The sequence below is a fragment of the Nycticebus coucang genome, chromosome 20 (assembly GCF_027406575.1).
Source record: "Nycticebus coucang isolate mNycCou1 chromosome 20, mNycCou1.pri, whole genome shotgun sequence".
In the NCBI taxonomy this organism is placed as follows: domain Eukaryota; kingdom Metazoa; phylum Chordata; class Mammalia; order Primates; family Lorisidae; genus Nycticebus; species Nycticebus coucang.
Window position 1 is genome coordinate 29,582,873 of NC_069799.1, and position 144,179 is coordinate 29,727,051.

Consider the following 144,179-nt stretch of genomic DNA (forward strand, 5'->3'; position numbering starts at 1 on the left):
GTTGGGTCTGTCTTTGAAGTACTATATGCTTGACTTAGCTATAAATATAATAATTCACAAAAGAATTTCAAAATAAGGCACATTATAAATTAGGGACACATTTAAATAAATAAATGAATGAAAAGGATTGAAAATTGTTGTTACCTACCCTGGTGATGTGGCCAGTGTGCTCCCAGCTACTCAGGAGCCTGAGATAAGAGAATTGCTTAGGCCCAAGAATTAGAAGTTGCTGTAAGCTATGATGCCACATTACTCTACCAAGGGCAAAATAGTGACTCTATCTCAAAAAAAAAAGAAAAAAAAAGTCTTATCACCATTTGTTATTTGGGTAATAGATTGACTTTCATCTGTACTTGTACTATTAGTTATTTCACAGCACAATCTTGTGAAAGCCAAACGAAAAAATTAACACAAAGAAATCACTGCTGCAAAAAGTCAGGTGATTATCTTTACAGGATAAGAAACATTCTTGGTGAAAACTAGTCAGAACCCACCACTGCTCCAGCTCGCTTCATAAACCTAGTACCTACCAAGGGGAAACCAAGACAGAGGGAGCCAAGTATTACTTCTCTCCTTCCCAAGCTCCTATTTATGCAAGTTATATATCATCAAGTAGAAAATGGACTCAAAATCAAACACGTACCCCTGGGGATACAGGCAGAGAGACAGAGTATAACACAAATTGTACATTAAAGAGACAATAATCAAAAGAATTTAAGTGTTAGGTTCCATCAGATGAATGTAAAATATTAGTTTATTTACAACTCTTAGGTGTAGGACAGTTAAGTATTCATCTATTCCAGGCTTTTCAATGAAAAGAATAGGGGTGTTATATGAAGATTGAAAGGGCCTTACAGGCCCCTATCACATAAATTTGCCAAAGGGGCTATGTCTAGTAATGCTTTGTGTTTCAGAGGGTATGAAAATGTTTGTGGTGCTCGATCTTCTGGTAGTAAATGAACCTCCACTGAGGGGGTCCTGACATTTCGCAGGGGGAACCTCATCCCAGATGGAGTTTACCTGAATGTTGATTTCTTCTGGTCATTTAAACTCATCGTCCAGACACTAGACTAACACCTACCAGGTGTGTTCATGGAGTACATTCATTGGGAGGCTATTGTTTTCTAGAGAAACAGTAATCTGAGTATTTAATTTAGATAATAAGTCTCTCCCCAACAGTAGAGCAAGAAAATCAGGTATCTAAGGGAACTGATGACTCAAGTTTTTCTCCAATCTAGCATTTAAGAGGTTTAAGAATTTGTGTTCCATCTGTCCTGTCCCTCCTGCTACAGAACCAGATTGTTTAGTCAGAGGGGAGAGTGAAGTATTAAACAATGAATATGTAGCCCCAGTATTTATTAGAAAGCCTGGTCCACAGCTTTCCACAGGTAAAAAAGAGAAGGTAGCCTACCCATTGGACTGGGCATCCCTAGAGCCATTGTACCAAATTGTTGCTGTCCATAAAGGCATCATAGTCATGGACCAAGTATTACCTGTGGACAAAGTTGTGCCCATCTCAGGTTGCCAGAGTTGGCTGGGGCCTGAATTTTCTCACCCAGAATCACAGGGTCAGATTCCAGTGGCAGGTGACATCCATTACCAAGCATGCACCTGCTTTTGAGCCTCAGTTCCCGAGTTTCATACTTACTTGTGCCTGGGTAACTCTGTTTAACCTCAGCCTCACCAAGTCATCATGCTCAGATAACCTCCTTGTCTGACCTGAGTTTTACTAGTGACCACAGGGAAAGAGCTGCCTATTGATTCAGCCTGAGAGGAATCTGGGGTCTCCTCCCGGATCTCTTCAGGGAGTCTGTGAAGAAGTTTAACCCAGGCCATTTGCTTCATGTTGAGGGGTGGCTAATTAGACCTTTCTAAAAGTCAAGAGCAGAACAAGACCATATGTTTATAAAAGAGTCACCAGTGATGTAGCAGGTAAAAAATCAAATTCAAACACCTTATTTGATTGAGAAAGTCACAACTCAAAAAGGGCATCAAGAAGGGTTTGTCCACAACCAGAAATGGTCCAGTGTGGCCAGAGTCCACATTTGTGAAAGAAAAATATATTGTTGTCTAAGAGTGGCAGTAGTTATGCATACACATTCTGCCATCTTATCTTAGCAATAAAAACCCAAGAAGTGTGAGGAGTGAATTAAAGACACAGAGGAAGGAGTGAAAACATCAGGCAGTAAGAAAAAAAGGCTGGTGTTTTAAAGGATAAAGTTGGCTCCTGTTTTTCTTTACTTCAGTTTCAAAGGAGAAATTGATAACCTTGAGTAGAGATAACAGTTTAATAATTTTGATCTCAACACCCATAACCAAGCAAATACAGTTTCAGGCAGGCAGAAGAAAACACAGAAAGACAGATTTATTTTAATGCTGTTATGGCAGATTGATGCTAAATAATTGATGTTAGTCACTTTCAACATATACACAAGCAATCTGAAGCGGTTTTAAACAGTCTCAAAACAAAACTAACACTTTGTTGCATATTCCCTTTTCAGTTATGCCAACCAGTTCACATACAAAATTTTTTATAAATTTACCTTTGCAAATATTATCCCTTACATAGACCATTTTGACATACTGAAGCCCAATGTTTGTCTGAAGTTTTTCTTCTGAAACCATGACTTATTTTGGGACAAACATTGTTATATTAGGTTTCGTCCTACACAAAATCATTCTCTTTCCTTTTGGTGTTCCTTACCACCCATGTTTCTTCGTATTCATGAGTTTCTTCACATCTCTCTCCTACATCCTGATTCCTTCTTGCTTTAACTGTTTATCTATTTTGAATGAAAATGGGATCCCAGTTAAGTCTTTGCTATTTAAAGACCTGGGAAGGAGGCCTGTGGTTTTAAAGAATTTAGGTCTTTAGTCTAAAGTTAAGACTTCATCAAAAAGGCTGGGCATTAATAGGGAGTGCGTTGAAATTATATATTGCTTTGGGTAGTATGGACATTTTGATAATGTTGATTCTTCCTAGCCATGAGCATGGTATGTTTTTCCATTTAAACCACTGTGATAAAAATGTGTCAAATGGTTTATGAAGTGAGTGTATGATGCCCCATAATCATATCATTGTATACAGTTATGATTTAATAAAAAAATTAAAAAAAAAAAAAAAAAAAAAAAAAAGGCTGGGCATCTGTAGCTTAAGCAGCTAGGGTGCCAGCCACATACACCGGAGTGAGTGGGTTGGAATCCAGCCTGGGCCTGCCAAACAATGACAACTGCAACCAAAAAATAGCCAGGCATCGTGGGAGGTGCCTGTCATCCAGGTACTTGGGAGGCTGAGGCAAGAGAAACCCTTAAGCCCAAGACTTGGAGGTTGCTGTGAGCTATGACGTCACAGCACTTTACCCAGGGTTACAGCTTGAGGCTCTGTCTCCAAAAAACCAACCAACCAAACAAACAAAAAACCCAATAAGATAAAGTAAAATTCATCAAACAATGGGGTGGGCCATCTGGAAAACACTAAAAGGAATAAACAAGGCATCATCCACCAGGGAGCAGAGGGACTTTAGAGTACACTGTGTGTTTGTATTTTGCCTTCCATTTTTAAGAGATATAGGAGAGGGAAACAGAGGCCTTGAATATCCAGGGAGAGCAGAGGAGGGGCTCTAATGTTATGAATATTAGCTTCTTTACTGTGACAGAGAGAGATAGCTACCCAACAATCAGCCTTCCCAGCATCTGAAACTGCAACTTTTTGTGTGTGTGTGTGTGTGTGTGTGTAGAGACAGAGTCTCAGTGTACCGCCCTTGGTAGAGTGCCGTGGCATCACACGGCTCACAGCAACCTCTAACTCTTGGGCTTACGTGATTCTCTTGCCTCAGCCTCCCGAGTAGCTGGGACTATAGGCACCTGCCACAATGCCCGGCTATTTTTTTGTTGCAGTTTGGCCAGGGCTGGGTTTGAACCCGCCACCCTTGGCATATGGGTCTGGCGCCCTACTCACTGAGCCACAGGCGCTGCCCAAGAAACTGCAACTTCTTCTGAAGCTGGAGTGTGTCCATCAGACTGAAAGACTTCCAGGGAGTCAGAGCTGGTTCAGGGATTTCACAGGGTCTGGAAGGTGAGTATGATGCCCTGTCTCAAGGAGAGGGCAATGTCACTTCCAGGGCATCTTCGTAGTAGTGAGGGGATGGTCCTAGTAGAGTCCCTTTCCTGAGTCATCCATTCCTCCAGGAACCCACAGTCATAGTCAAGGAAGGGCTTCAGCTTGGTGTCTTCTTGCCTGACCCTATGGTCTCTGTCCCAACAACCTTCTTCCCTAGTGGTAGCAACCATTTTAAGTATCCTTCTCCTCTTGTGGCCTGATGCTGGCCTGGCTTTTCCTCACTGTCTCTTCCTCCTGATTCTTCTTACCAAGACCTTAACAATCTGCTTTAATGTTCTGCTTGTGGAGCCTGAGGCCCCTTTGTAACCTTTTGAATGTAAGACCCAACTGATGGATGATGTGCATGTGCAAAACAAAACAAAAGGAAATGGATGTATATTACCTGAAAACCAATGTGAGAGAGCTGTAGGTATAAGTAATGTGCAGCAGGGAGAGTGAATTCTTTTTTGTGATACAGAGTCTTATTATGTTGCCCTCGGTAATGTGCCATGGCATCACACATCACAGCAACCTCACTCTTGGGTTTAAGCAATTCTCTTGCCCAGCCTCCCAAGTACCTGGGACTACAGGCACCTGCCACAAGGTCCTGCTCTTTTGTGGTTATAGTTGTCATTGTTTGGCAGCCCTGGAATGGGCTCGAAACCACCACCGTTGGTGTATGTGGCTGGTGCCCTAACCACTGAGATACAGGCGCTGAGCCTGTAGCGTGAACCAGAAAGTCTATTGTTCCCTTAGTTCTCTTGCTGAAAATGTGTATTTTAGTCCCAGATGTTGGCACTAAAATATCATATATAGGGAACAGATGTCAGGTATGTGTTCCCTGATTTTTGGTTCCAGGTTCTAAAGAACGGTTACTGGTACCAAGACAGTGGAACAAATGAGCAGAACAAGTAGATACAAGTGTGCAAAATGTCAAAGTTTATTAAAGGACAGTATTAAAAGACTCCAGAGACATCTACCTTCTCAAGCAGAGAAGACCCTGGGTTTAGTGACATTTTTCCCCTTTATGCTGATTTTCTAAATCTATATTAACTGATGGGGGTGTGTGTGGCTCCTGTGGCTCAATGAGTAGGGCACTGGCCACATATACTGGAGGTGGTGGATTCAAACCCACCTGGCCAAAAAAAAAAAAAGAAAAAAAAAAAAGAAAATTTATGGATTTTCCTGGAAAGGGGGAAAACTTCCTGAATGGAGAGTCCTCCCATTTCTATCCCTGTAAGGCAATTTCCAGAAGCTGTCATAGTACTTGTAAACTGTGATAAAAGTGGTGGCAATTTTACTGTTAATGAAAATGGGTCACTTGAGGCTACTGTCACATGTAGGCATGCTGCAAAGACCCCTTTTTGTGGCCTTGGCCCTATCTCCACATTGGGGCCTCTCCACTTCTGAGATTCATTTTTGTAGGGCAAACATCAGTTCAGTTTTTAGAACCCTTCAGAAAATGCTTTTCTTTCTTGGCAGCCAACTCTGGTAATTTTGTTCCTCTTATTATGGACAAGGGATCGCGCCTAGAATCATCTGCCCCTATCTGTCCTTCACCCTACCTAACAGAATAAACACAACTTTAAGACATGATTAACATTTGTAGTATTTCTTCCATATGAATTATGATTAGAAGAGCATGAGAAATATTTAAAGACATTGTCATATACTGCACATGTATAGATTTTCTCTATGAATTGTTATGCACTAAAATGTGTGAATACTGCTTATAGAATGAAACTGTCTTCACATCTGTAGGGGTTTTCTCTGTCCGAAAATTTTCATACACAGAATGGGTTGAGTAAAAATTAAACACTTTCAGATTCTTCACTTTACAGCATTTCTCTTAAACATGAATTCTCCTGTGTACAGAAAATTGTGACTACTGGCATAAAGCTTCACCACACCTTCATATTGTGATGACTTTTCTCTGGCATGATTTCTCTTATGATTACTAAGGGCCAGGGACCAGTTAAAACCTTTGCCATAGTGTTTGCTTCGGCAGCACATATATTAAAATTGGAACAATACAGAGAAGATTAGCATGGCCCGTGAGCAAGGTTGACATGCAAGTTCATGAAGCATTCCATATTTTTGACACACTTTTTGGGGACAAGACACAATTGTAAGACAGACTTTACCTAACAAGTGAAATCAGTGTAACCTGGTTTCTTGTACACTCAACGAATCCCCAACAATTAAAAAAAAAAAAAACTTTGCCATATTATTCATATTTGTAAGATTTCTCTCCAATATGAATTTCTTCATATGTACTATTTTTGACCTCTGGTTTAAGTGCATTGCCACACTGTTCACATTTGCAGAATTTCTCTCCAGTGTGAATAATTTTATGGTTACTAAGTTATGAAAACCAAGTAAAGGTACTGCCACATTCTTCATATTTGTAGGATTTCTATGTTGTATCATTTTTTTTTTTTTTTTTTTTGGTAACGGGCCAATTTCAACTTGAGTTAAAGGGTTTTCCACACTATTGATATTTATAAATTTTCTCCAGAATGAATTTTTTTATGTTTAGAAAGATTTGAGTTCTGGTTAAAGGATTTGCCACACTGTTGACATTCATAAGGTTTCTCTCCAGAATGAATTCTTTTATGTACAGAAAGGGTTGAGTACTGGTTAAAGGCTTTTCCACACTGTTGACATTTGTATGGTTTCTCTCCAGAATGAATTCTTTTATGTACAGAAAGGGTTGAGTAATGGTTAAAGGCTTTTCCACATTCTTCACATTTGTAGGGTTTCTCTCCAGAATGAATTCCTTTGTGTACAGAAAAGTTTGAGTACTGGTTAAAGGCTTTGCCACATTCTTCACATTTGTAGGGTTTCTCTCCAGAATGAATTATTTTATGTCTGGAAAGACGTGAGCATAGGTTAAAGCTTTTTCCACATTCTTCACACTTGTAGGGTTTCTCCCCAGAATGAATTCTTTTATGTACAGAAAGGCTTGAGGAATAGTTAAAGGCTTTGTAACATACTTCACATTTGTAGGGTTTCTCTCCAGAATGAATTCTTTTATGCACAGAAAAGGTTGAGTAATCCTTAAAGGATTTGGCACATTCTTCACATTTGTATGGTTTCTCCCCAGAATGAATTCTTTTATGTCGAGAAAGGTGTGAGGACTGGTTAAAGGCTCTTCCACATTCTTGACATTTGTATGGTTTCTCCCCAGAATGAATTCTTTCATGTACAAAAAGGGCTGAGTAATGATTAAAGGCTTTGCCACATTCTTCACATTTGTAAGGTTTCTCTCCAGAATGAATTCTTTCATGTACAGAAAGGTTTGAGTGCTGGTTAAAGAATTTGCCACATTTTTGACATTTGTATGGTTTCTCCCCAGAATGAATTCTTTCATGTACCAAAAGGGTTGAGTGATGGTTAAAGGATTTGCCACATTCTTCACATTTGAAGGGCTTCTCTCCAGAATGAATTCTTTTATGTACAGAAAGGCTTGGGTAATGGTTAAAGGCTTTTCCACATTCTTGACATTTGTAGGGGTTCTCTCCAGAATGAATTCTTTTATGTACAGAAAAGGTTGAGTACTGGTTAAAGGCTTTTCCACATTCTTGACATTTGTAGGGGTTCTCTCCAGAATGAATTCTTTTATGTACAGAAAGGCTTGAGGAATGATTAAAGGCTTTGTAACATACTTCACATTTGTAGGGTTTCTCTCCAGAATGAATTCTATTATGTACAGAAAGGTGTGAGGACTGGTTAAAGGATTTGCCACATTCTTGACATCTGTATGGTTTCTCTCCAGAATGAATTCTTTTATGTACAGAAAGGTTTGAGTACTGGTTAAAGGCTTTTCCACATTCTTCACATTTGTATGGTTTCTCCCCAGAATGAATTCTTTTATGTATAGAAAGGGTTGAATAATCGTTAAAGGATTTGCCACATTCTTGACACTTGTATGGTTTCTCTCCAGAATGAATTCTTTTATGTCGCAAAAGGTGTGAGGACTGGTTAAAGGCTTTTCCACATTCTTGGCATTTATATGGTTTCTCCCCAGAATGAATTCTTTCATGTACAGAAAGGGTTGAGTAATGGTTAAAGGCTTTTCCACATTCTTGGCATTTATATGGTTTCTCTCCCGAATGAATTCTCTTATGTACAGAAAGATTTGAGTAATGGTTATATGCTTTGCCACATTCTTCACATTTGTAGGGTCTCTCTCCAGAATGAATTATTTTGTGTTGAGAAAGGTGTGATGACTGGTTAAAGGTTTTTCCACATTGTTGACATTTGTAGGGTTTCTCCCCAGTATGAATTCTTTTATGTACAGAAAGATTTGAGTAATGGTTAAAAGCTTTGCCACATTCTTCACATATGTAGCGTTTCTCTCCATTATACATTGTCTTATGGTTAGAATATTTTGAGCTGTGGCTAAGCCACTTGTTATCATTTTCACAATGGTAGATTTTCTCTCCAGTATGAAGTACCCTGTGCTTAGACAAGCTTGAGCAAGATTCAAAGATTCTGCAACATTCTTTACCTTTGTACTGCTTTTCCACTAAATGAGTTATCTTATATTTTCCAAAGTTTGAGGACAGGTTTAAGGCTTTCCCATGTTTTTTGTACTCAGAAATTTTCTCCCTGGTATATATCATCTTATGTCTATTTAGGGTTGATAATTTTCTCACAACCTTGAAATCTTTACTGCATTGGTAGATTTTACCATACAGAGCTGTTAAACATTCATCCAGACCATCATAACATACTTTATGCTGCTTACACTTATAGACCTGATCCCAGTATTTTATTGAGGTTAAATTCTCAGGGCCATCATTTTTATATCTTCTCAGGATTATCTTTGGTAATAAAATGTTTGCATCCAGTACTTGTGAATTGTCCTGCGTAGAACGATTAGATGTAACTGAAAGAAATTTAAAAAATACAAAATTATACCACTGAGTTTTTATCACAATTGAATAAATATACATTACAATTTTTTTCTGTAATTTTATGCCATACAGTAGAAGTATGCACACATGTCCTAATAATTTTTGAGATACATATATGTAATAAATATATACTGCATTTTGGGAATTATAAAATCCAAGTAAGAATTTTCAGCCCACCAGGTGAGCACAATGTGAAGAGGCATATTACAGGCCAGGTGCAGTGGTTCATGTATGTAAACCCAGCACTCTGGGAGTTTGAGTGGGTGGATGACTTGAATATAGGCATTGGAAAGCATTCTTAGCCAGGGTGAAACCCTGTGTGTTCCTAAAGTAGAAAAAATTAGTTGGGAATGTGGCAGAAATCTACAGTCCCAGCAACTCGGGAAGCTGATGCAAGAATACGACGAGCCCAGGTAATTGCGGTTGCCGTTAACTATGGTATCACAGCACTCTATCCAGGGTGACAGAAACTGTGATTCAGAAATGTATAAAATAAGGAAAAAAATAAGAAAAGTTTGTTCTACTTAAGAACCACAGACATTCCCTCATCTCAAAACAGCATGGTGCATACGAAAGTAAACTTTTTCCTTTTCTTTTTTTTTGTAGAGACAGAGTCTCACTTTATGGCCCTGGGTAGAGTGCCGTGGCATCACACAGCTCACAGCAACCTCCAACTCCTGGGCTTAAGTGATTCTCTTGCCTCAGTCTCCCGAGTAGCTGGGACTACAGGCGCCTGCCACAACGCCCGGCTATTTTTTTGGTTGCAATTCAGCTGGGGCCGGGTTTGAACCCATTTGGTTGCAATTCAGCTGGGGCCAGGTTTGAACCCACCACCCTCGGTATATGGGGCCGGCGCCTCACCGACTGAGCCACAGGCGCCGCCCCGAAAGTAAACTTTTTCATCAAAAGAAAAATAATGACACCTGCATTAATCTTACTGGCTTTTCAGGGCTTTTCTAAAGATAGGTTATGTCTCCCATGAGTGAGAGTGCTGAAGGGTACTATAATTAATAGTACCATTTATAGTACCAGACTAGGGGTGCTGAAACAAAAGGTAAAATATTGGTACAGCACTAGAGACTCCAGTACAACAGATTCAAGTCTAGCAAGCGATTACGACCTCTTAAGAGGTAATGTGGGGAAAATGCTTCAGCTAGAAAATATCCACACTATTCCACAGGCAAAACACTTTCCGAATGTATATGAAGTTCCTCAAGTCTTTAGTACAATTTGTGTCAGAATCCTGTAAGATAAAGCCGTATCATGGATTTTCTTACAGGTACCTTTTATGATCCTCAAACAATCAGTGAAAGATTACAGCATGTACAAAATATTAAGGTAGCATAACCCAAAGAAACAAAATAAATAATAGGGAATCAACTATAAAAAAGAGACGTCTAAATTACCTAAGAATTTTATCTTAAAGATGGTATATGTGTGAAATGGGAAGGATACAAACAACTAAGTAAAATCACAAAAAATGGAGATATCAACAAGAAATAAAAGGTTTAGGTTGGGCGAGGTGGCTCACCGCCTATATCCTAGCACTCTGGAAGGCCGAGGCAGGTGAATTGCCCTGAACTCAGAGGTCCAAGTCCAGGCTGAGCCAGAGTGAGCCTCCCGTCTATATAAAAAAAAGCCAGGCATTGTGATGGGCATCTGTAGTCCCAGCTACTTAGGAGGCTGAGGGAAAAGAGTCTGAGGTTGCTATGAGCCAGAGCACACTAAGGAGGTCAACCAAGAGAGACTCTGTCTTAAGAAAAGCAAAAATAAATAGACAGTTATATAATTAGTAAATAAAAATAAAAAAATGTCAGGATTTCAAAATATATTACAAAGCTACAAAAATAAAATCAATGTATTACTGGCACAAAGACAGGTAAGCACATGATGGAAAATGATAGGGTGACCACAAACAAACTCTTATGTATCTTTCATAAGGTAGTCATGAACACACAATGCAGAAGAGTTTCTTCAAGAAACAACGTGAGGATAGGTACTGTGGCTCAAGCCTTTAATCCCAGCACTTGGGGAGGCTGAGGTGGGGAAGACTGCCTTAGCTCACAGGTTCCAGACCAGCCTGAGCTAGAGTGAGACCCCATCTTTAAAAATAGCCAGGTGTCATGGCTGGTGCCCGTATTGCCAGCTACAAGGGAGGCTGTGGCAATCGACTTGCCCAAGAGTATGATGTGGCTGTGAACCAGGGCACTTGACTGGGGGTGACAAAGTGAGAGTCTACCTAAAAACAAACAAACAAACAAAAAAACAATGTACAAAACTGCATATTTACATAACAAAGAGACTTGAACTAATATCTTGAGGGACAAACAGGAAACTAGATCATGCCATTATGATATTATGCCAATTATGTTGGCATAATTTTTTTGATATGACAATAAATACATAAGGAACAAAAAACAGAACAGGCTTGCTGCCTGTAGCTCAGCACCACCCACATACACCAGACTGGCACGTTCAACTCCGGCCTGGGCCTACCAAACAACAATGACAACTACAACAAAAAAATAGCTGGACATTGTGGTGTGGTGCCTGTTGTCCCAGCTACTTGGGAGGCTGAGGCAAGAGAATCACTTAAGCCCAAGAGTTTTCAGTTGCTCTGTGCTGTAAGGCCACAGCACATAGAGTCTTTCTCAAGAAAAAAAAAATCAAAAACAGAAAAGTGAAATTTCATCAAATTCCAGCATTTCAACATATCAAAGAAAAACTTCACTAGACTCAAAAGCTCACCTTAGAAATAAGTGAAATAAGTGAAAATATTTGTAAATCAGATGTATAATAGAAGATAATACTCCGAATACAACTGTATATAAGTAATGTACATAAACAACCTCTAAAACACAAAAGAAAATAATGAATACCTTGATTTCAAAATTGACAAAGGAAGGTCAGGCGGCATGACTAATGCCTGTAATCCTAGCACTGTGACAGGCAGAGGCAGGTGGACTGCCTGAGCTCACAGGTTCCACACCAGCTTGAGCAAGAGCCAGAACTGGTCTGTAAAAATAGCTGGACTAGTAGGATGCTATCGTGGGTGCCTGTAGTCCCAGCTACTCGGGAGGCCATGGTCAGAGAATTGCTTGAGCCCAGAAGTTTGAGGTTGCTGTGAGCTATGATGCCATGGAGCTCTACTGAGGGTGACAAAATGAGACTCTGTCTCAAAAAAAAAAAAAAAAAATTGACAAAGGACTGAACTGACATTTTTCAAAGTACATATATAAATGGCCAAAAAGCATTTGAAAGGGTGCTCAAAATTACTTAATTATTGAAGACATGCAAAGCAAAATCCCAATAAAATATTATATCATACTCAGAATGAACACTAAAAATAAATTTGTCCCACTGAGAATTCTGAAGTGATTATGAGGGCATCTCCAACTTCTCCCAGCCATGATCTGGGAGGAGTCCTACCCATCCAGAGACCTGGAGGGAGATGCACACTCATGACCATGGAGACAGGCCTGTAGACCCTGGCACTTTTGTGTATGTGTATGTATACATTTACATATCTTTTTGTGTGCATATATATGTATATACAGACACTAGAACATCCATATTGACTACCTCCTCACGTTGACCTAATGTACACAGACTGGGCATGCACCATATGTATGTATCAGTACACTAGGCCAAGCTCCTTATGCTAACCACCTACATATGTTGACAAGATTTTTACCATCCCTTGAGTGGTCAACTTATAAAAGTTCTTCTCTGTGTGTGTGTATGAATAATACATCCTGACAAGCATATTCTAAGAGATAATTATAAAATAAGAGTTTCTTATGATAGGCATAGTGGTTCATACCTGTAATCTTAGCACTTTAGGAGACCAAGGCAGATGGATCACCTGAGCTCAAGCATTTGACATAAGTCTGAGAAAGAACAAGTCCCCTTCTCTACTAAAAATAGAAAAACTAGCCAGGCACTATAGGAGGTGGCTGTTGTCCCACCTACTGAGGAGGCTGAGAAGAAAGGATCACTTGTACCCAAGAGTTTGATGTTGCTGTGATCTACAATGCCACTCAACTCAACTACAGGGTACCAGAGACACTGTCTCAAAAAAGTTTATCACAGTGCTTTTCTAACAAGACAAAGTTTAATATATGCGCAGGAATACTGTAACTCCCCAACAACATAGTATACATAATAATGTACAGAGTAGATATATTGAACCATATTAAAGATGAGAAATTAGAGCATATAGAAATTAAACTATTTATCACAGTTCATATAAAAACAAAAGGTTGAAGTTAAATATTCTTATATTGGGGGAGATTCTTAAGTGTTCTGATAAAATTTATGGACTATACTTATTGCAATATCTTATTTGAAACTTTCAATGAATCAAAAACTATAAAGCAGAAGACATATGCCATCTATTTGAGGTGTCCTGAGATTTCTGAACCAAATATTAATATCAAATGCTCACTCTCACATTTTCAATAGAATACTGAAGACAAAAAATTGTTTTGAGGCACAGTTTCATTCTATTGCTGAGGCTAAAGTGCCATCATCATCAGCCTCACACGAAACTTAATTTCTAGGTTCAAATAATCCTCTTGCCTCAGCACCCCTAATCACTACAATGTTTAGTCATTATTAACTTTTTTTAGTAGTGAAAGGATTCCACTCTTTTTCAGGCCTCATCTCACCTCAACCTCCAAGAGTGCTAGGACTGTAGAAGTGAGCCACCATGCCTATATTGAAGAAAATTAAAAAATAAAATATCAGAGATCCTCAAAAAAAAAAAACAAATATTTTTATGTCCTCAAAAGCAATCAAACACCAGTCAGATTTTGCAGTCCTGTATAAGCCATGAAGTTCTTCGTTCTCACTGTAAACTAGAGAGAATATCACTAAAAACTAAACTCCTTCTAAAAAGTAAAAAGAGGTCTGGCACCCAATGCTCAGTGCTTAGGGCATTGGCCACATACACTAGGGGCTGGTGGGTTTGAACCCAGCCTGGGCCTGCCAAACAACAGTGACAACTACAACAAACAAAACAAAAATAGCCAGGTATATGGTAGGTGCCTATAGTCCCTGCTACTTTGAAGGCTGAGGCAAAAGAATTACTGGAGCTCAAGAGTTTCAGGTTGTTGTGAGCTGTGACACTATAGCACTCTACTGAGGGTGACAAAGTGAGACTCCTATCTCAAAAAATACATATAAAAAGAAAAGGTCAGGCACCTATAATCTTAGCACTCTGAGAGGGCAAGGCAGGTGGATTGCTTGAGCTCACCGGTAGGAGTCTAATCTGAGCAAGAGCAAAACCAGGTGTCTTAAAAGTCAGTCATTGTGGCAGGAATGGAGGCAAGTGGATTGCTTGAGCCCATGAGTTCCAGGGTGCTATGAGCTAAGACACAATGTAACCCTACTTAGGGTGAGAAAGTGAAATTCTGTCTCAAAAAAAAAAAAAAAATAAACATTAAAAAATTTAAAAAGAAGACTAGGGCCAGGTATGGTGGCTAACACATGTAAACCTAACACTCTTGAGAGGCCAAGGTGCTTGAGTTTGGGAGTTTGAAACAAGCCTGAGCAAGAGAAAGACTGATTCCACTAAAAAACAGTAAAAACACAGGCGTTGTGGAGAAACCTGTAGTCTCAGCTACTTGACAGGCAGAGACCGAAAAATCACTTGAACCAAGATGGTTAACATTGCTCTGTACTAGGCTGATGCCATGGCACATGAGCTGAAGGCAAAAAAGTGAGACTTTGTCTCAATGAGAAAATAAACATAAGAAATGAAAAGCAGAACAGAGGTGCCCTTATATAAGAACAAAAGAAATAAACCCAGGCTTCTCAGAAATCATTTCCAATGAAGCTGAGCTTCCTTAATCATACTGTACTGTTTGGTTTTCTTCTTGAACTTTGGACGTTTGACCAGTGTTATCTGCTCCATTCACTTCAACCTACCTGGGTGCTTGACTACTGTCCAGTGTGTCTTCACCTTCCAGGGTTCATTACTTTGCTCCAGACAGGTGATGAGGTCAGGCTTAGAAACAGCAAGCCCTGTTTTATTAGAAAAAAATGACATGACTCTTGTTGGGCTTCTCCATTTACCAATCTAGTACCTTCCTAAAGTAGAGAACACAACATTTTAGAAATCTTTAAAGAATAATCTAAGGGTAGAGGCAACTCACTGGAGAGGGCACTGGCCACATACACTGAGGCAGGCGGTTTTGAAATCGGCCCTGGCCTTGCTAAACAACAATGACAACTGCAACAGAAAAATAGCAGGGCATCATAGGCAAGGGGGCAGGGGTGGTGGTGCCTGTGGTCCCAGCCACTGGAGAGGCTAAGGCAAGAGAATCACTTAAGCCCAAGAGTTTGAGGTTGCTGTGAGCTGTGACATCATGACCCTCTGCCAAGGGTGACATAGTGAGACTCTGTCTTTAAAAAAAAGACATTTCTAACAGAAACTTTAGAATATTTAGAAAGCATTGAAAGGGGTGATAACTGTAGCTCAGTGGGTAGGGCGCCATCTACATACATCAAGGCTAGCAGGTTCAAACCTGGCCCAGGCCAGCTAAAACAACAATGACAACTGCAACAAAAAAACAGCTGGATATTGTGGCAGGCGCCTGTTGTTCCAGCTATTTGGGAGGCTGAGGCACAAGAATCGCGTAAGTCCAAGAGTTTGAGGTTGCTGTAAGATGTGACCACACGACACTCTGCTGAGGGCGACATGGTGAGACTTCGTCTCAAACAAACAAACAAACAAAAAATAATTTACAATGCTCCACTACCCAGTACTACTGAAATAGAACTTGGTATGCTAGAAACTATACTTAAACAATTCTAAGCCTATAAATTTTTGATGTTACCATCAATGCAATGAAGGACATATATCAGCTCAAGAAAGAAAGGGGAAGATTAGTGCCAAGATAAACATCTGAAGTCTTTTCATTTCTATACCAAGAACTTAAGTTTTCCTTAGAAACAACAATCTGAAACTAACACAGTCAAAGAAGAAATTCCACAAAACTCATCTACAAAGAAGCAATATGAAATGCTTAGTGCACAGTAGGAACTGTGTATGTAAGTTATCCTCACCAAGGAAGACCAGGTTTCTGTAGGTCTCTAACATGACATCCCGATACAAATTCTGCTGAGCAGGGTCCAGGCAGGCCCACTCATCCATAGAGAATTCTATAGACACATCTCTGAAGGTCAACAGTTCCTGAAAAAAAAAAAAAAAGTTCAATTTCATTTTTACATAAATGAGTGGGTGAGAACTTTCTTCACTTACATGACTGTATGGTATTATGTAGTAAGTATGGCAGAGAGACGTTCCCTTATGTGCTCTCTAACACTGAGGAAAGAGGATGGGATAACATCCACAATCTCAGTGTACATACTGTGCTTTTTTAGGTGACAGTGCAAAAATAAAGTCACCAACATAGCCATGTGCATTTCTGTGCCTTACTTACATCATACACTATAAAGCTGTGCATATTTTTCTTTTTTTTTTAAGACAGAATTTCACTATGTTGCCCTCGCCAGAGCGCTGTGGAGTCACAGCTCACAACCACCTCAAACTCTTAGACTCAAGAGTCTCTTGACTCAGCCTCCCTTGTAGCTGGGACGACAGGTGACCCCCACAATGCCCGACTATTTTTGTTGTTTGTTTAGCAGGCTCAGGCCAGGTTCCAACCCACCAGCCACAGTGCATGTGGCCGGTGCCCTAACCACTGAACCACAGGCGCTGAGCCTGTGCTTATTTCTTAAATGAAAATATCATGAGGAGCTAAATGGAAGCCCTAAGAGTTTACATGTGCAAGAATGAACTGGAGACCTGGGCCAAATGCAGATTTTTTATTCAGAAGATACTCGGTGAAGCTTGATATTTGCATTTCCAAAAGCTCAACAGAGATGCCAACGTTTCTGTCCCATGGTAATATTTTCTCACACGTTAGACTGGATTTATCCCAGTTGAATTTTGACCCAGTAAACAACAGTTCGAGCCTTTATTTTCCAAGCAAGGTTTAAAAGAGAATCTAAGAAGGGGGCGCCACCGCTATAAAGGTTTTGGGTTGTGAATATGAGTTGATACTCTCTCCAAAGTACTTAATTATATTCTGATAAAGACAGCTAAAAATTTTTGTTTTCAAAGTTGAAGGCACAGATAGATATCTTCCCTATCTTCTAATATGTAATACTATCTTAAAAATTCTTCTTTAGACTTGTCACCTGTAGCTCAAGTGGCTAAGGCGCGAGCCACATACACCAGAGGTAGTGGGTTTCAATCAGCCCGGGCCTGCCAAACAGCAAGGACAACTACAAACGAAAAATAGCCGGGCATTGTGGGAGGCACTTGTAGTCCCAGCTACTTGGGAGGCTGAGGCAAGAAAATCACTTAAGCCCAGGAGTTGGAGGTTGCTGTGAGTTGTGATGCCACAACACCCTACCCAGGGCAAGCGACAGCTTGAGGCTCTATCTGAAATAAAAAAAAAAAAAAAACAGAAAAAAAAAAAAAGATTCCTTTTTAGCATCCTAGAAAACAAGGTTTTTCTTTCTTTCTTTTCTCTCTTTTTTTTTTTTTTTGCAGTTTTTGGCCGGGGCTGGGTTTGAACCCTCCACTTCCAACATATGGTGCCAGCGCCCTACCCCTCTGAGCCACAGGCACTGCTCCAGGCTTTTCTAATTATTTTGTTTTTCAAAACTTTGAGGTACTTTAGGCAGTTAATGCCATCTGCTGTAAAGTGCATGTGCTTCATCTCATTTTACACAGCACCGATGGAGCTTCTGGATTGAAAATGAACAGTACATAGTCCCCTTCTTTGGTAATATCCAATGACCCAACCTCAACTACACTGGGTAATTTGGGGATCCATGTATTTCCATTTAAAATAACACAAAAGGGGGCGGCGCCTGTGGCTCAGTGAGCAGGGCGCCAGCCCCATATGCCGAGGGTGGCGGGTTCAAACCCAGCCCCGGCCAAACTGCAACAAAAAAATAGCCGGGCATTGTGGCGGGCGCCTGTAGTCCCAGCTCCTCGGGAGGCTGAGGCAGGAGAATCGCCTAAGCCCAGGAGTTGGAGGTTGCTGTGAGCTGTGTGATGCCACGGCACTCTACTGAGGGCAATAAAGTAAAACTGTCTACAAAAAAAAAAAAAAACAAAAACCACAAAAGGAACATTTGCAGAATTACAGAACATAATTTTTAAAAAACATAAATTCGTGACGAAAATTTTGCAGGACATACGGGGATCTTGATAGAATGGAGAGAAGACTCTGCTATGTACGTACCCTGTTTCCCCGAAAATAAGACATCCTCCGAAAATAAGACCTACTTACAGGAAAGATAAGGCGTCCCCTGCAAATAAGACCCAGTGCATCTTTGGGAGCACACCTTAAAATAAGATACTGTCTTATTTTCGGGGAAACAGGGTAATAGGGGAGAAGGATTTCTCACAGCCTTTTGACTATTACAAGAAAAGGGGAAAAGAGTATTTGAAACAAGCTCATTAGGCAGGAACATCACAAGTAGAGAAGTAAAGGTTTCCAACTTCTGAACACCTGATATTGGCCCAGCCCGGTGGCTCATGCCTGTGACCTAAGCACTCTGGGACGCTGAGGCAGATGGATTGCTTGAGCTCATGGGTTCGACACCAGCCTGAGCAAAAGTGAGACTCCACATCTACTAAAAATAGAAAAACTGAGGCAAGAGGGTGGCTTTGAGCACCAGTTGAAGATTGCTGTGAGCTATGACGCCAGGGCACTGTACTCAGGCTGACAGCTTGAGACTTGTCTCAGAAAAACCAAAAACAAAACCCAAATGTGATGGGCGGCGCCTGTTGCTCAAAGGAGTAGGGCACGGCCCCCAGACGCTGGAGGTGGAGGGTTCAAGCCCAGCCCAGGGAGGTGAGGGGAACACACGTGATATTGCAGGAGAAAAAGCAGTCACAGCCCTGTGTTAGGACACGTTTAGCTGAGAAGCAACCATTTCTTTCTTTCCTTGCCTGCCCTGATTTCCTTCTCAGGTGAGATTGCCCAGATATATATTCCACCTGCATCTTGATAATATGGCTTTAAAGGCATCAGCGCAACCCCTTCACCTGCTCCCACCACATCCACAGGCAGAGAAACTTTCAAGCAAAAGAAATATATATATGTATCTCTACCCTCCCTTTCCTGTTCTTTATCACAGGAAACAGTCAGGACAAGGAACTTCCACAGAAAGACCAAAGGGTGACTTTCATATTTCTTGCTCTCAGGTGCCCTCTCTTGCTAGCAATTTCAGCTTTGGCAATGGAATGTTGGTGGTGCTATTCTGTCCCCTTGAACCACAAGCAGGACAGACCCTGTGACCTCCCGCGGGGAAAAAAGGCTCAACACGTTTTGAAACTCTCGTGCTTGACACTGACCTAACCTTAGCATCACATGGGTGTAATTAATTAAAACCATGTGGATGACACAGACTAATAGAATCTGTGGGAAGGTGGAATCACAGATGATGGCATTTCTTCAAATGGGCTATGGAATCCCACCTGGAAGCCTGGGCTGAGAACCACTTAGCAAAGCATTGGCTCGCAGGCTTTAATACACACACAAGGCATTTGGTATCTTGGGCCCATGTAAGTGTGTGATCCTGCAAAAGCAGCAATTACTCTATCTTGGGCCAATAGTCACTTTTTTTTTTTTTACAATGGCTATTTATATCCTTGTTTAAGAATTTCAGGAACATGTTTTTCAGCCATTAAACATAGAACCAAGATTGCAGAATTCCCCATGAAGGAAAATGCTGACCACTTAACCTCCATTTCTGTCGTGACCCAATTGATGTCAATGAGACTCCCGGATGGCAAGAAACCATTGTAACAAGCCAGGGGGACCTACACATAGAAAGCTCCTGCACATAGTTTCCCAAGCTCCTTTCCCCTTTTGGTCAGCTGAAGAACATGAGGTCTTTCCAACATTAGCCAACCTCATGTTGCTCCTGAATAAACTGCTTTTTCTTCCAACAACTCTTGTATATTGAGTTTGGCTTCAGGTATGATTAGTAAACCTGGGGTTTGCCTAAGATTTTGCAGGTTTTCATTGGGTGTATGAAGCGCCTTCCTTAACAATTTTACATATTGTTGGTGTTACTTCTCCTAGACTATAGTTAACACTCAGCCAGAGAAAGCAAACACAGCACAGAATCCCTTGTGCTCAACACTTTTATTTGTTTATCTTTTTTGAGGCAGAGTCTCACTGTGTAACCCTCGGCAGAGTGCTGTGGCCATCATAGCTGACGACAACCTCAAGCTCTTGGGCTGAACAGGTCTTCTTGTCTCAGCCTCCTGAGTAGCTGGGACTACCTGTGTCCACCACAACGCCTAGCAAGATTTCTTAGAGACGGGTCTCGTGCTTCTGAGATTAGTCTCCTATTTCTGACCTCAAGCAATCCACCGCCTCCGGCCTCCCAGAGTGTGATGATTACAGGTGTGAGCCACCACACATGGCCCAAGCCTTTTTTTTTTTTTTATATTAAAGACTTTATTTTTTTTCTGCTTATCCTCTCTCATTATAAATTACTAATGGTAAGAGGTTGGTCTGCACAGTGAAATAATAAAAAAACATTAGAGGGGAGGAGGAAAGGGGATTGATGTGCACTCAGCCAAGGGGCATAGTGTAAGGATACATGGCACAACTGCTAGGTGAGGGGCGCATCCACAACAGACACTTGACCACACAAACACAATGGAACCTAATCATTTGTACCCTCATGCTAAAGGAGGTTTATTCTGAGCCAAATTTGAGGAGCATGACCCAGAGCCACACCCAAGAAACCTGAGACAAATGGACTGGAGGTGGGGGGGTTACACTTTGGTTTTACATATTTTAGGGAGACAAGGATTACAGGTAAGGTCATAAATCAACAGTTGAAAAACATACCTTGGTTTCACCGCCAAATGTTGAAACATCCTGAAGGGGAAAGGTTGTAGTTGGGTTTAATGATTCCTTAGCTGACGAATGACTGAAACAGGCAAGCTCTGTCTAAAAGACTTCAAATTGTATACAAAGCTAACAAAGTGTACCCCATAAATGCATTAGTGTACAAAGCTATAATTTAATTAAAAACAAACAAACAAAAAAAAGATTAGGAGTCAGTGAAATGGAATGCTTCTGACACCTGGTAAGTTAATGAAAGACGAAAGGCCTGAAAGACAATTGGTTTGTTCTATGTACTGAGGATCTGTGGTCTTGCAAAGCTGTAGGCCTGTTAATGAGTCACAAAGGACTTCAAGGAGGGGGCTGGGCAGGATGAGGCAAATCTTTCCTCCTGCCTCCCGGTTAGCAACTTGGTTTTAGAAATCCTCTAGGCCAAGAGGGTGTCCAGACAGTCAATCACTGACCTGATCGCCTTCAGAGTTACTTTGGTTGACAATAAAAAATAAAACAACTGAATGAATATTTCCATTATTTCAATATTCTTTCTTTTTGAGAAACAGTCTCAGTTTCTTTTGCTGCAGGCTAGAGCTGGGCACCCTAGCTCACAGCAAATTCAAACTCTTGGGCACATGTGATTTTTTTTTTTTTTACCTCAGTCTCCTAAGCAGCTGCAACTACAGTGTCCACCACAAGGCCGAACTAGTATTTTTATTTTTAGAGGAGACGGGTTGTCACTCTTTCTCAAGATTGTCTGCAATTACTGAGCTCAAGCAATCAACTTACCTAAGAGTGCTAGGATTATAGGAGTGAACCACCACACAGGGTAGGATTCAAAATATTAAACCATCTTTATCAATTCTCAAAATATATATTTTAACTCATAGTTTCTCAATAAGACATTCCATACTTCGTCAGCTTTCGCTGGGCACTGTGGCTCACTCCCGTATTCCTAGAACTCTATGAGGTCAAGGTGGGTAGCTCCCTTGAGCTCAGGAGTTCAAGACCAGCCACAGCAAGAACAAGACCCAGTCTCTACTAAAAACAGAAATACTAGCCAGGCATTGTGCCACATGTCCGTAGTCCCAGCTACTCGGAAGGCTAAGGAAAGAGGATGGCTCAAGACCAAAAGTTTGAAGTTGCTGTGAGCTATGATACCAGGGTACTATCCCCAAGGTAGGAGTGAGAAAAAAAAATCACTTCTGAATCACTCGGGGTGGGGGTTGGGGGAATCTCTCAGCCTGCTTCCTTTCTCTGGCCAATGGCATCCCTACCCTCTGTGCATTTCTGGTTGGGCAAACCAACCAGGAACCCAACAAATCAAAAGGAAATGTAAATTATTTCTTTTTACATTTCCTTGGCTCCTTTATCTTTTAGAATTTCTTCCTGTAAGTGTAAATGGCCCAGGTAGAACCAGGCAGCAGGAACAATCAGGTCAGAGGATTGGAAACACCCAGAAAACATCTGCATTCAAAGCTCTCCAGAGCAAAAAAAAAGAACACAGCATTCACATTCACAATACCTTGTGAATTCAGCTGCCATTACCTCCCCAACTCCCACTAAATTCAGCAACCCACCAACCCTCACCTTGACCTTTCTTCCTTTCATGGTCTGAGATGCCCAACTGTCTCCTTACTTTCCTCTCCCATCTTCTCTTCACTCACTAATTGTTCTCATCTGTCTTTTTTACTCTTCACCCATTTTCTTCTCTCTAATAGCAAATCAATGAGCATTTTTATATTCTAATCTTGTCCTAGAGAGTTTTCCCATCCCATGTGCAGGACCAACTGAACAACTGAGGTTTTTCACACTTCTCACTAATGCAGGGGTTCTCAACCTTCCTAATGCCCACGTTGTTACACATTGAACGAAGGGGTCATAACCCACAGGTTAAGAACCGCTGCACTAATGCAAAGGCCAAGGGAAACCCTTCCCTTTCATTTTTTGACACAAATGGCATATTCAAAAGCTGTGCTCCCTGTGTGGGGAAATCACTGAGAGATTAGGTCAACCTCCCCCTGGGGTACAGAAGCTTAAAGACTCTTTTTCATAAAGAAGAGATGGGGACACACACCATTCTCATGAGGGCCAAAAAGTGATTATTAAATGAATGGACCATGGGAGAAATAAACTATTTTGCAAACCATTCTTTTAGGAATCTGAATGAACTTAGGAATTTTTTTGAGGAAAAAGATCATCCTCCAAGAATGACTGGATTTTCCAACCACACTAGGTAAGCAGTAGAAGGCAACTTTTTATTTTATTAAGAAATCTTTTTTGCTGCATAAGGACATTTTAGAGAGTTCATCCCTACTCTTGTGGGTGAGGGAAGCAATCAATACTAAGTTATAAGGACCTCGATATTCAGGCTTATTTCAGAAAAGCTTTTCCATTTTTAAAAACACTCAGCACGCCTAAGCTACAATTTGTGGAAGAATCATTTGCCGCACCCCAACATCAACTTAGGACACAAAATTTGGGCTTAAATAAGCACAACCCGCTAACCCGCTAATTCTCCTCAGGTTACAAAACCAGGAAAGATTCACCTGAATAGTTCAAATAAGGTGAAGGAATAATTGTACCCAGTCAGTTCTTGAATTTGGTTTGGTTCCTTAGGCACCTTGTAAAAGCCTTTCCTTCAATCACCCTTCACCTTCAACCTGGACCCGAATTACAACTCATGGCTGAGGGTCCTGCTATTCACGAATTGGTGTTTGTTCAAAAAATTAAACTCTTTAACCTTTCAACGTTCCTCGCTTTATTTTAACGAAGACTGGAGGGACTGGGGGTCCCAATGGCCACAGCCCTTCCCTTCAACTACACCAGTTGGAATTGTTCCCTGAACGTCCTTCCATTGTCACCACCTTGGAGGGATGTGGTCCTGCAGGCAAACAGCTGCTCAGAGATTGCTCTGGGACATGGTCAAAGTAACTGCTCCAGGAAGGAGCAGGATGCCCATGGTCCCAGCTGCCTGCCCAACAGCAACCTTAGCCAAGAGGGTTCCGAGGGTGCCAAGAGGTGTCAGTGGCAAACTACTGTTTTAAGAGTTCAGAGCTAAAGTGACATGGCCCCTGGTCTGGCCACAGCCACTTTTGTCTTCAACCAGACAGCTCCCACTCTCAGGACACCTGGTCTAACATACTCACCATTTCTCTGATTTCAGGGTGTTGCTCCAACTTCTCTACAGATCTCCCAGGACCTGAGGTCACAAGGTGAGAGAAGCTGCAGCAGAGACACTTGGGTCCTCCGGGAGATGCCTCAATGAAGAGGAGACCACAGCTTGGTGCCCAGTGCAACAGAAAAATCCTGAATCAGATCCTGGATTCACCTCTACTTTTAGACGGTGCGACTGACTCGATAATTGTTAATGCAGCATTCCTGATTGGATAGGGCCTCAGATCCCACCCCTCTGGCCTTGAGTGACAAGAGATATAATAAGACCAGAAGCTGAATGAGGCCAGAATCCCAACCGTTTTTGGCTAGAGTTTATTGTTTTTTTCTTTTTTTTGGTTTTGTTTTATTTGTTTGTTTCAGGACAAGGACCATAATACTATTCATCTAGATATTTCAGGGCCACCTACTTACCACAGAGTAGCTGTTTAACAAATGTCAACTGAATGGATGAAAATATATTTACTGAGTGTTTACGTTGTCCTAGGCTTGGGAAGCTATTAATAAAGAGTTAGACCCTGTTTTGGAGCATTTTCTTTTTTTTTTTTTTTCTTATTCTTTCTTTCTTTTTATGTTTTTGAGACAGTCTCAATTTGTGACAAACTGGGAGTGCCCTGACATCTTAACTCACAGCAACCTCAAACTCCTGGGCTCAAGCCATTCTCTTGCCTCAGCCTTCCGAGGATATTTGTATTTAAATTATATCTTTTTATAAATCTTACTTATATATGGATATGGATGTGTCTGTATATGTGTATATATACACATATGTATCCATACAGAGTAAATATGTGTTTTTCAGAAATAGAAACAACATACTAACAATTATTTGATGTTTGAGATTGTTTTCAATTTACCTGGACTCTAGTCATTTGAGGAGGTTGCCTGACCTTCAAGAGGGAGGCAGTCCTCTAAGGCAGCATGTCCAGTAGAAACAAAAAGTGAGCCACGTGTGTCATTTCAAACTTTCTAATAGCTTCATAAAAAAAAAGAAAAATAATTAGGTTAACTTGATTATTTTTTATTTAACACAATATATCTAAAATATTGTTTTCCTATTTGATTAGGAAACAGATATTAACGAATTTTTTTTTTGCTTTTGTATCTTTGAAATTCATTCTGTGTGTTAAATGTAGAGCAGAGCTCTAGTCAGAACAGTTTGTGGCCAGTTTCCACTACATTGAAGTGCAGCTCTGAGGGCTCTGACTCCACTAACCTTAGAGAAGTGACACCTGAACTACATTGTTTTGTCAGAAATAAGGGGTCCTTTCATTCCTTCCCCCATCTCTTTTCAGACCAATGGTGGGAGGCAGTGCCCCAAGAGGGAGCAGGGGGTTTCAAGCATGAACTTCCACTGGTAGACACACACTTGTACACACTGCTTTGTGGGGACCCATCTCCCTGCCAGAAATCATACACTGAACAAAAATTTATTGGGCCAGTAGAGGGAAGAACCCTAATAGTTTGGTTATATAACTGCAAATACACTGGTAGTGTAGGATATACACTTAATTCACGTGACCACGGTGACTGGACAGGCCAGGCTGGTGCAAGATCTAGGTTTCTGAGAGGTACCTGAACTTGGGTAAGTACATTCACAACCTCCAGGGATTAGTGACCCCCAACTAATTAACCCATCCTACCAGGCCTTGAGTCTTCAAAATGAACACTGGTTCTCCTTCTGTGGCCTGCACCAAGCAGCAGACACTTTGGGTTTGAACAGGGTAAGTAGAGACTTGGAGCCAGGAGAAGTGGCAGCTAAGGCTGGGCTGGCCCTGCACCTGTGCAGGACTCAGCACCTGGGTGTGGGTCTGGCACATCACAGGGCTCCTTCTACTTTAACTTCCAGAAGACACCCTGTTCTAACTCACAGACTGTTAGGAAAATATAATAGTGTCATCAAGGTGAGAATGACATTTCGCAGTACCTCCCACATAGACAATGCTGCACAAATACCTTTGGCAAATCATTGTCCACACTTGGAGGGACAGAGTGTTCTCTTCCCAACTGTAATGCCAAACTGTCTGCTACTCATTTACCTACAATTGTCACACTCAGGTCTGGTGACAAATGTCAAAATGACAATTACAATCTGCAAGAAAAAAATTTTAATGAAAAAGGGATAATGAGCAGTATGTTGCACATTTTTATTAAAACTTTATTTTATTTAAGCATTATGATAAACATGCACACATTTGCACGATAGTGGAAATATTTATATAATGAAACCTATCACAAGTACTACCACTCAAGATGCTTCCAAAATTTTTATTATCTCACCTTTACATGGAAAAACCAACTTCTGTCACCCTAGTCACATAAAGTAAATGTAACAGATCACATTATTTCTTTCTTTTTTTTTTTGTTTACATAGAGTCTCACTATGTCGCCTCCGGTACACTGCCGTGGAGTCACAGCTCACAGCAACCTCAAACTCTTGGGCTTAAGCGATTCTCTTGCCTCAGCCTCCCAAGTAGCTGAGACTACAGGAGCCAACCACAGCTCCTGGCTATTTTTGTTACTGTTGTTCTTATTGCAGTTGTTATTGGCTTCAAACCTGCCAGCCCCAGTGTATGTGGCCGGTGCCCTAGCCGCTGAGCTACAGGTGCTAAAATACACATTATTTCATTTGTAGGTATTTTACTAACTATATCTGAGGATTTCTAAAATTCTTATGGAAAACACTGCTATCATACCTTACAAAAATAAATAATTTCCTTCTTTTTTAGATACTTACTCTGTCACCGTGGATAGAATGTTGTGGTGTCAGCTCACAACCTCCTCAAACTCTTGGCCTCAAGCTATTCTCCTACCTCAGCCTCTCTAGTAGCATATATACTCCAAAACACTTTATTCTGAAAAAGCACAAGATGGAAAAAAAAAACAAAACATAGAATTGAAATAATGCATACAAAGGAATAATAATAATTTGGCTCATTTCTCAGAAGAAGAGGAAGAGAATGTAATGTCTAAGTAAAATTTTAGCTCTATTGGATAGAAAATAAAAAAATATAAAAAGGGTATCTGAGGCTGGGCAGGGTGACTCACACCTGTAATCCCAGCACTTGGGTGGCCAAAGCAGGTGGATTGCCTGAGCTCAAAGGTTCGAGACCAGCCTAAGCCATAGCAAAACCCTGTCTCTAAAAAAATAGCTGGGCGTTGTGGTGGGGGCATGTAGTCCCACGTACTCGGGAGGCTGAGGCAAGAGGATCACTTTCTCCCAGGAGTTTGATGTTGCTGTGAGCTGTGACGCCATAGCACTCTACCAAGGGTGACAAAGTGAGACTCTGTGTCAAAAAATAAAGTTAAAGAGGTCCATGGTGATGAAACTCTAATGCAATAGGACCACCACAATGCCTAATTTCCTTATTTTTTTAGTAGAGATGATGTCTCCTTTTTTCTCAGGCTGCTCTCAAACTCCTGAGCTCAAGCAATACACCCATCCTGGCCTCCCAGAGTGCTAGGATTACAGTATGAGTCACCACACTTGGTCAAACTTGGGCTAATGGCTTTAGTAAGTAGGAAGTAAAGTAAATGTAGAAATAAAAACCGATAGAAGCCCAGTCAGGAGGCTGATGCAGGCATCACTGTGGGAAATATATGGCCCAGACCAGGAAAGACTCTGTCGTAGTTGTTAGAAGTTGTTAGTGGCACTGGCTTTATCACTAACATTTTATAATTCTCAAGTGTCTTCATACCCTCATATTCCAAAGGAGTTTTCAGTGTTCATGTTATAACTGAAGCAGGCATCTGAGGGGTCTTGACGTGACAGGACTGAAACAGTGAGTGTTATCTCAACCTCAATAGCTCAGCAACTGCAGCCTTAGAGAAAGGAGAGAGGAGACAGGGAGCTCTCAGGAAAAGTTGCTGAGCAGAACTTTGTAACTTTCTGTCCATTGATGCAATGTTTTGAGTTTCATCCCAGGAACATCAGAATCTCCTTGAGGCCCTGAGATCACTGCAGAGCTTTCCCCTACCTGATTGTCCAGAGAAAGACAAGATGAGCGATACACCAGCACAGATTGTGCTCATGAGCCACTGAGCATGTGCAAAGGGTAAAAGAATGACCACTACGAAGCCCTAGTTCATTATAACACTAAAATTCTCACTCTGGGGAGGGATTTATTCCTTTTTTGTTTATGGGATGTATTTACTAACGTGATTCCTCACTGTAGTTACCTGCCCTGTACTCCACCCCAAACATGTAACAGTTCACTCCTCTTATGCATTATTCATTTTCACTTCCATAAAAATCCATTGACCTTTCTAATCAGAAAGGTGGATTCGAGGTAATCTGTGTCTCCCCCTCCTAGTTGATAGGTCTCCTGAAATAAATCATTTTTTTATTGACAATCATGGCTGTCTCAGTAATTGTCTATCTGCAGGGTAAGCAACATTGAATTCCCCTGTGGGTTCATTCACATCAGGTTGGTTGTACAATTCAAATAAAGATAATAGTCCAGGATTAATCAAGTCCTTTGATTGTGCTAACAAATGTGAACTTGTTGGTGTGGGCTGGATAAACATTAAGGCATGACTAATATTAAAAAGGAATGATTGTAAGATTGTACTTAGTATAAGAAAGAAAAAATGCATTGGAACCTTCAATATTTAGAAGACATAATTTAAGTTAAATAGGTTCATGGTGATGAAACTCTAATCCAATAGGACCAGTTCTTTTAAGAAGGGGAAGTTACATAGACATGTGTGTACAGATAAAGGTCATGGAAAAATGGCTGGGTGTGGTGGGTCACGCCTATGATCCTAGGACTCTTAGAGGCTATGGTAAGAGACTGCATGAGCTCTTCGGTTCAAGACATAAGCTTGAATGAGAGGGAAACCAAACTCTAAAGATAGAAACATAAGCTCAAGGTGGGGCTGCACATCTCTAGTCCCAGGTACACTGGAGCATGAGGCAGGAGGATGGTTTGAGCCTAGAAGTTTGAGTTTGCTGTGAGCTAGCCTGATGCCATGGCACCCTAGTCTTGGTAAGAGTGAGGCTCTGCTTCAAAAAAAAAAAAAAAAAAAAAATGGGGGGGGAGAATAAAAGTAAATTTTGAGAGGTGATGAATTATGGATTGTGGTGATGTCTTTTTCCTAAATGTCTGCATATTAAATAGTTTCCAACCTATCAACTTACACATTTTTGCGATTTTTTTAGACAAAGTCTCCCTCTGTTGCCTGGGTAGAGTGCCATAGCATCATAGCTCACAGCAACCTCAAGCTCTTGGGCTGAAGTGATCCTTTTGTCTCAGCCTTCCAAGTAGCTGGGAATACAGGCACTCATTACAAAAGCCAGCTAGTTTTTCTATTTCTTTTTTTTTTTTTAAAATAGAGACTGGGTCACTCTTCCTCAGGCTGGTTTCCACTTCCTGAGCTCAAGAAATCCACCCAGCTCAGCCTCTGATGATGTTAGGATTATAGGGATGAGCCAACATATCCAACCCCCAATTATACAATTTTAAATGTACACAGTCGATTTGATGCCAATTATACCACAATAAAAATATAGGCCATATATACAATGTCAATTATTAAAAAAATAAAATTATTTCAACCAAAATATTCTGTATTGATTCCAGTATCTAGGATATTAGAACATTAGAACGGTAACTGCCCCCCGTACATCCCGAGATGTCCTTTGTCTGCATGTGCATATCTCTCAGCTCCTTCAGGAACAGAAGCCCCAGCTCCCTGAGCAGGCCTCCTAACAAGGTACAAATCTATAGAGCTTGTGAGACTAGCAGGCTGCTGTTATCTAGAGTAAATAACCCTTGACAAACAAAACTAAGAAAAATTTATTTTAATTGAAAGGACCAATTAAAACACCTGTGCAATATGCTATCTTCCATACTATTTTGTTGGCAATCACATAAACTAACCAATGTGACCAAAATCAGCAAAATGCCTGTTAGCACAGCTTTCATGGAAATGGTCCTTCAGAATAAATAATTCTAGGATTATGAAAAGATACTGGCTGAAAACTACAAAGGTTTGGAAGTAGATGTGAAGCAGGACAATTTCCACACTCATAGTTGGCCTTTACAGAGTTGCCCCTATTTATGCATTTATTCAAGTGCAGATAACTCCTATAGCTTCCTATTAAAACTGTTCTAATGCCCTTACAAAAGTTAACTCGTTTTTTTTTTTTTTTGTAGAGACAGAGTCTCACTTTACTGCCCTCGGTAGAGTGCCATGGCATCACACAGCTCACAGCAACCTCCAGCTCTTGGGCTTATATGATTCTCTTGCCTCAGCCTCCCGAGCAGCTGGGACTACAGGCACCCCCAACAACGCCCGGCTATTTTTTTTTTTTTTTTTTGTTGTTGTTGTTGTTGCAGTTTGGCCGGGGCTGGGTTTGAACCCGCCACCCTCAGTATATGGGGCCGGCGCCCTACTCACTGAGCCACAGGTGCCGCCCTGAAAACCTTTCATAGTTAAAAACAAGGATGAATGGTTACCCCATAAATAAAGTCCACCATATTATATAACTAGATACTATTTATGTGAAAACCACATCAGCTAACTGTCAGCGCATGTCAAGTTTATTTGATCAGGCAGTGTGTGTGTGTACCTTTTAGCTTTTTTTAGGGTCCCAGTATTTGCACAGGCACCACAGCTATAGAAACAGAGACTCACTGGACACAGACTGTTTCCTGACTCTTTTCCTCTGTAGGGATAGTGGCAAAACTTGCCCTTTTCCCTTTGGTTGGTTTGCTGAAAAGACCAACTCACAGTAATGGTAGATTAATAAAATAAAGGTTTATTTTCAAATATCATGTTCTTGGCAGGAATCACATGAATTATTTCCCAAAGTCTCAGTGATAGTCCGCGACCTTGCTCCGCTCCCCAACCCCATCTATGGTCAGTGACTTTTGAAGATGTCTTTTATTTATTTATTTATTTATTTATTTGGAGACAGAGTCTCAAGCTGTTGCCCTGGGTAGAGTGCCTTGGTGTCACACCTCACAGCAACCTCAAACTCTTGAGCTTAAGCGATTCTTTTCCCTCAGCCTCCCAAGTAGCTGGGATACAGAGGTGCCATCCACAATGCCTGGCTATTTTTTGGTTGTAGTTGTCATTGTTGTTTGGCTGGTCCAGGCTGGATTTGAACCCACCACCTCTGGTCTATGTGGCTGACGCCCTAGTCACTTGAGCTACATGTGCCAAGCCTGAGATGTCTTTTAGAAGGGGCAGGGAAGAATGTGTAAAGTATATATGCAGCAAGTGGTTGCTGGGGGAGGGGGATGTGCGTAGATGGGTGGAAACAGATTGATTTATAGATTAACTTGAGAGACAGGTCTATGCTTCAATGACCTTAGGGCCAGGTCTATTAAGTCAGCAGCCCCCTTCTGATTCTGTATCAGGTTACTCAGGTTTTATGTAGACAGACATGCTTTCTGATCATGAATGGGCTTTTATACAAAATATTCTTTATCCAGTGGTTCTCAACCTTCCTAATGCCTGTGTTGTTACCAATTGAACAAAGGGGTCGTGATCCACAGGTTGAGAACCGCTGCATACCGTATTCTGGGGTGAATTCCCTTAGCTCCTTCACCACCTCAGGCCTCAGTTCATCAATCAACCAAGTCAGGTCAGAGTGGAGGCTGTGTGCTTTCTACCATACAGCGTCTCAACCTTGAGCACTCTTCTCAAAAGTCCTCATAGGGGACACGTACCGAGTCCCTTGAAGTGTGAGGGATCTGAGTAGCAGGCGCAGATTTCACAGGAGGGAGAGACGTGACAGCTGTTCTGAACCTGGGGCTTGACTACCCCTTCTTTTATCTCTTCAAGAAAATTCTGATTGGCTGTTGTGGAACTTGTCTAGATGGTAGAGGTGGCTGGAAACGGTGGGCTTTGATGGGATTGAGGTTAAGCTTGCCATGAGTGGAAGGAAAACAATGCTCAGCATCAGGTCCAGTGTCACTGTGGTGGCCTGTGCTGCCTGAACATGTCCAACTCCCTTTTTACTAGAAAGCAGGCTGGGGAGTCTGAGTAGTTTCCAGATCTTGTATCTGATTCTCCTCTAAGGGTGAGGTCTTAAAAGGGTTGAGTCACTGAGTCTTGTGAAAATTTATAGAAGTCTCACTGGGAACCTGAGAATATCTTTTGCTGGTGCCTGAATGTTTACTTTGGAGCCCTGACCACATATATGCTCAGCAGACATAAAGATGGGATTGCATTCACATTGGCATAACTGAGGAAATGGCCTGGACGCTGTCTTGATGGCATTGGGAGAATATTATAAGAGCAAACATCAGTTCTATTTATTGTCATCTCTGCAATGAGTGTGTAATCCTGTGTAAGCCCTTGCAAGCAGCATGGGGCCAATGGAAAAATCCACCTCCCATACTTTATCTGTACTTGAGATGAGAGAGAGAGCTTAGTTCTTATCTGAGAGGTGCCTGGATCCCATATGAGAACTTTTTTTATAGCTGGCTAATTTATGAAATCAGATGCAGGACAGAGCTATTCTTGAATGTGTGAACAGGCACCACCTTGCTTGCATGATGTGTGAGAGACACTATTCAAATAAAATATGTTAAGAACTCCTGACAATGAATAGCCAAAACACAAAGAGTAAAAAATGATGCAGGACTGATGAAAACATTTTTTTTTTTAAATTAATTATTTATTTATTTTAGAGACAGAATCTCACTCTATCACCCTTGGTTGAGTACTGTGCTGTCACAGCTCATAGCAACGTCCAACTCCTGGGTTCTCTTGCCTCAGCCTCCCGAGTAGCGAGGACTACAGATGCCCACCACAAGGCCTGGCTATTTTTTTGTTGCAGTTTAGCAGAAGGCCAAGTTCGAACCCTCCACCCTCGGTATATGAGGCCGGCACCCTACCCACTCAGCCACAGGTGCCGCCCTGAAAACCTTTCATAGTTAAAAACAAGGATGAATGGTTATTTACCCCATAAAGAAAGTCCACCATGTCCACATGCATAATTTGTGGGGAAATATTAACATTAGGATATTAATCTCTGGTTCCTAGCAAATTAAATAGACATTTACCATCAAGATATAACCACTTGTCTGAAAAGCTGATGAAATATTTCAAATGACTTGCACGTAATAATACTAAACAAGCAAATACATGGACCAAATATGCAATGAAATCAACTAAAACATAAGAATGCAGCTACCCAGCTAGAGAAATTATAGTTAGAAAAATGAAATCTCGTACTATTGCAGAATGCGTTATTTTACCAGCCTGCTGTGTAATTGTTAAAACAGCTGAGTATACGAAAAGGAAATTTAAAAAATTTTGCTTTCACATATTGCAATTTCTCAGCACGTTAAGAATTGATCTCAAGGCTCAGCGCCTGTGGCTCAAGCGGCTAAGGCGCCAGCCACATACAACTGAGCTAGCGGGTTCAAATCCAGCCCCAGCCCGCCAAACAATGACGGCTGTGACCAAAAAACAGTGGAGCACTAAGGCAGGTGCCTGTAGTCCCAACTACTTGGGAGGCTGAGGCAGTAGAATCCCTTGAGCCCGGAATTGGAACTTGCTGTGAGCTGTAATGCCATAGCACCCTACCCAGGGCAACAGCTTGAGGCTCTGTCTCAAAAAAAAAAAAAAAAAGAAAGAATGGATCTCAAAATACAGAATTTCAAGTAATATGTCATTTCAAATAAGTATATGTTTTCAATCCCATTGGATGAATCTACAGATGTCAGTGGTAAACCCCAATGTTTACCATTCATTAGATGTTTCTCTAAAGAAGAAATCACACAACAGTTTGTTTTATCAGCCACTCAGACAATAACAAAGGGCCAAGGTATTTTTGATGCCATTGACAGTTACTGTAATTCTAATAACTTGTCTTGGGATTTCTGAATAAGTATTTGTATAGACGAAATGCTGTCTATGTTCAGAGGTGTAAAGGGATTTGCTACACTTTCACAAAAAAAAAAAATCCAAAAATCATATTAATTTAAAAAAGTCATAGGAGACACTATTGAGAGTTTTGAGATAACTGAGATTTGTCCTTTGCAACCTTAAAGCTTTTCGTTCCCAGGAACTCCAGAGTCAGGAATGTGTTCCCCGGTTTTTGGTACCAAGGGTTAAGGAATGTTTACTAATACCAAGACAATGGAACAAATGAGCAAACAAAAAGATACAGGTATGCAAAAGGCCAAAGTTTTTTAAAGCATAGTACACTCCAGAAAGGAACATATCTACCTTCTTAAGTGGAGAAGATCCTGGGTTTAATAAGATTTTTCCCCTTTATGGTGATTTCCCAATTCTATGTTAAGTGAGGGAATGTAAAATATACTTGATTTTTTTTTTTGGGAAAGAGGGAACTTTTCTAGATGGGGAGTTCTCCCATTTTCCATCCCTGTAAGGCAATTTCCATAAGTTGTCATGATATTTGTAAAGTGTCATAGAACTGGTGTATGTTAATGAAAATGGGTCACTTGAAAACTACTCTCACGGGCAGCGCCTTGTGACTCAAAGGAGTAGGGCGCCGGCCCCATATGCTGGAGGTGGTGGGTTCAAACCCAGCCCCGGCCAAAAACAAACAAAAAAATAAAACTACTGTCACCTAACTTGTATGCATGCTCCAAACACCCCTTTTATGACCTCAGTCATATGTTTACTTTGTGGAAGCTCTACCTTGGAAACTCATTTTTGTAGATCAAACATCTGCTCAGCCTTTAGAAGCCTTCTTGAAATACCATTTTCTTCTTGGAAGCCCCTTCTGGTCAAATTGTTCCTCCTATTACATGAAAAGGTCTCCTACTACCATGTGCTTCTGTCTCTTCTTGGCCCTGCCTAACAGTATAAACACAATTTAAAAGCTTTTTTTTTTTTTTTTTTTAAATTGTTGGGGATTCATTGAGGGTACAATAAACCAGGTTACACTGATTGCATTTGTTAGGAAAAGTCCCTCTTGCAATCATGTCAATTTGAAAGCTTTGAGACACTGTAGAGTATTTCTCCTGTAGGCATTATGATTACAAAAGCATGAGAAATATTTATGGATGTTGTCACACTCTTCACATTTACAGAATTTCTTTATGTACTGGAAGGCATGAGTACTGGTTAAAGGATTTACCACTTTTTTCACATTTGTTTGGTTTTTCTCTGGTATAAATTTTTTTTTTTTTTTTTTGAGACAGAGTATGACTTTGTCCCCCTCAGTAGAGGGCTGTGGCGTCACAGCTCACAGCAACCTCCAGCTCTTGGGCTCAGGTGATTCTCTTGCCTCATTCTCCCCAGTAGCTGGGACTGCAGGCACTGGCCACAAAGCCCGGCTATTTTTTGCTGCAATTTGGCTGGGGCCAGGTTCGAACCCTCTGCCCTTGGGATATGGGGCCAGTGCTTTACCCACTGAGCCACAGGTATCGCCCTCTGGTATAAATATCTTATGTATAGAAAAATTTGAGCACAAGTTAAAAGCCTCTCACATTCTTCATATTTGTAGCATTTCCTTTCTATTAAGCACAGAACTCTGTGATTCTGGCATAAGGCTTTGCTACAATCTTTACACTGTGAGAATTTTATTCTGGGATGATTTCTCCTATGATCAGTAAGGGCTGAGGACCAGTTAAAAACTCTGCCACATTATTTACTTTTGTACATTCTCCAATATGAATTTCCTTGAATGAAGTAAGATTTGAGCTCTGGTTAAAGGCTTTGCCACATTCATTCTTCTCCTTTGTAAGATTACTAGTGGATTAATCAAAGCAAACCTTCCGTAACAAAAAAAGAGTTGGGTGATAGAATCAAAGTGCTCAAAGAACAAAAATGTCAAAGCATATATACTATGTGCAGCAAACTGTCTCTCTAAATGAAGAACGATGCATCTGTTTTTGAGTGGCTTTTTTGAGACACAGTCTCTATGTTGCACTCAGTAGAGTGCTGTAGTGTAACAGCTCACAGCAACCTCCAACTCTTAGGCTGAAGGGATTCTCTTGCCTCAGCCTTCCAAGTAGCTGGGACTATAGGCATCCACTATAAGGTCCATGTATTTTTTGGTTGTAGTTGTCATTGATCTGGCAGGCCCAGGCTGGGTTTGAAACCTCCAGTTCCACTGAATGTGGCTGGCACTCCAGCCGTTGAGCTATAGGCACCAAGTCGAAAGATGCATCTTTTAAAGATCCATTGAAAAATTTAATAAGAGATCAATAACAAAATAGAAAACCTGAACATACAAATTAGATCTAACAAACTCTCTACCCAAAAGCTGCAAAAATATACAGTTTTTCCAGTCACACAGGAGCCTTCTGTTAGGACACATAACAAATCTAAAAAAATTTAAGATGATTAAAATCATATGCTATATCTCTTCTGACCAAAATGAAATGCATCCAAAAATAAAAAGTAGAAAAATAACAGGGAGATGGGGAAAAATGTGGAAATTAAACACACTCTTGGAAAAATTTTAGGTCAAAGCTTAGATAATTTGATGTTGTTAAGATATTTATACTACCCACAATTTTTTTTCCTAGATAACTACCATATTCCACTGTGACTGTGAACCTATGCAAAGCAGGCATTTCTCTTAATAGTAATTAACATTTTATTGAATGATAGCAGGTATTTTTAATATTTTATGTAGCATATGGCAATAAAATTTTATAGAAAATGTACAATTTATTAATATAAGGTACTTAGCAGAAAAAATTTTTTTTGAGACACAGTCTCACTATATCACCTTGGGTAGAGTGCCGTGGAGTCACAGCTCACAGCAACCTCTAACTCTAGATTTAAGTGATTCTCTTGCCTCAGCCACCCAAGTAGTTGGGACTACAGGTGCCCGCCACAATGCCCAGCTATTTTATTCGTTGTAGTTGTCATTGTTATTTGGCAGGCCCAGGCTGGGTTCGAACCTGCCAGCTCCAGTGTATGTGGCTAGTGCCCTAACCACTGTGCTACGGGCACCAAGCCAGAAAATTTTAATGAATATTTGAAAACAGTAAAGATAATTTGTATTATATTATTCATATATTGCTATTTTTACGAAAACTGAAATGGCTGTATTTCACTCTTTAGAAGAAACCAAAAGTCTTACTTTTACATATAAAGTAAGAGGATAAACTTTATAAAATATGGTAAGTCACAATATGTAAATAAACATTTGTGAAAAATTGAAATACAATTTAGATGTAGGTTGAGGAAAGTGATGACAATCCTACTGATTTCTTTTTGTCCATAGTAAGTTAGAATTTCAAAGTGAGTCTTTTAGTAAATATGGAGTGTGTGGTGGAACACAGCTGTAATCTCACCTACTTAGAGGCTTGGGTAAGAGGATCACCTCAGTCCTGCAATTTGATAGAGGCCTAAGCAATGTAGTGAGGCCCCATTTCAAAAAATGTGATTTTTAGCCAGGCGTTGTGACAGCTGCCTGTAGTCCCAACTACTAGGGAGGCTAAGGCAAGAGAATTGCTTATGCCCAACCGTTTGAGGTTGCTGTGAGCTGTGAAGCCATAGCACTCTATGGAGGGTGGCATAGTGACACTGTCTCAAAAAAAAAAAAAAAAGTGATTTTTATGAGACCTTTGGGACCCAGAGTGGAGACTGTGAAATCCTTTTAATGCCCTTAAGAAGGGACATTTAGAGAAGGCAGATCCTCATTCACTTGGCAAACTAGAGGACCTCTAGTCTTGGTTACAGACTGGAGAACAGCCTGCTCAACTTTCTCCCATTGAGAAATCTAAAGTTATTATGTGGGCCTCTCCAACTCCTTTTAGCCATGACCTGGCAGTGGTCCTAGCCAAGCACAGACCTAGAGGGAGGTCGTCACTCATGATCATGGAGACCTTGGCACATTTGTGAGTGTGTGTTCCTTATGTATCTATTCGTGTATTTATGTACATACATACACACAGTGTAACGTGAACCGTTGACCACATCCCCACACTGACCACCTTTTCAAGGTGGGTAATATTCACACATACAGCACATGTTTATGTAAGTATGGTAGGCCTAGTTGCTTATGCTAACCATCTCCATATATTGACAAATTTATTACAGTCCCTTGAGAGGTCAATTTAGAGAAGTTTTGCTGTATATGTGTGTGGGTGTGTGTGCGCGTGTATGTGTTCACGTGTATATATATATATATATATATATATACACACACACACACGTAAACAAGTCTTGATAAACATATCCTAAGCCAGAGATAATTATAAAACAACAGTTATTCTGTAATCAGACAGACATTAATATATCCTCAAGAATATTCTAAACTCCTAAGACATAATATATTTAAGAAATGTAGCTGCCAGGTGTGGTAACTCGTGCCTGTAATCCTAGCACTCTGGAAAGTCGCGAAAGGTAGATCACCTGAGCCCAGGAATTCAAGACCAGCCTGAGCAAAAGCAAAACTTCACCTCTACTAAAAATCCAAAAACTTGGCAATGCCCATAGCTCAGTGGGTAGGGCACCGGCCACAGACACCAGGCTAGCGAGTTTGAACCTGGCCCGGGCCAGCCAGCTAAAAAAACAGCAATGACAACTGCAACAGAAAAAAATAGCTGGGTGTTGTGGCGGGCACCTGTATTCCAAGATACTTGGGAGGCTGAGGCAAGAGAATCATTTAAACCCAAGAGTTTAAGGTTGCTGTGAGCTGTGATGCTATAACACTTTACCCAGGCTGGCAGTTTGAGAGTCTGTCTCAAAAAAAAAAAACAAAAAAAAACAAAAAAAAACAAAAAAAAAACTGAAAAAATTCCTAGGTATACTGGAGGATACCTGTAGTCCCAACTACTCAGGATGCTGAGGCAGGACCATCTCTTGAGCCCATGAATTGGAGGTTGCTGTGAGTTATGACACAATGGCACTCTACCTAAAGCAATAGAATGAGAGAAAAAAAAATGCATAGAATAGATACCTTTAACTATGTTAAAATGGGAAATTAGAGCATATAATAATTATCATGGTTCATATAAAAACAAAATTTTGGAGTAAAATAAGAATAGATTTTCTTACATTTGTGGATATTCTTAGTGTTCTGCTAAAATTACCAACTATACTTTCTGCAGAATCTTATTTGAAACTTTCATAGAATGTCTCACTTGTTTTCTTTTTCTTTTTTTTAGAAGTGCCAGCCATACACTGATCGCAGGCCCCCCCCACCACAAATTATGCAGTGGAGTTTCCCACATTTGGGGAAATCGCAGGGGTCAGCACATCCAGAGTGCAAGGGATAAGCCTTGCCCTGGGAAAACCACTTTCGTGATCATGGTATCTCCCCTGTCAGGTAAGTATACAAGATCTCACTTTTGTTCAGGTTGGTCTCTACTCCTGAGCTCCAGCAAGCCTTCCATCTTGGCCTCCCAGAGGGTTAGGATTAGGATTACAGGCATAAGCCACCACTCCCGGCCTAACTTGGTCCTAGAGAAAGACAGACCTGGATTAAAAAAAAAAAAAAAAGACAAAAGGCATATTTACCAGGTCAAATTATGTACACATATTTCAAAAAGGCAGACAAAATTTATACTTTTTTTTTTCCTTTGGAGACAGAGTCTCACTCTGTCATGCTGGGTAGAGTGCCATGACATCATAGCTCACAAAAACCTTAAACTCTTGGGCATAAGAGTTCTTTTTGCCTCAGCCTCTCAACTAGCTAGAAACATAGGTGCCTACCATAACACCCAGCTAGTTTTATAAATTGTTTTTAGTAGAGAAACGGTTTTGTTCGCTCATGCCAGTCTCAAATTGGTGAGCTCCAGCAAATCACCCACCTTGGCCTCTTAGAGTGCTAGGATTATAGGTGAGAGGCAAGCCACTTGGCCTTACATACAAAATTTCCTAAATTAAAATCTTTAAGAAAAAAAAGGGCAAAATCTTTTTCTTTATATCCAAATTGGAGTGCTCATTCTGGTATTTCTAATTTGTATTTGTTCTTACCAAAGACAGGTCTAGGGCCATGTTCTTGAACTCATAGCCATAATTTCAGAAGACACAGATTTAGGCTGGGTGCCCACAGCACAGGGGTTACGGTGCCAGCCATACACTGAAGTTTGCGGGTTGGAACCGGCTGGGCCAGCTAGCAGACAATGACAACTGCAACAAAAAAAAATTGCTGGGCGTTGTGGTGGGTGCCTGTAGTCTCTGCTACTTGGAAGGCTGAGGCAAGAGAATTGCTTGAGCCCAGAAGTTTCAAGTTGCTGTGAGTTGTGACGTAACAGCACTCTACCGAGGGTGACAAAGTGAGGCTCTGTCTCAAAAAAAAAAAAAAAAAGATGACACAGATTTAGGCATCAGAAAATTACCCAAACCACACTTTGCACAGGAAAGAGAATTTAGGAAACAAAAACAAATAAGAAGACAGGCACTATTTAAGATCCATGGGTAGGGGCTGTGTAGAGTTTGCGGAAGTATTGGTTGTGGCTATAAAGGAAACTAAAAATCTCAGGATAAAGTTTTTTTCTTTTGCTTTTCTTTTCTTTTCTTTTTTTTTTTTTGAGACTGAGTCTCACTTTGTCACCCTTGGTAGAGTGCTATGACCTCAAGAGCTCACAGCAACCTCAAACTCTTGGGCTCAAGAGATTCTCTTGCCTCAGCCTCCCAAGTAGCTGGAACTACAGGTGCCTGCCACAGCAACCAGCTATATTTTTATTTGTTTGTTCAGCAGGTTTGGGCTGGGTTTGAACCCACCAGCCCCAGTGCATGTGGTTGTGACCAGTGGCCTAACTGCTGAGCTACAGGCGCCAAGCCTCAGGATGAACTTTTAAGGCAAAAGTAAAGGTAAAGCCCAGAGGGTGAATCATTCAAGATCCTCTTCCAAATGAATAGTTGTTACTAACAATGTGTGAAAAGTCTGTTTGATTGGGCAGGTGCCTGTGGCTCAATGGAGTAGGGTGCTGGCCCTGTATGCAGGAGGTGGCAGGTTCAAACCCAGCCCCGACCAAAAAAGAAGTCTGTTTGATTCCATATTAATAATGCTTATTACAGGTTTATCTTACCAGGTATGGGACAGAGACAAGGTCAATTTTGTTCTACATACCCAGGGACATCTACATAACTCATTCTTCTTTCACTTTTTTTCTGTTCAGACAGTCACCTTATTCTATACAAAATGTAAATTTCCTAAGTGGCCCAAGAATGTAACCATTTGCCTCAGTATTTTCCATGGACCTGGTTATTTTCCTTCTTATGCCTTGTCATGTTTAAGTATTGAAGTTTTCAAATGTCCTTTCTGAACAATCAAAGATCCATATGTAATTTGTGTTTTCTTTTTTTTCCGGAATGTTGACACACTTTGTCTTCATAAAATTCCATTAATTTTTATCTTTGCCTCAGTCACTTCCTTGGTCTGCCAGTGCTACAGATAATAGCCCAGGCTGGGATATGCTCCGATTTCTGTTCGGTGCAGGCAGAGAAGGTAATCACTAGAAGTCTGGGTGATGAAGGGCCAGGTTGCTGCTATAGATCCAGTATCTGGACATTTGGAGAAGGATGAAGTCTTCTGGGCACTGGTATAGGGGTTTGGTGAGACACCCTAGGAATAAAGCAGCTATGGGCTGGATTGCAGAGGATGCAGCCTTCCCTGGGAGGGCTATGATGACATCATGGTCTGCTGTGTCTAGTCTTGCCTCTTCAGGAAAATTTTCTTTATTTTCAAGTTCTACTGATGAATTGCATTTTACGGTTAGTGAAAAATTGAAGCTGAAATAAAGAAACAAAACTTTTCAAGGCCGAGTCTGATGGCTTGCCCCTGTCATCCTACATTCTGGGAGGCTGAGGAGGGTGAATTGCTTTAGCTGACGAGTTTGTGACCAGTCTGAGGAACAGCGAGACTCTCATCTCTAAAAATATCCAAGTAGTACAGTGGGAGCCTATAATTCTAGCTACTCAGGCAGCTGAAGCAAGAGGATTGCTTGAGCCCAAGAGTTTGCGGTTACTGTAAGCGATGGTTCCACAGCACTCTACCGAGGGAGACAGTAAAACTGTCTCCAAAAAAAAAAAAAAAAAAATTCAGCAAGTGTCACTGGTGACTAGAATACAGAAATTTCTCAGTGAAGTGTCAAGTAAGGTCACCCTATACCTTGGAATATCCTCCCACCCTCATTCTGTTCACTGAATTGCTCAATGGCCACCCTCCCAGGAGAAACTGCACCCTTTCAATGCACATGAAATGCATCAAGCCTGTGTGGCAGGTTTTCAAAACACCTTGTGGGGATGTGTTATCCTTATCCTTTGGGACACTTTTTCTTTTTGGAAATATCTAAGAATCCAGAGAGCAGATATAATTTGTGCATTTTACCCTGAATACCAGTATCTGATGGGCTGAACAGTAATGTATCTCCCAGAAATGAAAACTGAAGCAGATACCAAAAAAAAAAAAAAAAAAATTAAAGTCCTAATAGGTTTGCAGTTTAGACGAAGGGTATACTGGGGGAGTACTCTCAAACTGAAAGGCATTCAATTACTACCCTGAGGGGCTCTACCCCTAGACTTCAGGCTGTCCTCTGGGAGAAAATGTCCCAGGGACTAGTATTTACAGAAAACTCCAGAAAACATAAATGCTATGGGCATTCTCAAACAAATGTCAAGTTCAGGTCTAGAAAAAGACAGACAGGTGGGTGAGAATACATTGTACTGTACAGTTTCCAATGATGAATCTCAATGAAAAGACATTCGGGTAAGGAGTGTGTCCCTAGGCAAGATAAATGGAGTAAAGGCCAAAAAAAAAAAAAGGAGTAAAAGCAAAAAGATTTCTACCACCAAGTGTCACAGGATTATTTTATGCTTTCTTCTTATGAGACATGTTCAGAAATTCATAAAAAACAAAAGTTTGGGGCTCGGGTACCCATAGCACAGGGATTACAGCACCAGCCACATACACCGAGGCTGGTGGGTTTGAACCTGGCCCGGACCAACTAAACAACAATAAATAAGACAATTGCAACAAGAAATAGCCGGGCATGTGGCGGGTACCTGTAGTCCCAGCTACTTGGGAGGCTGAGGCAAGAGAATCACTGAAGCCCAAGACTTTGAGGTTGCTGTGAACTGTAAGCACCATGGCACTACCAAGGGCAACAAAGTGAGACTCTGTCTTAAAAAACAAACAAACAAAAAAAAAACAACTTTGGAATACAATCACACATTGCTATATAGAGAAATAGCAAACAGGGTGGCACCTGTGGCTCAAAGGAGTAGGGCACCAGCCCCATATGCCGGGTTCCAACCCAGCCCCGGCCAAAAAAACTGCAAAGAAAAAGAAAAAGAGAAATAGCAAACAACAAAACTGCAGGCTTTAAGCCCGTAGCTCAATGGTTAGGGTGCTGGCCACATGCAACGGAGCTGGTGGATTGGAATCCGGCCCTGGCCTGCTAGACAACAATGATAACAACAACAACAACAACAACAAAATAGCTGGGTACTGTGGTGGTGCCTGTGGTCCCAGCTACTTAGGAGGCTGAGGCAAGAGAATCACTTGAGCCCATGAGTTTAAGGTTGCTGTGAGTTGTGAGGCTGTGAGCTGTGTCTACCGCAGGCGACATAGTGAGATTCTGTCTCAAAAAAACAAACAAACCCTGCATCTATTTCACATGGGCAATAAAAAAAAAAAAATCAGGCTTGGTGCCCGTAGCACAGTGGTTACAGCGCCAGCCACATACACCAAAGGTGGAGCGTTCAAACCTGGCCCAGGCCAGCTAAACAATGACAACTGTAACAAAAAATAGCTGGGCGTTGTGGTGGGCACCTGTAGTCCCAGCTACTCGGGGGGCTGAGGCAAGAGAATCGCTTAAGCCCAAGAGTTAGTGGTTGCTGTGAGCTGTGATGGCACAGCACTCTGCTGAGGGAGACAAAATGAGACTCCATCGCAAAAAAAGAAAAAAAAAAAAAGAAAAGAAAAGAAAAAGAAACAAAGACCATGTGATACTTTCAGTTGATGCAAAAAAGGCTTTTGATAATATCCAGCATCTTTTCCTGATAAAAACACTCAATAAAATAGTCTTAGGTAGAACATTTCTTAAACTGAAAGAGGCCATCCACAGCAAACCCACAGCCAACATCATATTGAACGGTATAAAATTGAAAGCATTTCTACTCAAATCTGGAAATAGATAAGGAAGCCCACTGCCACCACTGCTATTCAACATAGTGTTAGAATTCCTAGCCATCAAAGAAGGAGATCAAAGGTACTCCTTGGGGACAGAGGAAGTCAAACTCTCACTCTTTGCAGATGACATGACCTAAAAATCTCCAGGGTCTCAACACAAAGAATTGAGGAATATAGCAGTGTCTTGGGATATAAAATCAACACCAGCAAATCAGTAGCCTTCATATATGCCAACAATAGTCAAGCCAAGAATAAAATCAAAGACTGTATTCCTTTTATAGTAGTGCTGAAGAAGATGAAATACCTGGGAATATATGTGACAAAGAATGTGAAAGATCTCTATAAAGCAGTGGTTCTCAACCTTCCTAATGCCTGAGTTGTTACAAATTGAACAAAGGGATTGTGACCGCTGCTATAAAGAGAACTATGAAACCTTACTGCTGCTATAAAGAGAACTATGAAACCTTGAGAAAGGAAACAGCAGAAGTTATCAACAAATGGAAGAACATACCATGCTCATGGCACAGAAGAATCAACATTGTTAAAATGTCCATACTACCCAAAGCAGTCTATAGGTTTAATGCAATCCCCATCAAACACCAGTGTCATACTTTAAAGAACTAGGAAAAATAGTACTTTGATTCATATGGAACCAGAAAAAAACCCAAATAGCAAATACAGTTCTTAGAAATAAAAATAATTCTGGAGGCATCATGTTGCCTGATTTCAGGTTATACTCCAAGTCTATAGTGATAAAAATAGAATGGTACTGGCACAAAAATAGAGACGTAGACTTATGGAATAGAATACAGAATCTAACATGAATCCAGCCACGTATCGTCCATGTGATCTTTGATAATCCTAACAAAAATATACACTGGGGCAAAGCATCCTTATTTAACAGATGGTTCTGGGAGAACTGGTTATCCACATGTAGAAGACAACTGGATCCACCTCTCACCAATGACAAAAATTGATTCTTGCTGAATAAAAGATTTAAATTTAAGACATGAAACAATAAAAATTCCAGAAGAGACTGTGGGGAAAACACTTAAAGATACTGGCCTGGGAAAAAACTTCATGAGGAAGACCCCCTGGCAAATTACAACAACACCAAAAATAAAAAACTGAGATTTGATCAAGCTAAAAGGTTTTGCACAGCTAAGGGTACCATGAACAAAGCAAACAGCCTTCAAAATGGGAGATTTGTGCATGTTATGAATCTGACAAAGGCCTGATAACTAGAATCCACAAAGAACTCATTTAAACAGGAAGAGCAAATAACCCCCTCTATAAGTGGGCAAATGAAACTTATAGCAAAAGTGAACAGAAACTTCTTCGAAGATGAGAGACCAATGGCCAAAAAACATATGAAAAAATGCTCATCATCGGGGCAGCACCTGTGGCTCAAAGGAGTAGGGTGCCAGCCCCATATGCTGGAGGTGGCGGGTTCAAACCCAGCCGCGCCCAAAAACTGAGAAAAAAAAAAAATGCTCATCATCTTTAATCATTATAGAATTGTAAATCAAAAACACTCAAAGATATCACATAACCCCAGTGAGATTAGCCCACATCACAAAGTCCCCAAACTGCAGATGCTGGCGTGGATGTGGAGAGAAGGGAACATTTCTACACTGCAGGTGGAATTGCAAATTAATACAGGCTTCTTAGAAAGAAGTATGGAGAATTCTCAAAGAACTAAAAGTTGACCTATTTCATCCTGCAATTCTATTACTAGGTATCTACCCAGAAGAACAGACGTCATTTTACTCAAAGACATTTTCACTAATGTTTATTGTGGCTCAATTCTTAATTGTCAACTCATGGAAGCAACTCAAATGCCCATCCACCTGTTAATGGATTAACAAATTGTGGAATATATATACTACAGAATACTATTCAGCTATTAAAAAAGATAGAGCCTTTACAATTTTTACATTTACCTGAATGGAGCTGAAACACATTCTTCTTAGTAAAGTACCACAAGAATGGAAAAATAAATATCCAATGTACTCCATACTAATACCAATATATAAACAATGACATGTTCATATGAACAATAAAACACAAACATAGTCTAGGAGGGGGGATGTGGGGGAAGGAAAGGGGCAGGGGGAATGATGATTGGCAGAAGGAGGGAGGGCATGAGGTGGGATCTCACCTAATGTGCACATTGTGAGATTGTATAACACGCCCCCTGGGTGAGGGGCTCTTTTACAACTGGAACTTTACCCTGGAAGTGAGAACAATGTAATCTAAAAATTTGTACCCTCATATTAATTTGAGATAAGAAACAAAAGAAATAAAGTTACTGTTGACAGCAGAGCCCTGCATAAAACTCACCTTAGACCTTGTCCACAGTAACTACTTGCTGTGGATCCTTACTAAAATAAATAGAAGAGAGAATTTCTATTATTTCAGGCTTTATAAACTAACTGGCTAATCATTAACTTATGATATCACTAAGAATGTCACTTTAATCAAATAGGTTCTGTCAATTGTTTTATCAGTCACTACTTATTACTTGGCAGTGGCAGATTGTAAGAAACCTAAAGAGAAGGGTCTCACCTCCTACTTCTTCCTGTCTTCCCTGGGGATTGAAACCAAGTGTCTGACATGGAGTAGGTACACAGTGACACCTGTTGAATGTGCTGCTGATTCAAGACTTGTCAATTCGATCCATGCATTTTCGAGCTCAGTCCCACAACACAGTCTCGGGCACTAGAAATGTGAGGATGTGTTGCACTACTATGCGCCACCAGAGAGAACTACAGGTTTAGCTTTTAACAAACGACAGAGGATGTGATTGTAGGCACTGATTTAGTTTCATCCTAAAGGTCTAAACATCTATCTGAAAACTAGCAGAGAGAACCAAAAAGTGCCACTAACAGACATCGTGAAACTTATTTTCCTTTTACATGATTTCATAGTACTGCAGTAGGATTTCTTTCACTCACTGTTGTCCAGACAGGTAATGCCAGCAGCACTGAAGGTCTGGCATTTCAATCTAAATTTGGGCTCCAGTAAAGACATGGAATCAATAATTCAGAGGAAGTTCCTTTTTTAATCTTCAGGTAAAAGAAAAAGTTGTTGGAGACCAGATTAGGTAAGTAAGGAGGGTGTTTAGTATTCTATATTTGTTTGCTGTCTAAAAACTCCCTCACAGACAGTGTCATGAAAACAAGTGTATTGCCATGATGTGAGAACCATGAGTTCTGACCAAGATTTTCACTTAAGATTGCCATTAATTTTTCCTTATTTATGAATAAGGTCTTTGGTCTGCTATGCTTCCCACAAGATGAAGATTCTGACTTGCCCTTCAATGAAATTTTTCAACATTTTTGCTAGTTTTGCTCATTCCAGGCTGCCCTGACTGATTTTCATTGGTAATCCTTTCTCTTCTCAGAAAAAACTTTTAATACATTTGTAAACTGCCATTTATTTTATGGCTTTATCCTCATAAACTTGGATGAGTAAGTCCCTGATTCCACTTCTGCTCTTGACAAGTTTAACAAGAAATTTATGAATTGTTGCTGATTCAATCTCTGACACTCTTGTAACAACACACAAAAACAAGCAAGAACAATAATAAATATCACCCAGCAAGACAATGCCACATGTCCATAAAATACACCTGTGAGACACTGATATAACAAGATTGTGTAACCTTACTGAGTTGTTTGTATGGTGCTGCCAATAGAAATGCATGGCAGCAAGGTCACAAAACTTAATTCTCAGACCTTGTATGTATGTTCTATAATTAGAAAAAGAAGGAAAAGTGTTTTTACCATTTGATACTTGGGCAATTCATTTTCATTAGTATTTGTACCATACGTATTCCACAGCACAAATTTGTGAAAGTCAAGAGAAAAATTAACACAAATAAATCACTCCTGCAAAAAGTCAGAGGATTATCTTTGCATGATAACAAATGTTTGAGGTGAAAAGTAGTCAAGACACACCATTGCTACAGCTCACTTTAGATACCTAGCACTTGCCAAGAAGAACCAGAAGACGAGAAAAGCCAAGTGTTACTTTTCTCCTCCACCAAGCTCCTATGTTTGCAAGTTTTCTATTATTAAGTAGAAAATGGACCCAGAACGGAATGTGTTTTTCTGGGGGATACAGGCAGAGAGAGAGAGACACAGAGTACAACACAAAGTAATTGTATAATAATCAAAAGAGTATAAGAGTTAGGTATGGTCAGATGAATGTTCAATATTACTTCATTTATTGCTCTTAGGTCTTAGACAAACAAGTACCTGTATGCATCTACTTCAGGCTTTTCAATCAAAAGAATAGGGGTGTTACATGGAGACTGGCAGAATCGTATGGGTCCATATCTCTTAAATTTGTCAAAGGGGCTGTGTCTATTTAAGTTTTTTGTTTAAGAGAGTCCTGATCTTTTCATGGTGACCAAGCTTTTGGGTTTAACCAGACCTCCAAGAGAATGGTTCTTATGGCCTTCCCAGGGGTACCCTCTGTCCAGATACAGAAGTTTACCTGGATGTTGATTTCTTCTGGCCATTTGTCCTCACCCTTCAAGTGCTGAAGAAACAGCTACTAGGTATGTTCATACAGTACCTTCATGTGAAGGCTATTATCTTCTGAAGAAAAGCTAATCTTATAATTTAATTTAGACAGTAAGTCTCTCCCCACAAGAGAATGGGGAAATCAGGCATCTAAAAGAACTAATGAGTCATGTCTTATTTTCTAATCAAGCAAGTAACAGGTTTAAGAAATAATTTCTCTTCCAGCTGTCCCATCACCCCTGATACAGAAATTGTTTAGTTCGAGGGAAGAGTGAAGGACTAAATCATTACAAAGTCTACAACTATCCTTCTCTTATTTCTATGTGAGGTGGGCTGTAGTGAGGCCAGACAAAAAGTACAGTTTGGGGTCTTGTGCCTCTTTAGTCATCTTCGGAGCCATCCAGCGCCACCATCTGGTGGCCTGTCTTCTGCTTTGGCTTCTCCGTCTTTTTCTTAGGAGACTCATTTTTCTAGCACCCAGTCTCCTTACAGTAAGCAAACCTTTTTTTTTTTTTTTTTGATTGGAGAAGGATGCTATCCCTGCAGTTTTCCTCCCAGAATTTTTTCTCTTCTTCCATATGTGGTCTCAAGAAAAACAGTGGCAGCCAGCATTCTCCCATGTGCCCTGTTGTTAAAGGTCTTAAAGGCAACATACACCAACTGAGAGGGGTTCCTCCCTTAGGACCAGCCTCACTGCTGTGATTTTTTCCTGATGTCTGGAGCACTTTGAGAAATAAAAGTCATATTTACCATGTGATAGTTCTCAGGGGCCTATGGTTCCATATTCATGTACTTAGAATAGGCATCATAGACTCTTTTCAGAAATTCAGAAGTGTTCTCTACCACTTTCTGAACTGCTTACCCCATGTTTCAACACTTTTGCTTAGGTACACCCCTTTACAAACCTGTCAAAATACAGCCTTTGTAATGATTTAATACAGTAACAACACACCATTATTTGGATCCCAGTGTGGTTTCATCAGCAAAATGGAGGCAGCTGGGATAGGCATAGTGTTCAGGTTGCAGAGTACAGCAGGGTCACTTCCATTCTTTCCTTAACAGCACCAGTTACCTTTTATCCCTGGTGAGCAAAATGGTCACTAGAGCCTGGATATCAGTCCAGTTTGGGTGATGAATGGAAAAAATAGTAGTAATGAAATCTGTTATCTTAATTGGGCCTGAGTGATAGTGTAGGTTGAACTTTCTCCAATGCAATAGATCAGAAGTAGAGAAAGGAGTGTGTATCCAATAATATTGAGCTGGACTTGTTCATTTACTCCAACAGGCATTTGATGTAGAGGGTACTACCCTACCTTGACTCCTCATGTTGCCTGTACAAATGAAGTCCTTTAATGGGAATGGGATGGTGAGACTACCTCCAAGTACCTTCAGCTTGTGAAGATGAGGAGACCAGATTGTCCTTGGGGTCTGGGATACTGAGAATTTGAGGTCTAATAGATATTGTTACAAGGTGGTCACCAAGTATATCTTGTTCTGAGAATAATCATCATTACCAATACACACTGAATTCTGCCTCCTTATCTTTTGGTTTTTCTTCCTTCTGAACTATTAATAAGTTACCTTTAGACCCAGCATCCTTGTTATGTAAAGTCATAAAAGCTTAAACATAGGGAATCTCATCCCATTTCCCTAATTTCATGAAATAATTGTAAATGTAAAATAGTATAGTAATTGAAGGATCCATTCAAAGGCCTTTTTTCTTCAGAGTCTAGATGGTATTTTGACCAGGAAATACTTCAATAATATTTGATATCTTTCTTTTATCTTTTTAGAGGAGGGGACAGAGTCTTACTCTGTCACCCTAGTTAAACTTCGCTGGCATCATAGCTCACAGCAACCTCAAAACTGAACTGAAGCAATCCTCTCATCTCAGTCTCCAGAGTAATTGTGACTTAAGGCAGCAGTAACAGGCTTAGCTTCTCTATCTCTAGTAGAAATGAGGTCTCACTCCTGCTCAGGCTTGTCTTGGATTCCTGAACTCAAGCAATTCACCCATCTCAGCCTCCCAAAGTGCTAGGCTTACACGTGTGAACTACCATGCTTGGTTTATTATTTTTCTTAGTCATAGGTTAGTACTCATACAGCGACCTATCAGATAGAATTTCCCCAAGAAAGATATTCTTAGGAATAAAACCCTGAGCTCCCATCATCATGAATATCAGAAACTGAAACTGAACCAAAAGATTTTGGTTTTTAACATGTAACAAGAATGAAACAAGAGGACCCGTAAGTGAAGATGATGGCAGATGCAGAAGGGCACAGCTCAAAGTCTCTCAGGAGACATCTCCTGAAGCACTGCTAGCAGTGTTCAAACACTGTCATCCTGGGTCTGCCTGTCCAGGTGTCTTTGAAATCTCCCCCTGGCTCACAATTACTTACTGTAGGAATCCCCACAGTCCCTTTGTGGTTGCTAGAAATGTTACCAGAGAGGGTCCAGCCACATATCACTGGCAGCCAAAGGCAGAGATGGGGATTAGTTCCAACAAGCTTTACTGTGAGAGAACCAGCAATCTGGAGAACAGTGAAAGTAAATTCTCAAAATCTGTTCTGCCCTTCCTACTGGGGGTCAAGGCTCCTGTTTTCCCAAACACAGTTTACCTGGTTTGATTACTTGACAGAGCTACAAAGTTAAACTGAGCAGCACAGGCAGTGTGGACAGAAAGCAAAAGTAACCTGAACAAGTTTCAGGATAATAAAAAGAGATTTGCTTTAAGAAGAACAAAGAGAAAGTTTAGAGTACTTCCAAACAGAGTTAGAAACAGTTCTCTCTCATGGAGGTGAAAAGGTGCGTTACACATAAGGGCAGTGTGGAGGTATAAATGCCTCTTCCTCTCAGTTTGATATTGGTTGTAAGACTTTCATTGTTCTCCTTGCACTACCAGGCATTATTGTCCTTTTCTAGTTTTTGAGGGAGAATGATCTAAGGGCCCTCCAAACTTCTTGTTCTACAGGACAGGTTTTCCTCCCATCCCCCCTTCAAGACTCTTTCTTGGTATTCCTCTCCCTTTCATTTCTAAAACTACAGTAGTAAACATGTTTTCAAAGCAAAAACCACATTAATCCTTATCTTAAAACTTAAAAAGCTATCATCTGCATAACCCATGACCTATTACAACATTTTCAAAAGTTAATTTCTGGGTGGCGCCTGTGGCTCAGTCGGTAGGGAGCCGGCCCCATATACCGAGGGTGGCGGGTTCAAACCCGGCCCCGGCCAAACTGCAACCAGAAATGGCTGGGCGTTGTGGCGGGCGCCTGTGGTCCCAGCTACTCGGGAGGCTGAGACGAGAGAATCGCTTAAGCCCAGGAGTTGGAGGTTGCTGTGAGCTGTGTGGGGCCACAGCACTCTACTGAGGGCCATAGAGTGAGACTCTGTCTCTACAAAAAAAAAAAAAAAAAAGTTAATTTCTTCCTAATCTACCCAAGATATACATCTTTACAATTAGGGCACAATTTACAAAAGAAGAATGCAAAATCTGAGGTGATTGGTCCATAGGACCTAAACCAACCAGACCAGTTTTGTCATCTTGGCCTGAGCCTGACTAACTCCCTTGAGTGGAGGCTAACAAGAGCTTAATTGAAGCAGAGCAAGGCCATAGGTTTTTAAAAGAGCCACCAGTGACATAATAGGTGCAGAATCAAGTGCAAATAACTCATTTGATTGAGAAAGTCACCATCAAAAAGGGCCAGTTTGTCCCACACTTGAAGGGTCCAGTGTGGCCAGAGTGCCCACTTGTGAAAGAAAAAATATATTGTTGTTAAAGTGCGGCAGTAGTTATATATACATGTTCTGTCATCTTATCTTAGCAAAAAAAGTCAAGAGGTGTGAAGGAATGAATACAAGACACGGAGAAAGGACTGACAATGTCAAGAGTTGAGGACAAGAAACTGTTATTGAGGGTGGAGCATGATGGCGTACAGGAAGGACGTTTAGCAGAGCCTTCCTATAGCAAAGGGGCAAAGAGAGAGGGCTGCATTGGGCCCAGTGTGGAATATCAATGTACAGAGGTGGCTTGGAGTGTGCAACGTGGAAGTGGACAGTGGGATTTGGCCAGAACTGTGGAGAACTATCATATCTGGGCAAGTTTTAGCAGGCTCTCCCCGCAGCAGTAGCTCTATGGGGCAAGCTGGCTGTGGCGAAATCCAGGGGATAATTTCTACATTCCTTTTGTGAGATTAAACACTGCTTTCCCCTGTGGAATTCGGTGGCCAGATTGGAATGCTGGTTCAAGGAGCTCTGAAATGGTGGAACATCCATTTAGATGTTCAATGGAACATCTAAAAGGGAAGGGTCCCAGGACAGAGGAGAGCCACAGAAGCCTTTGCAAGCAGACATGTTGCTTGGTGCCTGGGGAAGTGAATGTATGCCGGTATCAGGCTCAGCGTTTCTGAAAATTTGGGGGCCAGTTTGGGGTGCTATATGGTGTGGCCTTGCTGTGGTTTGGCAATGGAGGAGACATCTGTATGGGGAGAAAGTTTCCCCATTATTGGAAACAGCCCACCATAGTGCTGACGGACTTCTTACTGGGGACATAGAGGCCGGAGGACAGGATCCTTCTCTTGGGACAGGCACAGGGACCGCACTCCTCAGGTGGAGGAACTGTTGAGAACTGTTGAATGCCAGATCTGTGGGAGCTAAGTGCTGAGGTAGACGAGCAACCACCAGGAACAAATAAGCTGGCATACTGCTCTAAGCCTGGGATCCAAAGGAAGGTTAATACCTGTGTTGCTTGTCCCCAAAATTCACAGCGCCACCTGGTGTCCTGGAAGTACATTACAGCATAAACACGCTCCTACAGAAATTGAATCCCTACATCTTAAATATATGTGTATATAAAACTTTTTTAAAATTTTGATTGCTGGTGCTATTTTTTTTCTTCTCTCTTGCCTTTAACTTCCTCAACTGGTTGCTAACAGTGCTTATATCAGGCTATCTTAGCAGTTTTTTAAATTTTACTTTGTTTTTCTTTTCTAATATTCTGTTTCAATGTATGTTGCTTTTTGCTAATTTGTAAGGTTGGATCTTCTCCTAGATTCCATTTTTTACATTCAACAAGACAAAGGACTTCCATATTCTTTTAATTTTGTTTGTTTTTTTTGGTTTTGGTTAAAGAATTTTAGCTTGAACTATACTCCATCATCCTAGTACACTCCACAGTATTCTCTCATTTGATAAAGTTCCTTCTACTAACTCCCATCTTTCCCACATAAAGTACTTTGGCATAAGTCAAGACATTACCCCCACTCCATTTCTATTATTGTCTTTCTCTTGTTCTTGGTTTGTTGCCTATTTCTTTTTTTTCCTTATTCCTCCTCCCTCCCTTCCCTTAATTTGATCCAATGGCACATTTAATTTTCCTTGAGATATATAGATATCTCAAGGATATATTCTTATTTTCCCTATAAAGGAGACTATACATATACATAAACATATATATATATATATATATATATATATATATATATATATATATTTATATAGTCTCCTCTTTTTTCTTTCTTTTTCTTTCTCTTCCCACCCTTTCCTTGCAGAGGGCAGGTAGGACACAATGGTGACCTAGCAGATTGACCACGGCAGTAGCCTGGCCCAAAGAAGCCAGGAGATCTTTCTAATCTTGGCCCCAGGAAGAAAGTAGTAAGAAGACAACACTACAGATCTTTTCTACTTTTTTTTTTTTTTTCCCTTTACCTTCTTCCTTATCCAATTTTTCCTTCTTGGGTTTTGTGTTTGCTTTTCTTCTTTTCTTCCTATTTTCTTTTGGGCAAAAGAATAATTTGACTGTGGTCAGAAAAGTAAAGTGGGCCTATCTTTGAGGAACCCACCCAGCTCAGCTCCTCACAACCCTTGAGCTATAGGAGTGACTGCAACACCGTGCTGAACAACATCTCTTCTATCACTCTCATGCTCCCTTCCTGTCCTCCATTTCACGTGCTCCTCAATTTTCTACTATCAGTCCCCTTGTTACTACCTTTCTTTCTCTTCTTTTTCTTCCCTTTGTGTTTCTCCTGCACTTCTTCCCCTTTTAATTTCCTTTTTTCTCTTCTTCTTTTTCTCCTTTCCTTTCACTTCTCTGCCTTCTGACCCTATACCAAGAGGCCTCTTCCTCACCTAAACTCTGAGACAAGGTAACTTGAAGCAAAGGAAGAAGTGACAAGGAGAAAGGTGCACAAGGAAGTGAACAAGAAGAAAGCACACATGAGGAGGAACCAAAAGAAAACTTCAGGCACCATGAATAATCAAATTAGAGCAACTCCTCCAAGGGACCATGAGGCAATTTATAAAGAAGACTCCTCCTAGAAAGAATTAATGGCTATGACAGAAAGGGAATTTAAAATATGGTTGATTAAGACAATTAAAGGATTGGAAGAGAAAATGGAAAGACAGAATTAAAAGTCAGATGAGAGATATGTGGAAAATAGGAATGATATGGATGATCTCGAAGAAATGAAGGAATCAATCAGGGAATGTAAAGTAGCAGTAGAAAGCATCAAAAACAGATTAGACCATGGAGAAGAAGGAACATCAGAATTAGAGGATAAAGTCTTCGAGTTAACACAGATAATAACAGAAACGAAGAGAGAATAAGCAGAGCAGGTGCTTAGAGAACTATGAAATGCCATGTGTTCCGGGCTGAGGCGGAGCAAGATGGCAGCCGAGTAACAGCTTCCTTGCATCTGGGCACCGTGAGTCTGGGGAGATAGGACTCCAGGCATCTCTGGCTGGTGGGAACTGCCTATCATCACTCCTATGAAGATACAGGGAGTCAGCGAGAGACTTCTGGACCCCAAGAGGAGGACTAAAACAGTGGAAAACCGGCAAGTGGTCGCGTGTGTTCAATCCGCCCACAACTGTAAGTTCAGTAGCAGCGAGACTGCAAACCAGAAAGGCCTTACCTGTGAACTGTTTTGATGTCCTTGGACTTGGCACTGAGTTGAACTGCCCTGGGGAAGGCCTGAGCGGGAGTGCGGAGAACTTTGGCCGATGTCTAGGGCCCCAGTCTGAGCCGCTGAGCCAGACGGAGCTAATAGTGTTTGGCGGTGGGTCACACGGATCCATTGTCAGTGATCTGCCCTGGCAAGCTCCGCCCTCAGGGTCGCAGAGCTAGAAACGGGTGGGAGCTGGTAACCCAGCAACCAAGTAGCCTAAGAGTGGGGTTTGAGCCGCCTTGCAGCCCTAACCCTCAGGGGCAAAGTGAGACCGTTTTGGCACACTGGGTAAGTGGATAGCCACTTCAGCAGCGATTCCAGCGAGAAAGCTGGGAAAGCTTCCGCTCAGCAAGTTTACAAGTTCAAAGTGCCCTTTAAGTAGGCTGAAGAGAGATTTACGGTGTCAACCTGCTGGGGTTTGAGAAATCAGCAGCCTCCAGTGGTATCAGAACTGTAACTAATATCTCATACCCCAGAAGACCACGTGTTTCCCAGACAATATTCAATAACATACAAACTGCTTTGTTTTTGGTTGTGTATTTTTTTCTTTTTTTTTTGTTTGGTTGTTTTTTTTTGTTTGTTTATTTTGACGTTGCTGATGTTCTTTTGTTTTTTTAATTTCAATCTTTTACACACAGATCCCTTTTTCTTTCTCAATTTTCCTAGTTTAATTATAATTTCCCATTGCTGCCTTTTTTAATAACTTCAACTTCATTTTTGCTAGTGTTTCTACCGATATAATTTGGTTTTTCACCCAATTTTATCCCCGTAAAGTTTTCTGTTTGCTTGTTTTGGTTTGATTTATAGCATTTTTGTCTTTCCTCTCTACTTGGTGGAGGTGGGGTACTATGTCTGATCAGGTTAGCAAAGAGCTGCTGACCTCAAGGGAACCACGCAACTGGGCACCCCCAGAAGGTGGGGTTTTTTAAGGTTGTGTCAAAGTACCCTACTGTACACCTATATTGCCCTGTCTCCCTCTTTCTGCGCCTCTCTTCTTTTTGTCAATATTCCTTATACCCACCCCCTCTCCTTTCTCTATCTTTCTTTTTTTCTTATCACTCGGTCCTCCTTTCTTTCATCCCCTTTTTTTGCTCTTCAACCTTCTCACCCTTCTGGTCCTGTAACCCTTAGTCCACAGGCACAAGAACTTAAAAAGCAAGAGGAAGTGAAAGGAAAATTAGGGCAAGGAAACAGATGAAAGAAATCACTCATGAGGAAGAATCAGCAGAAAACTCCAGGCAACATGAAGAACCAGTCTATAACAACCCCACCAAGGGACCATGAGGTACCTACTGCAGATGATTCCACCAGTATAGAAATGTTAGGAATGACAGAAAGGGAATTTAGAATACACATGTTGAAAACAATGAAAGAAATGGTGGAAACCATGAAGGAAATTGCTAATAAAGTGGAAAATAACCAAAAGGAAATCCAAAAACAGAATCAAATAAGAGATGAACGATATGAAGAATATAAAAAGGATATAGCAGACCTGAAGGAACTGAAACAGTCAATTAGGGAACTTAAAGATACAATGGAAAGTATCAGCAACAGGTTAGACCATGCAGAAGAAAGAATTTCAGAGGTAGAAGACAAAGTTCTTGAGATAACTCAGACAGTAAAAGAGGCAGAAAAGAAGAGAGAGAAAGCAGAACGTTCACTGTCAGAATTATGGGACTTTATGAAGCGTTCCAACATACGAGTTATAGGAATTCCAGAAGGGGAAGAAGAATGCCCCAGAGGAATGGAAGCCATACTAGAGAATATTATAAAAGAAAATTTCCCAAACATCACCAAAGAGTCTGACACACTGCTTTCAGAGGGATATCGGACCCTGGGTTGCCTCAACTCTAACCGAGCTTCTCCAAGACACATTGTGATGAACCTGTCCAAAGTCAAGACAAAAGAAAAGATTCTGCAAGCTGCCAGGAGTAAGCGCCAGTTGACCTACAGGGGCAAATCCATTAGAGTGACCGCAGACTTCTCTAATCAAACTTTCCAAGCAAGAAGACAATGGTCATCTACCTTTAACCTACTTAACCAGAACAATTTTCAGCCCAGAATTCTGTACCCTGCTAAGCTAAGCTTCAAAATTGACGGAGAAATCAAATCATTTACGGATATACAAACATTGAGGAAATTTGCCAAAACAAGAACAGCTCTACAGGAAATACTTCAACCTGTTCTGCACACTGACCACCACAATGGATCAGCAGCAAAGTAAGAACTCAGAAATCAAAGGACAGAACCTAACCTCCACACTGATGCAAAAGATAAAACTAACCAATGGACTCTCACCAAATAAGACTAATAGAATACTACCACACTTATCAATTATCTCCATAAATGTTAATGGCTTGAATTCCCCACTGAAGAGACATAGATTGGCTGACTGGATTAAAAAACACAAGCCATCCATTTGCTGTCTGCAAGAAACACACCTGGCTTCAAAAGACAAATTAAAGCTCCGAGTCAAGGGTTGGAAGACAATTTCTCAGGCGAATGGAATTCAGAAGAAAAGAGGAGTTGCAATCTTATTTTCAGATACATGTGGATTTAAAGCAACTAAAGTCAAAAAAGACAAAGATGGGCACTTTATATTGGTCAAGGGAAAACTACAAGAAGACATTTCAATTCTAAATATTTATGCACCCAAATTAAATGATCCCAGATTCTTGAAGCAGACCTTACTCAGTCTGAGCAATATGATATCTGATAATACCATCATAACAGGGGACTTTAACACACCTCTTACAGAGCTGGACAGATCCCCTAAACAGAAATTAAACAAAGATGTAAGAGATTTAAATGAGACCCTAGAACAACTATGCTTGATAGACGCATATAGAACACTCCACCCCAAAGATAAAGAATATACATTCTTCTCATCACCCCATGGAACATTCTCCAAAATTGATCATATCCTGGGACACAAAACAAATATCAACAGAATCAAAAGAATTGAAATTTTACCTTGTATCTTTTCAGACCATAAGGCACTAAAGGTGGAACTCAACTCTAACAAAAATGCTCGACCCCATCCAAAGGCATGGAAACTAAACAATCTTCTGTTGAATAACAGATGGGTGAAGGAAGAAATAAAACAGGAAATCATTAACTTCCTTGAGCATAACAACAATGAAGACACAAGCTACCAAAACCTGTGGGATACTGCAAAAGCAGTTTTGAGAGGAAAATTCATCGCTTTAGATGCCTACATTCGAAAAACAGAAAGAGAGCACATCAACAATCTCACAAGAGATCTTATGGAATTGGAAAAAGAAGAACAATCTAAGCCTAAACTCAGTAGAAGAAAAGGAATATCCAAAATCAAATCAGAGATCAATGAAATTGAAAATAAAAGAATCATTCAGAAAATTAATGAAACAAGGAGTTGGTTTTTTGAAAAAATAAATAAAATAGATAAACCATTGGCCAGACTAACTAGAAATAGAAAAGTAAAATCTCTAATAACCTCAATCAGAAACGATAAAGGGGAAATAACAAATGATCCCACAGAGATACAAGAGATCATTCTGAATACTACCAGAAACTCTATGCCCAGAAATTTGACAATGTGAAGGAAATGGATCAATATTTGGAATCACACCCTCTCCCTAGACTTAGCCAGGATGAAATAGACCTCCTGAACAGACCAATTTCAAGCACTGAGATCAAAGAAACAATAAAAAAGCTTCCAACTAAAAAATGCCCTGGTCCAGATGGCTTCACTCCAGAATTCTATCAAACCTTCAAGGAAGAGCTTATTCCTGTACTGCAGAAATTATTCCAAAAAACTGAGGAAGAAGGAATCTTCCCCAACACATTCTATGAAGCAAACATCACCCTGATACCAAAACCAGGAAAAGACCCAAACAAAAAGGAGAATTTCAGACCAATCTCACTCATGAATATAGATGGAAAAATTCTCAACAAAATCCTAGCCAATAGATTACAGCTTATCATCAAAAAAGTCATTCATCATGATCAAGTAGGCTTCATCCCAGGAATGCAAGGCTGGTTTAACATACGCAAGTCCATAAACGTTATCCACCATATTAACAGAGGCAAAAATAAAGATCACATGATCCTCTCAATAGATGCAGAAAATGCATTTGATAAAATCCAGCATCCTTTTCTAATTAGAACACTGAAGAATATAGGCATAGGTGGCACATTTCTAAAACTGATTGAAGCTATCTATGACAAACCCACAGCCAATATTTTACTGAATGGAGTAAAACTGAAAGCTTTTCCTCTTAGAACCGGAACCAGACAAGGTTGTCCTCTGTCACCTTTACTATTCAACATAGTGCTGGAAGTTCTAGCCAATACAATTAGGCAAGACAAGGAAATAAAGGGAATCCAAATGGGAGCAGAGGAGGTCAAACTCTCCCTCTTTGCTGATGACATGATCTTATACTTAGAGAACCACAAAGACTCAACCACAAGACTCCTAGAAGTCATCAAAAAATACAGTAATGTTTCAGGATATAAAATCAATGTCCACAAGTCAGTAGCCTTTGTATACACCAATAACAGTCAAGATGAGAAGCTAATTAAGGACACAACTCCCTTCACCATAGTTTCAAAGAAAATGAAATACCTAGGAATATACCTAACGAAGGAGGTGAAGGACCTCTATAAAGAAAACTATGAAATCCTCAGAAAGGAAATAGCAGAGGATATTAACAAATGGAAGAACATACCATGCTCATGGATGGGAAGAATCAACATTGTTAAAATGTCTATACTTCCCAAAGCTATCTACCTATTCAATGCCATTCCTATTAAAGTACCTACATCGTATTTTCAAGATTTGGAAAAAATGATTCTGCGTTTTGTATGGAACCGGAAAAAACCCCGTATAGCTAAGGCAGTTCTCTGTAACAAAAATAAAGCTGGGGGCATCAGCATACCAGATTTTAGTCTGTACTACAAAGCCACAGTGCTCAAGACAGCATGGTACTGGCACAAAAACAGAGACATAGACACTTGGAATCGAATTGAAAACCAAGAAATGAAACTAACATCTTACAACCACCTAATCTTTGATAAACCAAACAAGAACTTACCTTGGGGGAAAGACTCCCTATTCAATAAATGGTGTTGGGAGAACTGGATGTCTACATGTAAAAGACTGAAACTGGACCCACACCTTTCCCCACTCACAGAAATTGATTCAAGATGGATAAAGGACTTAAATTTAAGGCATGAAACAATAAAAATCCTCAAAGAAAGCATAGGCAAAACACTGGAAGATATTGGCCTGGGGGAAGAATTCATGAAGAAGACTGCCATGGCAATTGCAACAACAACAAAAATAAACAAATGGGACTTCATTAAACTGAAAAGCTTCTGTACAGCTAAGGACACAATAACCAAAGCAAAGAGACAACCTACACAATGGGAAAGGATATTTGCATATTTTCAATCAGACAAAAGCTTGATAACCAGGATCTATAGAGAACTCAAATTAATCCACATGAAAAAAGCCAACAATCCTTTATATCAATGGGCAAGAGACATGAATAGAACTTTCTCTAAAGATGACAGACGAATGGCTAACAAACACATGAAAAAATGTTCATCATCTCTATATATTAGAGAAATGCAAATCAAAACAACCCTGAGATATCATCTAACCCCAGTGAGAATGGCCCACATCACAAAATCTCAAAACTGCAGATGCTGGCGTGGATGTGGAGAGAAGGGAACACTTTTACACTGCTGGTGGGACTGCAAACTAGTACAACCTTTCTGGAAGGAAGTATGGAGAAACCTCAAAGCACTCAACCTAGACCTCCCATTCGATCCTGCAATCCCATTACTGGGCATCTACCCAGAAGGAAAAAAATCCTTTTATCATAAGGACACTTGTACTAGACTGTTTATTGCAGCTCAATTTACCATTGCCAAAATGTGGAAACAGCCTAAATGCCCACCAACCCAGGAATGGATTAACAAGCTGTGGTATATGTATACCATGGAATACTATTCAGCTATTAAAAAAAATGAAGACTTTACATCCTTCGTGTTAACCTGGATGGAAGTGGAAGACATTATTCTTAGTAAAGCATCACAAGAATGGGGAAGCATGAATCCTATGTACTCAATCTTGATATGAGGACAATTAATGATAATTAAGTTTATGGGGGGGGAAGCAGAAAGAGGGATGGAGGGAGGAGGGTGGGGCCTTAGTGTGTGTCACACTTTATGGGGGCAAGACATGATTGCAAGAGGGACTTTACCTAACAATTGCAATCAGTGTAACCTGGCTTATTGTACCCTCAATGAATCCCCAACAATAAAAAAAAAAAAAAAAAAGAAATGCCATGTGTTCCAACATATGGATAATAGGAATCCCTGAGGGAGAAGAAGACTGTGCCAAAGGTATAGAAGCCCTACTGGAGACTATCATAAATGAAAATGAAGGCCAAGTTTTACTAAAGATCCTGACATACTCCTTTCAGATGAATACCGAACTCCAGGACATATCAACACTAACAAAACCTAAGACACATTGTAATGAACTTGTCCTAAATCAAGATGAAGGAGAAAATCCTACAAGCCACTAGGAATAGGTGCCAACTGACCTACAAGGGCAGAAACATTAGATTGACAGCAGACTTTTCTACTGAAACCTTCCAAGCCAGGATAGCATAGTCATCCACCTTCAACATACTTAAACAAAATAATTTTGAGACTAGAATTCTGTATCCTGCCAAACTTAGCTTCAAAATTCACAGAGAAAACAAAGCATTTGCAGATTTACAAGCACTGAGGAAATTCACCACAAGACCAGCCCTGCAGGAAATACTTACACCTACTCTCAATACTAAACACCACAATGGACCAACACAAAAGTATACATCCAGAAGCCAGAAGCCGCAATTTAACTCTTAAAATAGCACAAAGGATTAAACTACAAAACAAACTACCTCACAATAAGATGAGGTACCAATTTTACCAATACTATCTATACTTTCAATAAATGTCAATAGACTGAATTTCCCACTGAAGAAGCATAGGCTGGCGGACTGGATGAAAAAACACAAACCATCCATATGCTGTTTCCAGGAGACACACCTAGCCCTGAAGGACAAATCAAAACTCAGGATTAAGGCATAGAAAACAGTATATCAAGCGAATGGAAAACAGAAGAAAAGAGTGGTTGCAATCTTATTCTCAGACACAAGTGGATTCAAAGCAACTTTAGTTAAGAAACACAAAGATGGACACTTCATACCAGTCAAGGAAACAATACAACAAGAAGACATCTCAATACTAAACATTTATGCACCTAACTTAGATGCTCCCAGATTTATAAAACAGACCTTGAGGGGTCTGAGCAATATGATACCCTACCACAGCTTAATAGTTCGGGACTTCAACACCCCTCTGACAGAACTGGACAGATCCTCTAAACTGAAGCTAAACGAAGATACAAAGGACTTAAATGTGACCCTAGATCAAATGGGATTAATTGACATATATAGAACATATCATCTGAAAGTAAAAGAATATACTTTTCTTCATCAGCTCATGGTATATACTTCAAAATAGACCACATCCTACGATTCAAATCTAATCTAAGCAAAATTAAAGGAACAGAAGTTATACCATGTCTCTTCTCAGACCACAAGGCCATAATGGTGAAGCTCAACTCCAACAAAACTGGTCAACCCCACACAAAATCTTGGAAACTAAACAACCTTATGCTGAATAATAGTTGGGTCCAAGAAGAGATTAAAGAGAAACTAGCCAATTTCCTCAAACACAACAACAATGAAGACACAAGCTACCTAAACCTCTGAGATACAGCAAAAGCAGTCCTGATAGGAAAATTTATTGTGCTAGATGCCTGCCTTCAAAAAAACAAAAAGAGATTCCATCAACATACTCAAAAACCCCCTTATGGACATGGAAAAAAAAAAGAACAATGTAACCCTAAACCAAACAGAAAAAAAGAAATAGCCAAAATTAAGTTTAATGAAATTGAAAACAAAAACATCATACAAAAAATTAATGAAATAGAAGTTGGTTTTTTAAAAAGTAAATAAAATAGATAAACTCTTGGGTAGACTCACTAGAACTAGAAAAGCAAAATCTTTAATAAACTCAATCAGGAACCATAAAGGAGAAGTAACAACAGACGCCACAGAGATTACAGAGATTATCTCTGAATACTACAAGAAACTCCACGCACAAAAATTGGATAATGTAGTGAAAATGGATCAATACTTGGATTCACACCCCCTCCCTACACTTAATCAAGATTAAATAGACCTCTTAAATAGACCAATTTCAAGCACTGAGATCAAAAAAACAATAAAAAAAATCTCCCAACCAAAAAAAATGCCCTGGTCCAGATGGCTTCACACCAGAACTCTATCAACCCCTCAAAAAAGAGCTTATACCCATACTGCAGAAACTATTCCAAAACATTGAGGAGGAAGGAATCTTTCCTAACACCTTCTATGAAGCAAATATCACCCTGCTACCAAAATTAGAAAAAGATCCAACCAAAAAAGAGAACAATAGTCCAATTTCACTAATGAATATAGATGCAAAAATTCTCAATAAAATCCTAGCAAATAGATTACGGCTTATCATTAAAAAAGTCATACACCACGATCAAGCAGGATTCATGCCAGGGATGCAAGGCTGGCTTAACATATGCAAATCAATAAACATAATTCACCATATCAACAGGAGCAAAAACAAAGACCATGTGATCCTCTCAATAGATACAGGAAAAGCTTTCGATAAAATTCAACATATTTTCCTCATTAGAACACTGAAGAATACAGGGATTGGAGATGCATTCCTTAAATTGATCAAAGCCATCTAGGACAAACCCACAGCTAATGTTATACTGAATGGAGTAAAATTGAAAGCTTTTCCACTCAGGACTGAAACAAGACAAGGGTGTACTCTATCACCATTACTATTCAACATAGTGCTAGAAATTCTAGCCAATATAATCAGGCAAGAGAAGGAAATTAAAGACATCCAAATGGGGTCAGAGGAACTAAAACTCTCCCTCTTTGCTGATGACATGATTCTATACTTCGAGAACCCCAAAGACTCAACCACAAGCCTTCTAGAAGTGATCAAAAAATAATGTTTCAGGATATAAAATCAGTGTCCACAAATCAGTAGCCTTTGTATATGCCAATAACAGCCAAGATGAGAAGGAAATCAAGGACACAATTACCGTGCTCAGTAGCTCCAAAGAAAATGAAATACACCTCACAAAAGAGGTGAAGGATCTTTATAAAGAAAACTAAGAACCCTTAACAAAAGGAATAGTAGAGGATACCAACAAATGGAAGAACATATCATGCTCATGGCTAGGAAGAATCAACATTGTTATAAAGTTTATACTTCCCAAGCAATCTACAGAGTCAATGCTATCCTTATTAAAATACCAACATCATACTTTCAAGTCTTAGAAGAAATAATTCTTCATTTTGTATGGAACAAAAAAAAAATCCTGTGGCAAGATGGCTGACTGGAGCCAGCCTCTGACAGAAGCTCCCATCTAGAGGGAAGGATACTGTCCAGAAAGTACCCAGTTAAGCTGAAGACTGGGAGCCAAGCTGAGGAAGAAGAGTTATATCTGCAGGTCACCTCTACTGAGGCAAGCTGTGACTCCAAGAAAGTAAACTTCAGGTACAAAATTCATCACAAAGGAAAAGCATCTGTCCCCTTTCTCCAAGAAAGTTGTGTTTTTCTTTTTCTCTACGTTTGGTCCTCTAGGTTTTCTACAAGCGAGCAGTAAACTGAGGACCTCTTGTTTCAACCCATGGGTGAGAGATGTAGGAAGTGGGGTCTACTTCCCCAGATTTGTGACTCTGAACACTCTCTTGCAAGGCAGAAAAAGTGAACTAACGTTTTCCCTGCCATTTTGAACTTCCAGGCCACCCTTCCCCCCTTGCCTGACGAACGAGAAGCCTAACCCCTGCAGAGACTGTGGGAGGAGGCTCAAGATCAGTGCCCCCCACCCCTGCTAGACCAAGTGCACCACCCCCTGCCTGGCCAGAGCCAGCTAGAGCTGTGCATCCTGCACCCTGACCCCCACACCCTCCCTTCCTCTGAGCCTCACTCCCGCCCAGCCAGAGTTCTAAGCTGAGCGCTCTTCTTGACAAAAGTCACTGGGTGCCAGGGACTGCCAGAACCATGTGCAGTATAACCCCTCTGCTGCTGGATCTGTGTGCCCCACGCTCCGGGAGCTGCTCCTACAGCCAGAACTCCCTGGCTATGGCAGTTGCCTAGGAGCTGCACAGGGTCACTTCCCACAAAGATCCAGCAACAATAAAGCGATCCCGCCAAGGTCTAATCTTGTAGAGACAACTTCCCAACTCTAAGAACTGCCAGAGGAAACCAGAATTCACACTATAGGGATATTGGTGCTGCAGAGTGGCAGGGGAAAAGCCACGGTGGCTGAATTATTACCCTCAGGATTAGACTGAGTCCAAGTGGAACACATGCTAGTGGCTACTGAGTACCTGAGGCAGGCAGGACTCAGCTTCCCCAGCTGGCTGGTAGCAGAGGGTAGCGGCCGGGCTGTGGGGGCATTGAACTTCCTTTGACTCTGACAGGCACAAACCCCTGGAACATCTGCTTATTGGAGGGAACAGGACCTCAGGTCTATGGGGTCACCAGTGACTGGGTATGAAAGAAGAGTAAAGTGGAGAAAGAGACTCAGCCCACTGGTCCAACTCTGCTACCGGGCAGGCCTTTTAGACTCCACAGAGCACTGAAGTAAGTCAAATTTGAACAGCCAGTAGACCTCTGCCATCTAGTTGCTGGAGACCTTTCAAACTCTCCCACTTGAGAGTTCGTACTGACTAGGTCAATTGGTTTGGAACTAACCTGGGCCAATCACCCAAAGACCCTCTCAGGTGGTACTCTGGTTGTGTGGTAACAGGAAGGGTTGATTTTTTGCTTCCAGTTGTTGTCCACAGCAGGTGGGCTCTCTTAGTTGCTTGTATTTCTCCACAGCTAAGACTTCACCAAAGTCACTGTTCCACTAAGATTGGACAAGAACCAGCTGAATACAAGACAGAGCCGCCTAACCCCACCACACCAAGCAGGATTCCTCAGCCTCAGACTGTAACACTGTACAGCTCCTTTGCAAAGCTTTAGGGGAAAAGCTGCAGCCATTAGTCCCAGATCCTTGATAAAGGGCTGGTTAACCATAACCCTAGGAACTCCCAATCCAATTTCACCTTACCTGCCCATCTAGCCCATGGTGAAAAACAATCAAGAGGCGGAATCAGTGGAAAAACTCTGGCAACATGAATAATCAGAGTTGATCAACTTCCCCAAGGAATGATATGGCAGATACAGCACAAGATCCTATTCATAAACAAATGGCTGAGATGTCAGAAATCGAGTTAAGAATTTGGATAGCAAAAAGGATCAACAGAATGGAAGTAAGGATGGAATTAGAATTTCAAGGAGTAATTCAAAAGATGTCTCAAGAATTCAACAAATTCAAAGAAAAAATCACCAAAGATTTTTGACACATTGAGGCAAGAACTGGCAGCCCTCAAAGATCTGAGAAATACAGTAGAATCCCTCAGTAACAGAATGAAGCAGGCAGAAGAAAGGATCTCTGACATTGAAAACAAAGCTTTTGAATGCTCCCAAACACTCAATGAGGAAAAAAAGTGGAGATGAAAAATGGATCATTCTCTCAGAGAGTTCTGGGATAATTCGAAGAGATCTAATATTCACCTTATAGGAATAATTGAAGGTGATGAGGTTGCTGTGAAGGATGCGAATGCTTTACTTCATGAAATAATCAAAGAGAATTTTCCAGACATGCCAAGAGATTCTGAAATCCAGATAGCAGATAGTTTCAGAACACCAGTATGACTCAACCCAAATAAAAATTCTCATAGACACATTATAATTAGCTTTGCCAAAGTTAATATGAAAGAGAAAAATTCTGTAAGCTACAAGCCATAAGAAAACCATAACCTATAAAGGGAAGAATATTAGAATGACTGTCGATCTCTCTGTTGAAACCTTTCAAGCCAGAAGAGGGTGGTCATCAACCTTTAATCTCCTTAAACAAAATAACTTTCAACCCAGGATCCTGTATCCAGCTAAACTGAGTTTCATCTATGATAGAGAAATTAAATACTTTAATGACATTCACATGTTGAAGAAATTTTCCATAATTAAACCAGCTCTCCAGGATATCCTCAAACCTATCCTCCATAAGGAACAGTGCAATCCTCCACTACCAAAGTAAACTCACTCAGAAACTTTTGATCAAATTCCAAATTCCACAGTGGTGAAAGGATTAAAAATGTCCACTGGACTTTCGAAAAACTTGATATTCAAAATACTATCTGGCTTATCAATACTCTAAATTAATGTGAATTGCTTAAATTGCCCTCTAAAGAGGCACAGTTTGGCTAATTGGATACAAAAACTCAGACCAGACATCTGCCGCATCCAAGAATCTCACCTTCCCTTAAAAGATAAACATCAACTCAGGGTGAAAGATAAACATAGACTCAGGGTGAAGGGATGGTCATTTATAACTCAGGCAAGTGGAAATCAGAAAAAAGCAGGTGTTGCAATTTTATTCGCAGATATAATAGACTTTAAACCAACCAATGTAAGGAAGAATAAGGATAGTACTTCATATTTGTTAAGGGCAACACTCAACATGATGAGATTTCAATTATCAACATTTAGGCACCCAACTAGAATATGCCTCAATTTATGAGAGAAACTCTAACAAACATGAGCAACTTGATCTCCTCCAGCACCATAACTGTCATAGACTTTAACACCCCTTTAGTAGTGTTGGATATATACTCCAATAAGAAGCTAAGCAAAGAAATTTTAGACTTAAACTTAACCATTCAACATTTGCATCTAATAGACATCTACAGAACATTTCATCCTAACAAAACTGAATACACATTCTTCCCATCAGCCCATGGATCATCCTCCAAAATTGATCACATCTTAGGTCACAAGTCTAACCTCAGCAAATATAAAAAAATAGAAATCATTCCTTGTATTTTCTTGGACCATCATGAAATAAAAGTTGAACTCAGTAACAACAGGAATCTCCACACGCATACAAAAACATGGAAACTAAATAACCTCATGCTGAATGATAGCTGGCATAGACGAGATTAAGAAGGAAATTACCAAATTTTTGGAACAAAACGATAATGAAGACATGAACTATCAGAACCTCTGGGATATGGCAAAAGCAGTCCGAAGAGGAAAATTTATAGAGTTGCAAGCCTTCCTCAAAATAATGGAAAGAGAATAAGTCAACAATTTAATGAGATATCTTAAGCAACTGGAAAAGGAAGAACACATCAACCCTGAACCAAGCAGAAGAAAAGAAATAACAAAAATTAGAGCAGAACTAAATGAAATTGAAAACAAAAGAATCATACAACAGATCAACCAATCAAAGAGTTGGATTTTTGAAAAGGTCAATAAAATAGATAAACCTTTGGCTAACGTAACCAGAAGTAGAAGAGTAAAATCCCTAATTTCATCAATCAGAAATGATAAAGGCCAAATAACAACAGACTCCTCAGAAATTCAACAAATCCTTAATGAATATTACATAACACTCTATAATCAGAAGAATGAAAATCTGAAGGGAATAGATCAATACTTGGAAACATGCCCCCCTCCTAGACTTAGCCAGAAAGCAGTGGAAATGTTGAACAAGCCTATAACAAGTTCTCAAATAGCATCAACTATAAGAAATCTCCCCCACAAAGAAAAGCCCGGGACCAGATGGCTTCACATCAGAATTCTACCAAACTTTTAAAGAGGAACTAGTACCTATATTACGCAACCTTTTCCAAAACATAGAAAAAGAAGGAATACTTCCCAAAGACATTTTATGAAGCAGATATCACCCTAATGCCCAAACCAGGAAAGGACCCAACAAGAAAAGAAAATTATAGACCAATATCTCTAATGAATATTGATGCAAAAATATCAATGAGATCTTAGCAAACAGAATCCAGCAACACATCAAACAAATTATACATCACGACAATGTGGATTTCATCCCATGGTCCCAAGGATGGTTCAATATACATAAATCCATAAATATAATACATCACATAAACAAACTAAAAAACAAAGACCACAAGATTCTCTCAATTGATGCAGAAAAAGCTTTTGACAATATCCAGCATCCTTTCTTGATCACAACCCTTAAAAAAATAGGTATAGGCTCAATGCCTGTGGCTCAGGCGGCTAAGGTGCCAGCCACATACACCTGAGCTGGCAGGTTTGAATCCAGCCCGGGCCCGTCAAACAACAATGATGGCTGCAACCAAAAAAACAGCTGGGCGTTGTGGTGGGCACCTGTAGTCCCAGCTACATGGGAGGCGGAAGCAGGAGAATCACTTGAGCCCAGGAGTTGGAGGTTGCTGTTAGCTGTGATACCACCACACTCTACCCAGGGTGACAGCTTGAGGCTCTGTCTCAAAACAAAAAGAAAGAAAAGAAAATAAGTATAGAAGGAACATTTCTTAAACTGATAGAGGCCATCTACAACAAACCCACAGCCAATATTGTATTGAATGAAGTAAAATTGAAATCATTTCCACTCAGATCAGGAACCAGGCAAGATTGCCTACTGCCTCCACTGCTTTTTAACATTGTAATGGAAGTCTTAGCCACCACAATCAGGCAAGAGAAGGCAACCAAGGGTATCCAAATAGGACCAGAGGAGATCAAACTGTCACTCTTCACAGACAATATGATTATATATCTGGAAAACCCCAAAAGTGATCAAGGAATACAGCAATGTCTCAGGTTACAAAATTAACACTCACGAATCTGTAGTCTTTATATATACCAACAATAGTCAAGGGGAAAAAACAATCAAGGACTCTATTCCCTTTACAATAGTGCCAAAGAAGAAGAAATATCTGGGAGTGTATCTAATTAAAGACGTGAAAGGTCTCTATAAAGAGAACTATGAAACTCTAAGAAAAGAAATAGCTGAAGATGTTAACAAATGGAAAAATATACCATGCTCATAGCTGGGAAGCATCAACATTGTTAAAATGTCTATACTACCTAAAAGCCATCTATAGACTTAATGTGATCCCTGTTAAAGCACCTCTGTCATACTTTAAAGACCTGGAAAAATTAGTACTTCATTTTATATGGAAACAGAAAAAACCTCAAATAGCCAAGACATTACTCAGAAATAAAAACAAATTGGGAGGAATCATGCTACCAGACTCCAGACTATGCTATAAACCGATAGTGATGAAAACAGCATGGTACTGGCACAACAATAGGAAGACGTATGGAACAGAATTGAAGACGAAAAGGTGAACCCAGACACTTATCGTCATTTGATTTTTGATAAGGCTATTAAAAATATAAATTGGGGTAAAGATTCCCTATTCAACAAATGGTGCTGGGTGAATTGGCTGGCAACCTGTGGAAAACTGAAACTGGACCCACACCTTTCTCCTCTAACAAAAACTGACTCTCACTGGTTAAAGGACTTAAACTTAAGACATGAAACAATAAAAGTTCTTAGAGAGAGTGCAGGGGAAATATAGGCTAAAAGCCTATATGTCTCTGTGCCCAGGCTGCCTGAGAAAAGCAGTTTTGATTTCTTGCTGACAGTTTTGTAGAGGCCAGGCTGAACAAACAAAGCTGTTAAGCCTGAATGCTTGGGGATAAAAGTCCAGCTTCAGTGACACAGCTGCCTTTAAGCCTGGAGGCTTTTGGAAGTAAAAGTCCAGCACCAGTGATACGGCCAAGAGGCTGATGCATGTGACGCATGTCAGCAGTAAGCTATCGCAACCTCTGGGCTGTGGTTAAGCGAGATAATAAGTTTCTGCCTCCCAGGCAGCTATGGGCCTCCAGAGATCTAAGAAACAATCTACGCTTTTCTTTACTGTGGTATTGTGACTTATTGGTCTGTGGGCAAAATGGCTGACATATGTTTTATGAGACTATTATTTTTTAAGTTAGAAGAACGTGTATCAGTTAATCAGTAGACTAGCAGGTTTCAGGGAAAGGGTAATCAAATTTTTCAATAGATCCCTGAAGTCATAGATTAACAGTGTGTACGTGCAGAATTGGCTATTTAAGTTGGTCAGAAATAAAGACGTTTGCTACTTGCCACTCAGAACTTGTAGTCGCTTCTTGCCCCAATAGCAGGTTCTACATCTGCGTCATTGGCCACTCAGGGACCCTCGCACAACAGGGAAATGCTTGAAAAAATTGGCCTGGGAGAATATTTATGAGGTGGACGCCCTGGGCAATTGAAGCAACATCAAAAATACATTACTGGGATCTGATAAAATTAAAAAGCTTCTGCACTGCCAAGAACACACTAAGTAAAGCAAATAGACCTCAGAATGGGAGAGGATTTTTGCAAGTTGTATTTCCAACAAAGATCTAATAACCAGAATCTACAGAGAACTCAAACTTATTACTAAAAAAAACACAAGTGATCCCATTTCACTGTGGGCAAGAGACACGAACAGAAGCTTCTCTAAAGAAGATAGGTGCATGGTCTACAGACACATGAAAAAATGCTCATCATCATTAATCATCAGAGAAGTGCAAACCAAAACTACTCTGGATATCATCTAACTCCAGTAAGAGTAGCCCACATCACAAAATGCCAAAACTACAGATGTTGGTGTGGATGTGGAGAAAAGGGAACACTTCTGCACTGCTGGTGGGAATGCAAGCTAGTACATTCCTTTTGGAAGGAAGTTTGGAGAACACTCAGGAATCTAAATGTAGACCTGCTGTTTGATCCTGCAATTCCTCTTCCAGGTGTATATCCAAAGCACCAAAAATCATTTGGCAATAAAGATATTTGCACAACATTGTTCACTGCAGCTCAATTCGTAATTGCCAAGTCATGGAAGAAGCCCAAGTGCCCATCGACCCATAAATGGATTAATAAATTGTGGTATATGTATACCATGGAATACTATGTATCATTTAAAAAAAGAGACTTCACCTCTTTTATGTTTACATGGATAGAGCTGGAAAATATTCTTCTTAGTAAAGTATCTCAGGAATGGGAAAAAAAATATCCAATGTACTCAGTACTACTATGAAACCAATTTATAATGACAACTTGCTTATGAAAAATGAAACACAACTATAGCCTAGGATGAAGGAGGGAAGAGGAAGGATTGGGGAAGGGAGAGGGATGGGTCGATAGAGGGAGGGTTAGTAGGGGGACCACACCTATGAAGAATATTGCAAGTACAAGTTGGTTTTATCAGATGTAGAACACAAATGTCTTAATGGTCTAATTGGGTAAATGAGGTGAAGGCTATGTTGATTAGTAGGATGTAAGCACTCCAATTTGTACAAATCATCAACACATTGAATCCTATAATGGCATAAATGTATTTATGATCTATGTACAAATGACTTAATAAAAAATAAAATAAAATAAAACCCTGTATAGCCAAGGCAATTCTTTTATTTATTTATTTATTTTTTATTTTTTTGTAGAGACAGAGTCTTACTTTGTCACCCTTGGTAGAGTGCCGTGGCATCATACAGCTCACAGTAACCTCCAACTCCTGAGCCTAGGCGATTCTCCTTCCTCAGCCTCCCAAGTAGCTGGGACTACAGATGCCCACCACAATACCCAGCTATTGTTTTTGTTGCAGTTTGGTCGGGGACAGGTTTGAACCCGCAACCCTCGGTAAATGGGGCTGGCGCCCTACCCAATGAGCCACAGGCGCTGCCCAGCTAAGGCAATTCTTAAAAATAAAATCGAAGCCAGGGGTATTAGCCTACCAGACTTTAGTCTGTACTACAAGGCCATAGTGATCAAAACAGCATAGTTTTGGCACAAAAAATAGAGTTATAGACATTTGGAACTGAATAAAAAACCAGGAGATAAATCAAACATCTTACAGCCACCTAATATTTGATAAATCAAACAAGAACATATACTGAGGGAAAGAATCCCTATTCAATCAATGGGGCTGGGAGAACTGGATATCCACTTGTAAAAGACTGAAACTGGACCCACACCTTTCTCCACTCACAAAACTTGATTCAAGATGGATAAAAGACCTAAATCTAAGACGCAAAACAACTAGAATCCTCAAAGAAAGTGTGGGGAAAACACATGAAGCTATTGCCTTGGGGAAGGACTTTATGAGGAAGACTCAAATGGCAATCGCAATAACAACAAAAACAAACAAATGGGACTTAATGAGACTGCAAAGCTTCTGTACAGCTAAGGCAGCTACAACCAAAGCAAACATACAACCTAGACTTTGGGAAAGGATATTTGCATATTTTAATTCAGACAAAACCTTGATAACTAGTATCAGAGAACTCAAAGTAATAAACATAAAAAAAGCCAACAATTCCTTAGATCTCTGGGCAAGGGAGATGAATACAACCTTCTCTAAAGAAGACAGACATATGGCTTATAAGCATATGATAAAATGCTCATTGTCCCTAATAATTAGAGAAATGCAAACAAAAACCACCCCGAGATATCATCTAACCCCAGTGAGAATGGCCGACATCACAAAGTCTCAAAACCGTAGATGTTAGCGTGGATGTGGAACACTTTTACACTGCTGGTAGGACTGCAAACTAATACCTTTTTGGAAGGCAGTGTGAAGAACCCTCAAAGAACTCAAGCTAGACCTCCCATTTGACCCTGCAATCCCACTGCTGGGCATCTACCCTTTTATCACAAGGTCACTTATACTAGACTATTTATTGCAGCTCAATTTACAATTGCAAAAACGTGGAAACAGCCTAAATGCCCAACAACTCAAGAACGGATTAACAAACTGTGGTATTTGTATACCATGGAATACTAGTCAGCCACTAAAAAAGACAGAGACTTCACATCCTTTGTATTAACCTGGATGTATGTGGAACACATTATTCTTAGCAAAGCATCACAAGAATGGAGAAATGAGAATCCTATGTACTCAATTCTGATATGAGGACAATTGAGGTCCTAGTGCACAGTGGGGGTTAGGAGAGGGGGAGAGCTGAGAGGGAAGGAAGGAGGGTGTGGGGGGGCAAGGGATAGGGTTCAACTTTTGGGGGCAGGACACAAGTATAGGAGGGTCCTTATCTAGCAAGAGCAATCAATGTAACCTACTTCTGTGTACCCTCAATGAATCCCCAGTAATAATAATTTTAAAAAGCTGTTGTTTTAAAAGATAAAAAGTTGTCTACTTTTGTTCTTTCCCTTAGTTTCCAGGAGTAACTGATGACCTTGGGTAGTTATAACAGCTTAGTGATCTTGACCTCAACACCCATATCTAGGCAAAAGAATATACAGAGAAGCAGATTTATTTTAATTCTACAGTGGCCGATTGATGTAATTTCTTCAGCAGTTTAAACATATAAAATAAGTCTGATTTGGTTTTAAACAACGTCCCATAACTGAAAAAATAACAGTTTGTTGTTTTAATTAGAGATTCCAATTTTATTTTAGCCAACTTGTTCACATACAAAATTTTTTCTCAATTCACTTTCATGAATCTTATCATGATTTTCACAGACCATCTGTGACATGCTGAAGCCCTACGTTTGTCCCACATTTTCTTTCTTAAACCATGACTTGTTTTAGGATAATTTTTTTTTTTATTTTTTTAATTGGTTCAGGTTCATTGAGGGTACAAATAATTAGGTTACACTGCTTGCATCTGTTGGATAGTCTCTTATCATTGTGTCACACCTCCAAGAAGTGTGCCATACACCTTAACCTCCCACCCTTTTCTCTCTTCTCCTGGTCCCACTCCCTCATTCCCCACCCCCCAGCTTGAAGTGAGTTTTTCTCTCATGTGGCTATGGCTATGTATTAAATTGAGGCCAAAAATTTTTATGTTAGTTCTTTTTCCTGCAAAAAATAATTCTTTCCTTTTAATGTTCTTTCCCATAAATATTTCTTTATTTCAGATTAACATGAGATTACAAATGTTTAGGTTACATTGTACTCATTTCTAAGATAAAGTTCAAGATGCAGTTGTGTTCTTCACCAAGGGGGCAATGCTGAACACCCTCACATTGTGCAAATTAGGTGTTTGTTTACATGTGATAGACAGCTACCCTTGTCTCAGCCATCCCAAAGTAGCAAAGTAGAGCTTGTTCTGAAGTTGGAGTTTTTCTATCAGATTGAGGTAGTTCTGGAGGGTCACTGCTGGTTCAGGGATTTTGCAGGGTCTGAAAGGTGAGCGTGATCCCCTGACTCAAGGAGAGGACAATGACATTTCCCATGCATCTCTCTAGTAGTGAAGGCATGGTTCCAGAAGAGTCCACTTCCTCAGATATTTCTTACTCCAGGGACCCACAATAATAGTGAAGTCAGGGCTGAAGCCCAATGTCTTCTTGCCTGAGCTTCTGTCCCTGACAACCTACTTCCATAGTGTTAGCAATCATTTGAAAAGCTTCCTTTGGCTCTAAGTCCTTCCTGCTGCCCTGGCTTTCTATCACTGTCTCTTCATCCCCAATCTGGTTATAACATCTTCAAGGTCAGGGTTAACATTGTGCTTGGGGAGTCTGAGGCTCCTTTCAATGCTTTTGAATATCAAGGCTAACTGGGGGATGAAATACATTGAGGAGATGAAGAAGAACAAAAGAAGGAGAAGGAGCAGGAGGAGTGAAACAGATACATTACCTGGGAAGAAGATAGTCAGAGAAATATAGTTGTAGTAAGTAATATGCAATAGGCCAGGGGAATAGCAGAATGTTTATTATTTCATTACCTTATCTTGCTGAAGAGGTATATTTTCCTCCCAGATTTTGGCACCAACATGTCACTCGTGAAGCCCAGAGGTCAGGTCAGGTCTATGTTCCCTGTTTTTTGGTTACAAGTGTCAAAGAATGGTGACTGTTACCAAGACAATGGAACAAGTGAGCCAAGCAAATAGGTGCAAGTATGTAAAAGGCCAAAGTTAATTAAACAACAGTACACTCCAGACAAGGACCATATCTACTCCTTGAAGTGGAGAGGACTCTGGGTATAGAAAGGTTTTTTTTTTTTCCTCTTTATGCTGATTTCTCAATTCCATGCTAAATGAAGAGGTAGGCTTTAGCAATATCCATGGTTTCTCCTAAAAATGGGGAAAAAGTCAAGCATGGAGTCTTCTCTTCTATATGCCTGTAAGGCAATTTCCAAAAGTTGTCAAGATATTTCTAAGCTGTGATAGAAGTGGTATAAACTTTACTATGTTAATAAAAATAGGTCACTTGAGGCTACTGTCACTTTACTTGTACTCCAAAGACCTTGTTTTTATCAGCTTGGCCATATGTTAACTTTGTGGCCTCTCTACCTCCAAGACTTATTTTTGTAGAGCAAACATCAGTTCAGTTTTTGGAAGTCTTATAATGTTATCTTTTTCTTCTTGGAAGCAGAGTCTGGTCAATTTGCTCCTCCTAGTACCATCTGTTCCTGTCCCTTCTGAGCCCTGCCTAACAGCATAAACAAAAGTTAAAGGCTTTGAAACATCATTGACATTTGTAGAGTATTTCTCCAGTATGAATTATGATTAGAAAAATGTGAGAAATATTTAAAGATTTTGTCATGCTCTTCACATTTGTAGAATTTCTCTATGACTTTATTTATTTATTTAAGGCACAGTCTCATTTTGTCAACCTGGGTAGAGTGCCATGGTTTTATAGCTCACAGCAACCTCAAACTCTTGGGCTTGAGCAATCTTCTTGCTGTGGCCTCCCAAGAAGTTGGAACTAGAGGCACCTGTCACAATGCATACTTTTTCTACTTTTAGTAGACATGGGGTCTTGTTCTTGCTTAGCCAGGTCTCAGACTTCTGGGCTTAAGCAGTCTGCCTGCCTCAGCCTCCCAGAGTGCTGGGATTACAGGTGTGAGCCATCATGCCTGGCATGAATTCATTATGTACTGAAAGGTCTGAGTATTAGTTAAAGGATTTGACACTTTCTTCACATTTGTGTGGGGTTTCTGTTACAAATTTTTTTTGTATAGAAAGGTTTGACCGCAAGTTAAAAGCTTGTCACATTCTTTCACATTAGTATAGTTTCTCTTCAACACGAACTCAATTATGTATATAAAACTGTGACTACTGGCGTAAGGCTTCACTGCATTCTTTACAACTTTATATAATGTTCTTGTGGTGTGAGCTTATCTTCCATACTCTCCGCTTTTTGTTTTATCAATTAGCATTTTTAAAGTGAATGAGAACGTTCCATAAAAGATTCCAAAGGCAATATAGGAGGTTTTATGTGTGTAAATATTAATCCCTTTAAAGTTTAGTTTAGCTTTCTTTAGTTAGCCAAAACCCTAATTAAGACAACAGTTAATCAAAAGGTATTAAAAAACTTCCTGCAGTGTGATGTTTAAATTGAAGAGAAGGTAACCAAATTTTATCAATCATACATAACTGGTTCACATGCAAATTTTTACATAAACTTCCTCTTAGGAGTTCTACCCAACCTACACAGACAATCTACAAACATGCTAAACTTTCTGCTTTGTCTTCTCTTTCACTTTTTATTTTTCTCTGAGACAGTCTCTTACTATGTCTCCCTCAGTAGAGTGCTGTGGCATCACAGCTCATAGCAACCTCCAACTCCTGGGCTTAAGCGATTCTCTTGCCTCAGCCTCACAAGTAGCTGGGACTATAGGTGCCTGCCACAATGCCCAGCTATTTTTTGTTCAGTTGTCATTGTTTGGCAGGCTCAGGCTGGGTTTGAACCCACCAGCCTTGTTGTATGTGGCTGGCACAGTAACCACTGTGCTACGGGAACTGAGCCTCTTTGACTTTTCTTAAATGAACTGTCATTCTTTTTTAGGACAAAAGTTTGCCACGTAAGTCCTTTCCTTTTCTTTTCTTTTCCCTTTCCTTCCCTCCCTCTCTCCTTCCTTCCTCCCTCCCTCCCTCCCTTCCTCCTTTTTTTTGAGACACAGTCTCACTATGCCACTCTTGGAAGAGTGCTGTGGTGTCACATCTCACAACAAAGTCCAACTCCTGGGCTTAAGCGATTCTCTTGCTTCAGCCTCCCAAGTAGTTGGGACTACAGGTGCCTGCCACTACAGGTGCCCGCCCGGACACTATTTTGTTGCAATTGTCATTGTTGTCTTAGCTGGGTTCAAACCCGCCAGCCTCAGTGTATGTGGCTAACATTATAACCACAGTGCTACGGGTTCCAAGACACAAGATTCTTTCTTACACAATGCTATTTTCTTTTCTGTTTTATCTCTCTTACCCCCCAAAGCTACTTTTTACAAAACAAGATAACAGTTTACTGTAGAGTTTACCATTCACTTAGCTGAAGTGATAATTAGAAGACATCTAAAAGATAAAAAATGTTACTCTTTGACAGAGAAAAGTCTCAGTTTCTCAAATAATCATAAATAACTGAAATATTACATTTTAGTTGTCATTATTGTTTGGCAGGCCTGGGCTGGATTCAAACCCGCCAGCTCCAGTGTATGTGGCGACATCCTAGCCACTGAGCAACAGACACCAAGCTTGAAGTATTACATTTTATAAATAACCAGACATTTTATGATTATCATCCTAGTTTAACATAACATGATTATAAGGTTTTATGTTATTGACAAATGTTCTGAAACTACACATAGGCAACATCCCTTGCCTTTCCTGGTTCTCCCAAGAACTGCAGGGCCATGTAGCTTCAAAGATGGCTGCAAAGAACAGAACATATCTGTGTCCTTAATTTATTTACCAGATTCAGAGTTACACAGAAAGCAGAAAGATTAGATGGTTCATTTTCTCCCAGTGTGGCCAGAGTGAAAAGCTGGAGTCAGGAATAAGGGTTATATGGGCTAGTCTGTGCTTTTACCTGCTGACCTAGGCACTGAGAACTTGTCTCTAGGCCTTACCACAGCCACCTATCTAGAGCTCAGAACTTAGAGGCTCAAAATTAAGAACATAAGCTGATAGTCGAGTCCAGAAAAATTTAGAAATATTACAGAGGTGGCAATGTTATGACCTTTAAACATCCGAACTCTAATAGTTTTAAAATTAGTTTTATTTATCAGTGATTACCAAAGTCATATGAAAAGGCTTTTGAGTTATTTTCTGTTTTCTTGATAAAATATTTGATGTAAACACTTACTTTTTAGAGACAATTAATTTGAGCTCTTTTCAATATTTTGGCAGTGAAATATCATGTGCATATGACATACATAGGTACACAGACATACAGACAGAAGCATAATTTGTCAGCTCTCAAACATATATTTTTTATTTATACTCTTTATCTTTTAATTATCTAATTTAGTAGTTTATCTAGGTTTTAGTTATTTTATTTTTTCAGATTTTACTAATATAACTTTTATTTATTTATTTTAATTAATTATTTATTTATTGAGACAGAGTCTTATTACATTGCCCTCAGTAGAGTGCCATGGTGTTATGGCATTATAGCTCACAGCAACTTCAAACACCTGGGCTTAAGCAATTCTCTTGCCTTGGCATCCCAAGTAGCTGGGACTACAGGCTCCTGTCACAATGCCCAGCTATAGTTATAATTTTAAGTTATTATTATGTTAACTACTTCTATACCCTATAACCTAGACTAAGAATCTTAGTTACTGCTTTTAAACCTATTAATCTTACAAAGAAAAACAAATCTAAGTAGTAATTTAATAAGACCTTGTCATTTTAAACAATGTCCCGTCATTTCTAAATTTTATAAATACAATAGATGTTTAGAATATCTATTTAAAATTTTTTAATTTGATATTCTCAAAACACCATACTCCAAATAAAATGTATTGAAAATGGTAGGGATTAAAGTGTTTCTGGCCCCCTAAAGTTTACCCAAACTATAAGGAGAAAAGGCTACTATTTCTAAAAAAAGAAGTATTAAAATTATCTGACAGAAAAAAAAAAAAAGGCTACTATTTCTATAAAGGTTTGCTGAAACTTTATTAACATGAGGTAGATTAACAGGAAGAAAATCACAAACATATACAGGCACCTTCAGAATGAACACTCAAAGACACCAGGAAAATTGTCCATTTTTATGCTCAGGGTCAACAAAGTATGGGTAGCTGTGTAAAAATGTGATTGAGCTAATGTTAACAGGTTGAATGGGAGAGTCCGGCAAGGCCTTTCTATCTAGATTCTGTTTGGCCTCTGAGTGTGTATTCCTTCCTTCTAGATATGGGGCAGGGCACTCTCTGGAATGCAGATGTTATATAATAAAACAAAGTAGGTCAGATTATTTCTTTATGGCCAGTTACTACAGAGAACAATTTTAGCTTTTATGGCTACAATTTAGAAAAAGGCATTCTGGCTTTTATGACCTGCCTTGGGGAAGAGGGATTCTGATTTCTACGGCTAATTCCAGGGAAGAAGTGGAACAAGAGGCAGGAGGACAAGGAAAGGTCAGATAACTTTTGCTTCTGAGGCCTTTATATTTTTTTTATTTTTTATTTTTTGAGATGGAGTCTCACTATGTCACCCTCAGTAGAGTGCTGGGGAGTCACACATCACAGCAACCTCTAACTCGTGGGCTTAAGCAATTCTCTTGCCTCAGCCTCCCACCTTGGCCTCCCAAGTGCTAGGATTACAGACATGAGCCACTGTGCCTGACTAAAACTTCTTTTTTTATTTAATAAGTATTTATTTACCAAAGATAACGAAATTCGTGTGGACTAGAAAAGCATCTGTTTTTTTTTTATATTAATGCATGAGTGCTCTCTTATTTATAGGTGAATCCAGAATAAGGTAGGCACCAACATACACACTTATATACACATGCACACAAAGTTCCAATAGATTCTATCTTAGAATTTGGGTTATGAGACAGTAACATAACTCCCCAGTTTGTTGAGGACAATTCAATTCAATTTGTTCCGATAGAAGTGGAACTTGTTCACATGGCAAAACTTAATTGACCTGATAGGTGACCTAATTAGTGTGTGTGGATCAAAGTTTTAGGTAAAGCACCTCTTTTATCATTTATTTCTTCAGGTATAAAATTAGTCGTGAAAGAAAACACAGAAACATAGTAACAGCAAAAGCAACAGAGATCAAAATTCGTGCATTTGGGCCAGAAAGCCCAGTTTTTGGCTTAAGCCAATTTGCCACAATGTTTAAGCTATCCGAGTCTTTGTCTTTGTGCATCATCTCAGAGTTGTTTGAATCGTTCTGCCAATTTATTTTAGAGGGCAGTTAGATCTTGACCAAGATGCTTTGCAAAGGCACGTTGGAGGTGCATTTTTACTATCCCAGATTTCGGATGCATTGAATGGGATGGGAGTAATGCACATAGTTTTGTGTTCCATATCACAAACCAGTTTCTGTCCACAAAGATGCTTGTCTTTCACTCATTTTCTTGTTTCTATGACCAGGTAAGATTAATAGGGGTCAGCTTTTAGCTCTTTGTCAGAGGAAATAAACATGAGTTAGATTTAACTGCATTACATTCAAATAGTTTCGTCTGGGATTGGTTATTTCTGGGCCAGATGCTGTTCCAGGTGTTGGTTCTTTGCTCAGGCACTCACCAGGTAGAGATTTTACATCTCTGGAATTGGATTCTCCTTTTCTACCAGTTTCTAACTTGTGATAAGGCTTTGCCACATGTGCTGGAATCCAGAAAGGGTCAGTTGGCTATATAAGAACAGCATCACCCCACCCCAATACCAAGTTTGAGAGGTCCTAGCAATTTAGGACTTCCAATAAGTTCTTTATATAACACTAGAGGCTTGGAGTCTTTTTTCTAGGGGGGTAAAATGTCTTTCAGTGGCAGTAAGGCCATTTTTGAAGCAATTTGAAAAATTATGGGGAAAGGCCGGGCATGGTGGCTCATGCCTGTAATCCCAGCACTCTGGGAGGCTGAGGTGGGTGGATTGCTTGAGCTAACAAGTTTGAGACCAGCCTGAGCAAGAGCGAAAGAGTGCGACCTCATCTCTACTAAAAATAGAAAATCTGAGGCAAGAGGATCACTTGAGCCCAAGAATTGGAGGTTGCTGTGAGCTATGACACCATAGCACTCAACCCAGAGCAACAGCTTGAGGGTCCCAAAAAAATTAGGGGTAAATAATATCTTACGTAATTGTTTCTGTGAAGTAAGCTCATCCTTTATGCTTCCCCCCTTTTGTTTCTATAAATGATTTTTTAACATTCTGTGAGCACATTTAAAGAGAGCCTGCCCATGCCAGTGGTGTGTTTAATATTCCATTATTGACAAAATAGGGCAAAACAGTGCAAGAACAGCAGGTCCATTTTCAGTTTTAATTTGTTGGGGAAGACCTAGGGCTGATATCATGGAAGATAAATGATGTTTAATATGTTTTGTGGTTTCCCCTGTTTGACAAATTATATAAAGCATTCCTCAATAAGTATCAGCAAACATAAACATATTTGAATTTACCAAAGGGAGGGTAATGGGTGACATCAACTGCCTTACTAAGGCATTTGCTTGGAGACCGTGGGGAGAGGAATGGACATTTGCTTACCTTTTCATTAGTGACCACTGAGGTTGAACCATTCAGGCTGCAGTGGAAATCAGCCTCCCACCTACCGATTTGGGCAGATCAATGGCCACTGAAGGGGGACAGATTAATTCACACCCAGCATCTATTCTGAGAACAGTTGCAAGCTGGTCACACTGAACTTTCAGTTAGTGCTTGGAACATGCCTATTCTCAGTATTACAAAAATGTCGGGGAAATGGAGACTTATTCATAATTTAGGATTAGTCAATGCTAGAATTATTCCTATGGGGGCTATTCAACCCTGCATTCCTAATCCAACTATAGTTATTCAACTTAAAGATTGTTTTTTCCAAATACATTTACACCCTTCAAATAGACAGAAGTTTGCCTTTTCAGCTCCCAGCACCAACTGTGCCGCTCCTGTAGAATGCTATCAAGGGAAAGCATTGATATCATACCTCAGGGATGATTAATAGCTCCATGTTGTGCCAACGTTTCATTGCTTCAGCCTTAATGCCAGTTAGAGGGCAATTCCCTGAAGCCATAATTTACCATTATATGGATGAATCTGTTCTTTCATAATTACTTTCAGGCTTAACACAAACCATGACCATAGCTGGCTTAGCTGCCCCCCCCCATCCCCCTGTAGGCCAAATCCAACAAACTGAGCCTTGAAAATACTTAGGGTATGTACTCAGTCTTTACTATCAAGCCCCAGTGGCTCTCCATACATATCCCATCAAAAATCACTTTATATGATTTACAATAAATTCTAGGACATATTAATTGGTTCCATCTAACTTTAGGTACACCCACCTATGCCTTTTCTCATCTATTCAATTCCCTAAAAGGAGACCCTGCTTTAGATTCCCTGTGAAACTTGTTCTCGGAAGCCCTAAAAGAATCAAAGTCATTGAAGAATTAATTGAATAAGGATAGTTCTAAAGTTTTAAAGAAGCCTCACCTATACTTTTAATAATTTTAAATACTGCCCCATACTTTGGCTCGGCACCCATAGCTCAGTGAGTAGGGCATCAGCCACAAATACCAAGGCTGGCAGGTTCAAACCCGGCCTGGGCCTGCTTACCAACAATGAGAACTCCAAACCCCCCGCTCCCCCCCCAAAAAGCCAGGCATTGTGGTGGGCGCCTATAGCCCCAGCTACTTGGGAGGATGAGGCAAGAGAATGTCTTAAGCCCAAAGAGTTTGAGCCTGATGCCATGGCACTCTACTGAGGGTGACATAGTAAGATTCTGTCTCAAAAAAAATACTGCCCCATACCTTAATAGGATTACTTTGTCAATTTACTCCAAATGTAGGAATTATAGAGTGGATATTTTTAGCTCATCACTCCAAGAAAAAACTGTACCCTAAAACTGTCCAAAGAGTCTCCTGAATTCATCAAGGCCATTTACACTGCCAACAACTAAGCAGTTATGAACCCCAAGTAATCATTCCAGGTCTTGACAAAGACAGTTTATGGCAGCTGGATGCACAGTAACTGCAGATGGCCCTTGTAGATTCTGTGGGTGAACTCAAATACCACACCCCATGGTTAAAAAATTTACTTCATTTACAATTGCTCCCTGTCCCTCCCTTTACCCCCTTTTCCCCTAAGCCTATCCAAGCAGCACTTACTGTCTTTATTGATGGTTCAGGGAGGTCAGGAAAGGGAACAGTGAATTGGAAAGAAAAAGACAAATGGAAACACCATATACCTGAAAGACATTCCAGCACTCAAAGAACACGAAGAAAATTTATTAGCAGCTGCTATTTTAGCATTAAAATTTATTAAACTTACTCCTTTCCTTGCAAGTCTTATGCAATCCAGAAAATGTATTTGAGTGACCGATATTTTTCACTCAAATACTTTCTCACTCTCATCTCCAAGGTCCTATCTCAGAAGGCAACACCATGGCAGACTCTTTAGTAATGTTTAACTCCACTATGTCTGCTGCCATCCATTCACAGCAATATTTCCATCAAGCAGCCAGAGTTCTTGTTCACTTCTTTTCCATTACCCTTTCCCAGGCTCGTGACATTGTCTGTGCTCGCCATGAATGTCAGTAAATATCTATTTCTCTCCCCACGGTCTCCAAGCAAATGCCTTAGGGTAGTTGATGTCACCCATTACCTTCCCTTTGGTAAAGTTCAAATATGTTTGCTGATACTTACTCAGGAATGCTTCACGTAACTTGTCAAACAGGGGAAGCCACAAAATATGTTAAATACCATTTATCTTCCATGATATCAGCCCTAGGTCTTCTCCTACAAATTAAAACTGAAAATGGACCTGCTGTTCCTTGCACTGTTTTGCCCTATTTTGTCAATAATGGAATATTAAACACACCACTGGCATGGGCAGGCTCTTTTTAAATGTGCTCACAGAATGTTAAAAAAATCATTTACAGAAACAAAAGGGGGGAAGTATAAAGGATGAGCTTGCTTCACAGAAACAATTACATAAGATATTATTTACCCCTAATTTTTTTTTTTTGACAGAGCCTCAAGCTGTTGCACTGGGTAGAGTGCTGTAGCATCACAGTTCACAGCAACCTCCAACTCTTAGGCTTAAGTGATTCACTTGCCTCCAAAGTAGCTGGGACTACAGGTGCCCGCCACAAAGCCTGGCTATTTTTTTGTTGTTGTTGCAATTGTCATTGTTGTTTTAGCTGGCCCAGACCAGGTTCGAACCTGCCAGCCTCGGTGTATGTGGCCGGTGCCATACCCACTCAGCTGTCGGTGCCACCTCTTTATTCTTTATATAAAGAATATGGGAGGTGTTGGTATCTGAATCCCTACCCTCCCTCTCAAATGACAGGAAAAGGCTTAGGTGCATTCTCCATCCCTTCTATTATGCATTTTTCAAACACACCTTCATATGATGGAGAGGGCAGTGTTGGTAAGTGTGTGTCAGGTGTAGAATGTTGTGGGACTGATTCAGAAGAGGAAGTGAGACAGACAGATTCCTCAGCTGCTGCTGTGAGAGAAAAACTGCCCACAGAGGGGGAATAGGAAGAGATGGGGGTTTGGGCCCACTGTTTGTCCTTTGGACAATTTTGGGTTTGTATAGGACAAATAGCTAAACAGCACTGGCTTCAAATTACTAACTGTGGATGGTCACAAGTGCCAGGTTTCAGTGAAACCAGCATCCTAATCACTTTCAATCCTCTAAATTTAACTGCCTGATCGTGGATACCAGGGACACTACTTTATAACATGATCAGGAATTTAGTTAACTGGCGGCCTGACACTTCACAGCCTTCAGCTTTAAGCAAGCACTATAGTTGCCACTTGTGTTGTTTCTGCTCTTTTTTCAATGAATTCCCTGTAACACAGAGTGGAAAACAAACTTAGCAAGAAAACAAAGAAAGGAGAAAGTAAACAGTGCACCACGGTCTGTCCTTAAATACAATCTTCACACAGGTGTCCAAGGCTTTTCCTGTGTCAACCCTTCTTAGGAAGATTGGCTACCAGCCTTCTGAAATCTTTAACACCTACTCAGTTCATTCCCTTTCAACTGAGGGAAACAGTGGAAAATAAAACTTAATGACAAGGTAATTAGGAAAAAATGACACCCTCCATTTCTTCTTGTAACCCTTGATTTCTTGTTGCAACCCTATTTTACCAATAGGGAAAGTGGTTCGGTACATTACTGAAATGTGCCAGTAGGCAAAGAGAAAACAGAAAAAGCCAGAAAGTTAAGCAAGAGGTAGAAAGAATGAGGCAGCATGGTCTGAGCCTTACAATTGGGTCAGTGAAACAGGAAGTGGAAGATGTGGAGAATTAAAGAAGGAAGGGATCTCTAGCCGGGCATTGTGGCACATGCCTGTAGTCCCAGCTACTTGGGAGGCTGAGCCAAGAGAATCATTTAAGCCCAAGACTTTGAGGTTACTGTGAGCTCTTACACCACAGCACTCTACCGAGGGTGACATCTTGAGACTCTGTTTCAAAAAAAAAGGAAAAAAAAGAAGGAATGGAGCTCACAAGTCTCTCCCTAAACCTAGGCTTTGCTACAGGTTTACAGAGCATGCCTTCTGGCACCCATGTCCTTTTCTGAGAGACTGTGGACATCCATTTTTCCCTTTTGACCAGGGCTTCTGTGAGGCCACTACAATCTCTTCCTCTCTGCTACCATGACCTGAGATAAGTCTTCAGACAGGCTAATCAGTTGTAGCAACCCAGGAACTAAATCACAAAGTGGCAGCCTTGGGGTTTGACCTTAAGTGGGAACCTTAACCAACTGCCTGGGGTCTGGCAGACAAAGGGAGAGAAAGGCTGTGAAAATTACACAAACACACAGCAACACAAACACACAGCATTCTGAACTGTGAGAGATGACATCCCACCAGCCCTTCCTGTGGGGCTAACTTGTACAAACTGAAGTCCAGGCCTTACGGATATTTATTTAGAAAATGAGGGGAATGTTTACGCAAGGGAAAAAGTGAACCTGTAACAGCTTCATCCTTCAAGTAAACAGACAGTCCTTTATTCAAAGAAGAAAACTGTAAGGCTAAAGGATGGGGGGCGGCACCTGCGGCTCAAAGGAGTAGGGCACCGGCCCCATATGCCAGAGGTGGTGGGTTCAAACTCAGTCCTGGCCAAAAACTGAAAAAAAAAAAAAAAAAAAAGGCTAAAGGATGGGGGGAGTACTAAGTTACAAATCAAAGAATATGTTGGGGGAAGTTCAATGAAAGAAAGTTATAGTCTTCAGGTCAAGGTGCCTGCGGCTGCAGGGGGAACTATCAATTACTTTCTAGTTATAATTATATCTTTGTTTGTAAGTTGTCAATCTCTAACTGGATATCTCCCAGACTTACTTTCTTATCTACTCTGCTGGACATTCCAACCCCCCTTCACCACCATAGACATGCATTGCAATGAGAGAACAGAAACTCGGGGACAGAACATGCTTGAGATTTCAGGAAGAATCACAGAGTAATCGAGCTTTCACCCATGACTCTGCATTTGTAGGGTACCTCTCCAGTATGAATTCTCTTATGCTTATCACATTTGTAAGATTTCTCCCCTATATGAATTCTTTTATGTTCAATCAGTTGTGAGCATGATTTAAATACTTTGCCACATTCTTCACATTTGTGGATTTTCTCTCCTGTATGAATTCTCCTATGTCCAGAACATTGTGAATACCGGTTAAAGTCTTTGCCACATTTTTCACATCTTTAAGATTTCTCCCGTTTGAACTCCCTTATGTTCAATCAGTTGCGAGCATGATGTAAAGACTTTGGCACATTCTTCACATTTGTAGGGTTTCTCTCCTGCATGAATTCTCTTATGTCCAGAAAGTTGTGAATCCTGGTTAAACTCTTTGCCACATTCCTCCACATCTGTAGGGTTTCTCTTGTGCATGAATTCTCTTATGTCCACAAAGTTGTGAATCCTGGTTAAACTCTTTGCCACATTCCTCCACATCTGTAGGGTTTCTCTTGTGCATGAATTCTCTTAAATGTTCCACAAAGTTGTGAATCCTGGTTAAACTCTTTGCCACATTCTTCACATCTATAAGGCTTCTCTCCTATATGAATTCTCTTATGTTCAATCAGTTGTAAGCATGATTTAAAGACTTTGCCACCTTCTTCACATTTATAGGGTATCTCTCCTCTATGAATTCTCTTAAGTCCAGAAAGTTGTGAATACTGGTTAAAGTCTTTGCCACATTCTTCACATTTGTAAGGTTTCTCTTCTGTATGAATTCTCTGTATTCAATTAGTTGTGAGCATGATGTAAAGAATTTGCCACAGTCTTCACATTTGTAGGGTTTCCATCCAGTATGAATTCTTTTATGTACAGTCAAGTTTGGACAAGAGTTAAAGGGTTTGCCACATTCTTCATGTTTGTAAGGTTTTGCTCTACTACGAATTCTCGTATATCCAGAAAGTTGTGAATACTGGTTAAACTCTCTGCCACATTCATCACATTTGTAGGGTTTCTCTTCAGTATGAATTCCTCTGTGTCTAGAAAGGTGTTCAGTCTGATTAAAGGCTTTTCCACATTGTTGACATTTGAAGGGTTTGTCTCCAGGATAACTTTTTTTGATGTTTAGAAAGGTGTAAGCACTGGTTAAAGGCTTGACCACATTGTAGACACTTGTAGGATTTCTCTCCAGTATGAATTATTTCATGTCTAGGAAGGGAAGGTGTGAGCACCAGTTATAAGCTTTGCCACATTCTTCACATTTGTAGAGTTTCTCTCTCCATTATAAATTCTCTTACAGTTAGAAAATTTAAGCTGTGGTTAAGACATTTGTTTGTTCCAATTTTCACACTTGTAGAGTTTCTGTCCAGTATGAACTATCATACAGCTGCAAATACTTGAGCAAGATTTTTTAAAGACTTAAGTACATTCTTTACGTTTCTAAGGTTTTTCTCCAATATGAATTATCGTATGTTTAGTAACATGTAAGCATAAGTTAAAGGCTTTCATACATTCTTTACATTTAAAAATTCTATCCACAGTATGTAGTGCCCTATATCTATTTAGATTTGACAATTTTCTGAAGACTTTCAAACATTCACTACTCTGGGATGATTTAGCTATGGGTAGCTGTTGAACATTGGTCAAGTCCATTATAACAAACTTTCTGCTGCTTACAATTATACACATTTGGCTAGTATTTTGTTAAGTTTAAATTCGTGGTACCACAGCTCCATTATCTTCTCAGTATTATCTTTGGATATGAAATATTTATGCTCACCTCTTGCAAATGGTATTGGGTACAAAACAAGATATATCCAAAAGAAATTTAAAAAATAAGGGAGGCGGAGCAAGATGGCAGCCGAGTAACAGCTTCCTTGCATCTGGGCACTGTGAGTCTGGGGAGATAGGAATCCAGGCATCTCTGGCAGGTGGGAACTGCCTATCATCACTCCTATGAGGATACAGAGAGTCAGCGAGAGACTTCTGGACCCCAAGAGGAGGACTAAAACAGTGGAAAACCGGCAAGTGGTCGCGTGTGTTCAATCCGTCTAAACCCGCCCACAACTGTAAGTTCAGTAGCAGCGAGACTGCAAACCAGAAAGGCCTTACCTGTGAACTGTTTTGATGTCCTTGGACTTGGCACTGAGTTGAACTGCCTTGGGGAAGGCCTGAGCGGGAGTGCAGAGAACTTTGGCCGTTGTCTAGGGCCCCAGTCTGAGCCGCTGAGCCAGACGGAGCTAATAGTGTTTGGCGGGGGGTCACACGGAACCATTGTCAGTGATCTGCCCGGGGAAGCTCCGCCCTCAGGGTCGCAGAGCTAGAAACAGGTGGGAGCTGGTAACCCAGTAACCAAGTAGCCTAAGGGTGGGGTCTGAGCCGCCTTGCAGCCATAACCCTCAGGGGCAGAGTGAGACCGGTTTTGGCATACTGGGTAAGTGGATAGCCACTTCAGCAGTGATTCCAGCGAGAAAGCTGGGAAAGCTTCTGCTCAGCAAGTTTACAAGTTCAAAGTGCCTTTTAAGTGGGCTGAAAAGAGATTTAGGGTGTCTACCTGCTGGGGTTTGAGAAATCAGCAGCCTCCAGTGGTATCAGAACTGTGATTAACATCTCATACCCCAGAAGACCACGTGTTGCCCAGACAATATTCAATAACATATACAAACTGCTTTGTTTTTGGTTGTGTATTTTTTTCTTTTTTTTTGTTTGGTTGTTTTTTTGTTTGTTTATTTTGACGTTGTTGATGTTCTTTTGTTTTTTTAATTTCAATCTTTTCCATACAGATCCCTTTTTCTTTCTCAATTATTCTAGTTTAATTATAATTTCACATTGCTGCCTTTTTTAATAACAAGAACTGCATTTTTGCTAGTGTTTCTACCGCTATCATTTGGTTTTTCACCGAATTTTATCCTGGTAAAGTTTTCTGTTTGCTTGTTTTGGTTTGATTTATAGCATTTTTGTCTTTCCTCTCTACTTGGTGGAGGTGGGGTACTGTGTCTGATCAGGTTAGCAAAGAGCCGCTGACCTCAAGGGAACCACCCAACTGGGCACCGCCAGAAGGTGGGGTTTTTTAAGGTTGTGTCAAAGTACCCTACTGTACACCTATATTGCCCTGTCTCCCTCTTTCTGTGCCTCTCTTCTTTTTGTCAATATTCCTTATATCCACCCCCTCTCCTTTCCCTATCTTTCCTTTTTCCTTATCATTCGGTTCTACTTTCTTTCATCCCTTTTTTGCTCTTCAACCTTCTCACCCTTCTGGTCCTGTAACCCTTAGTCCAGAGGCACGAGAACTTAAAGAGCAAGAGGAAGTGAAAGGAAAATTAATGCAAAAAAACAGATAAAAGAAATCACTCATGAGGAAGAATCAGCAGAAAACTCCAGGCAACATGAAGAACCAGTCTAGAACAACCCCACCAAGGGACCATGAGGTAGCTACTGCAGATGATTCCACCTGTAAAGAAATGTTAGGAATGACAGAAAGGGTATTTAGAATACACATGTTGAAAACAATGAAAGAAATGATGGAAAAAATGAAGGAAATTGCTAATAAAGTGGAAAACAACCAAAAGGAAATCCAAAAACAGAATCAAATAAGAGATGAACGATATGAAGAATATAAAAAGGATATAGCAGACCTGAAGGAACTGAAACAGTCAATTAGGGAACTTAAAGATGCAATGGAAAGTATCAGCAACAGGTTAGACCATGCAGAAGAAAGAATTTCAGAGGTAGAAGACAAAGTTCTTGAGATAACTCAGACAGTAAAAGAGGCAGAAAAGAAGAGAGAGAAAGCAGAACGTTCACTGTCAGAATTATGGGACTTTATGAAGCGTTCCAACATACGAGATATAGGAATTCCAGAAGGGGAAGAAGAATGCCCCAGAGGAATGGAAGCCATACTAGAGAATATTATAAAAGGAAATTTCCCAAATATCACCAAAGATTCTGACACACGGCTTTCAGAGGGATATCGGACCCCAGGTCGCCTCAACTCTAACCGAGCTTCTCCAAGACACATTGTGATGAACTTGTCCAAAGTCAAGACAAAAGAAAGGATTCTGCAAGCTGCCAGGAGTAAGCGCCAGTTGACCTACAGGGGCAAATCCATCAGAGTGACCGCAGACTTTTCTAAAGAAACTTTCCAAGCAAGAAGACAATGGTCATCTACCTTTAATCTACTTAAACAGAACAATTTTCAGCCCAGAATTCTGTACCCTGCTAAGCTAAGCTTCAAAATTGACGGAGAAATCGAATCATTTACGGATATACAGACATTGAGGAAATTCGCCACAACAACACCAGCTCTACAGGAAATACTTCAACCTGTTCTGCACACTGACCACCACAATGGATCAGCAGCAAAGTAAGAACTCAGAAATCAAAGGACAGAACCTAACCTCCACACTGATGCAAAAGATAAAACTAAGCAATGGACTCTCACCAAATAAGACGAATATAATACTACCACACTTATCAATTATCTCAATAAATGTTAATGGCTTGAATTCCCCACTGAAGAGACATAGATTGGTTGACTGGATTAAAAAACACAAGCCATCCATTTGCTGTCTGCAAGAAACACATCTGGCTTCAAAAGACAAATTAAAGCTCCGAGTCAAGGGGTGGAAGACAATTTTTCAGGCAAATGGAATTCAGAAGAAAAGAGGAGTTGCAATCTTATTTTCAGATACATGTGGATTTAAAGCAACTAAAGTCAAAAAAGACAAAGATGGTCACTTTATATTGGTCAAGGGAAAAATACAACAAGAAGACATTTCAATTTTAAATATTTATGCACCCAATTTAAATGCTCCCAGATTCTTGAAGCAAACCTTACTCAGTCTGAGCAGTATGATATCTGATAATACCATCATAACAGGGGACTTTAACACTCCTCTTACAGAGCTGGACAGATCCTCTAAACAGAAATTAAACAAAGATATAAGAGATTTAAATGAGACCCTAGAACAACTATGCTTGATAGACGCATATAGAACACTCCACCCCAAAGATAAAGAATATACATTCTTCTCATCACCCCATGGAACATTCTCCAAAATTGATCATATACTGGGACACAAAACAAATATCAACAGAATCAAAAGAATTGAAATTTTACCTTGTATCTTTTCAGACCTTAAGGCACTAAAGGTGGAACTCAACTCTAACAAAAATGCTCAACCCCACCCAAAGGCATGGAAATTAAACAATCTTCTGTTGAATAACAGATGGGTGAAGGAAGAAATAAAACAGGAAATCATTAACTTCGTTGAGCATAACAACAATGAAGACACAAGCTACCAAAACCGGTGGGATACTGCAAAAGCAGCTTTGAGAGGAAAATTCATCGCTTTAGATGCCTACATTCGAAAAATAGAAAGAGAGCACATCAACAATCTCAAAAGAGATCTTATGGAATTGGAAAAAGAAGAACAAGAACAATCTAAGCCTAAACTCAGTAGAAGAAAAGAAATATCCAAAATCAAATCAGAGATCAATGAAATTGAAAACAAAAGAATCATTCAGAAAATTAATGAAACAAGGAGTTGGTTTTTTGAAAAAATAAATAAAATGGATAAACCATTGGCCAGACTACCTAGAAATAGAAAAGTAAAATCTCTAGTAACCTCAATCAGAAACGGTAAAGGGGAAATAACAACTGATCCCACAGAGATACAAGAGATCATCTCTGAATACTACCAGAAACTCTATGCCCAGAAATTTGACAATGTGAAGGAAATGGATCAATATTTGGAATCACACCCTCTCCCTAGATTTAGCCAGGAAGAAACAGAGGTCCTGAACAGACCAATTTCAAGCACTGAGATCAAAGAAACAATAAAAAAGCTTCCAACTAAAAAATGCCCTGGTCCAGATGGCTTTACTCCAGAATTCTATCAAACCTTCAATTAAGAGCTTATTCCCGTACTGCAGAAATTATTCCAAAAAACTGAGGAAGAAGGAATCTTCCCCAACACATTCTATGAAGCAAACATCACCCTGATACCAAAACCAGGAAAAGACCCAAACAAAAAGGAGAATTTCAGACCAATCTCACTCATGAATATAGATGGAAAAATTCTCAACAAAATCCTAGCCAATAGATTACAGCTTATCATCAAAAAAGTCATTCATCATGATCAAGTAGGCTTCATCCCAGGAATGCAAGGCTGGTTTAACATACGCAAGTCCATAAACGTTATCCACCATATTAACAGAGGCAAAAATAAAGATCACATGATCCTCTCAATAGATGCAGAAAAACCATTTGATGAAATCCAGCATCCTTTTCTAATTAGAACACTGAAGAGTATAGGCATAGGTGGCACATTTCTAAAACTGATTGAAGCTATCTAGGACAAACCCACAGCCAATATTTTACTGAATGGAGTAAAACTGAAAGCTTTTCCTTACAACTGGAACCAGACAAGGTTGTCCTCTGTCACCTTTACTATTCAACATAGTGCTGGAAGTTCTAGCCAATACAATTAGACAAGACAAGGTAATAAAGGGAATCCAAATGGGAGCAGAGGAGGTCAAACTCTCCCTCTTTGCTGATGACATGAGCTTATACTTAGAGAACCACAAAGACTCAACCACAAGACTCCTAGAAGTCATCAAAAAATACAGTAATGTTTCAGGATATAAAATCAATGTCCACAAGTCAGTAGCCTTTGTATACACCAATAACAGTCAAGATGAGAAGCTAATTAAGGACACAACTCCCTTCACCATAGTTTCAAAGAAAATGAAATACCTAGGAATATACCTAACGAAGGAGGTGAAAGACCTCTATAAAGAAAACTATGAAATCCTCAGAAAGGAAATAGCAGAGGATATTAACAAATGGAAGAACATACCATGCTCATGGATGGGAAGAATCAACATTGTTAAAATGTCTATACTTCCCAAAGCAATCTACCTATTCAATGCCATTCCTATCAAAGTACCTACATCGTACTTTCGGCTCTCTACCCGAGGGTGGTACAGTGAGACTCTGTCTCTACAAAAAAAAAAAAAAGATTTGGAAAAAATGATTCTGCGTTTTGTATGGAACCGGAAAAAACCCCGTATAGCTAAGGCAGTTGTCTGTAACAAAAATAAAGCTGGGGGCATCAGCATACCAGATTTTAGTCGGTACTACAAAGCCATAGTGGTCAAGACAGCATGGTACTGGCACAAAAAGAGAGACATAGACACTTGGAATCGAATTGAATACCAAGAAATGAAACTAACATCTTACAACCACCTAATCTTCGATAAACCAAACAAAAGACTCCCTATTCAATAAATGGTGTTGGGAGAACTGATGTCTACATGTAAAAGACTGAAACTGGACCCACACCTTTCCCCAGTCACAAAAATTGATTCAAGATGGATAAAGGACTTAAACTTAAGGCATGAAACAATAAAAATCCTCAAAGAAAGCATAGGAAAAACACTGGACGATATTGGCCTGGGGGAAGACTTCATGAAGAAGACTGCCATGGCAATTGCAACAACAACAAAAATAAACAAATGGGACTTCAATAAACTGAAAAGCTTCTGTACAGCTAAGGAGACAATAACCAAAGCAAAGAGACAACCCACACAATGGGAAAGGATATTTGCATATTTTCAATCAGACAAAAGCTTGATAACTAGGATCTATAGAGAACTCAAATTAATCCACATGAAAAAAGCCAACAATCCCATATATCAATGGGCAAGAGACATGAATAGAACCTTCTCTAAAGATGACAGACGAATGGCTAAGAAACACATGAAAAAATGTTCATCATCTCTATATATTAGAGAAATGCAAATCAAAACAACCCTGAGATATCATCTAACCCCAGTGAGAATGGCCCACATCACAAAATCTCAAAACTGCAGATGCTGGCGTGGATGTGGAGAGAAGGGAACACTTTTACACTGCTGGTGGGACTGCAAACTAGTACAACCTTTCTGGAAGGAAGTATGGAGAAACCTCAAAGCACTCAACCTAGACCTGCCATTTGATCCTGCAATCCCATTACTGGGCATCTACCCAGAAGGAAAGAAATCCTTTTATCATAAGGACACTTGTACTAGACTGTTTATTGCAGCTCAGTTTACAATCGCCAAAATGTGGAAACAGCCTAAATGCCCACCAACCCAGGAATGGATTAACAAGCTGTGGTATATGTATACTATGGAATACTATTCAGCCATTAAAAAAAATGGAGACTTTACATCCTTCGTATTAACCTGGATGGAAGTGGAAGACATTATTCTTAGTAAAGCATCACAAGAATGGAGAAGCAGGAATCCTATGTACTCAATCTTGATATGAGGACAATTAATGACAATTAAGGTTATGGGGGGGGAAGCAGAAAGAGGGATGGAGGGAGGGGGGTGGGGCCTTAGTGCGTGTCACAGTTTATGGGGGCAAGACATGATTGCAAGAGGGACTTTACCTAACAATTGCAATCAGTGTAACTGGCTTATTGTACCCTCAATGAATCCCCAACCATAAAAAAAAAAGAAAAAAAAAAAAGAAATTAAAAAAATAACAAATTATGCCACTGACGTTTTGTCAAAATTGCATAAATATACATTACAAATTTTATCTGTAAGATTATGCCCAGCGTATTACCCAGATGGCACAATACAGTGCACAGGCTCTAATTATTTTTTTGATAAATAAATATAACAGAAATATACTGCATTTGGGGGAATTTTAAAGAACGTGTAAGAATTTGCAGCACACCGAGTGAGCACAAAGTGAACACCACATAGAATGGGAAGAAACAACTGTTATATTTGCCTACAACACACGTTCCCCCTTCTTAAGAAAGTAAGCGTCTCAATCCCAGCATTGTCCTCAAAAGAAAAACAGTGACACCTGTGTTAATCTTTTTGGCTTTGGAGGGACTTTCCAAAGACAGGCTGCTGCCTCCGACAAAGGAGAGTGCTAAGAGGATTGGTGATGTAGTTTATAAGACAGATTATGGTAATAGTGCTAAAACCAAAAATAAAGTATCGGTAGGGCAGCAGTGAGAATTAAATGCATAGTATCATTACAGCAGCAGTGAGAATTAAAATGCAATAGACAGATTCAGATCTAGCATGTGATGACAGGCTCTTCATAGGAAATGGTTCAACTACAAAATAAGCACACAATTCCACAGCTGAAACATTTTAAGAATATCTTTGGAGTTTCTCGAGTTTTTAGTACAATTTGCATCAGAGTTCCACAGGATAAAACCATATCTTAAATGTGAAAGGTGGCTTTTCTAATACTCAAAAATCAATGAACGATTACAACATGTACAAAGTGTTAGGGTAACATAGCCCAATGTAACAAAATAAATAATCTGGAAGCAACCAGAAAAAATAGAGATGTCTAAATTACTTGGAAAATATTTCTGAATGATGCTGAAGGGTTAAAATAGGAAGGATACAGACACCTAAGTAAAATCAGGAAAATGAAGACTTCAATGAAAAATAAAAGTAGAAATAAATAGAAATTCTGAACTTAAAGAACATAGTGGAAATGACTGAGAAATTCTCAACTGCAAGAAAAAAGATATAAAATACCAAAGGCTCACCTTCAGCTTGGAGAAACACAAACAGACCCATAACAAGACAGATGAAGATCAAGCATTTGCAAGTCACCCACAAGAAAGGAATCTTGAAAGCTTCAAGAGACAATAGATATGCCATCCATAAGCATGGTCCTATAAGATTACTAGTAGATTCATCAACACAAACCTGTATGGAAAAAGAGTTGGGTGATACAAGTGCTGAAAGGATAAAAACTTCAAAGCACATACACTCTATCTGGCAAAACTGCCTTTCTAAATGAAGAAAAAAATAAACATTTATTAAGATAGATGCTTGCTGAAAGCTGCCACACAGCAAAGGTCTAAAGAAGTCCCTTTCATTGAAAATGAAATGATTTGGGCAGTGCCCGTAGCTCAGTGGGTAGGGCACTGGTCACATATACCAAGGCTGGTGGGTTCAAACCCAACCCTGGCCAGCTAAGCAACAATGACAACTGCAATCAAAAAACAGCAAGGTGTTGTGGCGGGCACCTGTAGTCCCAGCTACTTAGGAGGCTGGGGCACGAAAACTGATTAAACTCAAGAGTTTGAGGTTGCTGTGAGCTGTGATGCCACATGCTATACCGAGGGCAACATAGTGAGACTCTTTGTGGAAGAAAAAAAAAAAAAAAGAAATATAACTAAAAAACTCTGAAAAGAATACAAAACAGATCCTGACACTCATCCTGACACCGTGTTCACTGATATGACTTCACGTGCATATGCAACAAAAAACAGAACAGTAAGAACACATGAAATTTTAGTATTCCCATACATCAAAGAAAACATTCAAAATAGTAAAAATGCTACCTTTAAAATGAATGCAAACATTTCTAAGTCAGCTGTATGATAGGAGATAATACCCAGAATATATATGTACGTTAAAAAATAGAGGGATATAAACAACTCCCAAAACACAATAGGAAAAAACAAATGATTTAGAAATTGACAAGAGATTGCACTGACATTTTTGTTAGCTTTTTATTTTTATTTTATTATTATTATTATTTTTATTTTGGAGACAGAACTTACTATGTCACCCTCAGTAGAGCACCATGGAATCACAGCTCACTGCAACCTCAAACTTGGGTTTAAGCGATTCTCTTGCCTCAGCCACCCAAGTAGCTGAGACTATAGGTGCCCACCACAACGCCCGGCTATTTTTTTGTTGCAGTTGTCATTATTGTTTAGCTGGCCTGGGCCGGGTTTGAACCCACCACCCTCAGTATATGTGGCTGGCACCATAACCACTGTGCTATGAGTGCTGAGCCCAAAATTAAATTTTTTTTTTTTTTTTTTTTTTTTGTAGACACAGAGTCTTACTTTATGGCCCTTGGTAGAGTGCCGTGGCCTCACACAGCTCACAGCAACCTCCAACTCCTGGGCTTAAGCGATTCTCTTGCCTCAGCCTCCCAAGTAGCTGGGACTACAGGTGCCTGCCACAACGCCCGGCTATTTTTTGGTTGCAGTTTGGCCGGGGCCGTGTTTGAACCCGCCACCCTCGGTATATGGGGCCGGCACCTTACTGACTGAGCCACAGGTGCCGCCCCAAAATTAAAATTTTTAATGAGATAACTAAAATAGTTAGAGAGGTTCTTAAAAATTACCTGCAAATTGCAAAAGTTTTTCCTCTCAAAATGAGAATAGAGACCGTCAATAAACACAGGGTAAGATTAAGACTATTTCCCTGACTACTTATCAAAACAGGACAAAACAATCACTGAAAAACACACAGGAAAAGAAAAATATAAGCCATAAATAAACTTAGCATAATATATATAGAAAAAAATCACAGTAATCATTAGCAGTAGACATATAGCTGATTGATATTTTCATTGTTTCATGTCTTAAAATATATATAATTGTTGCAGCTTCATCAAAAATTATAACACACAGGTAAGGGCAGTGCCTGTGGCTCAACGGGGTAGGGCGCCTGTCCTATATGCCAGAGGTGGCGGGTTCAAGCCCAGCCCTGGCCAAAAACCAAAAAAAAAAAAAAAACACACAGGTAAAACCAAACACACAATAGTTAGTGTTTAGAAACCTCTCCTGAATAAAATATACATTAATATGAAATTACCAAACAAGAATATATATTCCACTATAAATCGTATATACAACATTATTGTACCATTGAGAAATTTTTCTAGGTCACCTGGGGTAGCTCAAACCTGTAATCCAGCACGTGGGGAGGACTATTTGAGCTCCGGATTTTGAGACCAGCCTAAGCAACAATGAGACCCTGTGTCTACTAAAAACAGAAATGTATTGGGGTGGTGCCTGTGGCTCAAGGAGTAGGGTGCCGGCCCCATATACCAGAGGTGGCAGGTTCAAACCCGGCACCGGCCAAACACTGCAACCAAAAAAATAAATAAATAAATAAAAATAATAAATAAAATAAAAATAGAAATGTATAGCCAGGTGTTGTGCTCAGCACCTGTAGTTCCAGCTATTTAGAAGGCTGAAGTACGAGGATCACTTGAACCCAGGTGTTTGAAGTTGTTTTGAGCTATGCTGATGCCATGGTATTCCAGCTCGGGAAAGACAGTGAGACTCCACTTCAAAAAATATATATGTATATAATATCTTTTCTAGATAACTATAATATTCAACTGTGAATCTATGCAAAGGGTGGATATTTTCTTAATATTAGTTAACATTACATTGAATGACAGCAGGTATATTTGATGCAGTATATGGCAATACAATTTCATAGAAAATATACATATTTATTAATATGAAGCACCTATCAGAAAATTTTAATAAACATTTAAACACAGTAAAGATAATTTTAGTATGTTATTAAACTATTGCTATTTTTTACAGAAACTGAAAGGACTATATTTCACCCTTTATAACAAGGAAAATCTTATATTTCCTTTTTTTTTTTTTGAGACAGAGCTTCAAGCTGTCGCCCTGGGTAGAGTGCCGTGGCATCACAGCTCACAGCAACCTCCAACTGCTGGGCTCATGCGATTCTCCTGCCTCAGCCTCCCAAGTAGCTGGGACCACACGCGCCTGCCACAACGCCTGGCTACTTTTTGGTTGCAGCCGTCATTGTTGTTTGGCAAGCCCGGGCTGGATTCGAACCCGCCAACTCAGGTGTATGTGGCTGGCGCCTTAGCCACTTGAGCCACAGGCACCGAGCCCTTATATTTTCTTTTTATTTATTTATTTATTTTGGTGACAAGAGTCTCACTTAGTCACTCGGATTGAGTGCCTTACTGTCATAGCTCACAGCAACCTCAAAGTCTTCTTGGGCTCAGCAACCCTCTTATCTCAGCCTCCTGAGTAGCTGTAACTACAGGGACTCGCCACAATGCCCATCTAGTTTTTCTATTTCTGGTAGAGACAGGTCTCCCTCTTCCTCAGGGAGGTCTTGAACTCCTGAGCTGATGCAATCCACCCACCTCAGCCTCCCAGACTGCTACGATTATAGGAGTGAATATAGAGCCTGGCCTTACATTTCTAAATAAAGTAAAAATATTGACTTTGTAAAACATGAGTCAAAATGTGAAGCATTTGGGAAAAATTAAAATGTAAATTAGATATAGATAGAGGAAAGTGATGACAATTCCACTGATTTTTTTTTGCCTCCAGTAAACTAGAACTTTCAAGTAAGTATTTTAATAAATATGGAATGACTAGGAATTGTATAATTTAATTATATAACTTGAAATCTAAACCATAGTTCTGAATAATTAATCAAAAATGACAGAAAATTTAATGCACAAGAAATGAGAAAGCGAAAACATAAAGACAGAGTATAATCAGCAAGACAGTAGAAGTCTCCTGTTCGTGTATCCCCCCCAAAGGCAACAAAAATTTGGCAGCCATCTATGATAGCCCAAAACAGTGGCTAACACTTGTAATCTCAGCTACTTAGAGATTGAGATGAGAAGATCACTTCAGTCCAGCAGTTTGACACCAGCCTCAGCAATGTATTGAGACTCCATTTCATAAAGAGTCATTTTAAGAGAGCCTTGGGATCCAGAGTGGAGGTTGTGAAATCCTCCTAATGCAGACCCTCACTTAGCTAATTCACTAATTTCCATAAACCAAACATGCACCACTTGGCTAATTCACTAATTTCCATAAACCAAACATGCACCACATATATGTATTAACACAGCAGGCCTAGTTCCTTATGCTAATCACCTCTGCATGTAGACAACTTTGATACAGTCCCTTGAATGGTCAACTTGCCCAAGTTCTACTGTATATATGTATGTGTCTGCATCTCTGTGTATATACATGAACAACCCAGTTAAGTATATTTTAAAGCAAGAGAAACTTATAAGAGTTATTTTGTAGCAAGAGAGTTTAATACATGCTCAGAAATAATCTAAACTCCCCAATGACATAGTATATTTAAGAAATGTACAGACTAGATATCTTTACATTAAAATGAGGAAAATAGAGCATATAGAAATTAAATAATTTATCACAGTTAATGTAAAAACAAAATGTTGAAATTAAGTATCATTACATTTTCTCATGGGAGGGGGAGATTCTTAGTGTTCTGATAAAATTACTGACTTCACTTTCCGCAGAATATGATTTGAAAACAGTATAGCATAAAAAAATATAAAGCAGAAAATACACAACATCTATTTGTGGTGTTCCTGGGATTTCTGAACCAAATGCTAGTATCACCAGTTCACTCACACATTTTGGAGAAGATGCTAAAGATAAAAGAAATTATTTTTGGAAACAAAGTCTCATTTGTTCCTCAGACTAGAGTGCCACAGCATCAGCCTAACTCCACAGCAACCTCAAACTCCTTAGTTCAAGCCATCCTCCTGCCATAGCCTCCTGAGAAGCTGGAAATACAGTCAAAAACCAAAATGCCTAGGTAATTTTTATTTTTATTTTATATTTTTTAGGGACAGAGTTTCACTCTGTTTCCCTGGGTAGAGTGTCATGGCATCATAGCTCACAATATACTGAAACTCCTAGGCTTCAGCATTCTCTTGCCTCAGCCTCCCAAGTAGCTGAGATTACATGTGCCTGCCACAATGCCCAGCTAGCTTTTTCTATTGTTAGTAGAGATGAGGTCTTGCGCTTGCTCAGGCTGGTCTTGAACTATTGAGCTCAAGCAATCCACCCATTTCAACTTCCCAAAGTGCTAAAATTATAGGTAAGAGTTATCATGCCCAATTAATTTTTCTATTTTTAGTAGATAAAGGGTCTCACTCTTGTTCAGGCTGTTCTTGTCTGCCTAAGCTAAAGCAAACCTCCCACACTGGCCTCAAAGACTATTAGGATTACAGGTGTGTGCAACCACACCTGGCCTGAAGATAATTACCAAAATTCATATTCTCAAAAATACACAAATATTTTTATGTCCTTCAAAACAATGGAAGAGCAGTCAGATCCCATAGTGGTTTATAAGCCATAGTTGATTCTACTACCAAGAAGGAATATCACTGAAAAAGTAAAGGCCTTTGAAAATTTATGAACAAGGGGGCCAGGCATGGTGGCACACATCTGTAAACCCAGCACCTTGGGAGTCCAAAGCAGAAATATTTCTTGAGTTCAGGAGTTCAAGACCAACCTGACCAAGAGCAAGACCCTGTCTCTACTAAAAACAATTGGGAAACAATTAGCCAGGCATTTGTGGCTGTACTACAGCCTACTTGGGAGCCTGAGTCAGAATAATCACTAGAACCCAGAAGGTTGAGGTTGCACTGTGCTAGGCTGATGCCATGGCACTCCAGTCTGAGGCAATAGAGGGAGATTCTGTTTCAAGGAGCAAACAAAAATAAGAACTGAAGTGCTAATAAAACCTATACTTCTCAGAAATCATTTCTATTGGAAATAAGCTTTCATAACTACATGGTATTGTGCGTGGTTTCCACTTTCAACTTTGGACCACTGACCACTGTTTATTTGCTGCATTCAGTCCAACCTACCTGGGTGCTTGGTTACTGTCTGGTGTGTCTTCACCTTCCAGGTTCTTTGCTTTGCTCCAGACAGGTGATGAGGTCTGGCTTAGAGACAGCAAGCCCTGTTTTATTAGAAAAAAGGAACATGGGCAGCACCTGTGGCTCAGTAGGTAGGGCACCGGCCCCATATACCAAGGGAGGTGGTTCAAACCCAGCCCTGGCCAAACTGCAACAAAAAAATAGCCGGGTGTTCTGGCAGGCACCTACAGTCCCAGCTACTCGGGAGGCTGAGGTAAGAGAATCGCCTAAGCGCAGGAGTTGGAGATTGCTGGGAGCTATGTGACGCCACAGCACTCTACTGAGGGCGATAAAGTGAAACTGTTTCTACAAAAAGAAAAAAGGAACATAACTCTTTTTGGGATTCTCTGATTAACAATCTAGTATTGTGCTAAAGTAGAGAAGAGAACATTTTAGAAAATCCTGAAGGAATAATCTATAAATAGAAGTTCCTTACACAAATTTTAGAATACTTAAAAAGTATTTAAACTTTAAAGATTCTTGGCTTGGCGCCTGTAGCTCAAGTGGCTAAGGCCCAAGTTGGATTCGAACCATTGCTGGAGGGTTCGAATCCAGCTCGGGCCTGCCAAACAATGACAACTGCAACCAAAAAATAACTGAGCATTGTGGTAGGCGCCTGTAGTCCCAACTACTTGGGAGGCTGAGGCAAGAGAATCCCTTAAGCCCAGGAGTTGGAGGTTGCTGTGAGCTGTGATGCCACAGCACTCTACCCAGGGCGACAGCTTGAGGCTCTGTCTCAAAAAAAAAAATAAATAAATAAAAATAAACTTTAAAGATTCTTAATTCCACTACCCAGTACTACGGAAATAAAATTTGGTGCTAGAAATTGGACTTAGGGGAGGAGACAAGATGGCTGACTGAAGCCAGCTTTCCACAGAGGCTCCCGTCCAGTAGGAGAATTAAAGGACAAAAATTCAGCAAGTAACCTGGTGGATTTGAGCTGCACTAAGAGAGAAGGTTGAAGAATGCACGTCAACCCCGCTGAGGTGAGCTGCAACCATACCACAAGGATACAAACAAAAGGTACAAAAATCCATCACCAAGCGGACAGGAGTCCCCTCCCCCATGAAAACGGCTCAGAGTGTCCCACAAACAATTGGGCAGAGTTCAAAGGTCCTTCCACTACACTCCATGGGAGAGAACCTCTAAAAACTGGACCTACCTCCCCTACTAGGGTGCCATGGCGTCCTCTTGCCAGGCATAAAACTGTATAAACTGTATATAATCTCTATCTGGAATTCTGAGCTCCCAGAGCTCCCCTACACTCACACTGAGGTCTGGGGGCCAGTCCCCCAGGAGTTCAGAGTCTTGGGTGATTTCTCGAGGGGTGTGGACAGGGCCTCAACTGCAGCTGGTCAGCGCCGGCTCTGGGGCACGGGAGTGAGGACAGGACAGTCGGTGGAGGGGACCGCACCAGAGCGGCAGTTCCCTGAGGCACAGTGTGACAGCCGTCTTTTGGTGACAATACAGCCAGGCATAAAACTGTGTAAAACTGTGTATATTCTCTGCCTGCAACCCCAGGTTCCCAGCGCTCCCCGCACTACCCTCTGCTCTCACTCCAAGGTCTGGAGGCCTGTCCCCCAGCAGTCCAGACTCTTGGGCGATTGCTCGAGGGGTGTAGACAGTGCTGGGCTGCAGCCGGTCGGTGCAGACTCTGGGGCACGGGAGCGGACAGAGGACAGTTGGCCGGAAGGGAGCTGCACGGGAGCAGCGGTTGCCTGAGGCATAAAACAGCAGCCCTCTTTTGCTAGCAATACAGCTCACTACCGAATATTCTGAAGCCACACCCCATCTCCCTGGGCAACCAGAGACTGTGAGTATAGGATTTGCCTGAGGCAACGTCAACATGCAAACCGGAAAACTCACAGGGTGGGGCTGACCCAGAGGTCCACTTGACTGAAGCTAAGACGCACCTGGCCCTCAGGGGATCGTCAGCGTATAGATAATACAAGAACAAAGACAAGCTGATTTAGAACTCAATTCAGCTTCTCTTCTGCAGCGGAAACGCAAAATTGTTCTGTTCTGTTCTGTCAGTAACATTAATCAGGGGCGAGACTGGACCTGAGTGAAAACCCCCCCAACCTTCATCAAGCGCCAGAGGTAGTCAGGCCTCACCTCCTCCTGCTAGAGAGAGGCTGAGTGTAGTGGCCTGGCAGACTTCCTTGTGATTCAGGCAGTTGCAAACTCCTGGAGTACCGATTCACTACAGGCAAGTGGGTCAGCCAACTGCAGGGCTATCAGTGTGACTGGGTGTGACAGTGGTGCAAGGTGGGGAAGGAGGCAGCAACCTTCCCAGACTGATCTATGGGCTGGGTGGCTCCTCCTGACTCCACGCAGCACTGGAGCAAGCCACACCAGAGTAGTCACCAGACCCGTGACCCAGTTCCCAGAGACCTCTTAAACTCTCTCACCCGAGACAGGTGCAGATTGAGACAATTGATTTGGACCTTTGGAACTGAACCAATCACCTGAGGACAAATCAGGTGGTGCCCTGGGTGCACGGTGGTAGGAAGGTTTGATTTTTCTTCTCCAATTGTTTGCCAGTGGGGGGTGGGGTGACTTAATTGCTGATATTTCTCCACAGCTGAGACTTCAATCCAGAGTATCTGTTTCACTAGGGTCAAACAGAAACCAGATGAAAACAAGACAGAAACACTTAGCCCCACCACACCAGACAGGGCCCCAGTTTCTCAGGCCACAACGCTGTACAGGCCCTCGACAAAGCCCCAGGGGAAAAAAATCAAAGGGAGTAAAACAACCATGGGACGGAATCAGCAGAATAACTCTGGTAACATGAATAACCAGAATAGATCAACCCCCCCAAGCAAAGATATGGCAGATGTAATTGAAGATCCCATTCATAAACAACTGGCTGAGATGTCAGAAATCAAATTCAGAATTTGGATTACAGACAAGATTAATAAAGTGGAATTAGGAATTCGAGGAGAAATTCAAAAGTTGTCTCAAGAATTTAACGAATTTAAAGACAAAACCACCAAAGACTTAGACACGCTGAAGCAAGAATTTGCAGCCCTCAAAGATATGAAAAACACAGTAGAATCCCTCAGCAACAGAATGAACCAAACAGAAGAAAGGATTTCTGACATTGAAGATAAAGCCTTTGAATGCTCCCAAACTCTCAAAGAGGAAGAGAAATTGAGAGCAAAAATGCATGATTCTCTCAGAGAGCTCTGGGATAATTCGAAGAAGGTCACTATCCGAATCATTGGAGTTTCAGAAACAGATGAAGTGGCCTTGCTGGGCACAGAGGCCCTTCTGCATGAAATTATGAAAAAAATTTTCCAGACATGCCTAGAGATTCGGAAATTCAGATAGCGGACAGTTTCAGAACCCCAGCACGACTCAAACACCAACAAGACATCCCGCAGGCATATCATAATTAACTTCACTAAAGTTAACATGAAGGAGAAAATTCTCAAAGCTGCCAGGAAAAGAAACCATTACCTTCAAAGGGAAGTATATTACAATGACTGCAGACCTCTCTGCTGAAACTTTTCAAGCCAGAAGAGGGTGGTCACCGACTTTTAATCACCTAAACCAAAATAACTTTCAACCCCGGATATTGTATCCAGCTAAACTGAGTTTCATTTATGATGGAGAAATTAAATACTTTAATGACATTCATATGTTGAAGAAATTTGCCATAACCAAACCAGCTCTTCAGGATATTCTCACACCTATCCTCTATAATGACCAACCCAATCCTATACCACAAAAGTAAACTCACCCAGAAACTTCAGATCAAACTCCAATTTCCACACTGGCGAAAGGATTAAAAATGCCCACTGGACTTTTGAAAAACTCGATACCCAAAACTTCACCAGACTTATCAATATTCTCCATTAATATGAACGGCTGAAACTGTCCTCTAAAGAGGTTAGCTGACTGGATGCAAAAACTCAGGCCAGATATTTGTTGCATACAAGAGTCACATCTTAACTTAAAAGACAAATACAGACTCAGGGTGAAATATGGTCATCCATATTTCAGGCAAATGGTAATCAGAAACAAGCAGGTGTTGCAATTTTATTTGCAGATACAATAGGCTTTAAACCAACAAAAGTAAGGAAGGACAAGAATGGTCACTTCATATTTGTTATGGGTAATACTCAATATGATGAGATCTCAATTATTATTATCTATGCACCCAACCAGAATGCACCTCAATTTATAAGAGAAACTCTAAAAGACATGAGCAACTTGATTTCCTCCAGCTCCATAATAGTTGGAGATTTCAACACTCCTTTGGCAGTGTTGGATTGGTCCTCCAACAAGAAACTGAGCAAAGAAATCTTAGATTTAAACCTAACCATCCAACATTTGGATTTAGCAGACATCTACATAACATTTCATCCCAACAAAACTGAATACACATACTTCTCATCAGCCTAGGGAACTTACTCCAAAATTGATCACATCTTAGGTCACAAGTCTAACCTCAGTAAATTTAAAGGAATAGAAATTATTCCATGCACCTTCTCGGACCACCATGGAATAAAACTTGAGCTGAGTAACAACAGGAATCTGCATACTCATACAAAAACATGGAAGTTAAATAACCTGGTGCTGAATGATAGCTGGGTCAGAGATGAGATTAAGAAAGAAATGGCCAATTTTTTGGAACAAAACAACAATGAAGATATGAACTATCAGAACCTCTAGGACAACGCAAAGGCAGTTCTAAGAGGGAAATTTATAGCACTGCAAGCCTTCCTCAAGAGAACGGAAAGAGAGGAAGTTAACAACTTAATGGGACATCTCAAGCAACTGGAAAAGGAAGAACATTCCAACCCCAAACCTAGTAGAAGAAAAGAAATAACCAAAACTAGAGCAGAATTAAATGAAATTGAAAACAAAAGAATAATACAACAGATCAATAAATCAAAAAGCTGGTTTTTTGAAAAGGTCAATAAAATAGATAAACCTTTGGCCAACCTAATCAAGAAAAAAAGAGTAAAATCTCTAATCTCATCAATCAGAAACAACAAAGACGAAATAACAACAGACTCCTCAGAAATCCAAAAAATCCTTAATGAATATTACAAGAAACTATTCTCATTTAATATTTTAAAACTATTTAAAACTATTTTCATATTTTCAAGAAATATGAAAATCTGAAGGAAATTGACCAATACTTGGAAGCAGGTCACCTTCCAAGACTTAGCCAGAATCAAGTGGAAATGTTGAACAGGCCCATATCAAGTTTGGAAATAGCATCAAGCATACAAAACCTCCCTAAAAAGAAAAGCCCGGGACCAGATGGCTTCATGTCAGAATTCTACCAAACCTTTAAAGAGAAATTAGTACCTATATTACTCAACCTGTTCCAAAAGGTAGAAAAAGAAGGAAGACTACCCAACACGTTCTATGAAGCAAACATCACGCTGATCCCCTAACCAGGAAAAGACCCAATAAGAAAAGAAAATTATTGACCGATAGCACTAATGAATATAGATGCAAAAATATTCAACAAGATCCTAACAAACAGAATCCAGCAACACATCAAACAAATTATACATCACGACCAAGTCGGTTTTATCCCAGGGTCTTAAGGCTGGTTCAACATACATAAATCTATAAATATAATCCAGCACATAAACAAATTAAAAAACAAAGATCATATGATTCTCTCAATCGATGCAGAAAAAGCTTTTGATAATATCCAGCATCCCTTCATGATCAGAACACTTAAGAAAATCAGTATAGAAGGGACATGTCTTAAACTGATAGAGACCATCTAAACCAAACCCACAGCCAATATCATACTGAATGGAGTTAAATTGGAATCATTTCCACTCAGATCAGGAACCAGACAAGGCTGCCCATTGTCTCCATTGCTTTTTAACATTGTAATGGAAGTTTTAGCCACCGCAATTAGGGAAGAAAAGGCCATCAAGGTATCCATATAGGGTCAGAAGAGATCAAACTTTCACTCTTTGCAGATGATATGATAGTTTATCTGGAAAACACAAGGGACTCTACTACAAAACTCTTAGAAGTGATCAAGGAATACAGCAGCGTCTCAGGTTACAAAATCAACATTCATAAATCAGTAGCCTTTATATATACCAACAATAGTCAAGTTGAAAAAACAGTTAAGGACTCTATCCCATTCACAGTAGTGCCAAAAAAGATGAAATATTTGGGAATTTATCTAACAAAGGATGTTAAAGATCTCTATAAAGAGAACTATGAAACGCTAAGAAAAGAAATAGCTGAAAATATTAACAAATGGAAAAACATACCATGCTCATGGCTGGGAAGAATCAACGTTGTTAAAATGTCCATATTAACCCAAAGCAATATATAATTTCAATGCAATCCCTATTAAAGTTCCACTGTCATACTTTAAAGATCTTGAAAAAAACAATACTTCATTTTATATGGAATCAGAAAAAACTTCAAATAGCCAAGACATTACTCAGAAATAAACACAAAGCAGGAGGAATTACGCTACCAGACCTCAGACTATACTACAAATCGATAGTGATCAAAACAGCATGGTATTGGCACAAAAACAGAGAAGTAGATGTCTGGAACAGAATAGAGAACCAAGAGATGAATCCACCCTCTTACTGTTATTTGATCTTTGACAAGCCAATTAAAAACATTCGGTGGGGAAAAGATTCCCTATTTAACAAATGGTGCTGGGTGAACTGGCTGGCAACCTGCAGAAGACTGAAACTGGACCCACACCTTTCACCATTAACTAAGATAGACTCTCACTGGATGAAAGATTTAAACTTAAGACATGAAACTATAAAAATACTAGAGGAGAGTGCAGGGAAAACCCTTGAAGAAATAGGTCTGGGAGAGTATTTTATGAGGAGGACCCCCTGGGCAATTGAAGCAGCTTCAAAAATACACTACTGGGACTTGATCAAACTAAAAAGCTTCTGCACAGCCAAGAACACAGTAAGTAAAGCAAGCAACAGCCCTTAGAATGGGAAAAGATATTTGCAGGTTATATCTCCTACAAAGGTTTAATAACCAGAATCCACAGAGAACTCAAACGCATTAGCAAGAATAGAACAAGGGATCCCATCGCAGGCTGGGCAAGGGATTTGAAGAGAAACTTCTCTGAAGAAGACAGGCGCGCGGCCTTCAGACATATGAAAAAATGCTCATCATCTTTAATCATCAGAGAAATGCAAATTAAAACTACTTTGAGATATCATCTAACTCCAGTGAGACTAGACTATATCACAAAATCCCAAGACCAGAGATGTTGGCGTGGATGTGGAGAAAAGGGAACACTTTCGCGCTCCTGGTGGGAATGCAAATTAATACATTCCTTTTGGAAAGAGATATGGAGAACACTTAGAGATCTAAAAATAGATCTGCCATTCAATCCTGTAATCCCTCTACTGGGCATATACCCAGAAGACCAAAAATCACATCATAACAAAGATATTTGTACCAGAATGCTTATTGCAGCCCAATTCATAATTGCTAAGTCATGTAAAAAGCCCAAGTGCCCATCCAATCCACGAATGGATTAATAAATTGTGGTATATGTACACCATGAAATATTATGCAGCCTTAAAGAAAGATGGAGACTTTACCTCTTCCATGTTTACATGGATGGAGCTGGAACATATTCTTCTTAGTAAAGTATCTCAAGAATGGAAGAAAAAGTACCCAATGTACTCAGCCCTACTATGAAACTACTTTAGGGTTTTCACATGAAAGCTATAACCCAGTTACAACCTAAGAATAGGGGGAAGGGTGAAGGGGGAAAGGGAGGGGAGTGAGGCGGGAGGTAGAGGGAAAGGGATTGGTGGGATTACACCAGCGGTGCATCTTACAAGGGTATATGTGAAACTTGGTAAATGTGGAATGTAAGTGTCTTGGCACAGTAACTGAAAGAATGCCAGGAAGGCTATGTTAACCAGTGTGATGAAAGTGTGTCAAACGGTCTGTGAAGCTAGTGAATGATGCCCCATGATCATATCAATGTACAGAGCTATGATTTAATAAAAAAAAAAAAAAAAGACATTGGACTTAAAGGTATGGTCAACAATTCTATGCCACTAACTTTCTGAAATTACCATTAATCTTGTGAAAAATATATATCAGCTAAAGAAAGGATAAGGTTAACATCAAGATAGAACATCTCTAATAATTTCTTCCCTACACCGAGAAATCCTTAAGTTTTCCTTAAACAAGAATCTGGGCTCGGTGCCTGTGGCTCAAGCTGCTAAGGCGCCAGCCACATACACATGAGCTGGCAGGTTCAAATCCAGCCCAGGCCCTCCAAAGAACAATGATGGCTGCAACCAAAAAATAGCTGGGTGTTGTGGGGTGCCTGTAGTCCCAGCTACTTGGGAGGTGGAGACAGGAGAATCGCTTGAGCCCAGGAGCTGGAGGTTTCTGTGAGCTGTGATGCCATAGCACTCTACCCAGGAGACAGCTTGAGGCTCCGTCTCGAAAAAAAAAAAAACCAAAAAACAACAATCTGAAACTCATGCAGTCAAATAAGAAACTACATAAAAACATTCTGCACAGAAGAATATGAAATGCTGGCTTGGTGCCCATAACTCAGTGGTTAAGGCACTGGGGCCGATGGTTTTGAACCCAGCCTGCGCCTACTAAATAAAGACAACTACAACAAACAAATAGCTTGGCCTTGTGGCAGGTGCCTGTAGTCCCAGCTACGTGGGACGTTGAGGCAAGAGAATTGCTTAAGCCCAAGAGTTTGAGGTTGCTGTGAGCTGTGATGCCATAGCACTCTACCAGGGGCAACATAGTGACACTGTCTCAACAACAACAACAACAAAAAAAGACTATGAACTGCTTAGTGTAAATTAGGAATTGCGTATTTGAGTTATCCTCACATAGGAAAACCAGCTTTCTATAGTCCTCTAACTTGACATCCTAATACAAATTCTGCTAAGCAGGGTCCAGGCAGGCCCACTCATCCATAGAGAATTCTATAGACACATCCTTGAATGTCAACACTCGCTGATAAAAAAAAAAAAAAGTATATTTACCAAAAAGCCATGAAGACATATAATTTAACTTTCAGTTAAGTGAGAGAGTGAACAGAACTGTTTCTGATTGATATGAGTGACTGGGATTATCTAATAAGATGTGTATATGAGAGATGAATAATCTCATGTGTTCTCCAACACTGTGGAAATAGGATGGCATAACATCCACAGAACCAGTGTAGATACTACACATTTTTGTGTGACATAGTATAAAAGTAAGATCACCAATGTGAGCATGAAGATTGTTCTGGTTTATTTACATCTTGTAGTATAAGTTGAGTATATTTCTCATATAAAAGTGTCCTGGTGGGGCTTAGTACCTGTGGCTCAAGCGGCTAAGGTGCCAGCCACATACACCTAAGCTGGTGGGTTCAAATCCAGCCCAGGCCCGCCAAACAACAATCACGGCAGCAACCAAAAATCAGCCGGCCGTTGTGGCGGGCGCCTGTAGTCCCAGCTACTTGGGAGGCGGAGGCAGGAGAATCACTTGAGCCCAGGAATTAGAGGTTGCTATGAGCTGTGATGCCGTGGCTCTCTACCAAGGGGACAGCTTGGGGCTCTGTCTCAAAAAAAAAAAAAAAAAAAGTCCTGGTGAGTTAAATGGTACCTCTAATATTTTAGTGCATATAACAATAAACTGGAAATCTTGTCCAAATGCAGATTTTCATTCAGAAGATATGTGGGGAAGCTTCAATTTCTGAATATGTAACAAGCTCAACAATGATTCTGTCCCATGATAATATTTGGTCAAACATGCAGTAAATTGTAGAGGCTGAATTTGTCCCTGTTGATTATTGAGGCAGTAAATAAAGGTAAGAGCCTTTATTTTATAAAAAGAAAATCTGAGAAAAAGGGGAGCTTCACAAAAATGTGTTAGCTTATGTACATCAGTTGGTAAATCTCCCAAAGTACTTCTTAATAATAGAGAAAATATACCCAACTCTAAAATGGAGTATGTGCAAAGGAAGACCATAACTGAGTGAATAAAATTAACATCAACTGTACTAGGATGAATTAGTACCAGGTGCTGATTCACAAATGCAGACACAACAACTGCATGATGGTACTTGCCAAAAGAAGGAAATGAGAATCTCATAAAAACTAGTTAAAAAAAAAAAACAGTTTTATGAAAAGTTCAAGGTACAGGTATCTGCCATGTTCTGTAATCTGTACTAGTGTCTATAAGCAGTCTTCTAACATCCTAGAAAGTCTTTTCTAATTATTCTGTTTGTCATAATTGTGACTTATTTTAGGTAGTTAATGCTGTCTTCTGTAAAAGTGCATGCACTTCATCTTTTCTTCTTTCTCCATGAGACAGTCTCATTTTATCACCTTATCTAGGGTGCTGTGCTGTCATACCTGACAGTAACCTCACATTCTTGGGATCAAGAATTTCCTTTGCCTCAGCTTCCACAGTAGCTGGGACTATAGGCACCCGCCACAACACCCGACGATTATTTATCGGGTCTTGCTGTTGCTCAGACTGGACTCGAACTCCCCATCTCAGGCAATCCACCTGCCATGCCCTCCCAGAGTACTAGGATTACAGGTATAAGCCACTATTCCTAGCCTGATGTACTTCATCTTATTCTACATACAACTGATGGAGCTTACAGATGGAACCTAAACAGCACGTATTCTCCTTCTTTGCTAAAATCTAATGCAGACTTATCCACAATGGCAATCGTAGGTATCCACATTTCCCCATTTTAAATAGGCACAAGGGAAACATTTTCAGTATTATAATACATAAGATATATATATGTATATGTGTGTATGTGTGTGTGTATATATATATATACATATTTTTTTTTTTGGTAGAACATAAATTTACAGTTAAAATTTTTCAGGGGACATGAGAAGCCTGGATGGAGAGAATGGAAATAAAAATATGCTATGTATGTAAGGGAGGAGAAGTGTTCAGAGCCTCTTGAGTATTGTAAGAATAGGGCAAAAGAGTATTTGAAACAAACTCATTAGGCAAGAACATCGTAAGTAGAGAAGCAAAGGTTTGCAAGTTTTAAATACATGACACTGCAGGAGAAGAAGTGGGCACAGCCCCGGACCTGGGACACATTTACCTGAGAAGCAATCATTTCTTTCTCTTTTCCTTTTTCTTTCCTTCTCAGGTGAGATTATCTGGATACATTACACCCGCACTTGTAACAATATGCCTTTAAAAACATCAGTTTGAAGCCTTTGCCTGCTATCACAATATCCACAGGCAAAAGGATGATGAAGTACAGAAAAATCCAACCCTTTCCTGTTTTTTTGTTAGTGGAGACAGGAACAAGGAGGCTCCGAATATAGTACAAAGTATGAGTTTCTTATTTCTTGACCTTGGGTAACCTACCCTGCCAGCAATTTCTACTATGGCAACAGGTATATGGGTCATGCTGTCTTATCCATATTAAACCCAAGATGAGCAGGCCCTGTGACCTCCTTCTGGAAAAAAGACTAAACTCAACTTTCATAAATACATCTGGGTGGCTTGGCACCCATAGCACAATGTTATAGTGCCGGCCACATACACCAAGGGTGACGGGTTCGAACTCAGCCCGAGACTGCTAAACAATGACAACTCCAACAAAAAAAATAGCCGGGCATTGTGGTGGGTGCCTGAAGTCCCAGCTACTTGGGAGGCTGAGGCAAAAGAACTGCTTAAGCCCAGAGTTTGAGGTTGCTGTGAGCTGTGACGCCACAGCACTCTACCAAAGGCTACATAGTAAGACTCTGTCTCAAAAAATACAGGAATAAATAAATAAATAAATAAATAAATAAGTGTATCTGGAAGCCCTCCTGCTTGACACAAGCCTAACCTAAACATCACATGGAGACACTTAATTAAAACCACATAGTTTCACAACAGAGACTATTACAATCTTTGGGAAGGCAGAATCACTGTTGATGGGACTTCATCAACCTGGCTGTGGAACCCTAACAGAAAGCCTGAGCAGAGAACCACTTAGCTAAGCATTGCCTCCCAGGCTTTAATATGCACACAAGCCATTGGGTACTCCTGGCCACTCAAAGTATGTGATCCTGCAAGACCAGAAGATACTCTGTTTTTAAGCCAGTAACCATTTTCTAATTATAATTGCTATGTATATCCTTGCTTATGAATTTCTGTACATTGAGTACACCTGAGGAGCTCTACTTTCTCATTTTTCTTTTTGGGCCATTAACTATAGAACTAAAATTGCAGAACTCCCCAAAAAGGAAAATGCTGAGCAGTTAGCCACCATTTCTGTTGTGGTCTAGCTGATGTCAGCCAGACTGTCAGATGGAAAGAAACCATTGCAACAAGACAGGGCGAACTACACATAGAAAGCCCCTACAAATACTTCTCCCAAGCTCCTTTCCCCTTTCATCATCTCTTGCTCAGCTAAGAAACATGGGACTACAGGATCCCCCCCACAGTGCCCAGCTATTTTGTTGTTGTTTTTGCTGTGGTCCTTGCAACATGTTAGTCTGCCATCTCCTCATGTTACTGTTTTTTTTCTTTGTTTTTTGAGACAGAGTCTCATTATGTCGCCCTCCTTAGAGTGCTGTAGTGTCACAGCTCACAACAACCTCAAACTCTTGGCCTTATGCAATTATCTTGCCTCAGCCTCTCAAGTAGCTGGGACTACAGGTGCCTGCCACAACACCCAGCTATTTTTTCTGTTTTTGTTGCAGTTGTCATTGTTGTTTAGTTGACTCAGGTCAGGTTCAAACCGGCCAGCCTTGGTGTATGTGGCCAGCATCAGACTCACTGAGCTATGGGCACTGCCGATTTCACAGGTTTTAAGAGGGTCTATGAAGTAGCTTAACAATTTCATGTATTACTTGACGTTGGGGTTACTCCTCCTAGACTAGAGCAGCACTCAGCTGGAGAAAGCAAACACACCACGGAGTCCCTTCTGCTCAACACTTTTTTAACAACACAAATACCTTTGGTTCAAGGAAGACCAAAAATCACAATCTTTAAACTTTGCACTGTCTGCTGGCCCCTTAAAGTTTCTAGAGGCTGGAGAAGGCAGCAGTGTTTGAGGCAGGACCTGGATTCAGAATTTGGAACTTCTTGGAAACATGGTTATGCAGCCTGTGCCCTCTATACATTCATGGGAATTAGGGAAAAAGAAAAATGAGAAAGTGGAAATTCTCAGGTGTACTCAATGTACATCTGTGATTCAAGTTGAGTTTCTGGGCCCCATAGTCTCTGGGTCAGTTTTAGGTCTAAAGATATTAGGATAACTGAAAAACAGAGATAAAATGGCTGATGATGGCCCTACAAAGATATTTCTGTAGAAATCCAAAAGTTGTCCTCAAAGTCATCCCTTATGTCACCATACACAGGCAATATGGGAAAAGGAAGCTAAATGGACCTTCACAAAATATTCATTACAAATTTTTTTTTTTTTTTGAGATAGAGTCTTACCACATCACCCTCGGTAGAGTGCCATGGCACAGCTCACAGCAACCTCAAACACTTGGGCTTAAGCACTTGCGCTTAAGCAATTGATTCTCTTGCCTCAGCCTCCCAAGTAGCTGGGACTACAGGATCCCCCCACAGTGCCCAGCTATTTTGTTGTTGTTTTTGCTGTTGTCACTGTTGTTTAGCAGGCCCAGACCAGGCTCAAACCTGCCAGCCTCTGTGTAGCCCTACTCACTGAGCTATGGGTGCCAAGCCCTGACAGCACCATTTCTCACATATAGTTCACCCTAAATTCACCTTATAATTGGAAAGCACATTTGTGTTTGCTAGTTGATGATACTCAGAAGAAAGGAAGTTTATGTCTACATGGGATGGAAGATTTGGAGCCAGGTGCCTTCTAAAGGCAGGTCCTACACCACATCAGAAACTTTGGCAAAGGTTGTTATCTTTTCAACTATTTTATAATTCAAAATCATAACACCTGGGTCCTAGAGAAACATAGTCCTGAATTTTAAAAAGTACAAAAGTCTATTCATCTGGTAAATTTATTTACATATATTTCAAAGAGGCAGAGAAAACACTTACACACAAAATATTCTAAATTAAAATCTTAAAGCAAAAGGAAGAGAATAAAATCTTTCTCTTCATATTCAACTTGGAGTATTCAGTCTGGTATTTCTATTTTGTATTTATTTTGTATTTACACCCCAATGGTGTAGGATCACTTTCTTGAACTCATGGCATAATTCCAGAAGGCAAAGAGTTAAGTTACAAGAGAAGTAACCTAAGCACACTGTGTACTCACAAGAGGGTTTATGGGGAAGAAAATCTGAAGACAGGTGCTAACATGGACCTACGGATGGGCAAACTGTAGAGCTTGTGGAAATACTAGGTGAGGCTGTAAAAGAAACTAAGAATCTAAGGAACAACTCCTTATGCAAAAACAAAGGTGAAGCCCAGAGGCTGAGTCATTTAAGACCCACTTCCAAATGAATAATTGTTACTAACAATATGTATCATCCAGACCCTCATGGAAAGATAAAAGTTCTCAGGATTCTAAAAGCACTATCATCAAAGATCATTCACAAAGGCATTCCTTGTTGGGGTCCCATAAGCAAAAACACAAAAATGTACCTCTTTGTCTGCAGGCTAAGTCTAGCTCCTAAAACTAAAATCTGCTTCATTACATACTAATAATGTTTACCACAACTTTATCTTCCCAGGTATAAAAGAAAAACAAGATCAATTCTTTTTCTACATACCCAGGGACATCTACTTAATTGATTCTTACTTCACTCTCTTTTTTTGTTCATTCACATAATCCTATGCAAAATGTAGATTTCCTAAGCTTGTAAAGAAGGTAACCATTTTACCTCAGTCCCCATGGCTCTAGTTCTTTTTCCTTCTGTATGTCTTGTCATGTTTAAGTACCAAAGTTCCCAAATGCCCCTTCTGAACAATCAAAGATACATTTGTGATTTGCGGGGTTTTTTTTCCCCCAGAAATGTCTACAAACTTTGTCTTAATAAACTTCCACTGATTTATATATATCTTTGCTTCAGTCATTTGTTTTCGAATACCAATTCTAGACATAACAACCAGGCTGGGATATGCTAACACTTAGTACTGTTCCATGGAGACACATGAGATTACTGTTGGGTGAAATAAAAGCCTGGGTAATGAAGGGTCAGGTTATTGCTACACATACAAGATCTTGGGGCGAGGAGAAACCAGAAGTCTTCTGGGCACTGGCGTGTGGTTTTGATGGGACACTGTAAGAGTCCTTACAGTGAGCTGTGAGCTGGATTCCACATGGGAGAGCACTGTCTGAATGGGTTGTGACTACATCACTACCTAGTGTGCATGTGCTTAAAATGTTGGGTATCATCACATGGTGGCAGCAGAATGTGGGGAAGAAATCTGACCTCAGAGCTTCTGCCTTCCAAAACCTCAGTCTCCTCTCAACCCAGGAGGTGATGTGGAATCACTGCACAGTTTGTGCTGTGACAGCATATGTGCAGAACACATCCTTCCTTTATGGGACAGTTAGAATCTCCCTCTAGCCCAGGCCTCTACCATGTTTTTCTCTGACAACACTTCTCATACAAAATACATGCAGTTTGCAGAACAGTATTCCACAAATATTCCAATACAAACTCCATCTGCAAAATTGAATTTTGACACCACCCAGAGTTAACATAAATCTCACAAGTTCAAGGCTCAGTCCCACCACACTGCTCTCACTGCAGATGCCAGGAGCAAGCCCCACAAAGCCCTTCGATGATTTTGAGCAACTGCCTATAAAGCAGAAGTTCAAATAAATCCCTCCACAATCATTTAATACACCTACTCACAGGACTCAGCAAACCACATTACTTACATTCAGCAATTTTATATAAAGTAGACGAAAGTCATGTATAGGGCAAGGGAAAGTGGTGAAAGATGAAAGGGTGTCTAACTCATCCTGGTAAGTAGATGTGATTAAAGAAATTCCCCACCTTCTGTGTTCTCAAGAGCAACACACTGCAAGAAACAACCCTTCCATTTGGGATTTAGGTAATTCTCCCTGTTTCTCCTATGACAAGGGCAGGCACAGGCTCTGCAAATCCCCATTTATTGCTCATAAACAATCAGCTGAACAGTTCTTTCTTCAGGAGTCACAACAAAATGCTTCTTCATGAAATATTTCTAAAGTTTCTTTCTCCCAGGATCATGATCTTTGGTCCATTCTGACTTAAACGTGCCCCTCTTTATGCCCCTCCTAAGAACAGGCTGACTTCAGGGTGGAACATTTTCTGATATAGCAGATTATTTTTCTGCCCTCATCTCCCACTTTTTTTTTCAAAACATGTTTGCTCCTCCCTATGAAAGAAAGCCCTCGTTTGTGATGCTTGCAGGTATTATACTTGGTGTTTTTACAAAGCAATTATTTCCTTACAGTAAAGAAGAGCCTACCGAAACCCAACCTTTGCCCAGAGGAGTCTGAGCACCAAGGGATGCCAGCGACAAACTCTGGTCTTTAGACTCCCCAACTAAAGCGGAATAGCGCGGTCCTGCCACAGCCACTTCCGTCTCCAACCAGCCCTCCCCCCTCATTACACCCGATCCCATATACTCACCATTTCCCAACTTCCGGGGCGTCCCGGTGTCCTCTCTACAAATGTCCCAGTACCTGCAAGTCACAGGAGGGCAGAGGCTGCAGCAGAGACACCTAGAGCCTCCTGAAGATGCAACAGTGAAGAGGAAATTCAGGTCAGGGCCCAGCACAAGAGACAAAAGCGACTCCGGTTCCGGAAGCTGCCGCCTTCTTTCTGGCTGTGCATTTTGGTTGGACGGTTTCTACTGGAGCATCCCTGATTGGATAGGGCCTCATGCCCCACCCCTCTGGTCCTGATTGACAGGGAATACGACCAGACCTGAGGCTTAATGAGGCCAGAACGCTAGCAGTTTCTACGCTGGAGCTCTGCGCAGACAGGGCTTTATACCTGCTCTGGGACGCTGTACTTCCTGGGCAACATTTGTATTTTTATATAAAAAATTATATAAATTATATCCTTTCCATACATTTTACTTATATAGACATACATATACATACATATGTGTATTCTCATAAGCACGCACACCCACTCCAAATATGTTTTTCACAAATGGAAACAACATGTTAACAATTATTTTAAAGGTTGAATTTTTTTTTAAATTTTCTTCTAATCTTGTATTTTCTGAAGGCAGTTGAGCTTTGAAAAGGGATGCAGTCTTCTAAGAAAGCAATGTCCAATAGAAATAAAACGCGAACCACCTGTGTCATTTCAAATTTAAAGTAGCCACAAAAAAGGAAAGAATTAGGTAAAATTAATTGTAATTTTTTTTTTTTTTGAGACAGAGTCTCACTACATCGCCCTGGGTAAAATACTGTAGCGTCACAGCTCACAGCAACCTCAGACCCTTGGACTTGGCTATTCTCTTGCCTCAGCCTTTCTAGTAGCTGGGACTATAGGCACTTGCCACAGTGCCCGCTGATTTTTTGTTGTAGTTGTCCTGGTTGTTTAGCAGGCCCCACCCGGGTTCAAACCCGCCAACCCCGGTGTATGCGGCTGGCGCCCTAACTGCTGAACTGCAGCCGCCAACCTATGTAATTATTTATTTAATCCAATCTATCCAAAATACTATTCTTTTGGTATTTGCTGAATAAAAAGATAGTCTTTTTTTTTTTTTTGAGACAGAGCCTCAAGCTGTCGCACTGGGTAGAGCGTCGTGCCAGCACAGCTCACAGCAACCTGCAACTCCTGGGCTCAAGCGATTCTCCTAATGCTGCCTCCCAAGTAGCTGGGACTACACGCGCCCTCCACAATGCCGGGTATTTTTTGGTTGCAGCTGCGATTGTTGTTTGACGGGCCGGGCTGGATGCAAACCCTCCAGCTCAGATGTATGTGGCTGGTGCCTTAGCCGCTTGATCCACAGGCACCGAGCCCCAATGTACTTTTAACCACCAAACAAAGAACACTTAGTTTGATGAAAAAGAGAAGACAGTATCTAATAGAGGACAGGAAGCAAACAAAATGTTGGGGGAAATGTGACATTTCATTTAAAGGAGAATGTGCATTTTTTTTTTTGTAGAGACAGAGTCTCACTGTACCGCCCTCGGGTGGAGTGCCATGAGGTCACACGGCTCACAGCAACTTCTAACTCTTGGGCTTATGTGATTCTCTTGCCTCAGCCTCCCAAGCAGCTGGGACTACAGGCACCCGCCACAACGCCCGGCTATTTTTTGTTGCAGTTTGGCTGGGGCTGGGTTTGAACCCGCCACCGTTGGCATATGGGGCTGGCGCCCCACTCAAATTAAAATAAAATAAAATAAAATAAAAAATAAAAAAATAAAGGAGAATGTGCAAAAAATGTTTCATAACTATTTTGACAAGGCACCAAGCCTTCAGGTGATGGTGGCCAATCCTGCTACACCAAGTTCCTGGAACTGTGGAAATGAAACTGTGTACGTTTGTCACTTTGGGTAAGCTGATCTACACATGACCGTCTTTTGCTGTTTGTTTTTTGTTTTTTTTTTGAGACAGAGTCTCAATATGTCACCCTCAGTGGCATCACAGCTCACAACAACCTCCAACTCTTGGGCTTAAGCAATTCTCTTGCCTCAGTCTCCCAAGTAGCTGGGACTACAGACACCTGCCACAACTCCCAGCTATTTTTTGGTTGTAGTGGTCATTGTTGTTTGGAAAGCCTGGGCTGGATTCAAACGCACCAGGTCCAGTGTATGTGTCTGGCACACTAGTCGCTGAGCTACAAATGTCCAGCCACACATGACTATGTATTAATAACTATATTTTTCTCCTCTCAAAAGACATAGAGTTCTGATCACTCGCTCTATCTCCGACTGTTGGGATACCTTGTTAACTCATAATTGCGAACATATTCTCTCTTTTCTATCTTTTTGTCTTCTTGGGTTTTATTTCTTTGTTTTGTTTTGTTGTTTTTGAGACAGAATCTCACTATGTTACCCTGGATAGAGTGCCAAAGCATCATGATAGCTTTTATACATTTTAATAGTGTCTGCAACGTTTCTCCTCATCAACATTCCAAAAAGGTTCCAATTTTTCTATATCCTTAACAGACAATTTTAGTGTTCATTATGAATATGATGTAATAGTTCTTTGTGATTTTTCTTGGCATTTCTCCACAATTAGTACTGTAAGCATTGCTTCAAATGACCGTTGGCCATTTATATATCTTCTTTGAAAAATGTCAGTGCACTTTTTTGTCGAATTTTGGTTGCAGTTGTCATTGTTGGTTAGCTGGCCCAGCTGGGTTCGAATGCAACAACTTTGGTGTATGTGGCTGGCACCACAACCACTGTGCTACGGGCGCTGAGCATCAATCTGTGTCTTCTGAAATTATAGCTATGAGTTCAACAACATGGCCCTAGACCTATCTTTAGTAAGAGAAAATACAAATTAGAAATATCAGAATAGGGGACGATGCCTGTGGCTCAAAGGAGTAGGGCCAGCCCCATATACCAGAGGTGGCGGGTTCAAACCAGGCCCTGGCCGGAAACTGCAAAACAAAAGAAAGAAATACCAGAATGAACACTCCAATTTGGATATTAAGAAAGTGATATTGCTCTTTTTTTCCTTAAATGTTTTAATTTAGGAAATTTTGTATGTAAGGCCAAGTGGCTTGCCTCTCACCTATACTCCTAGCACTCTAGGAGGCCAAGGTGGGTGATTTGCTGGAGCTCAGCAGTTTGAGACTGGCATGAGTGAACAAACCCGTTTCTCTACTAAAAACAATTTATACAACCTACTGGTATTATGGCAGACATCTATGTTTCTAGCTACTTGGGAGGCTGAGGCAAAAAGAACTCTTGTGCAGGCATCACCTGTGGCTCAAAGGAGTAGAGCACTGGTCCCATATACCAGAGATGGCGGTTCAAACCTGACCCTGGCCAAAAATGCAAAAAAAAACAACTCTTGTTCCAAAGAGTTTGAGGTTTTTGTGAGCTATGATGTCAGGCACTCTACCCAGCGTAACACAGTGAGACTCTGTCTCCAAAAGAAAAAAAAAGTGTTAATTTTTTCTCTGCCTTTTTGAAATATGTGTACACAATTTTACCAGGTAAATATGCTTTTTGTCCTTTTTTTAAAACCCAGGTATGTCTTTCGCTAGGACCAAGGAAACTTTGCTTTAAAATATATGTAGTTAGACTAGGAGTGGTGGCTCATGCTGTAATCCTAACCCTCTGGGAGGCCATGATGGAAGGCTTGCTGGAACTCAGAAGTAGAGACCAGCCTGAACAAAAGTGAAACCTTGTATACTTACCTGGAAGGGGAAACATCATTATCACGAAGGTGTTTTTCCCAAGGTGAGGCTTATCAGTTGCACTCTGGATGTGCTGACTCCTGTGATTTCCCCAAATATGGGAAACTCAACTGCATCATTTGTGGTGGGGGGGGACTGTGTTCATGCTTTCCCCTGATAAACAAGAAAAAAAGGAAAAGAAAAAAAGTGAGACCTTGTCTCTACTAAAAATAGAAAAATTATCTAGGCATTGTGGTGGTTGCCTGTAGTCCCAGCTACTTGGGAGGCTGATGCAGAAGGATTGCTGGAAACCAGGAGTTTGAGGCAGCTGTGAGTTAGGCTAATACTATGGCACTCTATCCTGGGCCACAGAATGAGATTGCATCTAAAAAAAATTTCTTTTCCTTTAGCATCATATCCAAGTCATGTGAGTGAGGTGGTGATATTAGCACTTGGTTCAGAAATTCCAAGAACAACACAAATAGATGTTGTCTGTTGTGTACTTTATAGCTTTTATTCTATGAAAGTTTCAAATAAGATTCTGCAGAAAGTATAGTCAGTAATTTTAGCAGAACACTAAGAATCTCCACAAATGTAAGAAAATCTATTGCTATTTAACTTCAAAATTTTGTTTTTATATGAACCATGATAATTGTTATATGCTCTAATTTCATAGTTAAAGGTATCTATTCCATGCATTTTTTTCCCTCTCATTCTATTGCTCTAGGTAGAGTGCCATGGAGTCATAACTCACAGCAACCTCAAATTCATGGGCTCAAGAGATGGTCTTGCCTCAGCATCCTGAGTAGTTTGGACTACAGGCATCCTCCAGTATACCTGGGAAGTTTTTCGATTTTTTTCTTCCCTTTTTTTTTTTAGACAGAGTCTCAATTTGCCACCCTGGGTAGAGTGCTATGGCATCACAGCTGACAGCAACCTCAAACTCTTGGGCTTAAGCGATTCTCTTGCTTCAGCCTCCCTAGTAGCTGGGACTACAGGCGCCTGCCACAATGCCTGGCTAAAAAATCACATTTTTTGAGTCGGGGCCTCACTATATTGCTTAGACTGGGGTCAAATTGCTGGTCTGAGGTGATCCCCTCACCTAAGCTGTGAGCCACTGTGCTGGACTGTCATTAAAGCATTTCTTCCCATAGATGGCTCTCAAATTCTTTATGTCCTGTGAGGGATGCATGAACATAGAACTTCTAGTCTGCCACGTTGGTGATTTTACTCTCTATATAAGTTTTCACTTTCTATTTTGCTGTGTATTAAATGTTCTGTAATTTTAGATTTAAATTTTCAGAACTCTGTTGGAATATCACCTTATGTAGGAAGTAAATTAGATAATTTGTAAGCACTCCATATTTACTAAAAGGCTCACTTTGAAATTCTAATTTACTATGGACAAAAAGAAATCAGTAGGATTGTCATCACTTTCCTCAACCTACATCTAAATTATATTTCAATTTTTCACAAATGTTTATTTATATATCGTGATTTACCATATTTTACAAAGTTCATCCTCTTACTTTATATATAAAAGTAAGGCTTTTGGTTTCTTCTAAAGAGTGAAATACAGCCATTTCAGTTTTTGTAAAAATAGCAATATATGAATAATATAATACAAATTATCTTTACTGTTTTCAAATATTTATTAAAGTTTTCTGATTTGGCGCCCATAGCACAGTGGTTAGGGCACCAGCCACATACACTGGGGCTGGCAGGTTCAAACCTGGCCTGGGCCTGCTAAACAACAATGACAACTACAACAAATAAAATAGCTGGGCGTTGTGGCAGGCACCTGTAGTCCCAGCTACTTGGGTGGCTGAAGCAAAAGAATCGCTTAAACCCAAGAGTTAGAGGTTGCTGTGAGGTGTGACTCCACGGTACTCTACCCAGGGCGACATAGTGAGACTCTGTCTCAAAAAAAAAAAAAAAATTCTGGTAAGTACCTTATATTAATAAATTGTACATTTTCTATAAAATTTTATTGCCATACGCTACATAAAATATTCAAAATACCTATCATTCAATAAAATGTTAACTACTATTGAAAGAAATGCCTGCTTTCATAGGTTCATAGTCACAGTGGAATATTATAGTTATCTAGGAAAAAAAATTTTTTTGAGTTGGAATCTCACTCTGTTACTTGGGTTAGAGTGTTGTAGCATCAGCACAACTGAAAATAACTTAGAATAACTGGGTTTAAGCGATCCTCTTGCTTCAGCCTCTCAAATAACTGGAACTACAGGTGCCAAACACTACTCCTGGCTATATTTTTCTTCTTTTATGACTGGAGATTTAGCTGTTACTTTGGCTGATCTCAAACTTCTTTTTTATTAAGACAGTCTCTCATTCTTGCCTTTGGTGGAGTGCTATGGTGTCATAGCTCACAGTAACCTCAAATTCCTGGGCTCAAGCAATCCTCTTGTCTCAGCCTTCCAAGTAGTAGAGGTGGGGTCTCACTTTTGGTCAGGCTGGTCTTGAACTCCTGAGCTCAAGCAATCCACCGATTCAGCCTCCCCGTGTGTTAGGATTACAGCCATTAGCCACTGTGCCTGGCTACTCATCCCAAACTTCTGAGCATAAGCAGTCCTTCCACCTTGACCTACTGAAGTGCTAGAATTACAGGTTGAACCAACAGAGGTGATGTACAAAAGATTTTAAATGTTACAGCAATATTGTAGACAGAATTTCAAGTCTAATTCTTTTATTCTTGTTTTGCAATTTTATATTAGTGTGTATCATATTCAGGGTAGGATTTTCAACCTCAATTTATTGTGTGTTTGGTTTGGTTTCACCTATGTATTATAATAGTAGATGAAATCACAACTCACATGTTCTTCAATATGTGGTTCAATTAAAATATGAATTTGTGGGCAGCCCCTGTGGCTCAAGAAGTAGGGCGACAGCCCTATATGCTGGAGGTGGCAGGTTCAAACACAGCCCCAGCCAAAAACTGAAAAAAAATAATATACATGAATTTGCTATATGTCTACTATTAATTATAGCTGTGTTTTTTCCTATAAATATTACACAAAATTTGTTTATGAGTTTTTTGTTTGTTTATTTGTTTGTTTGTTTTGAGATAGAGTCTCACTTTGTCATCCCCAGTAGAGTACCCTGGTGTCATAGCTCACAACCACCTCTAATCTTGGGCTCAAGCAATTCGCTTGCCTTAGCCTCCTAAGTAGCTGGGCCTATAGGCACCGGACACAAGACCGGGCTATTTCTAGAGATGGAGTCTCGCTCTACCTAAGGCTGGTCTCGAACCTGTGATCTCACCTCAGGCCCCCCTCAGCCTACCAAAGTGCTGATATTACAGGCATGAGCCACTGCACCTGGTCTATATGTTATCTTGTATATTTTTTTCCTTGGTGGTTTTCAGTGGTTATTATGTCTCATCTAGGTAAAAAGCCATGATAATAGTCTTAATATTACCATGTGTTTATTTATAAATCTGTTTTTCCCTTTTTTATTTGAGACAGAGTCTCACTTTGTTACCCTGGGTAGAGTGCTATGTCATCATAGCTCACAGCAACCTGGGCTCAAGTGATCCTCTTCCCTCAGACTCCCATGTAGCTGGGACTACAGGCACCTGCCACAAAACCTGGCTGTTTTTAGAGATGGGGGTCTCACTCTGGCTCAGGCTGGTCTCAAACTCATGAGTTCAAGCAATCCACCCACCTCAGCTTCCCTAAGTGCTGGGATTACAAGTGTGAGCTACTGAGCCTGGCCATATTGATGAATCTATATTCTCTTTTTGAGAGGAAAAATGTTTTGCAATTTGCAGGTAAGTTGGGGGAAACTTTGTAACTATTTTAGTTATCTCATTAAATTTTTTAATTTTGACAAACACAAAATTTAGCACCTTCAGTCTCTTTAAGTATACTTTCTAAGTTAACATAATAGCCATAAGGTTTGTCTTTATCGTTGGATATGGCTAGATGATCTGTTTTAATACTGGATAATGGGATTGGCGCCTGTAGCACAGTGGTTACAGTGCCAGTCAAATACATCAAGGGCAGCAGGATTGAACCTGGCCCGGGCCTGCTAAACAACAATGAAAAGTGCAACAAAAAATAGCCGGGTGTTGTGACAGGTGCCTGTAGTCCCAGCTCCTCAGGAGGCTGAGGCAAGAGAATTGCTTAAGCCCAAGAGTTAGAGGTTGCTGTGATCTGTGACTCCACAGGACTCTACCCAGGGTGACATAGTCTCATATAAAAAAAAAAATACAGGATAATCCTCCATTGTCTCTATATTGGAGCGGACATTGACGTCTGTGTTGCTTATACCTCTTGGCTTTTGCGAATAATGCCGCAATGAATGTGAGTGACGACTTGTATCTTCTACATTCTGCAATGAGTGTTTGAATATATCTCCAGATATGAGATTGCTGGATTAAATAATAACTTTAAATTTAAATTTTCTGAGAAAATTTCATACATTTTAATAGTGTCTGCAATGTTTGTCCTCATCAACATTTCAAAAAGGTTCCAATTTCTCTATATCCTTAACAGACACTTTTAGTGTTCATTGTGCGTATGATGTAATAGTTCATTGTGATTTTTCTTGGCATTTCTCAATAATTAGTACTTTAAGCATTCTTTCAAATGACCGTTGCCCATTTATATATCTTCTTTGAAAAATGTTAGTACACTTTTTTGTCAATTTTTAAATAAAGACATTTGGGTTTTGCTGTTGTGTTTTGGGAGTTGTCTATATATGTGTATCGTTTATATACATATATATTCTGAGTATTAACTCCTATAACACATCTAACTTACAAATATTTCCAGCCATGTCTAAGATAGTGTTTTTAGTCTATTTAATGTTTTCTTGGCTAGCTGAGGATGTTGAAATTTGATGTGCTCTAAGTATTTTTGCTGTCGTTGTTGTTGCTTATGCATGTGATGTCATATCAAAGAAGACAGTTCCAAGATGAATGTCATGATCTATTCTCCTATTTGTTCTTTAAAAAGTTTTATTAGTTATATTTCTTATGTTATACATATTTAATCTGTTTAAAATATTGTTTGTATTTGGTGAAAGAAATCAGTCCAACTTTATTTTTTTCATGTAGATATGCAGTTTCCACGCTGTTTATTGAAAATACTCCCTTTTGTGTGTGTGTTCATGGTCCCCTGATGGAAGATTATGTGATCATACACATAGGAATTTATTTGTGGTCTCCCTATTCTGTTGCATCACCTACCTATCTGTCTTTGTGACAATACCACATTGGTGTTTGTGGTACATTTGTGATACATTTGACATCAGGAAGTATGTTGTGTCTTTTCTTTTCTTTCATTTATTTATTTTTTATTAAATCATAGCTGTGTACATTAATGCAATCATGTGGTACCATAGCTAGTATTATATACAATTTGAAATATTTTTATCACAGTGGTTAACATAGCTTTTCTGGCATTTTCTTAGTTATTGTGTTAAGACATTTCTATTCTACATTTAGTAAGTTTCACATGTACCCTTGTAAGATGCACCATAGGTGTGATCCCACCAATCACCCTCCCTCTGCACATCCTCCCCCCTCCCTCTGCCCCCATCCCAATATTTTCAGGTTATAACTGGGTTATAACCTAAAAAAAAAGCTATAAATTAGTTTCATATTAGGGCTGAGTACATTGGATACTTTTTCTTCCATTCTTCAGATACTTTGCTGAGAACAATATGTTCCAGCTCCATCCATGTAAACATGGAAGAGGTAAAATATCCATCTTTTTTAAGGCTGCATAATATTCCATGGTGTACATATAACACAATTTATTAATCCATTCATGGGTTGATGGGCACTTAGGCTTCTTCCATGACTTAGCAATTATGAATTGGGCTGCAATAAACATTCTGGTACAAATATTTTTGTTATAATGTGATTTTTGTTCTTCTGGATATATACTTAGTATAGGAATTGTAGGATCGAGTGGCAGGTCTAGTTTTAGATTTCTAAGTGTTCTTCAAACATCTTTCCAAAAGGAACATATTAGTTTGCATTCCCACCAGCAGTGTAGAAGTGTTCCCTTTTCTCCACATCCATGCCAACATCTCTGGTCTTGGGATTTTGTGATATGGACTAATCTTACTGGAGTTAGATGATATCTCAAAGTAGTTTTGATTTGCATTTCTCTGATGATTAAAGATGATGAGCATTTTTACATATGTCTATAGGCCGAGCACCTGTCTTCTTCAGAGAAGTTTCTCTTTAAGTCCCTTGCCCACCCTGAGATGGGATCACTTGTTCTTTTCTTGCTAATACATTTGAGTTCTCTGTGGATTCTGGTTATTAAACCTTTCTCAGAGACATAACCTGGAAATATCTTCCCCCATTCAGAGGGCTGTCTGCTTGCTTTACTTCCTCTGTTCTTGGCTGTGCAGAAGCTTTTTGGTTTGATTAGGTCCCAGTAGTGTATTTCTGATGCCGCTTCAATTGCCCAGGGGGTCCTCCTCATAAAATATTCACCCAGGCCGATTTCTAAAAGAGTTTTCCCTGCACTTTCTTCTAGTATTTTTATAGTTTCATGTCTTAAGTTTATATCTTTAATCCAGTGAGAGTCTATCTTAGTTAATGGTGAAAGGTGTGGGTCCAGTTTCAGTGTTCTACAGGTTGCCAGCCAGTTCACCCAGCACCATTTGTTAAATAGGGAATCTTTTCCCGGCTGAATGTTTTTAATTGCCTTGTCAAAGATGAAATAAGGGTAAGTAGCTGTGTTCATCTCTTGGTTCTCTATTCTGTTCCATATATCTACCTCTCTGTTTTTGTGCCAGTACCATGCTGTTTTGATCACTATCAATTCATAGTATAGTCTGAGGTCTGGTAGTGTGTTTCCTCCTGCTTTGTTTTTATTTCTGAGTAATGTCTTGGCTATTCGAGGTTTTTTCTGATTCCATATAAAACAAAGTATTATTTTTTCGAGATCTTTAAAGTATGACAGTGGAGCTTTAATAGGGATTGCATTAAAATGGTATATTGCTTTGGGTAGTGTGGACATTTTAACAATGTTGATTCTTCCCAGCCATGAGCATGGTATGTTTTTCCATTTGTTAACATCTTAAGCTGTTTCTTTTCTTAGAGTTTCATAGTTCTCTTTATAAAGATCTTTCACATCCTTTGTTAGACAAACTTCCAAATATTTCATCTTCTTTGATACTAGTGCAAATGGAATAGAGTCCTTGACTGGTTTTTCAGCTTTACTATTGTTATTATATATAAAGGCTACGGATTTTTGAGTGTTGATTTTGGAACCTGATATGTTGCTGTATTCCTTGATCACTTCTAAGAGTTTTGTAGTAGAATCCTGTGTTTTCCAGATATACCATCATATCATCCGCGAAGAGTGAAAGTTTGATCTCTTCTGACCCTATATGGATACCTTTGATCACCTTTTCTTCCCTAATTGCAGCGGCTAAAACTTCCATTACAATGTTAAGGAGCAGTGGAAACAATGGGCAACCTTGCGTGGTTCCTGATCTGAGTAGAAGTGATTTGAATTTAATTCCATTCAATACGATATTGGCTGTGGGTTTGCTGTGGATGGCCTCTATCAGATTAAGAAATATCCCTTCTATATCAATTTTCTTAAGTATTGTGATCATGAAGGGATGCTGGATATTATCAAAAGCTTTTTCTGCATCAATTGAAAGAATTATATGGTCTTTGTTTTTTAATTTGTTTATGTGCTGAATTATATTTATAGATTTATGTATATTGAACAACCTTGAGACCCTGGGATAAAACTGACTTGGTCATGATGTATAATTTGTTTGATGTGTTGCTGGATTCTGTTTGTTAGGATCTTGTTGAATATTTTTGCATTAATATTCATTAGTGATATTGGTCTATAGTTTTCTTTTCCTGTCAGGTCTTTTCCTGGTTTGTGGATGAATATGATGTTTGCTTCATAGAGCGTGTTGGGTAGTCTTCCTTTCTTTTCTATATTTTGGAACAGGTTGAATAATACAGGTACTAGTTCCACTTTAAAGGTTTTGTAGAATTCTGACATGAAGCCATCTGGTCCCGGGCTTTTCTTTTTAGGGAGATTTTGTATGGTTGATGCTATTTGAGAACTTTGATATAGGCCTATTCAACATTTCCACTTGATTCTGGTCTTGGAAGGTGATGTGCTTCCAAGTATTCGTCAATTTCCTTCAGATTTTCATATTTCTGAGAATAAAGTTTCTTGTAATATTCATTAAGGACTTTTTGAATTTCTGATGAGTCTGTTATTTTGCCTTTGTCATTTCTGATTGATGAAATAAAAGATTTTACTCTTTTTTTTTCTGGTTAGGTTAGCCAAGGGTCTATCTATTTTATTGACCTTTTCAAAAAACCAACTTTTTGATTTATTGATCTGTTGTATAATTCTTTTGTTTTCAGTTTCATTTAATTCCGCTCTAATTTCGTCATTTCTTTTCTTCTACTGGGTTTGGGGTTGGAATGTTCTTCCTTTTCCAGTTGCTTGAGATGTCCCATTAAGTTGTTAACTTTCTCTCTTTCTGTTCTCTTGAGGAAGGTTTGCAGTGCTATAAGTTTCCCTCTTAGGACTACCATTGCGATATCCCTGAGGTTCTGATAATTCGTGTCTTCATTGTCATTTTGTTGTAAAAACTTGGCAATTTCATTCTTTATCTCATCTATGACCCAGCTATCATTCAAACTATGGTTATTTAACTTCTATGTTTTTGTACGAGTATGCAGATTCCTGTTGTTACTCAATTCAAGTTTTATTCCATACTGGTTCAAGAAGATGCAAGGAATAATTTCTATTCCTTTAAATTTACTGAGGTTAGACTTGTGATCTAAGATGTGATTGATTTTGGAGTATGTTCCGTGGGCTGATGAGAAGTATGTGTATTCAGTTTTGTTGGGATGAAATGTTCTGTAGATGTCTGCTAAATCCAAATGTTGGATGGTTAGGTTTAAATCTAAAATTTATTTGCTCAGCTTCTTATTGGAGGATCTATCCAACACTGCCAAAGGAGTGTTGAAATCTCTGATTACTATGGAGTTGGAGGAAATCAAGTTGCTCATGTCTGTTAGAGTTTCTCTTACAAATTGAGGCACGTTCTGGTTGGGTGCATAAATATTAATAATTGAAATCTCATCATATTGAGTATTACCCTTAACAAATATGAAGTGATCATTCTTATCCTTCCTTACTTTTGTTGGTTTAAAACCTATTGTATCTGCAAATAGAATTGCAACAAATGCTTTTTTCTGATTACCATTTGCCTGAAATATGGACTACCATCCTTTCCCCATGCATCTATATTTATCTTTGAAGGTAAGATGTGATTCTTGTATGCAGCAAATATCTGGCCTGAGTTTTTGTATCTAGTCAGCCAACCTGTGCCTCTTTAGAGGACAGTTTAAACTGTTCACATTAATGGAGAATACTGATGAGTCTGGTAAAATTTTGTGTATCGAGTTTTTCAAAAGTCCAATGGACATTTTTAATCCTTTTGCCACTGTGGAAGTTGGAGTTTGATCAAAAGTTTCTGAGTGAGTTTACTTTTGTGTAGAGGATTGGGCTGGTCATTATGGAGGATAGGCCTGAGAATATCCTGAAGAGCTGGTTTGGTGATGGCAAATTTCTTCAACATGTGAATGTCATGAAAGTATTTAATTTCTCCACCATAAATGAAACTCAGTTTAGCTGGATAGAGGATCCGGGGTTGAACGTTATTTTGTTTGAGGAGATGAAAAGTCAATGACCACCCTCTTCTAGCTTGAAAAGTTTCAGGAGAGAGATCTGCAGTCATTTTAATATTCTTCCCTTTGTAGGTAATGGTTTTCTTACGTCTGGCTGCTTTCAGAATTTTCTCCTTCATATTAACTTTAGTGAAGTTAATTATGATGTGCCTGGGGGATGTCTTATTCGGGTTGATTCGTGCTGGGATTCTGAAACTGTCTGCTATCCGAATTTCAGAATCTCTTAGCATGTCTGGAAAATTCTCTTTCATAATTTCATGGTGAAGGGCCTCTGTGCCTTGCGAAGCCACTTCTCATTTTCAGGGATTCCAATGAGGCCGATATTAGCCTTCTTTGAATTATCCCAGAGCTCTCTCAGAGATTGATCCATTTTTGCTCTCCATTTCTCTCCCTCTTTAAGAGTTTGGGAGTGTTCAAAAGCTTTGTCTTCAATGTCAGAAATCCTTTCTTCTGCTTGGTCCATTCTGTTACTGAAGGATTCTACTGTATTTTTCAGATCTTTGAGGACTGCAAATACTTGCCTCAGTGTGTCAAAATCTTTGGTGGTTTTCTCTTTAAATTCGTTGAATTCGTGAGATAACTTTTCAATTTCTCCTCAAATTTCTAATTCCAACTTTTGAATTCCTCCTCAAATTTCTAACTCCAAATTTTCCTCCATCTATTAATCTTGTTTGTAATCCAAATTCTGAATTCAATTTCTGATATCTTGGCCAGGTGTTTATGAATGGGATCTTCAGTTACAGCTGCCATATCTTTCCTGGGTGGAGGGGTGTTGATCTACTCTGGTTATTCATTTTACCAGAGTTTTCCCGCTGATTCTGCCCCATGATTATTTTACACCATTTGACTTTTCCTCCGGAGCTTTGCCGAGGACCCATACAGTGCTACGGCCTGAGAAACTGGTGACCTGTTTGTCGTGGTAGGGCTAAGTGGCTCGGTCTTGTTTTCAGCTTGTCTCTGTCTGACCCTAGTGGAATAGTTACTCTGGGTTGAAGTCTCAGCTGTGTTGAAATACCAGCAATTAAGTCACCCCACCCCCCCACAGGCAACAATTGGAAAAGGAAAATCAAACCTTCCTATAACCACACACCCAGGGCACCACTTGGATAATCCTTGAGCGATTGGCTGAGTTCAAAAGGTCCAAATCAGTTGTCTCAGTCAACACCTGTCTCAGGTGGGAGAGTTTAAAAGGTCTCTGGTAACTAGATTGCAGGTGTCTGTTGACAACTCAAATTTGACATGCTCCGGTGCTCCGTGAGGTCAGGAGGATCCACCCAGCAAATAGATTAGTCTGGGAAGGTTGATGCCTCCTTTCCCACCTTGAACCTCTGTCACACCCAGTCACTGATAACCCCACAGGGCTGTTACTCAGTTGCCTCCAATGAGGAGATACTTCAGGGTTTTGCACCTGCCTGAATCACAAGAAGATCTATGTCTGCTCAGGCAGGCCACTGCTCTCTGCCACTATCCAGTAGGGGGAGGTGAGGCCTAAAAACCTTGGGAGGCTGGGGCTGTTCACTCAGTTCCAGGCCTGCCCCTGATTGATGTTACTGACAGAACAGAACAACTTTGTGGAAATTTGTTTCTGTCCCTGCTAAATTCCCCTGCAGAAGAGAAGCTGTTTTGAGTTCCCAGAACCTGTGCCTCAGACCCTGTCTGTGCCACTGTACGGTCTCAGCAGTAGTTTGTATTTGCAGCACGGTTACCTGTCCGTTCCAGCTTCTGCCTGCCTCCTTTGTTTAGGCTGGTCATTCCCTCGGGGTTGGGTGCGTCTTAGGTTCAGTAAAGCGGTCCTCTGGGTCATCCCCATCCTGGGAATCTCCTGGCTCTGTGCATGCACTTTTTAGTCCCCGCGCTCCACCCAGGCCAGTACTGCCTCAGGCAAACCCTTTACTCACAGAGCCTGCGTTTCCATCCCAGATCTGTTCTGCCAGTAGTTGCCACCTGAGAACATGCCCAGCCTCCTCTGGTTGCCCAGAGAGACAAGGGGTGTGACTCCAGAATATCCGGGGGTGAACCCTATTGTTGCCAAAAACCACTGCTGCTCTGCGCCATTCTGGTGTGGTTCCCTCTCAGCCGACCATCCTCTCCTCTCTCCCATGCTGTGGAATCAGCACTGACCAGCTGCAGTCCAGGCCCTGTCCACACCCTTTAAGAATTCACCCAAGAATCAGGACAACTGGGTGACAGGCCTCCAGACATCAGAGTGAGAGTGGAGGGGAGTGCTTAGAGCTCAGAATTGTAGGTAGAGAATATATACAGTTTTACACAGTTTTATGCCTGGCAGGAGAGCACCATGGCACCCTACCAGGGGAAGTAGGTCCAGTTTTCATAGGGTCTCTCCCATGGAGTATAATGGGAGGACTTTTGAACTCTGCTCATTTGTTTATGGGGTACTCCAAGCCGTTCTCATGAGGAGGGGACTCTGGTCTGCTTGGTGATGGATTTTGTACCTTTTTTTTGTATCCTTGGGGTTGCAGCTAACCTCAGCAGGGTTGAGGTGCGTTCTTCAACCTTCTCACTTGGCGCAGCTCTAATTTACCAGGTTACTTGCTAAATTTCTGTCCTTTAACTGTCCTTCTGGATGGGAGCCTGTGTGGAAAGCTGGCTTCAGTCAGCCATCTTGTCTCTGCCCCCATCTAAAGCTGTCTTTATGGGCTAAGGTTTAACCGGTTTAACTGACAATTACTTCACTAAAGTTATTCTTATGTTAAGTAATCAAAAACAAAACCACAGCACAAGATTCTGGGAAATTAAGCTATTTGAATGCTTGATCATCTGGAGGCTGTTAATGAACTTTAGGGAGTAGTCTGGAAAATCCTGAGATATACAGGTGACTGCAGCCCCACCTCCACAATATCCAGCTGTTTTTTTGTTGCAGTTATCATTGTTGTTTTAGCTGGCCTGGGCCAGGATTTGTCCTGCCAGCCTTGGTATATGTGGCTGGTGCCCTACACATTGAGCTACAGTCATTGCCCCTTTTAATGCTTTCTAATTTTTTATTTATTTATTTTGTAGAGACAGAGTCTCACTTTATGGCCCTCGGTAGAGTGCCATGGCCTCACACAGCTCACAGCAACCTCCAACTCCTGGGCCCAAGCGATTCTCCTGCCTCAGTCTCCCGAGTAGCTGGAACTACAGGCACCCGCCACAATGCCTGGCTATTTTTTGGTTGCAGTTTGGCCGGGGCCGGGTTTGAACCCATCACCGACTGAGCCACAGGCACCGCCCATATTGTAAAGTTTCTGTTAGAAACTTCTATTTTTTGGGCGGCGCCTGTGGCTCAGTGAGTAGAGCGCCGGCCCCATATGCCGAGGGTGGCGGGTTCAAACCCGGCCCCGGCCAAACTGCAACAACAACAACAAAAAAAAAAAAAAAATAGCCGGGCGTTGTGGCGGGCGCCTGTAGTCCCAGCTACTCGGGAGGCTGAGGCAAGAGAATCGCGTAAGCCCAAGAGTTAGAGGTTGCTGTGAGCCGTGTGACGCCACGGCACTCTACCAAGGGCGGTACAGTGAGACTCTGTCTCTAAAAAAAAAAAAAAAAGAAACTTCTATTTTTTTTTTTTTGACACAGAGTGTAATTTTGTTGCCCTCAGCAAAGTATCCTGGCATCACAGCTCACAACAACGTCAAACTGTTGAGCTTAAGTGATTCTCTTGCCTTAGCCTCTCGAATAGCTGGGACTACAGGCACCACCCCGCCCCAGCTCCTCCAGTTGTTTTTCTGTTGCAGTTGTCATTGTTGTTGCAGTTGCAGGGGCTGGGTTCAAACCCACCTGCCTGGATGTACGTGGCGGGTGCCCTCCCCACTGAGTTACAGGTGCTAATAAAACAACCTGTCTGCACAACCTGTCTGGAGAAAAGCAATGAACTCTTGAAGGTGAACACACACCAGACAGTGGTCAAGCACCCAGGTAGGTTGGACTGAATGGAGCAGATAACACTGGTCAAAGGTCCAAAGTTCAAGGAGAAAACCAAATAATACAAGGTGATTAAGGAAGCTCAGCTTCACTGGAAATGATTTCGGAGAAGCCTGGGTTTATTTATCTTATTCTCACATGAGGGCAACTCTGTTCTGCTTTTCATTTCTTATGTTTATTTTTTCATTGAGACAAAGTTGCCTTCAGATTCATGTGCCATGGCATCAGCCTAGCACAGAGCAATGTTAACCATCTTGGTTCAAAATTACTTGGTTCTAGGGGGCACTTTGATGTGCTTACCTTGAAGCACAGAACATAATTCTTGTTGATCATTGCCTAAAGAAAAATACTCACTAATGAGATTATTTTTATTTATTTATATATATATTTATTTAATCATATCCGTGTACATTAAAACAAAACAAAACAAAACAAAATCACTTGGTTCAAGTGATTTTTTGGTCTCTGCCTCTCAAGTAGCTGAGAGGTTTCTCCACAAGGCCTGACTTTTTTTACTGTTTTTTAGTAGAATCAGAGTCTTTCTCTTGCTTGGGTTTGTTTCAAACTCCCAAACTCAAGCACCTAGGCCTCTCAGAGTGCTAGGTTTACATGTGTTAGCCACCATGCCTGACCCTATTCTTTTTAAATTAAAAAAAAAAAAATTTTTTTTTGTGGTTTTTGGCCAGGGCTGGGTTTGAACCTGCCAATTCCAACATATGGGGCCACCCCCTACCCCTTTAAGCCACAGGTGCCGCCCTAAAAAAAAATTTTTTTTTTGAGACGGAGTTTCACTTTCTCCCCCTGGGTAGAATTACATTGTGTTTTAGCTCATAGGAAGCTGGAATTCATGGGCTCAAGCAGACCTCTTGACTCAGCCTCACAAGTAGCTGGGACTGATTCCTGCCACAATGACCGAGTATTTTTTTTTTTTAAGAGACCTGGTTTTGCTCTTGTTCAGATTAGACTCCTACTGGTGAGCTCAAGCAATCCACCTGCCTTTCCCTCTCAGAGTGCTAGGATAATAGGTGCCTAACCGTTTCTTTTTACTTTTATATATTTTTGAGATAGAGTCTCACTTTGTCATCCTCACTAGAGTGCTGTAGTGTCACAGCTCACAGCAACCTCAAACTCTTGGACTCAAGTGATTCTTTTGCCTCAGTCTCCAAAGTAGCTGGGACTACAGGCACCCACCACAATGCCTGGCTATTTTGTTGTTGTTGTTGTAGTTGTCACTGTTGTTTGGCAGGCCTGGGCCAGGTTCAAACCCACCAGCCTGTGGTGTATGTGGCCAGTGCCCTATGCACTGAGCAATGGGCACCAAGTCTCTTTTTAATTTTTAGAAGGAGTTTAGTTTTTAGTGATGTTCTCTCTTTGTTTACAATGAGAACAAAGAACTTTATGGCTTACACAGGACTGCAAAATGTGACTGGTGTTTGACTGCTTTTGAGGACCTAAAAATATTTGTGTATTTTTGAGAATCTTTGAAAATTGTTTTTTAAATTTTCTTGAATTTAGGTGTGGTGGCTCACTTCTACAGTCCTAGCATTCTTGGAGGGTGAGGTGGGATGATCATTTGAGCACAAGAATATAAGACAAGCCTGAACAAGAGCGAAATCCTTTCACTACTAAAAAAGTTAATTATGACTAAGCATTGTGGTGGTTACCTGTAGTTGTGGCTACATGGGGTGCCTGAGGCAAGAGGATTAGTTGAACCTACGAATTAAGTTTGGTGTGAGTTGGCTGATGGGGATGGCACTTTAGCCTTGGCAATAGAATGTAACTGTACCTCAAACAATTATTTGTCTTCAACGTTCTATTCAAAATGTGAGAGTGAGCAGTGGATATTAATATTTGCTTCAGGAATCTCAGGACACCTCAAATAGATGGCATATGTCCTCTGCTTTATAGTTTTTGATTCAATGAATGTTTCAAATATGATATAGCAGTAAGAATAGTGAATTCAGTAAGATTATCACCTCATGAAAGGGAATAACCTCTGAACAGTAGCCCAGGGCAAATAATTCATAATAATAATTGATGATAGTAATAATAAATTATCAGGTCATGGCTAGATATGATTAAAACCTATTTCCCAAGTACTTAGCAAATTGAGAGTAAGAACACCAGTGGGACCAAGGAAAATGCAGAGCAAAATTGAGACAATCAAAAGATCTCTTATACAGGGGGGAATCTAGGCTCATTGTCTCACTATAATGTGACATGCCTGCCTCCCTATAGCACACTCTCAACAAGCCCAAAGTCTCTGGTTTTCTAAATAGCTGGCTCAACATGACTGTTTGGGCTTTAACCTTAGAAAAAGTTAAAGAGTATGGAGGAAATGCTCTGTTCCTCAAAAGGCAGTGCTTTTCTTAATTCCTCCTTGTGTCCTCTATTTTATACTCTGTGTGGTTTTCTAAAATAATCTCCCAGACTTGTCTAAGTTCTATGTTTAGGGTGCTAATTGTTTGTGAGGTGACGTTCAAGGCTTTTACTATGGCAGGAGCTAGTCCACCCATCTCATTTAATTCATTTGCCATAGCTGGTGTTATAAATAAAGGTAAGGTAATATACTCACCATGCTTAATTCCTCCTTGTGTCCCCAAGCCTTAAACTGTTTTATTAGTACCACACATAAACCTAGAGAGCCTCTCCTACAGGAAGTCCAAGGTCATCTAACTGATTACTCTAGTACCCATTAAATCTGCAAATATGTGGCCATACAATATTCTATATAAGGTATCTGAAGTGAAGGATTTCAATGCAGAAAGAAATCTTATAGATCATCCTCTAATCTTCAAGCCAATCATGAAACTCCTCCAAAAGATACGTATCGGGACAGCACCTGTGGTTCAGTGGGTAGGGCACTGGCCGCATATGCTGAGGGTGGTGTGTTCAAACCTGGCCCTGGCCAAACTGCAACAACAACAAAAAAATAGCTGGGCATTGTGGCATATGCCTGTAGTCCGGCTACTTGGGAGGCTGAGGCAAGAGAATCGCCTAAGCCCAGGAGTTGGAGGTTGCTGTGAGCTGTAATGCCACAGCACTCCACCCAGGGTGATAAAGTATGACTCTGTCTCACAAAAAAAAAAAAAAAAAAGGTATGTATCTTTCCTCTCCAAATTTCTCCTGGCAGTACTTATTTCCTTATATTATTATTTTTTTTATTTTCTAAAGGTCTGGGTCACAGTGAGACCTTTCTGTTCTTTTTCCTCTGCCACACAGTAAGACATTTCATGTCCATGTTTTCTGTAGCATTTTCCTTCTCCCTGTGTAGAACTACACTCCAGGATCTGGCCTATCTGACTCTGAAAGGAAACGCGGGTGGGTGAGCAAAGTGGGTGGTGCCCAGGGCCAAACCCCTGAAGACTGGCTCCGCCCCGGCATCTGTTCGCCCTCCACCCCCAGCTGGAGGAGTCTCTCCTTGACCATCTGAGACTGGCCTGTCCAGCCTGTATCTTCTATGGAGGCCCCTGCCGGCTATAGAGTCCTTTGCTGCGTGGGGACCCACTCACCTGTGAGGTCCGATTTAGTCTGCAGCAGCCTGAATCTGTAATGACTGGACACTGTTTATGGGGTCGGCCTCTCCATGGGGGCCTGTGTCTATAAGGGACCACCACGGTCCCTAAGGGTTGGCCCTATCCATTACGACTAAATATACAGGGCCTTCCATCAGTTTACAGGGGCTGTTCCTAGGCTTTTAGAGCTGGTCAACAGCCTTCGCAGGGACCGCATCTCCGGGACCCCCGTTCTACATGGTTGTGCTATCCCTACAGAGATCGCATTTGCAGGGCCTTAAGCCAGGTCCTCTCCAGGTCTTTACCATCCGGCCTGTCTGTAAGGGTCAGTGTGAGAGGTGTCAATGGCGAGGCTCTGGCCACATGCTCGGGTCGCTGTCCCCTGGAATCTGGGCGGGGGACTGCAAGGGGCAGTGGCAGATGCTGTGGGAGGTACCAGGCTTCCTGAATGATGGTGCTGGGAACTACAGCATCCATGGCAGTGCCAGTGGCTCATCGAGGCCCCAAGCCCCCAGCTCTGGATCCTGCTGGACTTCCTTTTCCTGGACACGGAATGCTCATATGACTACCTGTGTGTGTATGATGGTGACTCCCTCTCCCTCACCAGGACCACTGCTTGTCCATCTGAGTGGGAGCATCCGGCCTCCTACCATTGAGAGTTCCTCAGCAAGATGCTGCTGCACCTCTTCAGTGATGCCAACTACAACCTGCTGGGCTTTAATGCCTCCTTCTGCTTCTCCCTGTGCTGGGGTGTCTGCCAAGGCCACAGGCAGTGTTGGCCTCCAGTTGTGTGCACCTGTGAGCTGGGCTGGGGTGGCCGACTGCATTCTGCAGGAGTGCTCAGCCTACTGTGGCAGCCACGGCACCTGCGCCTGGCCCCTGGGACCATGCTGCTGTGAGCCTGGTTTCCGTGCCTCTGACCTGCATCTGTGGGAGAACCAGGGGGCTGGCTTGTGGCACAACGTGAGTGCTGGGGACCCTGCCTTCTCTGCCCATATTGGGAAAGCTGGTGTCTTCCTGTTCTCACCAGGGCTGCTGGCTGTTTTTGGAGGCCAGGAACTCAACAATGCATTGGGTGACCTCCTTCTATACAACTTCTCAACCAACACCTGGGACAGCTGTGACCTGAGACCTGTCCCGGCTACTCGTCACTTCCATGTGGCTGTGGCCTGGGCTGGCTCCCTTGTGCTCATGGGTGGTGAGCTGGCTGATTGCTCACTCACCAATGACATGTGGGCCTTTATCTGGCTGGGCTTGGGTCACTGGGAGCTCCTGGAACCACCTGCTTCCAGCTCCTGGGGGCCCCCAAGCCTGGCAAGTCATGCAGCTGCCCTGGTGGATGACATCTGGCTCTACATGTTTAGCGGCCGCACTCAGCATGACCTCTTCATCTCAGGCCTCTCCCATTTTTGCCTAGACAGAATGAGTGGGGGTTATTGGGAGCAGTTGATTCCAGCAGGTGGGTGGCCTCATGCTGCAGCCGGCCACTCCATGGTGTTCCATGCTCCCTCCTGTGCCCTGCTGGTTTGTGGTGGACACTGGCCTTCCACTGCACCGTTCTCTATGTGGGTGAATACTACTGAGCTATTCCTCGTGGATCAGTGGGTGTGGACAACACTGAAGGGCCGGGATGGACCTCAGGCCACAGTGGAGCATGCATTCCACACAGCCCATGTCCTGGGCAACTACATGGTGGTCTATGGTAATAGCTCCCTATCCCCCTGCCTGCCTACAAGGGCCCTGAGCCAAAACTGAGCTGAGGCTCCCTCTGTGAGTGGCTCCCCCCAAGGCTTGCCAGCTGTGCCCTTTTCCTCTCCCAGGGGGCAATGTGCATACCCATTACCAGGAGGAAAAATGCTATGCAGATGTCATCTTCTTTTACCCTTTGGCTGCCATCAGGGGGTATCAGGGGCTGAACTTGCCCCCCAGTAACTCCTGAGGGTGAGTTGTTCCTCTCTTTTCCTGAGGGACCCACCTCCTCTGGCAGTGAATCTAGGCTCTAGCCACCTCAGTCCTTGTTGGGGTGAGCCAGACACCCTGCTGGAACCAGTCTCAGGAGACAAACCTGGGATGGGATGGGAGGCAGTTTTGGAGACATCATATTTAGGTTCCATTCCAGGATTTACCAGTTTCCACTTGTCCCAGGGAAATGCCTAAGAAATAGCAACTTTTTCGAGGTCATGGTGGGCAAGTCACAGAACCAGGATGACTGTCAGTGAACAACCACCTATACAAAAACCATCATCATGCGGGTCCAAGGGCCGTGGTGTTTACAACTAATTGATCACAACCAGTTACAGATTCCTTTGTTCCTTCTTCACTCCCACTGCTTCACTTGACTAGCCTAAAGAAAAACAAAAACAAAGAAACCATCAATTAATCTGTTTGTGCCTCAGTTTCCTCATCAGTAAAAGGAGGGTTATATAACATGCTGGTGGACCATTGTGAAAGCAAGCTGAAGTGATGGTGAAGGATGATGCCACATAAAAGGGCCTGACACATTCTTTCTTTCTTTTTTTTTTGAGACAGAGCCTCATCTGTCACCCTGGGTAAAGTGCTATGGCATCATAGCTCATAGCAATCTCCAACTCTTGGGCTTAAGCGATTCTCTTGCCTCAGTCTCCCAAGTAGCTGGAAATACAGATGTGTGGCACAATGCCCAGCTATTTTTTGGTTGTAAGTGTCATTGTTGCTTGGTGGGCCCAAGTTATATTCAAACCCACCAGTTCTGGTGTATGTGGCTGGCGCCTTAGCCGCTTGAGAAACAGACGCCCAGCCTGACACATTCTAATGGCAATGAGGTTCCCACTGCAGGGCCAGAGAGCTTGCGGGATAGGCAGCGTGGAGAAACCTTTTGCACTCATTAGATCATAGACTGCTTTGAGAATAGAAGGAAAGCCTCAGGCTTTCTCTTCCAAAGATACTTGTATCCACAAGCTGACCATGTTATTTCACGGGGCTGTGGACTTCTCCCTGAAAAGAAGAGACAGGAGATAGGCATAAGAAAGGAACATTAACATTTAAGGGGTGAGAAGGAGGAAGGATCCCAATGGAACCATGTAACCATTAGTAATGAAGCCTAGGCCTGGCACTTGAGGCTTCTGTTATAGGTTTTAAAAAAAGAACCACAGTTCAGCTGGACAACAAGCTCCCTAAGAAAGGATAGCATTTATGACCGCATTATTTTACCATCTCAAATATTTGTGATTAATGGAGATCTGAGTTACTATTATGCTATATTGCGAGGCATTTTTGACTGAGAAAATATACGGTCT

At 40.6% G+C, this 144,179-nt stretch overlaps 1 protein-coding gene and 3 non-coding genes across 9 annotated transcripts; 2 read left to right on the plus strand and 2 right to left on the minus strand.

The window, feature by feature from the left end:
* Positions 1-3,136: 3,136 nt before the first annotated feature.
* Positions 3,137-120,229, minus strand: LOC128572712 (zinc finger protein 595-like). 6 transcript variants are annotated; one of them, XM_053572768.1, is made up of 5 exons: positions 120,060-120,229; positions 20,919-20,948; positions 16,093-16,219; positions 14,953-15,048; positions 3,137-8,993 (listed from the first exon to the last, which is right to left on the minus strand). In XM_053572768.1, the coding sequence occupies exons 1-5, from the start codon at positions 120,060-120,062 to the stop codon at positions 6,601-6,603; spliced, it is 2,649 nt and encodes an 882-aa protein (XP_053428743.1). In that variant the 5' UTR covers positions 120,063-120,229; the 3' UTR covers positions 3,137-6,600. The 6 variants fall into 6 exon arrangements, with proteins under 6 accessions (XP_053428743.1, XP_053428745.1, XP_053428747.1 ...); XM_053572770.1 differs by lacking the exon at positions 20,919-20,948 and adding an exon at positions 97,550-97,639; XM_053572772.1 differs by lacking the exon at positions 20,919-20,948 and adding an exon at positions 97,550-97,712.
* Positions 6,092-6,198, plus strand: LOC128573161 (U6 spliceosomal RNA). Its single transcript, XR_008376330.1, has one exon. It is a non-coding gene; the product is annotated as a U6 spliceosomal RNA (small nuclear RNA).
* On the minus strand, positions 39,142-39,311 carry LOC128573250 (U1 spliceosomal RNA). The gene has a single exon (XR_008376401.1). It is a non-coding gene; the product is annotated as a U1 spliceosomal RNA (small nuclear RNA).
* Positions 120,230-123,757: 3,528 nt separating the features above from the next.
* On the plus strand, positions 123,758-123,921 carry LOC128573243 (U1 spliceosomal RNA). The gene has a single exon (XR_008376397.1). It is a non-coding gene; the product is annotated as a U1 spliceosomal RNA (small nuclear RNA).
* Positions 123,922-144,179: the final 20,258 nt, after the last annotated feature.

Excerpts from the sequence above, each read along its gene's own strand:
- LOC128572712 (XM_053572768.1), bottom strand. Across the intron at positions 15,049-16,092 it reads CAGAAACCTGGTCTTCCTTG|GGCTTGCTGTTTCTAAGCCT; the intron begins GTGAGGATAACT and ends CTAATAAAACAG. Across the intron at positions 8,994-14,952 it reads GACAGTAGTCAAGCACCCAG|TTACATCTAATCGTTCTACG; the intron begins GTAGGTTGAAGT and ends AATTTCTTTCAG.